This window comes from Micromys minutus (genome assembly GCF_963924665.1).
Source record: "Micromys minutus genome assembly, chromosome: 19".
NCBI lineage: Eukaryota > Metazoa > Chordata > Mammalia > Rodentia > Muridae > Micromys > Micromys minutus.
Genome location: NC_137954.1, coordinates 15,469,856 through 15,614,034, shown reverse-complemented (window position 1 = coordinate 15,614,034; position 144,179 = coordinate 15,469,856). Strand labels below are relative to the sequence as shown.

Below are 144,179 nucleotides of genomic sequence, written 5' to 3'. Positions count from 1 at the left end.
TAATTTGTAAGTTGAGAGGGGAAGCATGGTGAATAAAATCACCTGTGTTTTAAGAACACATACAACAAGCACAACAGTAATGATGTCACACATTTCACCAACCCAACACAGTCATATCTACTTACAACGAAAACCTTGAGTGTGTTTTCTTATGGTCTTAAGGTTTTTTTTTTTTAATAGAGTATGATGTATGATTCTAAGAACTGAATTTTTCTTCGCGTGAATTTCTTCCCAGCCATAAGTGCTATTTGTTTGCTTTCTTTGATATTTAGAGATGTATCCAGGTGTGATATAATTCTTCTAAAAACATCCAGTGCATGTACTCAACTTCCATCATTCTATTAAGTACGATGTGAGTAATGATATTTTAAAAATATATTAGATCTTAAATGGCTTTGTAGTGACCAGTCAGGATGAATGCGGGAGGGTATTTCATGATGTCCGGGCAGAAACCAGGCTTGTTTTTAGCAGTGTGAAGTAGTTGAAAGTGTCACTTGAGTCTGCCCTTCACTTCTATCCTCTTGCTTTGCACCTTTCCCACCTCTCCTGAGTCAGGGGACAATGTTGAAGGACACTGATCATCCAACAGGGTGGCAGCTACAGTTGTTATGCATGCACTTTGGTCAAGATGAAGCAAAGTGAGCTGGTATGATGGAGGAGAAAGAATGTGTGCTTCGGAGCTGACAGATCTGGACTTGGGACCTGACTCTGTCACTGTCTACTCGTGTGGCCTGATGCAAACCAGTAACCCCGTAGTGCCACCGTTCATGTGTAAAATGCTAATAGCAATCGCTACCTCTTAGATGTATGATCAGGTAAAATGAGGCAATCTGTCAAGTGTCTGCGACATGATTGATACTAATACATGCTAATAATCTTCTCTCCCCTTCCCCCAAATCCTCCTTCTCATATGTCCTTGATTTACCTTAAGAATGTGAGTCAGGGCTTTCCAGTGTCTATTGCCAGCTGAGTTTCTCTGCCAGCGACTGCCTACTTTTCTCTTGTCCAGTGCTGTGTAATGTGGTCATTGTTTCTCTCAATTAAAGGGATAATGTTTCAAATACCAATGTCTTTATTTTTTTAGCATCAAATGCACAATTATTCACAGCTTAAAGTACATCAAATACATCAACTCAGCTGTTCAGCCGCTAGTGGTAAGCTAGGTCAGCTTTACTTTTTTGCCCTCCACTGAAAGTCCTTTGAGCTCAGACATCATTGCTGACCTACTTTATATGCCTTGCACGATTATTAGTAGATGCATCCAATGCTCACCAACTGAATGACTGACAGGTCCAGGCATTGCACAACCTCTTTAGTCTTCAAACCTGCCAGCAGGACTTGATATAAAACTCAACCTTGATTGTTGGGGCTTAATTACACTTCCTAAGCAAACACAGCTATACCTATGTTGTTTCAGATTAGATAAGATCTTCTATCTGTAACCATCCTTCATTTTCTCATTGGCTTTACTGAGCTCATCAGTGTAATGGAAAGACCGTGAGGCAACTTTCAATGGTCTGAGAGCACAGGCAGGTGTCCCTGAGCTCAGGGAATGTACCTGGATGGGCTCCGGGAGAATGAGAAAAAGCTCAAGAGAAAGCAATTGAGAAACCTCCCAGTGAGACATTGTCTGTGGATCACTGGCCCGATATCACATAAAGGCCCCATCTGAGCCATTACAGCCTATTGTGTCAATGTGTTTTCTGGGAGGCTGTCATCCATAGATCACCACTGGCAGTGAAGGCAATACTTCCATAAGAACAGTTACCATTTCCCATCGGTGAATTCTATTAGAGGTCCATGGGTTACTGCCAGCGGAGTTCATATTAACTCCGTCAAGGGGATGGTGATCAATTCCACGGAGTTTTGTGAACACACACAGAATACATTTCATACTGTCATTTGGGTTTTGTATTGCACTTCCATGATCCCCACTACATGGTAAATCTAATATCATCTACTAAAATTGTTACAGAGGAAAATAATTTTTCCCACGCCATTTCAAGGCTGAAACACATGTTCTCTTCTTGTCCAGTCACAGAGGATTTAGACATAACTACAAGCCGCTGACTTCTCCTCTGACTTAAAAATGAAGTCTGATGGAAGGAGCATTTATTGAATACCCACCATGTACCTGAAAACAGCTATCAGATGATACCCAAAATGTAATACATTAGTGTTCTTGGAGAAGTTATGAAGTTAGAGACACACGTGATTAAGGAATTATGAAACAAGTAACAAGATATGACAAACTAACTCCTAAGTACATCCATCACTTGGTACAATGGCTATGTCCTCCAAAAGATGGGCGAGTGCACATCCTATAGGGTACTGAAAAGAGGGAGATGTTTACACAGAACTGAATAGAGTAAATAGACAGGTCTTCCTAGACTGATGTATGGGTATTAAATGAATTATTCTTTTCCCGAAGTAACAGAAGATCCTTCTTAGTTGCTGGAAATACCTTCCAAGATCCAGTGCAGAAGCCAGAGGTCATGAGTAGAATCAAACTTTGTATGTACTAAGCTTTTGTTCCAGACATACCTGTAATGATGGTTGATTTATGAATTGGTCACAGTAAGAGATTATAAACAATAACCAATAATAAAAATAGAGCAAGGGCTGGAGAGATGGCTCAGCGGTTAAGAGCACTGACTGCTCTTCCAGAGGTCCTGAGTTCAATTCCCAGCAACCACATGGTGGCTCACATCTGTAATGGGATCTAATATGTCTGAAGACAGTTACAGTGTATTTGTATACATAAAATAAGTAAATCTAACAAAAAAGTTTAAGAAATAGAACAACTGGGGAAAAATGCCATATAATGTTATGTGAATATGATCTATCAACAGAATCAAAACATATGTTAACATTTTCAGAACATGGTTGGCCATAGGCGATGAGAACCAGGAAAAGTGAAACCACGAGTAATGGGAGGCTACTGTATATGCTTTGGGTCACTGGTCCAGGGCAAACAGTAAGTTAAGGGGAAACTATAGAATTTGATAAACTGGCTTTTAGGTGAGAGGCAAGTTTAAGCAAAAGAGAAGAGCTGGTAGTGATCCGGGGGGAGGAACAACTTTTGTATATGCTCAGGGTGGGAGAGAAGAGCATCAGATCTTCCTTTCCTTCCCCAGTAGGTGCTGCTCAGTGTAGGCTAAGCTATATGTATACACACACACACACACACACACACACACACACACGTACATATATATATATATATATCATATGCATATATATGGCTTATATACATGTTATATATTATATAACATTGCACATATTATATATGTGCATATATTAACATCATGTCAATTGATTGTTGTGATTTACCTCTCTTTTATCCAAATCATAAAACATTACAAAACAAAACCAGCTGTCCTCAAATCCATAGCTGATGACCATCTCACAACAGCTACTATTGCTTGCATCCATAGATCCAAGGTTTTCCACAAGCCTAACAAATTTCTCACACCCTCTCTGGACTGCTCTCTTATCACTGGGATTTCTCTTGCCTCAGACTTCCTGTTATCTCCTAAGTAAATTCCATTTCCTCCTCTGTAGTTTTCTCTGGAAGGCTCCAGTGCTCCTCTGCCACACTCTGACAAGCAGGTAGAAACCCATCTTTTCTACGATGCCTTTTTATTAAGGTGTTGGTGTTTTACTGTTCTCTGCTCCCCATTTAAAAATCACTTGTCTTCTCAGCATGCCACAGACTCATGCATAAGGCGTTCCATTTGGAGGTTGTGCTCTGTGGTTAGATCATACATTTCTAACAGCGAAAGTAGGCTTCCGTTTCTTTTACTTCTCTCCTTTAAGCCCAGCAGCACCAAAATACAGGGTTGTTTGGAGCCCATTTTATAGGGATGGCCAGATTCTTTCCCAAAACATGAAGTAAACATTTTTCTTTTTTGTCCCTTAAGGGTAGAATTTTAAATGCTGCTAAAGCTTTTGGTCAGGTCTGTACATGTCTGCATGTTCATATTACAGCATTATCATCATTAAGTTCATATTAGTGCCATTGTGTTCTTACAACACTGGTGCACATCTGTGCAAATTTTATGTACTATGATCTAGTAGAGTGCACTGCACTTCAGCACGCTGGATGATGAGAAGTGAAAGAGAGAACTAGGTGGCAAAGTGACGTGGTCCCTTCTCTGGTTAGAGCTTGAAATAAGAAACAACAGAGTAGTGATGGAAGGGCTTCTTTGACTGATGAAGATTTAGTCTTAGTGAGACTTAGAAATCATTCACACCGATGTGGAAGGGCCGCAAGACAGAAGTAACTGTGTGTGGAAAGGCCTGTGGTAGAAAAGCCTTTCATGTCTTCATGCCTGGAAGGTCACTGTGGCTATGACATGGAGGTGAGGACTGTTAAAAAACGTTATTCTTGGAGACACAGAGGCCAGGCCCCACAGAGGTTGGGTCTCAATGAGGAGTCTAGATTTAACTGAAAAGTGATGGGAAGCCCCTGGAACTTTTAGGAAAGGATGTATTTTTTAGATAAGTTGGATGTGGCTTGTAGAATTAGCTAGGCAGTAACACGCTGTGTTTCCATGGGTGGACAAGAGGTATTGTGAATACTGAATGCTTGTGCAACCATGTTAGACATGGCCAGAAGGAAATTCAAAAAATCACTCTGTATATCCCATTGTGGGGAGTTGGGAACGCCCAAAGATCTGTATCTGGTCTGCAGGGCTGAGGATTTATGAGGGGCATGCCTTCAGCAAGGCCAAAAACTGAGGGCCATGAGCAGAGGGTCGCTGAAAGCTAATCTGAAGTTAAAGTTTCAGAGAGACCGAATCTCAATAATTACTAAGATCACAGTGCAAAGGTTGCACAGCTGACTTTGGGAGTAAGAACAGTACTTACTTAGCAACGAACATCACTTAGGATCTTGTGGCTTCTGTTGTCAGTGATGGCAGATATGTAATATGAGAGAGTCCACCTCTCCCTTTCCCAAAGCAGTGACAGGAAACTCAGTGACAGGGGTTCCTTTTCATTTGCCCGGCCTTGAGGAATACTATGCCCTTGGCTTACATGAGGAAATATAGCAAGGTAATAAGTTATGGTGTCAGTTATTATTTCAAGCTGGTCAAAGAATCTAGCCCTGAAAGGAAAGGCGGGGTCTGTTGTATTGCTATTGTCTTCTCTGAGCCCAAGTGACTCTACTCAAGATGTAGTTTCTAGTCACTCGATATCTGTAGCGAATGTTTGGGGCAGGATTAAATGATAAGTTGAATGGAAAGGCTCAGTCACTGCCTTAGTTAGGGTTTCACGGTTGTGATGAGACACCATGGCCAAGACAACTCATCTAAAGGTAAACATTTAATAGGGGTTGGCTTACAGGTTCAGAGGTTCAGTCCCTTATTGTCATGGGGAGAAACATGCCAGCATCAGGCAGATATGGTGCTGGAGAAGGAGCTGAGAGTTCTACATCTTAATCCAAAGACAGCCAGAAGGAACTGGTCTCCTTCGCTCTGGGCAGAGCTTGAGCACTAGGAGCCCTCAAAGCTCACCTACAAAGTGATGCACTTTCTGCAACAAGACCACACCTCTTAATAAGGCCACAGTCTCTGTGACCAAGCATTCAAACCCCCACAGCTAAATATATTGAAAGTTATACAGGTTTAAGGATAATAATTACTAAACAGATATACTATGTTAATAATACATAATAAGTGAACAGAAATGTTACATACAAGTGATGATCTTTTATCTCCACTTCCTATTTCAGATTGGAAAACAAACAAACAAAACCTGAAAGAACCAAAACCAACAGCTTACAGCAAATATAACAGTACTTTTGGGGAGAAATAAGATTGAGAAAGAAACCAATTAGCACTTAGGCAACATGTGAAGAGACCATTAATAAAAACAACCATTTCTAATATATGATGGTAACTTAAACATTAAAAAAATTGTATTAACTCCAATTAAATGCAGTGTAGCACACACAGGGCTTAAAAAACAAAAGTGGCTTGTTAAAGGGGCTATTCGGGAAATTAACAGATGACTGCTAATCGTGGAGACTAGACCAGAATGGACAGAGATTAAGGGAGATTGTGCAAATGATCGTGTTTAAGACAGAGGAGAATAGACCCATATGGTATCCCCCGGTGGTTTGCTACACTGAGCTGAGCAAATGTATTTTATATCCAACAGCCAGCACTGCATGGTATGAAACATTAATGTGTCAGCAGAAAAGTCTCTGCAGATGACCCAGTGTGAAGCTCTACACAATCCTTCACCGAACATAGATTGTCCGTTTCTCATTCTGGAAACATGTTTACAAATGCAGCAAACTTGATTTTCCAATCTCGAATGAAGAGCAATAGATTATTCCTTCTCAGTACACTCTTGGCCCCATGATGAGTCACACACGTCTTTTGTGGAGAGCATCGGTTCTCAACATGTGGGTTGTTACCCCTTTGAGGTCACATATCAGATAGTCTGCATATCAGACTTCACATTATAATTCATAACAGTTGCAAAATCACAGTGCCAATGGAATAATTTTATGGTTCGGAGTCACCACAACATGACTAACTACATCAAAGGGCCGAAGCGTCTGGAAGGTTGAGAAGCACTGTCATAGAGTCTAAGTTGTCTACATATCAAAAACACAATTGCATGTTAGTTGGCATGTTAGTGTTATTCGGAGATTTAAATATAAAACATGGAATTTTCTGTTTACTGCTTCACCACGGTAGTGATCCAGTAACCTGGTGATGGGAGCCTCCCACTCAGACATTGGTGCCATTCATTAATGGTACCTACACAAATAGCATTAGGTGGGTCAATCTCACACTCCTCAGGGCTCTGCTCACACACAGCTGTGTTCACAAGTAAAGTGTTTGTGACTTAAGGAATGCCTGCAGTTTATTTATATCTAAAGATTTTTGTTTTTGTTTTTGTTTTTGTTTTTTTTTTTTTTAATGTATGGACTTCTCATTACCTCAGATGCTTTTTCCCCCCTCATTTAAAACTGACCTAGATCCATACTAAACAGGCCACAGATAAGTAAGATAAATTAATCCCGGGAATACAAAAAGAAATAATGAGTTTTGTGGGCAGATCAAACATTACTCTCCTAATTCCACCATTAGCTGCTTAAAGAAGATCTGTTGGTCACCTCCAGGTAGTAAGTATTGCAGTGCGTTCTTTTGAATTTAATGTGATTTGATTGCTGTGGTTTTTGCAAATGTATTTTTGTTAGCTGCCTCCCACATAATTACTTTTAACACAAGCTAATTCCTTATTACTATACCTTGACGTTCCATAACTCGCAGAAATAGAACTTAAAACCTTTACACCATCTATCTAGTTATTATTTATAATGTAGATCAAGTTATAGAAATGAAATAAATATACATTTACATATTTGATTTTTTAATGAAGATTTTGAATAGCTGTTGATACTATCCTAGAATATAAATTGGATACTAAGTTAATACCCTGTATAACTCCTGTATTTAGAAGGATTATTTTGGAACTTGACATTTCCAAAATCTGACTCCTGTGGTATATTACTACCTCACCCTGTTCCCCAGAGTAATTAAAACCCTGTATCTTAGGGTTTTACTGCTGTGAACAGACACTGTGACCAAGGCAAGTCTTATAAAGACAACATGTAATTGGGGCTGGCTTACAGGTTCAGAGGTTCAGTCCATTATCATCAAGGTGGGAGCATGGCAGCATCTAAGCAGGCATGGTGCAGGCAGAGCTGAGAGTTCTACATCTTCATCTGAAGGCTGCTAGTAGAAGACTGATTTTGAGGCAGTACACCCATGCCAAAAGGCCATACCTCCTAATAGTGCCATTCCCATCACACCGTTTCTGTCTTTGACCATGGAAGGGGTCATAGAGGGCTTAGGCCCTATCCCAGGGAGCTCATATCGCTGACCTTGCAGTTTTTGGATCTGTGCTCACTGCATCAAGTTCACCCTGTCTTATTCCAACAATGATCGACAGTTCTGATTTAAGTCCATTAAGCCAAAGGAAGATTTATCTAAGGGTGGCCACTATTTCCTCCGAGAATGAGAATGATCTTTAGAAGGTACAAAATCTACAGTCATAGTGTTTGCTCTTATGGACAAAGAGTGCAAATGGAGAAACCATAAAAATATAAATACATGAGAAATTAATGTATGGGTTCTTTTGTCCTGGTGATTTTACTTGGTTAATCGATTATTGACAAAAGCCATAAGCAATCATCTAGCATGAGGTAATCTAGTAAATTATAACTAAATATTTTTAGGTCATATATTAGCCTATTATACATTGAATCTCAGTTTACTGTTCCTTTTGATGTTATTGATATATAGTTGTGTTTTGATAATCAGATTCAGTTCGTTTTCTTTGTACCACCCCCACAATCATCATGTAAATGTTTTCTTCAAACTTACTGTAGTGGGGGCTGGAGAGATAGAATAGTATTTGAGAGTGCTTTCTGCAGTCTCAGAGAACCCAAGTTTGGTTCCCAACAGCTATACTACACGAAAGTTCATAACTGTCACTCCAGTCTGAGAGGATACTACACCCTCTCCTGAGCTCTGTGGGTATAAGACAAACACATGGTACACAGACATACATGTATAAGAAATTTCCATATGCATAAAACATTTCAAGTTATTATAATTCTTGAATTTGTAATTTTTCACACAAAGTGTCTTTCCAATGTAACATTTCCATAAAAGTACAGTGTGATGAAGGTTTAAGCACGCTCACCCTTCCCCAAAAGGGCCACCTCTCACCAGCTGAGCATCTTCTGGTGTCATATTTGCTGCAGCAGCCGTCTCAAATCATTCTTTACAACTGTTTTTATTTTAGACTCTTACATCTAGTTAAGTGTCTATCAAACTTCAGAAGTATCTCTCCTCTTCAAACAAGTATTGCTTTCCATTCTTTCAAATTTCGTGCTCTATCAGTTTCTAAAACAAATTCTATTCTCATTTATTCACGATTATTTAAAGTTGAGTAGATGCATAAATTTTCTCTACCTTATCTGTAAAAACATTTTAAAAAATCTTTTTTTGAGAATGTTCTACTTGGGAAGGGAGCTGTGAACAGCAGGCAGTGTCCTGTTTGCAGTGTATGTCTTTGGGTTTTCTCAGACAAAGCTGGGCCAGGGCAGTTAGGAGAGCGGCCTGTCCTTGTGATCTTATTCTCATGCATGACCTATTGTCATGTAGGCCTTGAAACTATGTAACAATACAACAACAATAAAGCTACAAATAGAACCCAAAGCCAGGACAAAGGAAATGAGAGCCAGGGATGTCTCAAGCTTAGGATAAACATAGTGAGCTAAAATCTAAAGAGTACAGTAGGCTTTGTCCTTAACGTGTTGAGGATTAATATGTTTATTAATTCTTTTAAATGTTGATGTCCAATTTGTAAAGAAAAGTAAGTCTTACAGCATATGTTTACATGACAAAGCTCCTTTAAACACTCTGGGGTGTTCAAGGGGAATACAGAAACTAAATGCCAAAAAGAGCAAAGGCACTAAATCCCACAACCCAGAATTCATACTCCCTGATTGTTCAGGTCAAAAGCCATTTTAAGAGAAATCAGGTAGATAAAGAGTGTCGTTATAGCAGATCATCTCAAACTTAGCATTTAAAAAAGTAAGAATTGGCTTTAATTTGACTAAAATTTAGCACAAAGAAGAATAAATTGAAGTGGAATGGAAGATTTGCTGAACCATCGTGGATGCCAAGAGACCTTTGCCCTAGTTTGTCTCCTGTATTTGTGGTTATATACATAAGGGGGAGCAAAAGTCAAAGCACTGAATGCTACCCCCCCCACACACACTACTTTCTCTTTTGCTATGATGTAAAGTGTTACATCTGACTGTACCTTTGAGTGTAACTCCAATCAAGCACAGGGATAAATTCTAAAGAAAAGAGCCCATATGCTCCCATTCAACGTATGAGCCTTGGGGAGTTTCTGGAAAGTCAGCACTGGGGCTCTAGGTTATAAGCAGTGGATGCCTTGTGTATCTTTGCACAAGCAAAACCAGTGACTTAAAAACCATAGGGTGGACAGGGAGATACATATCCCTTCAATGCAGTAAAGATCTTCCATGCCTGACTCAGCAAGACCACACACATGGAGAACACAAGTCAACTCATGAGAAGAAAGTGAATTTTAAAGCCATTCTTACAAAAGCTCTTGGGGAGGATGCTTTACAATGCACACACTGCGTTAAAAAGTGGAGTAAGGACATCACTCCAGAAGACTGCAGGTGTGCTTTGAAGACACATGTTCCAAGGTGCCTCAGAGGAGCACCTCGCCAAGGCTTAGAGTCCTACTCTAGGTGGCAGAGGCAGGACCAACCTGGGAATCCTCTATGTCAGTAATCTGTCAGTTGGCTCTTCCCCATGCTTTCTTTCTATCCCCTCCTTCCCAGAGAGGCTGAGAAGTCTGTATGGGATGATGTGATCCCAGAGAAGCCAAGTCCTACAGACATGGTAGGATAATATAACTCAAGCTGAGAAGTCACCTTGTCCCACTTACTTCAATTTTTAAGTTAGTGCGCTCCATTTCCTGTGTTTAATACATTTTTGCAGGGAATTTCCCAAACACACACTCTGAATTAAAGGACAAAGTGGCTCTACCAACTATTCCTGATGGATTCATGTAAATCCTCACACCTCAGTACTTGACCTAAAGGGAAAACATAAATAGACTCTGAATTCCTCCCACACAGCTTACTTACACAATTTCTTTGTCACGCTAAGAATTTGCCTCTTGTTGACCTTTAAAACACTTATTGGAATATTTATCAGTTATTAATGCATGTGTGCACTCACAGAAAAAAGCCGGCTCTCTAGTTACTTCCTGCTGGGACTAATTTAGGTTATAATATCTTATATGTGGATTTGAAAATCACCAAGTCCAAGAAAATAACCAATAGCCAAGGAGGGAAGAGGAGTCTGATTATCCAAGAGGTGCAGACATGGAGCTTGCTTCCTGCTACATTTGAGTTCCTGGATTCAAAGAGCCAGCCTTCTAGTAATGCAGACATAGAGTTACTAATGCCATCACTTTTGCTGAATGAATGGGCATACAAGTGCCACCACAACAAAATGCCACAGACTGGTTGGGTTCAATGCAGAAATAAATTTTTCCCCATAGTTCAAGAAGCTGAAATCCAAGTTGAAGACATTGAAAAGATCAGCTTCTTCTGAGCTCATTCTTCCCCTTCTCTGTTTCTCTCTGTGTGTCTGTTTCTCTCTGTGTGTCTGTTCTCTCTCTCTCTCTCTCTCTCTCTCTCTCTCTCTCTCTCTCTCTCTCTCTTTCTCTCTTTCTCTCTTCCCCCCCCCCCCGCCTCCCTCGCTGTTCCTCTTTTATAGGTAATCACTTTTTCCATTTTGCCTTGTATCTTCTAGTCTTCCCTCTGTGTTTGAGAAGATCATGGTACTTTAGGATCTATAATAATCACCTCATTTAAATTCATATCTGAGGGACTGGAAGGTAGGTTTTAAACATCTGAATGTGGGTAAGATAGAATCTCAATCTGTAAAGTGTAGTATTTTTAAAGGGGCAGCTCCCTGGCCACCCTGACTACAGCAAAGTCAGAGCAGAAATGGTGCCACAGAGAAGCTTCCTTTTACTGGAGCTGTCTTTACAGCGCTTTGTGAGATGCTTTATTGGGCCACTTTTAAAGAGTTCCTTCGTTACTCCCTGTGCCGGAGACAGCTGTGTTCCAGCAAGGATTTGAGAGTTTCCTGTGTCAATTCTGTGAGGAAGAAAAGAGAGGGCAGGAGGCTGGGTGTATTGGGACTTCCAATCATGGTTATAAGATAGTCCTAAGAGCAGGTTTCAGTCCCTTTGGAGGCTTCATTTGCATGGGAAAAATATTATTTATGGGTTAAGAGATAAGTGCGAACATTTTTCTCCTCCTTCAATCTAACCTGAAGGGGCTTGAATTTGAATGATCTGAAGCAGAATGGGGAGATCAAGATTGAACTGGTTTGCTAAGTTATCACGCAAGGTTACCTTGCTGGCGTTTCAAGTGCTTTCTTTGGCTGACCAAGTACTTTTCTCCCTGAAAAGTAAACAGAAAACAGCTGTCTAAGAAATGGGTCAGAGTAAATGCATTTGGCCAGGTGCAGGATAAATATGTCATAGATTGGGTAAAATTGCCCTAAATAAAACAAAACAAACCTCTTGAGTCATACAGAAGAACTAACCTGAAGGCTTTCAAAGACAAAAAGAAAATAAAAAAATCAAATGTATTAATGGGTAGTTCATACTCACTTTATAGAATTCTGTGTCCTAAAGCTTGATTCGTGGAATTATAAGTGATTAAAATATCAAAAAAAAATCAACCCAAAACACAATTTGAGCAGAATTGGTACAAACCATGAACCTCTATGATGTCATATGTCACAGAGACATGGAAATCTGGAACCTCTAGACCATAGGTGTCACCACACAGTGAGTACTGCTCCTCAAGGTTGGAGATCAATACATTAAGTTGATAATTGGGTCTGCTATTTCAGATGGCAACTTAGTCCTTGTGTGACTGGTTTTTAAAAAAATGGAGGAAATACAGGGACAAAACAGAGCGAAGGCAGGGAAAAGACTCGGTGGATAAAGTGTGTGTTCTATAATCATGAAAAGCTGAGTTCAAATCTCCAGCACCCATGGATAAGGTGGGTACAGCAGAGTGCGCTTGTGACCCCAGTGGAGGGAGTGGAGACAGGAGGAGCCTTGGGGCTCTCGGCCAGCCAGTGGGGCCTAACTAGGAGGCTCAGGTTCAGAGAGGGACCCTGGCTCCAGAAGTCAGATGGGGAAACTGTAGGGGGAGGCAGTTGAGGTCGGTCTCCAGCTTCCACAGGCAGGTACACGGGCATGCATCCTGTGCCTACAGACACCTGCACAGCATCTCTGTCTCTCTGTCTCCACACACACACACACACACACACACACACACAGAGAGAGAGAGAGAGAGAGAGAGAGAGAGAGAGGAATATATAGGAGTATAGGGACAAAATTCATTTGAAGGGGACAAAAGGAAAAAAAAAAACCTCTATCAACCTTTATCAAAAGTAAACTAAAACAATTGAGTTTATTTGCAAAGAGAATGAGAAATGTATTGAATCCGTTACAGAAGACCCTGTGTGACTCTTTTGGCTTTTTCTTCCTATTCTGTTTTAATCATCTCCATCCCTTAGTAAAATTAATACTGCTACAGTTATACCTGACATGAGAGAACTCTACAGTTCAGAGGAAACTTCTTTATTGAATTTTTTATCTTCTACATGCAGCCCTCCTCCTTACTCTGCTCATCTTTTAATATCAGTGGCTCTGTCCTTCTGTCCTTCACAGTCCTCTCTGTGCCTGGGAGATGACAGCCTTTAGCAACCCTTGCTGTGTTGATGGCTCCTACCATAGCTCATAAATCCAGCTTGTTACCAGATCTAAAGTCTACCTCAATACTACTTAAGCATTTTTACATTCAAAACCAAATACCCAAAAACGAGTGTTTCAGCTTTCAAGATGATCCAGGGATCAAAGCTCTTGGTGCTCACACCACTGGGTCCCGCTGTTCACACCAGAGAGCACGGATCAGATACACCTCAAATGACACTGTGAAAGTATTGGCATTTGTCTTCCAAAGTTGGTTCTTAGAAGAAGCCGTGGCTTCTTTAGAGTCTCTTGCACCCCGACTCACTGTAGGAGAAGGCTGCTGCTATGTCATGAAAATGAGTCCCATAGAGTGACACCTTGTCACAAGTGGTTCCTCCTGCTAGCAACCAGCACGAACTCACCACCCTCCTTGCTTCTCTAGTCAGCCAAACTAGAAGGAGACCAGCTTCAGCCAAGCCCCTGATGCCTGCAACCTTGGCCCACATCTTAACTACAAGAGACCCTAAATGAACCATCTAGCTAAACCTCACAGAAACTACATAATAACTCATTTCTATTTTGGTTTGAGTCACTATGTTTTTCGATGTTTTATCATGTTGCAAATATATAACCAGTACTCCCAACCTGTGTTTCTTTCCTTAGTGGTCCACACCAGAATCCAAGTTCATCAGTTCATGCAGCAACTAATGACAACTTTGGTTAAGGTAGTAACAAGAAGTGAAGAGACATTTCAATATGTCTGTTGGAATTTGGGGACAGGAGTTAGTACACGGGGTGTTAGAGAAAGATAGGGCTTTAGGGTGATTGGCTTATTCACTTAGTGGTAGGTTTTCCTGAGATTAGATTCAAATGGAAGGTATGAAAAATTCAATCATGATGGGAGGAAAAACAAATATCAATGTGATGTCATCTTTATGGAAGAATGCTTACAATCTTCCTCTTTTTTGTTTGCACTCTTGAAATTCCCTGTATGTAAATTATCACATTTTCAATTTACAATAATACTGTGTGTTATTGGATTATTCTATAATGTATAAGAGCTATTTGTCTTAGTTAGCATTGTTAGTTATTGTTGTGTTGAGACACCATGATCAAAGCTATTAGGGAGGAATGAGTTTATTTAGCTTACCCTTTCACGTCATAGTTCGCCATCAAAGGAAGTCAGGACAGAAACTGAAGCAGGGCAGGATCCTGGAGGCAGGAGCTTATGTAGAGGCCATGGAGTAATGCTATTTAATTACTGGCTTGTTCACTCTGCTTTCTTAGTAGAACCCTGGACCACCAGCCTAGAGTTAGCACTACCCACGATTTCCTGGGACCTCCCTCATCAATTGCTAAATAAGAAAATGCCATATAGGTTTGTCTGCAGCCTATCTAATGGAAACATATTCTCAGGTAAGGCTCTTTTCTCTCTGACGACACTAGCTTGTTATCAAGTTGATACACAACTGTCCTGTATAATATTGTATATCTGTTACATTATTTTATAGAAATTGTGACAGGAGACCCAATGCAAAGTGACTCAAGCTAAAGATGAGTTTATAACTAAAGTGGCAGGAACAGGAGCAGCTTTAGATGAATGGGATGCAGTCTTCAGCAAGGTGGGTAGTCCCACCTCTCAGTTTTGCCTCAGCATTTCCTGGTGCTACCCTACTCTCTGGCTTTATTCTTGTGGCTTGGTGACTTTAGGCTCCCAGTCTGACCACAACCAACATTAGATCAGTGCAGCTAAAACCAACCTCTTCAGCTAACTTGTAGGGATGTCTTGAAGTTCTCTCCAATTAGAATATTTATTCCCAAGTCAACCATTACATTAGCTGTCTGAAAAAAATCTCACCACTGTCCCCATGAAATGCTACATGTAAACGCTGGACACATGCAATTGAGCCCCAGAGCTTTCCAAGAAAGAAGTTGTTAGGTCTGTGAGTAAATAGAGAATAAAAACAAATAGTTTTTTCTTAAATAATAGTACTTAAGCTAAAATTAGAATCAATTGCCCAAATATTGAGAAGTGTCGTTTGTGCCCTAACATGGAAGGTGAAGAGTCTCACAGCTTTTAGAGAGAGAGAATGGCTTCCATCGACCTTCAACTAACAACTAACATTTCATTTCATGCTGGGTCAAAGTGCCCTCTGCTCTACACACTGTGAGCAGAGCCTTACCCATGTCAAGGCACTGTTGTTTGTGAGATTCAGATGCTGTAAAGTTCCTTGGGACAAAATGAGAATGAGAAAGGGAGACACCGTAGCTATGAGCACTGGGCCAAGGGTGGCTGAACAGGAACACACTGGCATCTCCCAGTTTGCTAAAACCCGGTTTTCAGCCTGAAATCTGAGGGGGAAACCTCACTCTCACTGCAGGCAGGACTATAAGGGCAGGAAGGAGTCGGCCTCTGGGGTGTTGTCAGTAAGGGGCCAGTGTAGAGTATTTGTTCTTAAGAAGGGCACTGGGAGAAAGCCAGTCAGAGCTGGGAGAAGCAAGCTGGGAATGCCTGCTCAGTGGAAGCTTCCCAATCTCCCTATGCAGACTCTAAAGGCTGTCCAGTAAATGCTCTGACTCACCCGGCTGGGTTAGCTCTGAGACCATCCATTGCACACTAAGGTTTAAAGACTTTCAGAGAACGAGAGTGTATTTTGAAAGCAGGTTCTGCAGCCAAGTCACACTTTCAATTGTGTGTTCCTTCTCAAGTATGATCAGACTCTTTTTTTTTTTTGTCTTCCATGAGAGCTTATTCATTCTAGCACAGGGCAGCTAAAGGATATTTCCTTGTGACTCCTGACCTTACTTTCTTTGCAATTCAATAATTTTTTTTTACATGTTACATACTTCAGATACTTTGGGGAAGAAGTGCCCTCCCTGTAGTAACACAATGAAGATATCCAGAAAGACAAGAGGCAATACTTAAACTAGTATGGCATTATAATTCTCATCATTACTAGTAATAACATTCAAAGTAATGAGCCTATGCTCAGAAAGGAAAAAAAATGGACAAAAATGTACCCATGAATTGTTTTTGTTAAGGATGGACAGTAATACTTAGCAGTTGGTTTTCCATAGGATGCAAAGGAACACTTGAGACTGTCTGCCTTTTGGAATGTGTATCCACTAAGTACAAATAAGTGGTACTTTGCATTTGAGACACCAAATGAAAACAGAAGTGACTTAAAGTTTTATTCATTAGTTTTCAGACATTTCTAACAATATTTTCCAGATATCTTTAAACTCATCTTTACTAATTTGGGGACATTTTCTGGTATAGATGATCATAAATCTTGAGATGAATATTGCTCTTATTAAAATGAGCAGTTTTTACATTTCAAAATGGGGAGTCCTTGGTGGGGGAGGGGGCCATTGTATCACCCCCCACATGCCCTCTCTTTCCAGCAGAGGTGTTTCACACAGGCTTGGCATCCCATGCTTGCCAGCAATTTATGGTGACTGTCCCACACAGAAAGGGCACATCATCAAATCTTTCTGCTAATGCAATCTTGTCTTCCTGGAATTTGTAATATTTTTCTTATATGGATAGGGAATTTTTTTTTTGAGAGTGCACCGTCATGTTAAAGTAAATACCCTAGAGAAATACTTTCAATTAAAATTCAGAGAGTTTAGAAATCCAGGCTAGAAAGGATTTCCCTGACCTATAAAACCTAATAAGATTTTTTTTTCCTTTCCATTTTCTTCCTTCTCATGCCTCCTAAGTGTATGAGGCTGTCCTGCTTTCTTACCTGGTGGCCCCATTTAGATATGCCCTCTAGACATCTCAGTCAGAAAATGGCTTTCAAGAATATTTCAAGAAAACTTGACATACTGATCTACTCTCAAACCCAATGATTTTTTTTTTCTGGTGGAAAAGAGAAAAAAAACACACGTGTGTGTGTTTGTTTTAAGTACATGCACATGTGGGTGTATGCATGTGTAGGTATGTGACTACAGTCGTGTATATGTATGTGAAAGCCAGGGGTTGGTATTGGCGGTCTTCCTTGATTTCTTGCCATTTTAATATTTTATTTACTTAGTGTGGATGTGTTCACATGTGAAGGTCAGCGGACAACGTCCACCATGTGGGTTCCAGAGATCACACTTGGGATTTTAGGCTTGGTGGCCAGCACCTGTAGCTCCTGAGTCACCTTGCTGGGTCCTTCTGACCACCTTATATTTGAGACACATCTCTTGTTAAAGCAGAGCTCATGGATTTTTGGGCTGGCTGGCCAGTGAGCTCTGTGTGTGCGGTTCTCTGATTATAGATGCATGTTGCTGCATTCAGCTTTTATACAGATGCTAGGGTTCTAAACTCAAGTACTACACTCATGGTGGGAATTCTTCTGACTGAGCCATCCCCACAGCCCAACAACCACCACCTTTTAGTAAGGAAATCTCTGACTAGAATGAAATTAGTGGTATACTTCAGAGCCTGAGACAGGAGGCTCACCTAGATCCAGGACAGTGTGGGCTACATAGCAGCAACACTGTCTGAAAAACAGCCACGCAAACCAAACGGAATAGATCAGTTAGACTTCCCTCCAGCCACAATACAAATGAAGGAGGAGACAGGTAACCCGTTGTGGTGACTGACTAAAGGAGTTAGCATTAAAATAAAAAACGGAGAGATGGCTTGGTGGCTAAGTGTGCTGCTTTTAGAGAGGATCCAAACTCAGTTCCAGGCACCAATAGCAAGTAGCACACAACTGTCTACAGCTCTAGCTCCAGGGGATCCTAAGCCCTCTTCTGGCCTGTACTCCAGTGCACATACCCACATGCAGACAGATAGACAGACATACATACAGACAGACAGACAGACACACACACACACACACACACACACACACACACACGTGGTTAAGAAGAAATAAACATTAAGAAAACAGGGTTTGGAGACTGGAAGTGCAGGCAGAGCAGGGATGAGTTGGATTTGTTTTAGCGTGTGGATAGGCCATTAGAAAGTATCCTCTCCCCTGTAGGGCTGCAGCATTTCATCTATCACACGGGCTAAGAATGCATGGATTGAGAATTTCTTGGTGAGGTCCACACACTGTATATGTGACATGTGTGTCCCTTTTAAGTGCAGCGCCTAAAACCTAAGCTACTCTTACTACTACTATTACCTAGAGTTCTTGTTATAAAATACTAAATGCCTGGGGCTCTTCTAAGGGAAAGCAAACTCTTTATCTGTAAATGTGCCGTCATTAAGATTCTGGTTAAAAGTAAAGATAACCCAAATTTGTTCAAACACAGACCTTCCTTTGAGCCAAGAAGCAGGCGGTAGGGGAAGCTGAACGTCAAGTACAAGTCTTCATTAGAGTTGACTCTTGATGGAAGTAGAGCTATAAATAGGGAGTTCCAAGAGAAGCAATGGACCAGACACTTAGGAGGCCTCCTGCCTAGGGTACCATAGGCCATAGCCTGCACAGAGCACCAAGAGAGCACCTCTGTCAGGTGAATGCCATGTATGACCTTCTGCAAATACAACAACCACTATTAGTGAAGAACTCTAAGACAGTATTGCAGGACCAAGCACATTGAGAGGGAGCAGAGCCTTGTGCAAGACTGAAGTCGAATTGCAGAGACTCTCCCACAATCAGTCATGAATAACCCATGGAGGGATTTGCTAAACTTTCCACTGCCCAGGGTAACCTCGAGTCACGACCTCATTCCCTCTCATGCCAGTTTTAGGGAAGATACAAAGACTAGCAAGTAGGATCCTTTTCTTGGATTTCCAGGAAACCCACTGGGGGCTGAGAAACAACTGCCACCTTCAGAAGCTGAACCCCCATAAGAAAGAAGACAAGCCAAATGTCTAATGAACCTCAAGAAACAGCAAAAGAACTCAGAGAATGCTATACAATTTTTCTGCAAAGGGAGAACAAATGGGACTCCTGGTTGCGATGATGCAGAATTGTCCTTAGAAAAGCTAGAAGCCTGGGGATGTAACATCCGTGGGTAGAGTGCTTAGTTTGCATGCTTGAAGCCTTCATTAAACCCTAAATACCCGAATATTCTAAGTGTGGTGGCCTAAGACTGTTGAGACAGATGGTTAAGGTTGGGTTAGGGCAAAGATGGCTTCACGGGTAGTGTTAGAACCTCTGATTGCTCCACCTCCCAAAAGGCATGTCAAACCCAAGTAGTCCCTTAAGGCCAGCTACCAACTTCTGTGGTGACCTGGCAACTCTGAGGAAGAGTTTGGTTCTTTCTCCTCTCCTCTAAGTCCAGCCCCTCTGATGCCTAGATAACCTCTAGTTATAACTTAACTTTTACCTGGTGCCTTTCTGTCTTGTGACTACCTGCAGGAGGTTAGGTACTATGGCCTAGGATACATTATGTGGAACTTACTCTCCCTTTCTGCCTCTCAATAATCTGTATGTGCAAGACCCTCCCCCCACATTCCCATTGTTCTCTGGAACTGAGGCTTCTGTCTCTGTCCCCTCAAAGACCTCAACATGCTGTACAAGACTGCTACCTATTCTTATGCTCGCCCTCTTAGGGGCTTCATCATGACTGCCCATGTTCCTCCTGACTCATCTTCTTCAGCATTTGCCCTCCAGCATGTGCCACCGAAGCAGGTAAGGGCTCCTACTTTGAGTCCTCAGTTCATTCAACCACCCTCTCGATGGAAACCATCTGTAGAAATAACCTGGTAGCAAACGTTTTATAGAAAAGCAATTTTTACTATCTTAGGGGAATGTTTGGCTAGAGTAATGGGAAAATCTAGATGGTGTATCTTTCAGCACACAGCCTTCATTTTCCAGTGTAAGAAGGTATCCAAGCAGGGAGTCTTCTCCTTTGCTTGACCCCAAGTCTTCTTGGTTGTCGCTCTATAACTAAAATATGGCTGATGAGCTAGAGCTAACTGAAGTAGACTGGAAAGGCACAAGGAAGATGTGGAGTGGTCGTCCCATCTGCGAGGAAAACAGATGCCTCCCCAAAATGGAAACTCCTCCAGTGTTATGTTTGAGCTGTACCTCCTCCTCAACAGACATGTTGCATTCTTTGCCCCTTGTACCTCAGGAGAATGGATATCTTTGAAGCCAAGGTCTTGGTTGCAAACAAATTAATATGGGGGTCATCTGCATGCACCTCAGTCAATATGACCGATTTCCTCATGAAAAGGAGAAATGTGGGTGTAGTGACATGCATTCCAGGAGAATGTCCAGTAAACATGATGCAGCCACCTATAAGCCACTTTTAGAGGCCTGGAACTGCACTTTCCCTTGGCCAGAGGGAAGCAATTTGATTAACACCTCAATTTCAGCCTTCAGCTTTGGGAGCAATGCAATGACATGTTGCCACTGTTTAAGCCCTCCCTCCAACCCCATTTTGGTACTTTTCACAGTAGCTCTGGGAAACCAGGGACATATTCATGACAGAAGATTTCCATTTCCATCTTATTGGCCAGGAGTATACCTTGGACCACTTCTCACTAGAGAAAATAGGGGAGTCCAGGTTTGCACTGAGAAGTGAATGCAGACTGGTCAGGGTGTCTTCCAGCATGGAGTGGAAATTTGAAATAACACCTCAAATTTCTGAAGAGAAAGCAAAGAAGGCTACAGACAGCAGGGTTTTGCCATACCCACTGTATAGATTTCTATATAACTTCTGTTATTAGACAAGGGAATATGACTATATGATTTAGTATTTTAAGGCTAGCAATATCAGGAACTAGTCTGAAGACCAAGAATAGTGGCAGAGAGGAGTGTTGCTTTGGAAGTATGGTTGTTTATTCAGCTGAAAAGGTATTATGAAGATTCCCAGATCCAATATCTAAGCTGGAACAAATAAGACTTCTCTTGGAAGTTACAGTAATGGAACAGGAACAGTAGCCCACATAAAACCTAATTATTCCTTCATAACAGGCATCACTGGTGAAACAGAAAGGATGCTAAGGGAAAACAAGCCCCTACCCTCAGAGTCAAGAGGAATAAGTAGGTGATGGTGTTGCCTTAGAAACTAATGATGCTGCTTATATACAAGTTCAAAAAGCTTTGTGTGTGTGTGTGTGTGTGTGTGTGTGTGTGAGAGAGAGAGAGAGAGAGAGAGAGAGAGAGAGAGAGAGAGAGATGTGCTCATATGAGTGTATGAAAGCCAGATCTTGCCATTTGGTGTCTTTCTTGATGGTGACAGCTCTCCATTTTATTTGCTGGGGCAGAGTGTCTTACCAAACCCAGATCTTTGCACTTTTAGCAAGCATGGCTACTCAGCTTCCTCAGGCAATCTCTTGTCTCCTCCTAGAGAGTACTAGGACTACAGGAATGTGTCAGACTGTCCTACGTAGGGCAACCATAGATGTGATGAGACGCCACAACCAACAGCAACTTGTGGAGGAAAGGGCTTTACACTCATAGCTCCATATCATCAGAACCTGGTGGCAGGAGTTGATGCAGAGACCATGGAAGAGAGCTGCTTACTGGTTTGCTCAGGCTGCTTTCTTATAAACCCCAGGATGATCAGACCAGGCATGGTGTCACATACAATGGGCTGGGTCTTCCTCCATCAACTGCTTATTAGGAAAATACCCTATAGCTCAATCTTATATGGGGCATTTTCTCAGTTGAGGTTCTCAGCTTTCAGATGACTCTAACTTATGTCAGGTTGATATAAAACTAACCAGCACACATGTCCCCTACCCTTAAACTTTTATGTGGGTGCAGAGGAGCCAAACTGTGGTCCTCATATTTGCATATCAAGAACTTTATCCACTGAGTGTTCTCTCCTGCCTCCTTCTCTAACTTTAGCATGTAGAGATTGCTGGGGACTTTTATTCAAAAGCACTTTGCAGCTCTATAAGTCTAGATGTGGCTGCTGCCAACTTGTCTGGCGGTGCAGGTCAAAAGGCCACACTTGGAAGAGCAAGGCCTGCCTTGACTCCAAAGGGATGCTGGTCAGAGATTGTGGAGCCTTCCAAACTGAATTTCAGTTGTGCTGATCTTTCTCAGTATACACATGTGTGCGCACACGCACACACACACACACACACACACACACACACACACACAGAGAGAGAGAGAGAGAGAGAGAGAGACAGAGAGACACAGAGAGAGACAGAGACAGAGAGACACAGAGAGAGACAGAGAGACAGAGACAGAGACACACAGAGAGAGACAGAGAGACAGAGAGAGACAGAGAGAGAGAGAGAGAGAGAGAGAAGACTGCCAAGATCCTTGTCTGAGTATCCTGAAGGTTTCTTAACAAACTCAAAAGATCTATGCCCAATATGACCATGTGAAAGTCAGATAGACATCATCTAAGTCTTAGAAATGGCTAAGAAGCTTACTCCAATCATGAGTTGAGACACTAAAGGTCCTTTCCTTGTAAAGGGACATTTATTGTTGCTGTTTACTGGTCTCTGACCCTAGCCTCTTACCATGCCACATTGATGCTTCAGCCTCCCTATACCCTCTACCCCACAATGCTAGAGAAAAACAAAACAAAATAAACAAACCAGGGTCTTGCACATGCTAAAGAAGGATTCCAGCACTGATCTCTGTCAGGAGCTTGCTATCACCTGTCTCAGCTTCCAGTGTTGGAATTACAGGTGTGTACCACCATGCCTGGTGAAAACCTAGCTTTTGAAGTTGTTGAAAATTCTCATTAGTTCACATTTTCAGTTGTGTTTGCTACTTAGCTTCCAGCCTCAGTCTTCCTCAGAGTTATTTCAGTGGCACACAACTGTGCTGGTAGCTAAACTTTGCATTGATCTCCCTTTCTCTGCAGGAACTAGGCTTGGTAAGTTTATCCTGATCTATTGATGTCTGCATTATTTACCTATATTTCCTGTTTATTTTCAGTGGGAGAATCCATCCAATAGCCATCTGGTCTACCTTTGCTGGAGGCACATTGGGCCTGACTGTGGTGTAGAAACACTTATCTAATAGCCCAGGCTGGGAACACGGAGTTCAAGGACACTCATATATAATCTAACCAGCATTCAGATTTCCACTCAGGAATTTCTCATTATCTTTGCAGCTCAGCTATGATATTTTCCCCCTCATATCTGTTTCTCCGAATATTTTGGTTGCTTTACATATAAAGGGATCTTCCTTAATAATCAGTCACCCCAGATGTATTACTTTCCTTAGTTTTCATTTGGATCTGTCTTTGACTAACCTGTCAGTTCCAAAAGGGGAAGCATCACACTCATCCTTGTAGGCCTAATCCCCAACCTAGTAGTGATTGACAGAACAGGTTGTCAGTAGCTTCTGAGTAATTGAATTATATAGTTCTGAATGAGAGAATCTGGGTAGTGGACTCACCAGCAGTAAACAAACAAACAAACAAAAACTGTTTTCTTCCACCAGTTTAAAAGAAAAAATGACTAAGTTCACAGAGATCGGATTTTTTTTTTTTTTTTTTTTTTTTTTTTGGTGCTCTAGGGACATTGATTCACAAAGAAAATTTACAAGAAACAAATCACAGTATGATCAGTATTTAATGGGAGCCCTAGTGCACTGGTTGGTTTTATGTGTCAACTTGACACAAGCTGGAGTAATCACAGAGAAAGGAGCCTCCGTTGAGAAAATGCCTCCATGAGATCCAGCTGTAAGATCAACTAATGCTCAAGAGGGGAGGGCCCATTTATTTTGGGTGGTGCTATCCCTGGGTTGATAGACCTGGGTTTTATAAGAAAGCAGGCTGAGCAAGCCAGGGGAAGCAAGCCAGTAAGTAACATTCCTCCATGGCCTCTGCATCAGCTCCTGTTTCCTGACCTGCTTGGGTTCCAGTCCTGACTTACTTCAGTGATGAACAGCAATGTGGAAGTGTAAGCTGAACAGCAGCAGCAGCAGCAGCAGCAGCAGCAGCAGCAGCAGCAGCAGCAGCAGCAGCAGCAGCAGAGAACAGACAGCTAGAGCCTAGAAGACAAGGTGTGTGCTACAAAGAACAGAGCTGGAGAAGTGATACAAGTCCTTGGAGGAACCCAGAAGTTCATGAGTGGATTTCAGACATTGGACAGTTAGAGTTTGATTTTGATTGTGACTGTGCCCTGATATTTTACCCTCTTGAAGGAAGAAGTGGAACCCACAGTAAGAGACTTTGAATTGTAAAAAGACTGATTTTTAAAAGAGGTTGGATATTTTAAAGGGATTGCAATTTTAATATGGAAGAATTTGTAAAGATTGTGTGACTTTGAAGGTTATTTAGATCTTGGGGATGAATAAAAAAGTAAGGGTTGAGGCTTAATAGTGTTTTGTGTATCAAGTTTACAAAGGTTCAGTTGTACTGGCTGGTTTTATGTATCAACTTGACACAAGCTGGAATTATCACAGAGAAAGGAGCCTCCCTTGAGGAAATGCCTCCATGAGATCTAGCTGCAAGGCATTTTCTCATCTAGTGATCAAGGCAGGAGGGCCCAGCCGATTGTGGGAGGTGCCATCCCTGGGCTGCTAGACCTGGGTTTTATAATAAAGCAGGATGAACAAGCCAGAGGAAGCAAACCAGTAAGCAACATCCCTCCATGGCCTCTGCATCAGCTCCTGCTTCCTGACCTTCTTGAGTTCTAGTCCTGACTTCCTTTAGTGATGAACAGCAATGTGGAAGTGTAGGCTGAATAAACCCTTTCTTCCACAACTTGCTTCTTGGTCATGATGTTTGTGCAAGAATAGAAACCATGACTAAGACATCTAGATAGAATAATAATGGACATCTATTATATTTATTTTTAATTTTCCCTTTATATGTGACTTTTATCTTTTATTTAAATATGAATAGGCTTTTGTATTAAAAATCTTATTTTTGTTGCACTTATTTATATGATTCTCTTGAAGTAGAAATAATAGATAAAAATAAAATTAAATAAAAATTGATACCATGTGTTTATCCACATGTTACCAAGGGCAATCTTGTACAAGTCAGTTCATTCTGAAAATGAAATCACAGACCAGGGGTTGCTATGGGGAGGACAAATCAGAAAGAGGAAATTCAAGGTTGCTAAATACTTACTATAAAACTTCTGAAGGAGTTCTCTTTCAAAACCAAGCAATCTTTAAATGTCAGTTAGTGCCAGGATGTCTTAACCCCTGACAATGTGGGAGAAGCCTGTAGTTAACAAATTCTTCCTCACCAGAATTGCTGCTGGTTTATAAAAATGATCCATTATCTCATGGTGTTGTGTAATGTGATGATATTAAGATCATATAGTTCTTCTTTTAAAATGTAACAAATATGAGCATGAATATTTGCTGATAGACTTGTATTATAGCTTAGCTTTAAAACCTCCAAAAGTTCACTAGCTAAAGATTTGGTCCTCAGTCTGTGGAGCCATTAAGATATGGTGGGACTTTTAGGAAATAGGGCCCAGTTAAGATTATGTCACAGGAGAGGTGTACTCTAGACCATACATTGGTACTGAAGACCCTTGTTGTCTCTTTCCCCCTACATCCCAGCTGCCAAGAGGTGACTAGCCTTCTCACATTCCCATCATGATGTACTGTACAACCCAAAGAGATGAGGTCAAACAACCATGGAACAAAAAAAAAAAAAAAAAAAAAAAAAAAAAAAAAAAAAAAATCTCTAAAACCACAAGCCAAGGTAAACCATTCTTCTATTTAATTAAATTTTCTCAGTATTTTGTCACAATGATGGGAAGATGACACAACTGGGTAATACCTTATAGAAAAATAAAGAGGTTGGGTGTGCTAGCACATGACAGTAGTCCCAGCAATTAGGGGACTGAATGAGACAGGATCACAAGTTTGAGGTCAGCCTGGCTATACAGTGAGATTCACATTAGCCTAAACCATACAATGAGAGCTTACCTTCAAAAAACAAAACAACAACATACATACTGAATATTATACATTAAACATAGTATTAATATATACAGATAAATTTAGTTACTGAATACTAATATTCTACAGTGCCCAAGGCCCTTATATAAAGTGGTAAAGTATTTGCATATAACCTCGACACATCCTCCTGTGTATTTTTAAATAATCTCTTGCTTATTCATAATACTTAATATGATGTAAATGCTGTGTAAATACTTGTCACACTGTATTGCTTAGAGAATCACTAAAGGAAAATGTTGATGCCTATTGAAGACATTCTTTGGCTGTATGAGGGATTTCTGCCTCATGGTTAACTGATTCTGGAGCTGCAGAATCCATATAAAAACCTAAAAGTACAGAGATTGTCTTAGAAATCTTAGATTTCAATTTCTTGAAGTTTATTTGACATGGTTTGAAGTAAGTAACATTTTCTCTAATTTGGCCAATTAGACAGAAGCTGGTATAATAATGTACAAACTTTACTGGAAAAAGAGGAATAGTATTTAAAGCTTTTATTTTAAATGTAAATAAAGTATAAGTATTTTAAATAAGTATTCAAAAATAAAACACATCATATTAGAAATTTTAAATGAATTATTTTATACTTTGTATGCATAGCTGTGTAGTGTACACATGTGTATATATGTATATTCACATGTATGTGCAGGTTTCTAGGCAGACATATATCTGTGAATCTGTATACAGGTAGAGATCATCAGAGCTTGACATTGTGGGTCTTCCTTGATTATTCTCCTTGTATGATAAGACAGGGCCTTTCACTTGAACCCAAAGCTCAGTCAATGGAGTTAGTCAGCTTCCCACAGTGAGTCCCCTATCTCTGACTCCTGAACCCTGGAATTGAGGCAGCAGAGGCCGCCTGGTACTTAAGTGGGTGATGTGGATCTAAATCCCATCCTCAAGCTAGTGGACCAAACGTTTTACCCACTGAGCCATCTGTCCAACCCTAAATTGAATATGCTATTTAAAAACGGATATGTATCTACAGATGGTATGAAAATCTCTGTAGGATGATCGAATACTTCTCAGAGAAAGTCGTCTCCTCAAAACGGTTGCAATGCAACGAATGTGCAGAAAGAACAATTGGGCAAAGGAACAGATCTGAAGAGGACCTTCATCAGAGTGTGAGAACCGGTACTGGCAAAGCAACGGGACATTAACCTGTGACCCAGGGAGAGAGGGTAGAAGTACATTTGGGAGGTTGGGTATAGCGAGGGGTCTTCTCTGGATGACCCTGCTTTGGGTCTTCGTGAAATGGGACTGTTTTGTCTTTCCAAGCAGAAGCATCCCAACTTGGGTGCAACAATATGGGCAGACAGCATTGGTCAAAAAGCCAAAAGGAAATGACTCCCAGGGTAAAACATGAGCACATTTACTTAAAGCCATCGTTGGCCAATCAGAACAGCAAAGAGGAGAGTTGGTAGAGAACTGTGAATAGTCTCAGATGAGCACTAAACAGTTATGTCTCCATTGATGCTGTGGGGTCAAGTGTCCCAGTGTCTGCTTGGCTCCTCCTGAGAAGAGTAGGGATCACTATTAAGAACTGCAGCTCACTGGACTTTTCTACCCACTCAAATAAGCATTCTTGGTAAAGGAAATTCAGTAGGAGCCACCCATCAGCAAAAGAAAAAAAAAAAAAAAAAAAAAAAAAGAAAGAAAGAAAAAAAAAAAGCCAACCTGCTGCTGACATTATTAATCTTCGAAATTACTCAAATCCATCATATACATAAAAACTCATCATTGGGCACTTGTGGAATAAGTATCCTTCACTTAAGAAATGGCCACTGTCAGCAAAGTTTGCAGTGCAGAGACTTTCTATCAAATCAATCTTATTTTCCTATTGATTTCCATTACAAAATCTGAGGTGCATTCTGCTGTTAACGACCATTAACGGCCTAAGGAACCCTTTGGAAATGGCACATTTAAAAGAAAAATGATAATATTCCAATAAAAATGACATTGATGTGTAATATATTAATAATAACATTGTATTGCATTCAGCATGTCACAACAACAACAAAACCCGTAAAATATAAAATTGCCTCACATTCACAATGGGAAATAATCCCTAAAACATGGGGTCTTAATTTATAACTGGTTCTGCATTTCTGTCCTTCTACAGCCAAAGTCACTTTTTATCATTTAGAAAAATCTTTTCTCATTTTCTGCTGTTTTTTTTCTTTAAATCTTTGCTCAGAAACCCTTTAATGGCTCCTGATACTGTCCCTAGAAGAGAGAGATCACCCTGCCAGGTAGGTTCAGCTGCTTGCCACCTGGAAGGGATGCTACAGAAATAAGCACTGAATCCCACAAAGCAGAGACTAGACCAGTGGTTCTCAACCTGTGGGTCACAACCCCTTGTTGTCACATATCAGATACGTATACTACGATTCATAACAGTCGCAAAATTACAACTATGAAGTAGGAATGGAATATTTTATGAGCAGGGGGTCACTACAACACGGGGAACTGTGTTCAAAGCTCACAGAGTTAGGAAGGTTGGGAACCACTGGACGAGATGCTTCTAGTGCCTTGTCTAGCTCCTTGGACAGAGTTCTACTGTGACACTCTGGTGACATTTCTGTGTTTACCATATTGTGTTCCACCTATGTCATTCACACATATGCTGTTAGACTGAGTGTTTTACTGAATATGTGTTGAAGGACTGATTGAGTTTCAATGACTGTATATTCTTTATTAGTGCTACTAAGGGCTAAAACTTACAACTAGACGAGTGACTTATGATATTGGTTTCCATAGGAATCATACCATAACAGTGGTCTTATACATATAAACAACATAAAGCCTGGGCTAGACATCTTTAACAATGTGCTTTTGCTGCCTTCTTGAGTTCCTCACTTTTCCATCATGGTAGATAAAGTTCTGTTAAGCAATAGACCACTCAGGTTAGGGGGAGAAGCAAATTTTCTCCCTCGATGACACTTGCTACCATCAATGCACCTAAGTCATCCTTTTACCCAATTGTATGACCCAGGACAATGCAAGCTTCAATGTTCTGGGTTGGCTTTGCCATAAATGTTCTATTAAACTATTAACCAAAGAATTCTGAAAGGTTAAAAACTGAAAGACTGAAGGTAACACTTGTGGTAACATTAGAAGGGAATTTGCAAAGAGTTATTGGTTAATTCAACCAAGACCAATTTTTTTTTGGCCAATCATCTTCAGAGTTCTCAGCATGTCAGTGTCCCAAAATTGAATGCACACAGAAGGTGAGGTCCAAGCTCACAAAACTCATAAGGAATAGTGTGGTGGTTTGAATAAGCTTGGCCCATAGAAAATGGCACTATTAGGTGGTATGGTCTTGTAGGAATAGGTGAAGCCTTGTTGGAGGAAGTGTGTCACTGTGGAGTGTTGTGTGTAGCTTTTGCTACCCTGCCTAAGCTCCAGGAATGGGCAGTGCTACCAGCCCCTACCCAGCTTCCCTTGAATCTACAGCTAAAAGACATATACACAGTTGTTCATTTTCAATTTGCCTTCTTGGCATAATTGCTGGGCATTGTCAAATTCCCACTGCTAGCATGCTCTTATCAATACTCTTACCTCCTCACCTCCCACCTACCCTAAACTTAGTTGCTCAGTTACATCCCTGACCACTCACCACAAGCTGCTGCTCCACCTGGGATCTTGCATGTCTGGTCACCCTTTCTCCCCCAGAAATGTGGCCAACTCCATCTCTCTTCCCTTGTTTCCGTCTCTTTTCTTCAAGGGACCCAGAAGTCCTACCCATTCTCTCCACTCATAAACTAGCCATGGCTTCTTTACTGACAGATCAAAAACAAACCAAGGAACAGGACAGCATCAGAACCATCCCTACAGTGGAGGTGGGCAAATAGACCTTCCTTCTAGCCTCCTGGAAGACAGCAGTCTCCTGACTGCCTTCGGATCAAGATGAAGAACTCTCAGCTCCTCCAGCACCATGTCTACCTGGATGCTGCCATGCTTCCTCCCATGATGATAATGGACTAAACCTCTGAAATTGTAAACCAGCCCCAACCAAACATTTTCTTTTATAAGACTTGCCTCGGTCATGGTGTCTAGTCACAGCAATGGAAACCCTACCTAAAACAAATACATGTAGAATTAAAATGTGTTCGTATTGACAATAGTAGTCACTGTGGTCACAGTGGTCATGTTCCCTAAGGAGGCACATCTTTTCCCTATAGGCAGAATGAGTGAGATGCCAAAGTATGGTTGAAAGATTAGCACAAAGGGAAAACTAAGAGAGATGTTTAGTTTCTAGAAAAAGTATTCTACACATGGCTGGTGGTTTGACTGAGAAATGCCGGGGTCCATACTGGAGGAAGCATGCCATTGTGGTTGGGTTCTGAGAGCTTAAGGCCTCATCCTTCTTCCAGTTCACTCTCTGCACCTCATGCTTACAGTTCAAGATGTGAGCTCTCAGCACTCTGCCCCGGCCACCACGCCTGCTACTTACTGCCGTGCTGACCCTGCCATCACAGACTCCAAATCTTTGGAAACATAAGCCAAAAATAAACTCTTCTCTAAGTTTTCTTGGTCATGGTGTTTTGTTACAGCAACAGAAAAAATAACTAATACAAGACAAAAGGTCACAGAAAGCTGATTTCTTTTTTCTTGACTTTGAATCACAGGGGCGGTTCTCTCTTCTCTCTCCCCTCTTTCAATCCTCCTCGTTTAAACCTTGTCCTTTGTTTTTAACCCACTTCTCCCTCTTGCTACATACTCTGGTTTACACGATGAAACCACGGAATGTGCCCCGATTTCACATTTTATTTTAATAAGTGGGTAAAGGGAAGGGAGTCATGAATAATTGGAAGTATTTTTAAAATTACTACAGTATATTAATTAGACACATTAATGAGTTTCATTGTAATATATCTATGCACAGAAAGTATTTATTGATGACAAGGCCATTGGTAAGTAGGTCTCTTATTCAAAGGATCCTTCTTAATACCCCCCCTACCCCATGAAGGCAAAGGCAATATGATGCAAATACATTAGACTCTGTTATAAGATGAAACTTCAGATCTTGCAAGAAATAGAAGGGTTCATAATACCAGTCAGTGAGAGTGCGATCAGAAAAGCCACTGTCAAATGAAGCCTGCAGAGTTGAACTCAAAATGAAGGTAAAATCAACAGACAAGGTGACTACACTGTTGCATCAGAAAATATGACTTTGATTATAAAAGGATGGAGATCTTTGAAGAAATGCATGAAGTCTCTCATTTTTACAAAATGACACTCCTTTTTAAAAAAATTTTGCTGTGAATTAGACAAAGTGACGTAGGAGTTGACTCCTTGCCTCCCATTGTAAAGTTTGTGTCTTATGTCTTACATACGAATAGGAAATGATTGGCTTGGAAGACAAAGGACATCAGATATATTGAATTAAGCATAGTAATGTGTGGGATGATGGGAACCCAAGGAAAACTGCACTTTTGTGTGTAGGTTTAATGGCAGCTGTGAGGAAGTAGGACAAAGGGCATGTGACTTAAACTGGGGAAATCCACAAGGCCTGCTGCTCAAATGCTTCTGCCACACGAGGCTCTTAGGGCAGACAGTGGGAAGTCCCAGGGTGACACTCTCACTGCAGAGGAAAAGAATCCAACTTCTGCCACAACTTCAGGGGAGTTAAGGAGGGGCCAGGGCATCCCAGAAAGATCTTGCTTCATTTCTAACTCAAAATTTTCAGCACAACACATACTGTTGACATGCTGTTCCATAACCCAGACAGGTACTTTGCATTTAAAGGCAAAAGCAAGACAATACAACTGTGATCTTCTTTATTCCATAATTAGCAGAGAGCTGTACAAAGACACCTTTTCTCCCCTCCCCCAGTACCACACGGAATAGGTGTCTTGAGAGTTTTTACATTTTTTTTTAAGAATCTCACAGTTAAGTACAATGTTACATTTAAGTACAATTTTTCTCTCTCTTACCACCATTTTTTCCCCATTTCATCTACTCTTGGTTTGAAAACCCACTGACTTCACTTGCTGTTACATGCATTTAACTTTAACTTTTAGTTTCTAATAACATTCCGAAAAACCTCTAATTAAAAAAAAAAATAATGCTCTAAAATTCAGTCCCTGTTTTAAGTAGGTTTTGAGGAATCTCTACTAGTCCTAAGCACAGCAGGGAAAGGCACTCTTGTATAAATGAAATTGAACTTTGATGTAATGAACGCCTTAGTTACGTCTGTGACTGATGTGTCTTATATCCAATACTTTCATATTCTCAAGTTCCATTACTCAGGAACAGCTTAAGACAAGATAGGCCTATTTGGGCTTATGGTTTTGAAGAGACTGCAGTCCGTCTTTGCAGGGAAGGCCTGAGGAGGGTGTGATAGTTTGTATACACTTGGTCAAGGGAGTGGCACTATTAGGAGGTGTGGCCTTATTGGAGTAGGTGTGTCACTGTAAGATCAGTCGTCCACTAGCAGCCTTCAGATGAAGATGTAGACCTCTCAGCTCTGCTTGCACCATGCCTGCCTGGATGCTGCCATGTTCCTGTCTTGAGGATAATGGACTGAACCTCTGAGGCAGCCTCAATTAAATGTCTTCCTAAGACTTGCCTTGGTTGTGGTGTCTGTTCACAGGGCTTTGTCTGCGGCTGTAGGATCATAGAGTAGCCATATATCTAGTGAACCATGAAGCAAAGAGAGAAGGACCAGACCCATGCCAGTGCATCTTTAGAGCCTCCACCACTTGCTATCTAATTTGGACAGTCAGGCCTCACCTCTAAAGGCTCTGCCACCTCTTAAACTGCATCACCAGCTTGCTAGGGATCAAAAATTCAAGCCATGAGACCATGGGGGACTTTCAGATTCAAACAGTGTCCTAGTTACATAGTCAACTGAAATGTTTTAAAGATTGACATGTATGAACATTTTGCCTGCATGGATGTATGTACACCACTTTTGTGACTGGTACCTTCAGAGATTAGACGGCATCAGGAACTGAAGTTGCGCATGGGTTTGAGCCACCATGTGAGTGCTGGAAATCAAACCATGGTCCTATACAAGAGTAGCCAGAACTCTTAACTACTGAGCCATCTCTCCAGCCCTGTATGTTAAATTTTTATTATTCTTTAAAAAATATTCTTATTTCTGAATTCGTGGGGTTAGCATTATTTATTCTTGGGTAGTTCCTGCAGTACCACTTTCGAAAGCATTTTAATTAATAGCTCACTATGAACAGACTGTCACCCTGTAACCCTGGCTAGCCTGAGCACATTTGGCTATCTCTACTTCCCAGATGTTGACACTAAAGGCATGCACCATCACACCCAGCCATTATTACTGGAAATACTTTCATCAGTGTTTCCCAAGACAATGTTTACATAGGAGACAGATTATGCAGTCAACTTGGAGCAACACCTATATTTGAATTTGCTTCTGGTACTTAATAGACATGGAACAATGAACAAAATACACGCATTCTCTGAACTCCAGTATCTTCAGCCATTAAGACAGACCAACACGCCATAGTAGTAAAGACTTATGTGCAAAGCTGAAAAACATCAAATATTGCAAAGGATTTTGAGATGTGGGTCATAAAAGTGCAGGTTATTATTATTTTTTTTTGTTCCCTTGTGGTCTTAATTTATTGATCATTTTATATATTGGTATACTTCATGTGTTTTTGCAATATAAAACTAAGATTTCCGGGCTATTAAAAACACCTAACAAAACTCTCGATATATGAGAAATCTCTTTGTGACGTGCTGGCCAATGGAGTCCAAGAGGCTCCTAAAAACAATTTAGGTTATTTATGAGGGCCTTGGTTGCCACCCAGAGGTTGAAGGTCACCCTATTGCTGAAAACATATACTTCAGGGGTTGCACCAAGAGGATCCAAGCTAGATCTGATCTGAAAGACTCTTCCATGAGGATTAGTTTTCATAGCATGGGAAGGCACTATTCATGCTTCCAAGAGAGGGAAGCAACACTACCCAGCTGGTATGCCTATGAACCACAGAAATGAGCATAGCTAGGTAACCCCAGTGGCTCCCATCTTGGTGACAGCCAACAGCTCTCCATTTGGACTTCTCAACAGGAAGGAGATCATGACTGGTACTAGTAACCTAGCCAACTACCTAGAATCTTACAGGAGAAACTACTACTCTACTTTATTCGGCCACCTTTTCTGCACACCCACAGGTGAGGGTGGCTCTCATCAATGGAATGTCCCTTCGCTAGTCAGATAACCACAACTTGTGAAATCCGATAGAAGTAATCTGGGGATGCCCCACCTCAGTTGCTATATCCACAACAAAACTCCTGCATCCAAGGCTCAGGGAACATCAAGGAGGAAGAGGCAGAAAGAGTCTAAGAGCCAGAGGACCACAATCTGCTGTGAGGCTGTATCTTCTAACAATGACAGGGAGCTCAAGACTTGAACAAGCGCAATACCAAGAGACATGGAAAGACGGGAAATCTCACAGGGCCCCACCCTGTAGACAAAACAAAATGTAGGCTATGACTGAGAGCAGAAAACAGTGTTCTGCCGGGATGAGCTAGCTCCCTATTGTGTAGCCAATACCCACAGGTCAGCCCTAATATCTTACGCATACAACATATGAACACTAAATGGACTAGGCATGCACACACACACTTCTCACGAGAAAGAGACCATGGATTTGAGAGGGAATGGGAGGGGACGTGTGAGAAATTAGAGGGAGAAAAGAAAAATTAAATTCCCTTGAGTCTCAAACAGCAAATTATGTGATCATGTCTTAATGTTTACCTGCTGTATCCAAAGCTCCTTTTCCCCTCTTTTCTATTACTCACGTATACATCTGCAACAGGACCTCTCAGTGGATTTCTGCCCAAGCCATACAACCAGATAGTGTTGAGGAAGGAGTGGATAGGGTGAGATCTAGCAAATTATTGCAAGGTTTCACTATCTTGCTTTCTTCTTCTAGACTCTCGCCTGTTCTCCATGGAGACTGTTAGTTCAGTTACTAGTTAATTTCCTTGCTTAAAGTCTGGAGACCGTGACAGTAACATGTAGGGCTTCTAACAGTGACATACTATGTTGAGAGAACTGCAAACAGTACTTTGTTTCTTCTAACCAGAATGGCAGATATTTGCATTTTTGTTCCTGGGAAGCAGAAGCCTTTGCTGCCATTTGCTTCCCATGAAAGCTAATCGGTGGCAGCATCCGGTAAGCAAGGCATCCATGAATTTATACAGTGAGTTTTGTTTCTTTGACCAACAAGAATCTCAGGCACTAAAGGGCAAGCCAGCCAGCTTTTCTCCAGTCTTAGTAATTTATTTAATTTCCTCTGGGGATGGGTGATCTTTTGTTTTAAAAATACAAATTTAATACTGTTATCAATAGAAGGGAAGGATATGGAGTCGATGAAATTACATTTCTTCCATTGAAGGCACAAGGATGTTTCTTGTCTCTAGGTACTCAATTCTGTAGTTATTCCGAAAGTAGTCCAGCTTTTGGTGTATTTTGGAGAAGCCACACTAGCCATTTAAGGTCAAGCAAACAACTAGGCAACTCTTAACCACGTGGACCACACAGGTTTCCATCTCTGAGCTTGCAGAGGTCTCCACATCTTTAGAGCCCTGCTCCATACCTGCTCTGCACACTCCTCTAGGATGCTACAGGACAAACCTCTTGTAAGGATCTGCTAGTTAGCTGCCCGCTCCAGCCTACACCCTAATTCTACCCACGCTCCCCACCCCCACACTATTCTCTTTCATGCACACTCTAAGATACTTGGCACCAGACTCTTGGCCAGGTTTTAGGCTCGGTTCAGATGAAGATGAGGGCGGTAGGCGATCGGCGGCGCGCACGGAGGCGCGCGGGCGGGGGCGGGGACTGCGTGCAGCGTCGGGGGCGGGCGCAAGCAAGTCGTGCAGCTTGCCTTTGTTCTCTGCCATTGTGAGGCACTTCCTCCTCTGGCACTTCATTTCTGCACCCTGTGGGGAATTCGGAACTGGCTTTTGTGCTTTAGTTTGGGGTACGTGACGGCGTTCTGAGCCTGGCCTCTCCCTTGCTACCCTTCTTCCCCATGCTTGGCAGGAAGGCCGAGTGCAATGAGCTACTTGCCCCCGACGGCTGCGCCGCCGCTCTACCGGCTGCTCCCGCAGGAGGCATCCTAACCCTGGACCGCACCTCCGGATCGGCCACCGCGGCAACCCGTTCCCTCGGATCTGTGCGGGATCCGGCGGCTTGGGCGAGCCCTGCAGCCAGGGTCGGAGGACAGCGCGCAGCCCGAGCCCGGCCGCTTAGGAGTCCGGGGAGCCAGCGCAAGTGTCGCAGCAACCCTCCCTAGCGTTCGAGCTCCCCAGCCGCCTGGCAGACTCCTCTACCCCCTTATATAGCCCTCTAAAAATAGCTTGCCTCGTACCGCCTTGTAAGGCAGCAGGGAGATCCGCAGCGCGCCAATCGGCGGCTGCCGTCGGGGCCAGGCCCCGCCCCAGGGTCCGCTCCGATTGCCGCATTGGTCCTCAGTGACTTCATGAGCCCCCTGTTTACCTTACATGGTCACACGCGGCCTAATGGACGCCCTCCTCCGAGATCCCACGGCTGCGCGCAAAGCGGGGCGGAGGGAGGGAGTTTGGGGAGGGGGAAGAGCAGGAGGTGGAGACAAGGTGGAGGGGGGGGACTACAAACTAGCGAGGATGGGGTGGGGGGTGGGGAGGGAAGGGAAGGGGTGGGGGGGAGAGAAGCGATCGCGAGAAAAAAAATGCAACCTCCCAAAATAAAGAGCAAAGATTGCATTAGGAGCGAACAGCGCTGCAGATATAGATGGCAGCTTCGTGTCAGTGAGTTTGCGTCCCCCATCCTGATCCACGAGCTGGAGTGATTAGAGCCCTGGAAGGAAATTGTTACTCCCGTGAAGTCCCCTTTTCCTGGCAGTCATCTGCACTGTACAAGCTGGATCCCTCTCTCCATCCACCCCACTCACTCGCTCCTCTCACCACCTCTCTCCCTCTCTCTCCAGCATTGATTTTTTTTTTTCTCTCCTTTTTTTAGTTGACTGAAACAAAACAAAACAAAAGGGCCACTGGATGTCTGCCTTCTTGGGGGGTGAGCCAGACAGACTGACAAACAAACAGACCCAGCTGAGCTCGGGGGAGGGTTTCTCCTCCGGTTTTGCCCGGCAGCCGCAACATGGACGTGTTGGCTAGTTATAGTATATTCCAGGAGCTACAACTTGTCCACGACACCGGCTACTTCTCAGCTTTGCCATCCCTGGAGGAGACTTGGCAGCAGGTGAATGATTTAAATTACTTGTGTAAATCGTGTGGCGGCGGCGGAGACGCAGGGGCTGCGTTTGGTGTGGGCTTTGAGTTGAAAATTTTTTTAATTCTTTTTTTTTTCTTATTTATTTATTTATTAATTTAGTTTTGGCTGTGTGTTGTCTAAAAAAATGTTTTGTGAAACAATCATATGCGCTTACCTTTCCACCCACCCCTAACCCCTTAGTGTGCTGAGCTGAGCCGGTCCTAGCTGCCTGCGTTTCTGTCACCAACACACATCCTTGGTCCAGCAATGGTTGACAGGATACCACGTTTCTAGATGCAGGAGTTTATGACCGTAGTACTTAAATCAGCTTTATCCATTTCAGCTGATCCTGAGGACCGTCAAGTGTGTGTGTGTGTGGGGGGGCACAGAGTGGTTTTTTTTCCCAGTAATTTAGGGAGTGTCAATAAAGAATAGCTTGATTTTTACATTATACAAGGTGAGCTGTAGGAAGAGAAGCCAGGTGACAAAAGACGCCGAAGGGTGTACAAGGAAGATGAGATGTATCTCTCGTAGGCTGACAATGCATTGTACATTTCTCCAGCTAATGCCTCCAGAAAGAGCAGCCTATATACTGTGTCCTTGCTTCGTTTGTCTGTTTGGGGTGCCTCTCAGGTTAGCACCACCTTGCACAAAGGGTGGTGAGTGCTTCAGTGCTTCCCGACTTTGTCTTAGAGGACTAGTTAGGAAAACTCCGAGGATGCTAAAGGGTACCGGTGCCAAGTTCGCTTGGCATCTCAGGGCGCCTGACTGGGGACAAGTTCACTGGGTTTTGTGAAGTGGAAGAAAGAAAGTGCTGGTCAGTGGAAAGTGCTGGGTCTGCTGCGGAAACAGCGGTTTTTCCAGCGGCGATTAGGAGGTGCTGAGGGGACATTCTGCAGGAAAGATGGTGGTGGATGGGGGCGGGGCGGCTGGGGCTAGGGGACACCATGGGTGTTTAAAAACTCTACAGTGTGTACAGTGGAAAGTCCAAAAAGACAGTCTGGATTTGCACGTTCGGAGTGTGAATTTGTACAGTCCATCCTGGAAGAAAAAAAAAAAAACCTTGCCCTTGGGGAGGGCCCTCGGTGTGTGGCTCCTCATGTAACTTCTCTGCTCAGTGACAGCAGCTTGTTAAGGCTAATGAACGGCTGAGTTTCCTCTGCCAGGATCCAAAGCAGGATTCGCCAGCTTGAGGCTGGGATGTAACAGTTGCTGCTTTAGGGAGAGATGTTAAGCTCATGGTTTAGGGAGCTAGTGGTAAAGCGCTCACTCTCAAGACTGTGCCATTGTTACTAGTTGGAAGCTACGGAGGAGTTTTCCCTCCAGGTATTGGCCTTCTGTGTCTGTGTGTCTTTGTAGGGCATGGAGTCCAGTTGGAAGGCTGGGAGATGTTGTTCCCTTGCTAAACACACAGGCAGAGTACTCACATGGTTTCTTTAATACATCCTTTCCCATCATCCTTAAGAAGAGTCTGTCTCATGTAGGATCTCCCTACATCCTATCTTCCTTTTTTATTTTTGATATGAAGTAAACCAAGATGTTGCCAGAATCTCATTTTCTAAACAGTCTTCTTTTCACCCTGTCTTTTCACTGGTGTGGAATCGGTTGCATATTAACTACAGTCTAGACTGGTTAGGGAAGGGAATCTGTTGATTTAGTCAGCCTGCTGGAGGCAGCCCTTGTTTGTGACTAACCATTAAGCGTTGTTGGAGGGAAGAAAGTTGGCTTTATTTGTTACAACGTTCTCTCCTGATGAATCACACAACTTTGTTTTGGTTCAAGTTTTCAGGGTAGTAAAGCCTGCTCGTGGGGTTGTGGGTGGGGGCTTCTTTAGAGGAAACCTGCTTTTCTAGATTGGCCTAGAGGATCCAGAAGGTGCAACTTCAAGGAAACATCACTGGCTTGACAATTAGGGGATGTATTAGATCTATTGTTTCCTCAGAAGCCAGCTCTGTTCTTACTCTCCCCCTCCTCCCCCTTCTAGAAAGCTCTAGCTTAGGTTTTGTTTTGTATTTTATTTATCTTTTCATTGCCAAGCAAAGGATTTCTCACTTCTACCCGCTTTCTTTTTTCTTGTCTCAACTGTCTTCAGCTGCCATCTTCTCTCATAAAACCCCTCCCCAAGTCCACATGGAAACGTAACTCCCGGACAGCACTTCTAAACAAGGTAGCATGGCCAGGAGCTCTCGCCTCAGGACTGTTCACAGCTGCTCTGTATAAAGGTGACCAGGACCCTGAGTTCCTGCTGATGACAAAACCTTTAGCCTTTATCTCTTCCTTCCTCCCCATCCCCACACCCCCTTGCTTTTGACTCTAAGGGGGTAGTGGTGGTTTTATACAACTGATAGTTCAAAATTAACCACATGGTGAAATGCTGAGACTCCTTTGCTAAAAACAGCTCAAGAAGGTTGCTACGAAAAACCCCGGGCAGGAGGAAGTTTCCTGATGCTCCGGGGTAATCAGATTTTAGAGGTCAAATGAGGAATCATTATTAGATGTTTTTCTGAAAGTGAGCAGTACACTCCAGGACATGCGCACAGGCGGAGGGTGGAGGGAAGGAGCTCTAAAGAACGGCTTTGAATGATAAACCTAAGAACATCCGTGCATTGGAAAATTGAGGAGGGACTGCTTGCTTATCGACGATGTTGCTTCCAACTTAGGCTGTGAGATAGTTTCCTGTGTCAGTGAGCCTGGGACAAAGACAGCGACGGAGACAGTGCTACCTTGTGACACTTGAATGTGAATTCTTGGGCAGGGATACTCAACCAGGGTTCCAACTCCCCAAATCGTTGGTGTAATTAAAAACCCAGATGGGCATGCCAGAACCGCAGCTCTCCATCTCTGAACTGTAGCTGCATTCTCAAGCACTGGGCCCAAGTAATATCATCTCTGCCTGCCATGGAACCGTAAATTACACCGTGTTTATGTGCCTATGTGGCCTGTTATTTATGGCATTCAGCTATCACAACTCTGAAGGCTGCCAGCCTTAAGCTCTCTGAGAACTTATAGGAAATATTTCAAAAGCTGTTTGATCAAAAGTTGCAAACAGTTAAGATTAGGAAGGCAGAAGCTAGAGTAGATTTTAGGGTACCGTTTGATGATAAAGGGAGATGCATCCAGAATGCCACAGGAGAAGTTGGGACTCTTTGAACGGGCTGCTGACTCAGAAAATAAAAAGCATTTCCTATGTAACACTTTCATTTTCTTCCAGACTCTACAGAGGTGTCAAATTTTTATAGATGCTTTATTCCCAGCATGCTGTCTCTCATAAGGACAGTCAAGTAATGACACCGAGTCCTATTTGCACTTAACTTTCCCACATGCCATTGAGAAGCATGGCGTGTTTACTTGAAAACTCTATGGAATTATGATCATTGTTAATGCTGATTCATAATTGGCAAATGGGGTCAATTTCAGGCCTCCATTTTGCTTGGAGAAAATTTTCCACTGCTACTGGAAACAAATAAATAAATCATAGAACATTCTTCTCTCCTCCTCCGTTCCCCCATTGTTTTAAACTAATGGCACACTTGGCTTCTGTAAGGACTAAAGTGTCCCTGTAACTCTGTAATTTCATCTTGGTTTCAAGCACCCTGAAACACTTTTTATGAGGGCTTTTGGTATGAGGCCTCTCTAGGGGGAAAATCTCCAGAAATGGTTGCCTCCAAGAACAGCCTCATAGTACCGGGAGCTGGAATTTGGTCTGTGAACCATGTTGCTTCTCCCTCTGTGTGATCTTCCCCCTGCATTGCCTTCCACAGGCTGGTCAACCAGGTGCTCTCTCAGAGAGAAAGACAAAGCCAACTGCAAGGTCTGTGTATCCGCAGGTTTTCCACTGTCCCAATTTGTAGAAATCCTTATCATGAATTAGAATTTCTTGGCAACAGCACCACCCTGAGAAATTTGTAGACACAAAGGAACCTTGGTAACCACATTGAGAGGATAAAATAGCTGGCTATTTATTTATTTATTTTTGTATGTGATCTTTGTGTTCGTCAATTACTGTAAATCTCTCTCTTTTTTTTTTTTTTTAAATTGAAACAATCAAAACTGCCCTGATTCTCCAGATTTTCTTGATAAAGATGCAGCCACTATGTAAACGTGGCTTTAAAACTGAGAGAGCACGTGAGTGCTATCAGTCACACATTTAGCCTCTCTGTAATAGATTCGTTTTTATATTCTTTTCATACGCGCACATCTTCATATGGGCACATGATCTTCCAGTCTACCTGTCTGCACTTGTATTTTAAAGTAAGAAAAGATGTCAATGCAGATGTCGCTACTACACCTGTCCTTAGGAAGGGAAAGAAACTCACCCTTCTTTGTTCTCGATGTACCACACTCCACCCCCGGGGATGATGGGGGGTCCTATCCATTTAAAAGGCAAAGTAGAAGATATGGGCTGACAGCTTTGCCCTGAGATGATTTATGGACGGGCGTGTTGGAGACCTTAAGTGTTCAAATGTGGGCTCTTCTCTCCCAGCCACCTTCTAAATAGAAAATGCCTGTTGAAGCTAATTTGCTTCTCCACTTAAATGGAGATAGTTTAGAGAGGGTCAGAATGGGGCTTTTAATAGCCATTCTCCTAAGAATCTGAAGAGTCTCCCTTCACAGCATCCTTCTTGTTTAGTGTTGGCCAGTCCCAACCAGCTCATGCTGGTGGGAGACCTGCTCTGGTATTTGGCCAGCTCGTTGGTCTATGTTCCCACCTCTGGTTAACATAGCGTGTCTGGAGTTTTTAGTCACCTTCACTGGACCCATCACTGATGGATGTATACGGTGCCACCCTGATGCTGGCTCACTTGCTGCGGCTCGCTTGCTGTTGGAGTCACAGCTGCAGCTACAGTTACAGCAGTAACTCTTGACAGCGTGCAGCGTGCATGCTGGAGTTAGGATTTGCTGAAAGTTTAGGACAGCTCCCCAATCTAACAAGAGCAATGCCAGGATGGTGAGGGCAGAGATTTTGTGTCTCTTTGTTCTCCCAAATCAGCTAAGTGCTTGCTTAGCATAAACAGGTGGACATGTGTTCACCTCAACTGCCAGCCCACTCTACCAAGAAAGGACCCAGAAAACTACAGATCCTAATGATACCTAATCAGTAATGTATATAAATAACACTGATACGCTAGAAAACACTCTTTTCCTTATATTTTATGCTCATCTTAGAACATCCTCATGAGAAAATATTCTTATTAAATCTCATGTAGGAGTCCCCCAAATAAAGTATTGCCACTTTTAAGATGTGTGTGTGTGTGTGCGCACACACACACACACACATGCCTGCCTGAGTGGTCCTGCTTCTTACCTTGCAACATCATTTCTATTGTCTTGGGCCAAAGACACTAGCTTGTCATTTGGTGTGAGCCTTGGAACCTGGACTGGTGGTCTGCAGTCTGTCTGTCCCACTTTCTGTTACAGGAGCTCTGTCCATCGCATCCTTTGTATGTGTGCTGAATCAGCAGCTGCCTTGGGGACGTGAGCCCCAATGTCCACCTGCTAAGATGAGAATCAGGGGAAACCATTCCTGACTGAGCTGCCAGTGTGGCTATATGAGGCTTTGTTCTCAATACAATATTCTGTATAAAACTATTTTAAGTCCATTCCACGTTAAATGTTTCATTTCCTAAGCCCTTATTTAGGCAGACTGTTGTGTTTGGGTGATGAAAAGTTAAAAAGGCTATAGATTCTGCCCCACAGAGCCTTCATTCTAGAAGCAGGCACATTTAAAACTAAGTGATACAGAATAAGAGACCATTGCAAAAATGAATTCTGTTTTTGAGCACGTCTCTCCTTTTTATGTTTGTTGTTTGTTTTTTTAAACCTAGGGACTTGTTTGTATAAATCAGGTATGAGATTTCCTTAGCTCTGTTGTGTGCATGCTGTAGCTCAGGGCGTGTCGGGGGCTGGTAAGCAACAGCGTGACTTCACATGTCCATAATGTCCAGGAAATGGCGTCTGTGTCTCTGTCATTCGGAAATGACTTGACGTAATTAATTAAAACAATTAATGTAGGGCCACATGCAATATCTATTTCTGAATATGGGTTCATTAACATTTCCTGAGGGTCATTGTAAAAGCCTAGCCTTTGGCTTGTGACAGAGCAAAGAACCTGAAATCCTGCCATTTCAAATCCTGAAGGGGGGTTTGGTTGATTCAGCTCTGAAGTACTGGAGTAGTTGAGTCACTGAGGAGTGTCACAGCCAAAGGAGATGTTGCATTCTCCAGCTTCGTGTTGGCACTGCTGACTCTGGGACCCAGGGCTCAGACCCTGGAGTAAGTCTTAAATCACTGCTTATTTCTTCATTCTACCACCTCAAAGAGACATGAGAAATTATTCCTGTACTTCTGGGTACTGATACAAACAAACAAACAAACAATCAAACAAACAAACAAACACATTGGCCTGGGCCTAGATGAAAGCACAGAGTAGTTTAATCCTTCCCCAACTCTCAATACTCTATTGTGATTTTGAAAATATGAAAATATGCCCTTTTTACGTGTGGAGAAAGGCAAGAGCCCCCACAGTAATAATGGCACTCATAAAAGGGTGTTATCTTTTAAGTTGTAACAAATGGGTGGGCAGGTGCATCAAAGCGTAAGTCCTCGGAGGCTGGATAAAAGACAGACCTTGGGTTGATATAGAGAGCACCAACTGTGAAATGGCCCCCTGACAAGTGACATCTTGTGTAAAACCAAGGGACTGTGTAAAACTACCACCTGTTCATGGCCCAGATCCTAAAAGTCTTTCCCTACGTGTTTTAACTTCTCGAGCTGTGGGTTGATGTGAGATTGAAATGTTGTCTAACGTTGAGCAAAAGGTACTATCCTTTCTTATAAAGCAGGAGGAAGTTCAATGTCAGACAAGAATATGGACATTTATACAACTGTTGTCTCACTCAGGGAGGACTGGCTCCTCTATTGGCTCATCCACCCCTTCGTACTCCCTGCTGGTCCTAATGGGACACCTTCTTTCCTGGAACTCACCGTATGCTTCTTTTTTGCCAAGGGCTTAGATGGTTGAAGTCTTCCTTATTTTCTCAAAGCTGTGTTCTATTCTGTTCTAGGGTCCTCACTTTTGAATTAGAGATGGTTGTGCCACGAGGGTTTTCAGGGTTGATCACTATTGCCACCGCTGAGGACATTTCAAAGCCCCATCCCTTTGATTTTTCCTTTTTTGCCCCATCTTTCCTATTCCTTCTTTGGAGATGATGACCCTTCTCATGATCCAGTTTCAACTTACCAGCCATCTTTCACAGCTCTCTGTATACTCTGGAATCAAGAAAGTTTTAGAATGAGGAATCCTAGGTGTTGATGTATAAAACTAGTGTTAAATCTCCCGTTGAGTTGTCTTTGGTATGTTAGCTGGCCTTCAGTTTTGGTCTCCCCTGCCAGTGCTGTGGAGCTGCCTTCTTACCTCAGTTGCCTCCTGTGGTCAGCTTTCAAGCCTCCATTTTGCACACAGGATGGGGTCCAGAACCTCTAAGTATCAAGTTGTTCCAAGACTGGGCCTGTATAACATTGGCAAATCCTCCCTGTTTTAAGAGTGACAAATGTCTTCCAAAAGAGGTGTGTCGCTCTCGCTGCCTTTGTTTTTAATTTAGGGCTCTTCCCCTTTTACCTCTTTTCCACCTTTTTCCCCTCCACAATTCTCTTTGTCCAAATCAGTAGTTCTCAACCTTCCTAACACTTCGACCCTTCAATACAGTTCTTTGTGTTGTGATGACCCCAAGCCATAAAATTATTTTGTTATTACTTCATAACTGTACTTTTGCTACTGTTATGAACCATAATGCAAATATCTGTGTTTTCTCATGGTCTTAGGTGACCCCTGTGAAAGGGTCATTTGATCCCCAAAGGGGTCCCAACCCACACATTTAGAACTGCCAGTCTAAATTCTATATCCTTTAACTTTTGGAGAGTTACTCTAATTCTGGGAAATCAGTCCCCTGTCTCCCTTGTCTTTAGTCAATAGCAACTGCTAATATTTTTCACAGTTTTGTGTCCAACTCTTTTAATTCCATAGGCTATTTTTCTTCTTGTAACATTTTTCACTTAAGTTATACTGCTTAAAACAGAGTTGTTATGATTTTGATAATTACCCTTTAATATTTAATCTCCTGGGATTTACTGACTCCAGTAGAAGTTCCATAAGTTACTTGAATGCGTATTGTGGCTTCGGTTGAAGATTTAAGTTCTTAGCAGTGGTTCTCAGTCACATAGACCAAGTAACTCGGGGTCTTGTTGAGAGGGATTCAGTGAGACCTCCACATTTGTCAGGCCTCTAGTTGATTCCAGTATGCAGCCTCAGATTTGAACCTTTGATACACAGAGGGTTAACTACCACTCACAGGGGCCTAATCCTTACATCAGAGCATTTTATGCCTTGTATCATTTGAATTATAAGATTGCTAGATATTTCTAACAAAGCAGAACAGAGCTGAGAACTATTCCTCATCCAGCTCATTTGCTAGAGGTAACTGCCCAAGTGTTCCACCCTTCATAATTTGGCTTTCCGAACATGGTGTGTCTAAAGCAGTTCTGTTTGCCTCACATTTCCTCTGACCCATCCTAAGTGTGTTTAACCTGGTCAAATTCTACTTCTGGAAGCTTTGTGGTGTTGGGCTTTAATATCCAGTTATATGACATTTCAGATAATTTATTCCCGGAAAGTCTGCATTCATGATTTTCCCACTTAGTTTAAAACCACTTGCCATGGTTTTAAAGGATTATGTGAGTGCATGTAGCCTGGGAGTTCATACAGATAGGCATTAGGTACCATTTCTCCATTTTTCTCACTGACCACACTGTTTGGAAGTAGACTTTGTTTATATATATATATATATATATATAAATTCAAAGGAGCCATCCTTCTAGTAAGAGGGACAGAAATAAACTGTAGAAAAATTGCTACTGAGGATGTTCGGGCAAAGAGGCAGCCTCCAGATCTATGCAAGGCTTGACTCCTGTGGTAAGGACTATGAACATGTGGTGACATTCACAAAGAAGCCTTAGAAATGCCTCTTTCTCAAACTGTGATCTTTGCAAAATGGTATCTCCTGGAGCTTTGTCCTTTTATCTATAAACTGTCTTTGAAGGGGCATGGTTGGCAAGAGAGACCACCAGGAGAAGGGTTCGGGGCTCAGACTTGAAGGGTACCTTTTGGAAAGCTCAGCCCAGCTGTGAAAATGGCAATTAGCCATGGAGCAATTGCCTGCCTGCTCTTGACCCTATACACATTCACCTTCCAGGATTCAATGGAGTGGACACAGTCTTGGTGCTTGTTTTTGGAGAGGCTGCAGATTTACACAATCTACAAAAGAACAGAAATAGATTCTACCTACCTCTACATTTTGAGCCTTTATGTTTTATTCATCTGGCACTGTAGTGCCGGCTCAAGGGGTACAGCTCCTCCTAGGGCACTGGAGGTCTATGAGGAGGCTGTGTGTATAGGAGCTCTCCTGTGAGCCATGGGAGATCCTGCTCAGTATCAGATCGAGAACTCTGTGCTCAACCCTGTCAGTCCTTAACTGGATGTCTTCTCCTGTGACGCAAGGTTCTTACTTTCTTTACTACTGACCAAGAGATTACTCCATGATAAAGAGTTTCATGTCTGTTTATGAGCATCTCCACAAGCAGTTATATTGAAGTTAAAAATTCTGAGGGGCTCATGGCCTCTTGTCATTGGCTCTTTCTGTAACTAAGAAGCGGGCAAATATTGCAGAATTTCCTACTCAGGGCTGAGAAACTTGAGGTGGGGATGATGAAGCCAGCGATCTTACAGTGGCTGAATGGTAAACAAGTTGCGAAAGTGGTGTTAAGAGTATGTCTGTGTCTTCCTTCCTTGCATCTGGATATTATTCTTGTTTTCATACAAAACATCAAAATAATACTAATACATGTCAGATACTTCGCAAAGATTATCTCCTTTGAGTTTTTATGTCATTTCATTTTACCATCTACACAGCCATGTGGAACACAGATTTCTGCTTGTCCCCACTTTACATATGGAGTCACTGTGGTTTTAGATATCCTGTAGCTAACCTAAAATCACATGCCATGAAAGTGGTTTGGCAGAATCCAAACCTAGATAGGCCTCCGACACTTTCAGGTGTTCTGTGTATACCGATCCTTAGTTTGGCAGGAGCTGAGAACAGAAGTCAGAGATATGGTTTGGTACCAGTTGACCTGTAAGGATTTGAGCAGCCTGAAGATCTTGCTTTCTGAACCTTGGTTTTCTCAATTATGCATGTTCCAGGTGCAAGGTTCTGGTGTTTTGTGGTGCACAAATTCCATGGATGCATATCTGGAACTTCAAGAAGATCATTGCCAAGTCATATTCCTTATCTTTCTGGAATGGAGTTACTGATTTCTAAGAGCTGGTTCTGTGACCCAGCATAGGGCATATAAGTCACCCAGTAAATGTTCTTAGTATTTAGAACTAGGAAAAGGAATACATTGACCCCAGAAATTAGACCTAGGGTGATTGACATCCTTGGGATTTTCTTGACTTGTTCATACAGATATCAGACCACTCCCCCGTTCTTTTGCATCTTATGTATAAGTTACTTCTTTTGAGTTTTTCAGTCTACATCCCCATTTTTCTCTCCCTTCCCCCTTCCCCTCTACCCCCTCTCTTAGAGCCAGAATTAGGCCCATATAACATAATACACTGCTAGTTACCCCACCTCCTATTTCCAGCTTACTTGATGACTGAGCTTACAGCAGCTTCGGAGAACAAATCAGGTTTTATGAGATCTATAAATATCTCAGATAGGAATTTTATTTCATTTTCCTCCTTCAAATAAGACATAATGGAAGCACTCACATACACGAGGAATATTCTTTCTGTGATAAAGTGGGGTGTTTGTGAATAGGCCTGTGGAAAGCAGTCGTTTGATATGGTTGTTCACGTTGGGAGTTTTCTCTTGGGGGAGGGGCATAGCTGCACATACACTGTTATAAAACTCAAAGATTATATCTTGGAATTTAAGGTTTAATTCAGCACCCACGAAGAGGTTTATTTTTACAGATGCCAGCCTGGTGTAGACTGCAATCCTTCCTTTAGTAGATTTTGCATCTCGTGTGTTTTTAGAGATAGAGAAACCAGGCTAGGAGAGTCCCACTGAATAGGGAGGGTGGCAGTCTCCTTGAAGCCGCAGTTCTTAGCCTTCCTAATGCTGCAGCCCTTTAATGCACTTTCTCAGGTTGTGCTGACCCACAACCATACTTCTTTTTTTTTTTTTTTTTGCTACTTCATACCTGTAATTTTGCTACTGTTATGAATCGTAATGTAAATATCTAATATGCAGGAAATCTAGTATGTGACAAAAGGGGGTCTTGATGAAGAACAAGATGAAGAACCCCTGCCCTGAAGAGTTCTTTGGCTAGTTGCTTCCCTTCCAGTTGACTCTTGGTGAAGGTGTTCCCATCCCTTCTCCACTTCCTTCATGGGCTGTCCTGGAAAGATGTCAAACCACTGCACAGGATGTTGTTTTTCCCTGGATTTATATAATAAATAAATACCTCAATACTTGTAAGCTTATTAATTTTTTATTGTATTAACCAATACCTAGAAATGGAAAACCTCCTTTTGAAAACACTTCTTTCTTTGACTAGTATCTGGAAGGAGCTATGAGCCTTAGATATTGAAGCATACATTTTCCAGCAGTCAGGGAAGTAGCTGTTGTATGAACCTAACCTTTTCTGTCTGTCCAGTGGAAATCACAGGACTCCCAGGCCATATCTTATTCAGGGCTTTCTTCAGAAGTCTAGGTAGATATTTAACAGGTTTTGTTGTTTGGTTTTGGTAGCTTGGGGATTTTGTTTTTTGGTTGGTACTTTTTAATTTAATGTCAGATTTGACCACTAAACTTATTTCTTTTTCTTTTTAGCACAAATTCCTCCTCCACTCACCCTCATTCTTTGTAACTCACTTAACTAGAGTTTAATTCAATTTGTTCTTGAAACAGTGAGTCATTTGAATGAAGTATGCATGAACCAGAGGAGGAGTTTCCTCCTAATGCTATTTAACTTTTCTGCTTAACTTTGCATCAGTGTGTGACATAGTTCTGACATGTACAGCTTTTCTTCTTGTGTTTCTCCTGCAAAGGTTTTTCCTGCTCTCCAATCTCCTAAGGTTTACCATGGAGAAGGAGCTAGGAGCTATGATATGATCAGATACACAGACAGGGAACTTGCTGGCTTGAAGCTGTCTTAGTTGGCTAGTATGCATGCGCCAATTTTTGTTATTCTTCAGATGTTTTCGGATAGGATGGCGTACCTGCCAAGTTAGCCTCACTTCCGGTGTTTCTTTCCCCCTTCATTTGTGATCACAGGCCCAGACAGCATGCATTTGGGTTTGACCCCCAAGCTATAGCACTCCGAGGCACCGTCACCTCCCAACAGCTACTGTCTAGGGACAGTCTTGACTTCTCCATCACTCGGGATCCATTTTAATTTTCTTTTTAATCTCTCCATCTTGTCGAATGTCTTTGTTTGGGACTGATCCTATTTTATAAGGCAATTTCCAAATTGCATCTCACTTTTTCCTAGTCCTCCAGGTTCTGTTGTAGATCATGGAAATACAGGGTGGAAAAGACCATCTGTCTTGCCCCTCCCCCTGCCTGCGAAGAATAGCTGCTCCTGAGTGGTTATTCTTTCTTGGTATCTGCAACATTTTCCAACTTGGAAAGAAACTGACTTTGAGTTTCCTAAGTGTACAGCCTCCTTCTTGTTTTAAGTGGGAGTAAAATGGATTTTTTTTTAAAAGGAAAAACAAAAACACAAAATGCAACCTCTTTAGTACTATTTATGATAAAAAATAACATTAATAAACTATTAAATAAAATTAAGTGAGAATTAAAAAAAAAACAACCACTTAAAATCTTTTTTTCCTGTCAGGCATTGCATGCTCATTAACCAAAAAAAATGCTTTTGTCATTTTTTCCTTTGCCTCTTTCAGGACTAAACCAACAAACGATGGGAAAACACTTCGTGTGTGTGTGTGTGTGTGAGTGTGTGTGTGTGTGTGTGTGTATGTAAGAATCACCAGTTCAGGGGTTTTCATAGAAACCCTGATGTAGAAACATGTACAGAATCTGCTTTAGCTGCCTTTTCTTTCTTTCTTTCTTTCTTTCTTTCTTTCTTTCTTTCTTTCTTTCTTTCATTTTATTTATTTATTTTTTTGTGGAAGTTGACTTGCGGAACTTATTTCTTTTAAAGAATCGATGCACTTTGTGTAAAACGTCCCCACTATTATAATGAAGTCCTTTCCAAGTCTCAAGTGCTCTGCTGTCTTCTACCACTGGCATTCAGAAATTGCCAGCACGCCACTTGGCCTTCATTTTCTAGTGCTTTTGGGACGCTATTCTACATTAGGGGTGCTTAAAGGAATTACTCTTTTATATTGGCTTCCTTGTGTTACTTAAGGACATCACTACTGTTGCCCAGATGGGGATTTCTTTCTTTTTTTTTCCCCTCAGGGTCATTTTTACCTCCTTTAAAGCTGCCCCTCTGACTTTCGAATAGGAAATATTTCCCCTTCTTTTCTTCAATCTCTCTCTCTCTTTTTTTTTTCTTTTGTAAAATTCCTGACTGCTAAATGGTGACTCAAGGTCAGTCTCTATCTCCCCTCCCCATCTCCTTCCTCCCCCCCCCTTTCTCCTACCATATGCGTTTGAACAAGTTTTCAACTCCAAGTGCCATTTTTATTACTGTTAGAGTGAATTGCTGTGACAGTGTTTTAAAAAAATATTTCTAGCGAGGAAGAAGATGAAGAAGAAGGAAAAAACGGGATAAAGATAGACAGGATGTGGGCATGGATGGAGCAGAGCGCAGCCCATTTGCTTGTTGACTTTCTCCTCTGCCTTTGCAGCATGAGGCCCAGGTTTATAAAGACTAAAACTTTAGGAGCTCCAGACATTCCATGGCCTCCCTTCTCCTCCCCCTCGATTTGCAAATAACCCGGCTGAGCTTTAGGAGTCATTAAGTCCAAGCCCCCTTTCTCTCAAGAATCCTGAGCCCCCTTTGCAATAATGTGAATACATTTGCATGTTAGCACAGTACAGGTTCAGCATGGCTTACTTAAGCCAATGCTTAGGGGCGGGTAGGTTGCAGTCCAAGGGGTTTTGTGAGCCTGGTGCTAAATAACACAGAATCACCTTGGGAGACAGTTTTATTCCCCTCTTGCTTCTTTACATCCTTCTAATACAAACGACAAATCAGCCTTGGAGTAGCTCTTGCCTTTAGCATCTCCTCCTTCCATGCTCTCTTTCCTTTTTTCTGATTGTGTTACTAACACTGTTATTACTGTTTAAGATGAAGAGAATGGGTTGCAGATCCAGGAGATCTGATTGGCAGACCTTTGGGTTCAAAGTTTATGGTATTTGTTTTAACTTCATGTTTTTCCTTTCACGATTGTCTCATTTGAGCGGAGGTCTTTAATAAGAAATTTAAAAACATGTGCAGCTTTTAGTAAGGAATGACGCTACAGACAGGCTTCCCGACTTGATCGAAATGTGGATTGTGGATGAGTTCGAAGTCACAGTGGTGTGGAGAATCTGAGGGATTTGGTCTTGTTGTAAGGGTAAACCACAATAAACCATCAGACTCTTTTCCCGTCTGCAGTGCAAGTGCTGGACGTCAGCCGCCCTAATCTACTGTGTTCTGGGCTGTGGTAGGTGTATGCACATATCTTGTCTGGTAGAGTGATATGTGTGCAGAGAAGAAAAGCGAGGCTTTGGGGGTGGAAGTGAGAGCTCTGTTCTGAAGGCGGACTCTAGCGGCTATGTGACTCATTAACAATGTCACATGCTGTTGTGTGATAAGATCGGGACTCACCTGGGTAGGAAGTCCCGGACTTTCTGGGACCTCAGAGGCCCTTTGCCCTGACAGTTTCTACTACCCTTACTTCTAAGCGAGGCACATAATGGCATGTGGCTGGCTGGATTCTGGCCTCATGGCTCAGCCAGAGATGGTCTTGGTGGGAGTAACTGAAGGTAGGAAAGAAGGATTGGCCTTGGATGAGGTTGCTGCAGATAAGAAAGGAGTAGAATCTACGTTGACTGGACAGGCCTAGCCCTGTGAAGTCTTCACGGCCGAGGCTCATGTTTATCTGCCATTCAGGATGGGTCCTACGCCTTTGGGAATCAAGTGTCAGATACTGAGGTCATTTTCATCTTGTGTCCCCTGGAACCTTGGGGAGGGAGGTAACGTCTGGGTTTCTGGGAGAGACTTTCTTATGTCTTCCTGTCACCAGGGACATAGCCAAAGTGCAGTATCTACAGTGCCCAGTGGTACAGGGTCATCCATCACTTCTTAGACAGTTCACAGATACTCTTTTTAAAGGGCAGGCAAGGGCATGTGGGAGGTGTTCCTAAGGACTCCTTTTAAATGGGAGTCTGGTACTAGTGCCCATGGAGAGGTCGATGTCTGAGTGGGAAGCAGTGGTATTAATATGGGTTACCTTTTTTTCCCTCTTCAGAAAAATCATTTAATACCGATAACAGACAAGAAATTCCCACCAAATCTTAACCATGTTTCAATGTACTTTTGTCGCTTTTGTACATGATCAATTAACTTCCTCTTAGGTGTCTCCCCACAATACCCGTTCCCACTTTCATGCCCTCTTGCCCCCCCCCCCCCGCAATAACTCAGTTCAGTTTGGGCTGCCTGCATATACATGTATGCGGGACTACGCCACAGGAGCACGCACAACCTACCAAGACGGTAACCCAGAAGAAAACTGACCTCTCCCTGCCGGTCAGCCACCGATAGCTCCTCAACTGGGGTTGGGCTATTGCTAAACACTTCCCACTCCGTGGTGTAATGTTGACTTGTTTGATCATGTGCAGATAACCACATAGCTGCTGTGAGTTCACAAGTACTGCAGTCCCCAAGTCAAGTGGGGGGGGGCAACGATTGATATAGGTGTCCCACTTAGGGCTCGGCACTTGTCCTAGTTTGCTCTTTATTGCTGTGATCAAACACTGGCCAAAACCAACTTAGAAATGGTTTCTTTGGTGTACAGGTTACAGTCAAGGGGTGCCAAGGCAGGAACCTGGAGGTAGGAACAGAAGCAGAGACTATGGAGGAAGGCTGCTTACTGGCTTGCTCCCTTTGCTCAGTTACCTCTGTTATGAAGGCCCACCTGGCTAGGGGATTGCACCTCCTACAGTGGACTGGATCCTCCTACACCAGCTAGTGATTAAGACAATGCTAAACACACATGTCCACAGGCCAGTCTGATCTGAGTAATTCTTCAGTAGGTTCTCTCATCTCAGCTGGCCTTAGGTTTGTGTCGTTGGCAGCCGAAGCTAACTGTGCCAGCACTCAGTGGTCACTCATTCTCAGGGAACTGCGACCAGAGATCAGTCTCGGCATTAACTGCTGCCCAGTGAAAAAGAAGCGATTCTGACCACAATTCGGAGTTACCTAATCCGTGGGTATAAGCATGCATTTAGAAGGGAGTCTTGACAACGTGAGCATTTAATAAAACAATACCAGCAAGTTCTATGTTAAGGCCTGTGACCTATCTACCTATGGACTTTTGGACAAACTTACTGACTTTTGGACAGTATCAGGCATGAGTGGGCCTCAAATCAACCAAAGCGCATGCCAGTTGTTCTTTGTTTTACAAGATTTTAAAACATCATCATCATCACCATCGTGTGTGTGTGTGTGTGTGTGTGTGTGTGTGTGTGTGTGTGTGTGTGTAGACATTTGATCTCAGGTTGTCTTGTCAGCTTTGCACATAAAATATTTTTCCCCGGTGAGCCATGCCACTGACTCTAATTTCTTACTCTTGTCTAAGAAGTCAGCATGGCTAGATGTGACTAGATGGAACCTAGGAGAAGGCAGATGAAAAGTACCCGTGCTGTAGGTAGAGCAAGAGGGGTGTTGAGACATTTCCTTTTCCCCTTGTGATTATCAGGCAAACAAAGACATTGCATGGGTGGTGGGGGCGGGGGTTGGCAAGGTAAAGACTGGGTGTGTAGCACACGGTAAGAGCACCGAGAATTTAGACAGGAGAGGCCGGTTGGCAGGATAGAAGAGCAGCGGAGATTCTTTCCCGGGCACGCTAGCCATGAGCAAGTGAGAAGAGTGCAGGAGCCATAGGCATGGGTACCAGGAGCCAGGGAGAGAGGCTGGCAGGGTGGGAACATTGGCTGGGTAAAGAATTTGCCCGTCTGAAGGGGAAGCTACCATTCACTGCCAGCGAGATGCTGCTGTGAGGCTCAAAATCTTCTGACAGATCTCAGAGTTCAAGAGGAGCTAAAACAAACAAAAATAAAGTAAAAAGAGAAAACAATCAGAATCTAAGGATTGTAGTTCCCTGGCTATTAAACAGGTGTAGAATAAAAATATTGAATGTTCAAATAAACACTGGGCTGGGCTTAGACGCTGGGCCATTGGGCGTTTAGCCCATTTATCTTTTCGGCTCAGGCAGTTCTGTCCCTTCATGCCCTTTCGAAATGAAAGTTGGAATTTCAGAATGACACTGGGCAGTTGTGTCATCTGCCAGGACTTTCTTGCTCTGTCTTTTTGAGTAGACAGACTTTAGGTAGAATCCAGTGGTGGAGTGGGGTCTCTGAAGTTCGCAGCTCCCATTGGTCTAGGTTGTAGATTTTCATAAGGAACGAGAGATGAAGCTGGCGGGCTGATAGTTATCAGCCTCCTGACCACTGCTCCAGGGATTTCTTGGGACATACATTTAGCTCACCTTCCCACCTGAGTAGTGGCATCAGGAATGCTCCAGAACACTGGAACATGCAACTAGTTTTAGCTACCCGTATGATTTTTGGGCAAGTGTAGCCATAAAATGCTTGAGTTATGAGTTGGATTAACTCCATCTGGAGAGCTGTACCTCTCTCTGTAAACTTAAACATTTGTATACTTTGAAGGTTTAGTTTTGATTTTTAAGAGAGGATAAAAAAGGCTCAACCAGGGCATCAGTGGAAGGAGAAGCCCTTGGTCCTGCCAAGGCTCAAAGCCCCAATGTAGGGAGTGTCAGGGTGGGGAGGAAGGAGGGGGTGGGTTCGTTCTGAACACCCTCATAGAAGCAGGGGGAGAGGGTAGGGGGGATAAAAGGGAAACTAGGAAAGTGGATAACATTCAAAATGTAAATAAAATATATTAAAAAATGGATTCTTGCCGTGTGTGTGTGTGTGTGTGTGTGTGTGTGTGTGTGTGTGTGTGTGTGAACTATTTAAAAAATGTTAAATGGTTCAGATCAAGTAGCAACATTCAAAGCTCATAACTATGACAGTTAGACTCATTGGAAAACACTGTTATGGTCTCTAAAAAAAAATCAAATAAATCCTAAAATAGTTCAAAAACTGGCTGACTTTGTCACCCTGCCCAGAGACCATAGAAGTAGCCAGGCCAGGGGTGGTGATGTTTGTAAATCTTTGCTCTCTCTAAGTAGGTCTTCTTTCTCTTCCATTATCCACCCCCCACCCACACACATACGTACACACTGTGCCTTGGCCCTTAAAGCATGGACTTGCTTCATTTTTGGAGAACTTTTTATTTTGAAATAATTACAGACTCATGGGAAGTTGCAAAAAGTACCAAGAGACCTACGTGTCCTTTACCCAGCTTCCTCCAGTGGGGCCCGCACACCCATCCTAAGATTTGTTTTATTTTGAGGCATTTCTTAGGAGGTGTGGATGTGGTAGGAGGGATGCCTAGAAAAACCATGCCTTTATGAGAAGTTAGGGCTGCGGCTGGGGTGGGGGAGGGGCTGCTCTGCTCTAGCCTCTGCCTTTTTTCAGCTGTTAAAATGAAAAGTAGTCACTTTCCTTCTATGTACAAGAAAAAGTACTAAAAAAAAAATACCTGTTGTGGATGCTGATGCACATAAAATTTCAATCAAAACCATATGAGGACACATGTTGACATTTTGGGGGAAGGAGAAGAGTCCTTCGTACTTTTACGTTTTTAAAGAGCAGTCTAGGTAATAGAATGATAGACCAGCTATGTTTTTCCAGTGTGTGTGTGTGTGTGTGTGTGTGTGTGTGTGTGTGAGAGAGAGAGAGAGAGAGAGAGAGAGAGAGAGAGAGAGATCTTACAAGTCAGAGTGTACTGAGGGTGTGTGTGTGTGTGTGTGTGTGTGTGAGAGAGAGAGAGAGAGAGAGAGAGAGAGAGAGAGAGAGAGATCTTACAAGTCAGAGTGTACTGAGGGTGTGTGTGTGTGTGTGTGTGTGTGTGTGTGTGTGTGTATTAAGTCCTAGGTGTTAGCTTACATGATGGCAAGGTTCTTAGGAGGTTTGTACCATTAAGAGAGCCCTATAGTGGTAATTGCTGCTTTTTCAGCAGGGACAATAAATGGACATTTCCTCTTCCTATAGCCGTCATGAAGACAACACAGGAGCTAGACAGGTGCAAGTCAAATACAGCTGTTTTATTGATTAGGCTGCACACACAGCAGCAGTGCTCAGTCCCATAGCCATACCTCTGCTTCTTGCCCTGGCTTAAGCCTCCATGGGGCAGATGTGCATCATGTGTTGTTCCTGTGCTGCCTGGGTTCAGTGGATGGCGTAGACTCAGGAGAGGACAGCTCTCCAGGGAGAGGGAGAGGTAGGTAGGGACCGGATAGGGGAGCCGTGCACTGACCTGTTTCCTCTTCCTTCTTTCATTTCTCTTGGGCAGCAGTGGGTGAAGGGAGTAGAAGGAATTCTGGCGAGTTTCCAGGGTACCTTGAAAGAATTTCCTTCTGTCAGTGAAAGTCTCATGGAATCCTAGGACAAGGGAATGGGGACTAAAATAAGGCAGAACATTCCAGAGGCTGTGAAAGGAAGGTTGGGAGAAACGCAGATCATTGGGGGAGAGAAGGGAACTAGAAAGTAGGGCCAGCAGACATTGACCTTGTTTGGGAGTCGGGCTCAAGGGAATATTTTCTCTTAGTATTTGGGAAAATGGCAGAATCTTTTCAGCTAGAAGGGAATGATTTAGGGAATGACTTTGCCTAAAAGAAAAAAATGGAGGGAAATGAGAGGAACACTTGCCAGGAACCTTAGTGGCAAGTAGTTTAAATAGACCAAGAGCACATGAGTCCCTGGCTTCCCACACTTTTGCTTGCCCACCTGCTACTTGCCTGCTCTTTCTCACTTTACATTATGCCCCTAGTCCCTCACCCACCAACAGTGAGTGGACACATGAGAACACAATCATATGCATTCACTGTAAACCAGTGGATGCTTGACAAGGAAGGGGGGACTGCTTCATCTACAGCGATAACTCAGGGTCTCCCTCTTTTTGCTTTTTGTTTTCCTTTCTTCCTTTAATTCCTCCATCCCTTGACTCTTTCTTCGACGATGGGGCTAAGTTCTGTGTGGTGTGTTGAGGACACTGTAGTGAGCCAAAGGGGCATTGGCCCTGCTTCATGGAGCTTCGTGTGTAGAGGTAGAACAAGAAGAGAAGAAAATAAATATGAGAGAGTGAAGAATCATTTGGGACGGAAGGAAAGCAATGGGCTGCCAAGAATGGATGGTGTCCACAGATACATCTGACGTAGCCAAGGAACTTTCTACCCATTTTCCCAAAACTGATCTCCCAGAACTTTCCCCAGAAGTTTATAGTTACTACTCAGAAAGACTCTGAAATGGAACAGATATTTGATAATTCTTGGAACTCTCGACCAGCTGCGTTTCATTATTTTGAGTCTCCTTAGGTTGTCTAGAATGCCTTTCTCCATATTTAGCTGCATGTTGCTAAACAAAGATGTTATCACCCTCCATATTCTCAGTGTGGTGGCCTTGTGTATCTATTTAAACTGTAGGTCAAAAGTTTTTAGAAAATCTGTCTGTAACTGAGCATGTGCACGTCTTTTTATTTTATTTTTTTTCAATTCAATATTTTTTTCCTAAAAATGTGGTCTGGTGGCTAGTTCCAAAGCACTTACACTGTAAAGAGCATTAGAAACAATCTAGAAATCATTTAAAGAGGCCTGCAGATTATATACAAATATCATTCCATTTTAGATAAAATGTTTGAGTAGATTTTAATGTCTGAGGTAGAGGGGTTGTTCTAAAATGGAGCCTCCCACATTCTAGAATTGAATATTGTTATTAGTACTGAGTCAATGTGCTGTTTAAAGGATGTTTCCCCCTTGTGTGGGAGAAAGAGGGATGAAGGAAAGGAAAGGAAAGGAAAAGCTAATAGGTGTCTCTATGTGACTTAGTAACTGTCATGCTAGACAAGAGGAGACCCTGATATGTTAGCAAACAGCACCAACAAAGCCCACAGATACAAAAGCAGCAGGTGGCTTGTATCTGAATGTAGATTGAAGTTCTTCTGCATACCTGATTAGCAAGATGCCATTGTACTCTGTTGACAGATGTGAGTGTTAACAAGTAGAACAGGCTTCAGGAGTTTGATTCTCCTTGGTCCTGTCCAGAGAAAGCGGTTCTCCCTTAAGAGCAAATGGACGGAACTAATATCTGGTTTATAGTAGGGAATGGCCTCCACTTCTGTTTAGACTCAAACGCCAGAATCCGAGAAGCTCAGGGAAGCTGCGACTTAGGCATGGGAGTGAAATATATCTGAAGACTTGCTTCATTTACCCTTAGTGACAGTTGTCACTAGCACTACTGAAGTGTGGGGTGGGAAGACAACGTGATTTCACATGAAGGCAGAAACTAGGCGTCTCGTGGCTATTATGGGCTCAGATGGTGATTTTTGACCTTGGGATGGAGTCATCAGACCTAACGGCGCTAACGGTGTCCACTGGGGCGAGAGTCCCGGGCAAAGTGGAAATGACTCAAAGATGGTGATGCCAAGCGTCCTGCAGGTTTAACAACATCTTCTCCGCCCTTTTTCCTGGCAAAAACGAGACAAGACAAAACGTGTTCAGGGGACTCAAGATACTCGAGTAGAAACCCTGTGACAGGAGGTGCTTTAAGCGTTTATGGCCGCAGATGAAGGAACATCACGTGTGTGAGGCACTTTTGCCTTAGCCTCTTGGCATGACTTTTTTTTTTCTCTCCTTGACATACAAGAAGCTACCAGATATTAGCTCTTTGCCACCCGGACTTTGACTGGTGTAGCACTTCTTGGTGCACTGTGACCACATTTGGACCTGGAGAAATTTCCCTTTTAAGGGAACACAGGGTTCCTCTGTTGTCCCTTCAGGGCTGCTGCCTCCTTGGCATGGATGTAAGATGGGGAGATAGCATCCTCTCTTGCACCTGCCAGCCTCTCTCCCCACTTCTCGCCAGGTAGGCAGTATTGAAGCTCTCTCTCATGATATTGCAGAATCCGTCGTACTGCAGTGTTGATGTTGCCAGCTGCACACGGGGAAGTGGGTGGGGGCTGGGCCTGGAACGTGCAGTGGCCCTGGAACTTTTGTTTTCAGTCTGGAAGCTGCCGGCTGTGAATGAGGGAGCCCTGCCCGGGACCCTTCCTAGGTGGCCAGCATTGAGCCTAAGCTGTAACAGAGTCCCAGCTCCACAACCAGGTGCCCTGGACCTAGACTACCACCCTGCATCTGGTGATGGGTCCCGGGAGCCTTGAGTGTCATTGGCTGCCACAGTCTGGTCAGAAACTGCAGCCTACAGGAATGGGAGCGGTTTCCTCTTTGCATAGAAAGCCAGATAAACATCCACAGTGGGATATTGCAAAAGAGAAAAAAAACATACTTAGGCCATGAACCTATGCTTGGATCTTTGACAAAACCTTTTTGAGGGTTTTTCGGGGAAAATGTCTCTTTGTAAGAACATTTTTATGTAGGGGACAAGTTATTCCCATGATCTAACTTCAACATACACACAAACACAATCTTTATTTATTTTAAACCTAATGAACAAGTAAATGGCTCCCTGATAGTTGTTTAGTGGTGAGACTTCCTTAGCTCATTGAGGGCTGTGTTTAATTTAGGAACTTTATTTTTTTTCTAAAGCTATTTGTGGGTAGAGGGGGTTTATCTGTGTTGATTTCTTATTGTGGTTTGATCCTGTGTTTGTTGTGAGCGTGCTTTGTGTTGGGATTATAAATCTGGAAGAGTGACACTAGAGAAGACTTTATGAAAACACATAGCTTCAGAAATACTACTTCCCTGATTTGTCACGGGACATTGAGAGCAGCAGCCAGAGCCTTTCAAAGAGTGTCCCAGTACAGCAGACACAGAGGAAACTAGCCATGTGACCTGCAGCTCAATGCCCCTGGCCTCCTCTGGGCCTCACTGGCACTTTTCTTGCTATTCTTGATCATGGGTATCAGAAGCCTAGACTGAGACTCTCTTCCCAAGTGTACACGAATTCCTCCACAACTGCACTGTGTGGCTTTTCCTTCGAGAATTTCACTGTCCTCTCCTCCGCTCTGCAAGAGCTCTCTTGTTTGTCGACGTCTACCTCAAATGTGACTTTGACACTGCCGGTGTCGTGCCCTGGTTCCTTCTCTGGGTTGCCCTAGCAATGACTCCAACCCAGTTATTAGTTACACAGATGCCAGATCACCTGCTATTGTTCGCATTTCTAAACACAAACACAGCCCCAGCTCCATAGCCAGATGTCCTGACTGGACCTGAATGGGTACCAGGAGCAGAAGGGCCATTGGCTGCTATAATTGGATTAGAAACACCAGTACAATGTACCATGGGCAACATACAGGGAGCGACAGGGCCTGATATAAAAAGTAGAAATTCAGAAAGAGTTAAATTACTTGCAGAGCAGTTAAAGACTTAGGCCCTGCCTCTTAATGATCTGTAATTCAGATAGACAGCCCTACCATCCTACCAGAGCCTTCTTTCTCCTCAGTCATAATGCCGTTGGACAGTCCTATGCACCAGAGGGTCCTCATAGAAGAACATGCAATAGGAGACAAACATAGCTGTATTAACACAAATCTTTTTATTTTTAGGTTTCATTTCTCATTCAGTGGAAGGAAAGGTCAATTATATCTTTAATTGTGGACCCTCTGCTGAGCCCACCAGGCTTCCAGAGATGTAGCTCCAGAACCCAGACACAGAGGCCCCTAGTTAATCTTGGTAGTTTACAAAACCAAACCAAAAGATGTGAACGTGAAAGTGGGAGGGATTTGTGGGGAGGGGGGAGGGTAGGCATGGTTGCTAGGGGGTGAGAGGTCTGAATTGTCCATATGCAAAGTACACACATATAAGATTGTAAAAAAAATAAATAAAATTAAATATAAAAGGTGTATAGGATGCTCAAAAATTACGTTGAAACAGTCATCTAGCTCATAAACGGCTGTTTTCCTGAAGACAGAAATGTTTCCATATGAAAGTCGTTTTACTGAGCAGCTACTGATTGTGCCAAACTCTGTGCTTCGCCCCACAGAAGCTTAAAGCTTTGAGGTTTCTATGCGTTGTCATTTGCGTTCCTGTGCTGAGATGCTTAGTAAGAATAGAGTACCGCCAGGGTTGCTGACCTAGGCCTGCCATGCCTCGTGCTCACTACTGCTTCCAAGGGGCATTTCCTCAGGAGATGGGGGAGAGTGGTTTGGGTTTTTCTGCTTGGTAGCTACCTCAGAGCCAGAGTCCACAGCAGGAAGGAACTGTACAGATGTGCCTGGATTTTTTGCCCTCTTCTTTCTTTTCAAATAGAAGTCTCAGTTTCCCTCCTGTGGGACATATGCTTATCTCTTATTTTTGAATAGTTTAAACATTCAGGAGGTTTTAGATAACCTTAAATTTGAAACTTCTTTAAAAAGGGGTGGCAGGGGCCAACATTGGGACTTCATTTCCCACATGATATCAGGGAGCTGAAACTACATGTCTCTCTCTTTTTTAGCTGGTGTATGCAGGTCATTTTACCACAGTCCCTACCCCTCCCTGCTGCCTTAGTACTTTCAAGAATATATATCTTACTTTCCTTGGTCCGTTTGTATTTGAGAACTGTTTGATTTATCGAGAAGAGGACTGAATGCCTACAGGAAGTTATGTACAGAGGTAATACTGTCTACACGGTAACAGTTGAACTTGTCTATGAGCTGGGGTAGATGCTGTAGTTTCAAGTCCGTTCAAGATTTAAATTCCTGGAAACATGGGCTTTGATATGTAGAGCGATCAGACTAGTAAATAGTATCTTCTTTGTACTTAGCTTCTTATAGACAGGTAAGATTTGGCTGTAAGAAGTTTATTATATTTACAATCAGGGCGTTTTTATGGTATTGAAGAGGATTGTGTATAGTTAGTCTATGCATTAACACCTTCAGTTGGATAAGGTCAAGGTGACACACTGAAGGACGCACAATTAAGTAAAAGGATCTGGTGAAAGTTCTTTTGACTTTAGTCTACATTCTTTGCCCCACATTTCCCTTGATAATATATACTTAAGAAACACCCCAAAGTTGAAAGACATTGCTGTTTAGGACAGTCTGGTTGTCCTTTTCCCCTAAGATACTAACAAAGATGATCTGCCACCATCCGCACTACAATCTACAGTGTCCATTTCTCCTTTAGTCTGTTACGACCAGATGATTACAGACCAGATGCTTTGAGATTAATGTTTACATTTCAGGTAGAAAAACAAAGCCAATGTTTGATGGAGCTTCACATTCCAAAGGAAGAGGGCTTGCTGCTCTATTTTTTCATTGCTTTTATTTCTTCTCCTCCTCTCCTCTTTTTAGAAATTATTTTTTAAATTTTAAGTTTTCATTATTTTTGTTCATGTATATTCATGTGTATTGTATCTGTATCACGCACACTTGAGTGTCCTCAGAGGCCAGAGGCATTGGATCCCCCTGGATCTCAAGGTATGATCAGTTGAGCTGCATGACATGGGTGCTGGGAACAAAATGTGTGTTCTCTGAAAGTGCAGTGTATACTCTTAACCAGTTGACAGATGAGCCACCTCTCCAGCACACCTCCCCCCGTATTTGTGTGTGTGTGTGTGTGTAGTGTGTGTGTAGTGTGTGTGTGTGTGTGTCTGTCTGTCTGTCTGTCTGTCTGTCTCTCTCTCTCTCTCTCTCTCTCTCTGTGTGTGTGTGTAGTGGGAAACACAAGGAGACCAGGCAAGGACTTTAGATTCCCTGGAGCTGGACTTACAGGTAATTGTGAGCCACCCAAGGTGGGTGTTAGGACCAGAATTCAGGCTCTCTAGGACAGTGACAAGCTCTCATAACCATCTTTTCAGCTCCCTCCTCTTAATGCCATTTTCCTGAGTTTCTTTTTCTAGTTGCCTTTTCTATTTGATTCTTGAACAAAATGAACGAGTGATTGTTAAAAATGAGCCAAGCGATTCAATGAGATGGCTTAGCGGGTAAAGGTGCTTGCAGCCAAGCATGATATTGGGGAAAAGGCAGAACCAGCTCCTGTATGTTGTTTTTGGACCTCCACACATCTGCCATGGCATGTACACACACACACACACACACACACACACACACACACACACACACACACCTCAAAAGCCTAAATGTGTAAAAGAGAGAGAGAGAGAGAGGGAGAGAAAGAGGGAGAGGGAAAAAGAGAAGGAAAAAAGAACCACTATTTTGAAGGGCAATGTAAAGAAAAATATTGGGTTTATTAATAAACAAATTATATTTATTTAAGTCAGGCGATATGCTTACAATCCTCGATACTAGACTCAAAAATCTCCTTTATTATAATGGTTCATATATGTTTGGCACTGATCCAATAAATAAAATGAGGCCTTCATATGCTATATACGTTTTCTCTGGCTACACATTAAAGAACTACACTGGTTTCATTACTCTACATCTCAACAGATTACACTGGAAGTTGAGAGGTTTGAATGAATAGATTCTATTTGCCATCGATGGTTTCACCAGAATATGGAATGACCATGGAGGACTGGGGCCTTTTCTGAACCGAGGCCACTCAGCCCAAGTTTTATCAGAAATGACAGAAAAAAATTGTAGTCAGTTCATAGTTTGGGATCTGCTTTTCTGGTTTTGTTGTTGTTGCCATTTTGTTTTGTTTTATTTTTCTTTGTTCGTTTTGTTCATTTTATTTGGAAGATCCCTTTCCCTCACTGGGAACTCTTATCCCTCAAACATTTCTGAGGGTGATCCTGTGTTGAATCTTTAGACCACACTGAGGAACTTGATCAGGGGTCCAGGGTTGGGCCAGAATTGTTGAACCTAATTGTTATTTGCCAGGAACCTTTCAGTTTTATTTCTGGTCTTACTGGTGATTTAGCTGTGTAATTGTGGAAATGCCAATTTTCTTCCTCGCATCCTCTAGAGCCTCACAAGGGGACTCCCAAGTGTGAGATTGTGAAAAATACTGATAAGTATTGTTAGGTGGTTTTCAGAACATTCATTTTGTTTGGAAAAAAAGAAAAGAAAAAGCCGTGTGATCCCTGTTGTGTGGGTTGAATTTGCAGAGCCCCACACTCACCTGTATTCTCATTATGACTTTCCTCTTTGTCCACCGGCCTCTTTTTGGCTTTGTTTTTTAGACGGAAATGGTCGGTTTCTATAGATTCTCCAATCAGTGAATCAGGGGATGTTAGCTCACAATATACTTTTAAGAACTCTGTAGATAGTGACCCTTCCATTCATGGGGGACATTAACAAATGCTGAGAGCACAGGTGTCATTTTTATTTTACAAAACAAACAAACAAACAAAAATAAAAAATAAATGCAAGGAAGAATGTTAGGTCATTGAAGATCAAACCAGTTCTTACCAAACTTGCAATGATAAGACATTCATGCAAAACATCAAAATTCCCCTTAATTAAGGTAATGGCTCTGCCAGGACCCACATTCCGGGATTCTCAGTAGAGAAAACATGTTTTGTTTATAGGCGAGTTTTATTAGCAGTGATGTTCCGGTATGTGGCTCAGGTTAATTAATGATGTAGTCACCCTGGTGTCTTGCCATGAGCGTTATTCCAGTAAGGGCACGAGGAAATCACATTGGCTTATCTTGTGACACCAAAGAGAAATCCGTAATTTGGGCCAGTATACTATGTTTCTGTGAGGTATGTCAACAAAATAATTTAAGAATTCTTACGTGAATGCCTCCTTTGAATAGGAATTAGTTTACTATAAGTGGTAAGCATCCTGTGCAATGCTTTGCACATTCTTAACTATTTTATTGGCCAAACTGATTCAAGCCTCAAGTTCAGACCACCCACAAAGTCCCGTGGCACTGACCTTCATTGTATAAGGTTTGTACCAAGGGCCATTTTCCTCTCCTGAGAGTTTTTATTGTTGTTATTAATTTTTTTATCATGGTAATGTCTTAAAACTTAATTTGGGTTGTGCATACGTAGCAACCTTCCTCGGAGGTTGAAACAACAAAGCAACTGGATTGGAAATTAGATTTCCCTTCCACGGCTAATGCGGTTCTCATTCCTTTGGGACTTCCCCTTCGCACGGGCTGATGATGGCTCTGAAACTTTATGGAAATTGGTTCAGACAGGAACAAAGGGGGAGAGAGGACGGACGGCAGTGATGATTCAAATTAGTGTCTCTTTTTCAATGAGAGTCTGGTGTGCTTGAAAGTGCATGTCATCTGATATCAGTCAAGCCACCTAAGGTTAAGTGAGGCGCCAAAGTGACAGGGATCCAAACTTCAGGGTCCCAGCAGTTGAGTCTTCCTGTCAAGTTGGGTTGGATAGTTAATTTGAAGCCTGCACCATCTTCACACGTGGTTCAGAAATGGGCCCCACGCACTTTTCCTTTTCCTTACCAGATGAAGAACCATCTCTGCTTTTTCCCTTTAATCTTTTCCCAGGGAGCCCATGAAAGATTCCTAGTGCTGAACATAATGAATTGGAAAGGGAACAGGTTTGTGACTCACAACAATGACAGCTTTAGGAAGAGGCACCCGAAGTGCATTAAACGGAATATACACTTGCTGTCAATGGTGTGCGTGCAAACACTCACACAAACACACATTCAAGGGGACCCTGCACAAACAGTGTTCAGTGCTTTCACCTCCAGCTTATGCTGTTTCCGACACCATCCCCTGTTAATTGAATCTTGGCTTACTTCCAGTGTTTGAGAGCCTGTACCTATGACATAAATAGTGCCTCTGAGTAAAGATATCTTTGTATGTAAAGTTCTTAAAGGGAACAGAGGGGAAGGAAATGCTTCTTTGTTTGGAAATGATGGGAAAGATAGACAAATGAGCCAACAAAGGGATTTTGAAGGACCTCACCCATGGAAGTAGTCTGAACGGCAGAAAACTTCAGTTCCTGGACACATCCGGGCTTGGATGGACTTTTTCATGGAAGACCTTCTTACTTATGGTTTGATGGTTATATGGCTGTTAATCTTGAGCCCAGCTTGTTAGGTGCTTTATGCTTTGGAGTCCAGTGGTCAGCGTTGCCTTTGTCATGGACATCGCATTAGTGATGGCAGAACATGGGAAATAATGTTATAGAATGGGTTGAGCGTTTCTGTTTGTCACCCTGTTCCCCCAGGACAGCAGTTAATAAGCTTCTGTCATGCGGGTGCTGAGTGGGGTGAGTTTTGTTCATCTGAGTAGCACTAGAAGTTTTATGATGCAATATGAACAGCAGAGAAGAAACAGGCAGGTGTTTGCATCTGTCTGGAATGGCCAAGGATGAACAGCCAGGGAGGTTTCTTTGTCTTCGGAAGAGACTGTTTCCCTCCTGTTTGATGAGTGTGGATTGGCAGCAAATGCCTTCTAGGTGAAATGATGGGACCTTCCCAATCAATATGACATCACTTCAGGATGGATTTCCTGGCTCGAGAGATCACCTCAAGTGTTACCTAAAATCCTGAGTTGAGACCTTGCTTCATTTGTTCATTCAACCAGAGTATCTTGGAGGGTTTGTAAAGGCATCTTGCTACGTGCCTGATTGGTGTCTGATTGGCGCATTACAGTCTTCTCTCTGGACTCCTCCTGTTCCTTGTAGGAAAAGATGGGCAGATCAACATGGAAACAGAGAGCTGGGATCAGTCCGAGACTTTGTCAGCACTAAGTTACACATAAAACAGAGTAGTGTGGAGATGAATGAATTGGGGGCGTTTTGGGTTGGTTTGTTCGGGCAAGCCAAAGAAGGGCTGTCTGCATAGGTAAAGGCGAACAAAGACATAATAGGCTGTTGATGTGCAGTAACCGTGGAGCCCACAGACTGGAGGGCAGGTACTGGTACTAGGGTTTGGAAAGGTACTTGGTCTTAGAATGATGTCTGCCTAAGGGCTGTAATGAGTGAAGGAGAGACAGGGAGAAAGCTAGGTCAGCAGGGGCCGTAGTGAAGCAGAGGGGATGGCAGGCCATTAGTAAATTAGCAGCAGAAGCCTGAACAAGGAGCTCTTGAACACGTGGCGAAGCAAGTGAACCCCTGCTTGGGGAAAGCTGAGGGGTGAGGCAGGAAAAGTAAACAGTGAACCAGCTTCACAGGCTGGGGTTCTCCTAATCAGTTGGGGGGGGGGGTGCGGGAAGAGACAGGAAGAGCATGGTGTCCGTTTGTCCATGCTGCTGCTCTCGCTGTTTGTTAAGAAGCAAGAGAAGAAGGAGGTGGCCAAGGGAGATAGCAATTCTGTGGGCCAAGGAAATGGATTTTCCTTCCACTCAGGTACATATTCCAGGGCTACTCCATGAATAAAATTTTATCTCAGCTTAGAATAGGATTTGTTCTATACTACACTTATCCTCAAAAGCCCTGAAGCAGACATGATACTTACAGTCAAAGCGTTATAAGAAATTTAGCACTCACAACCACCCTGTCTCTTGTGTTTTTCCATGAAGTGCTTTGAGTTCATCATACTCCTGGACTCCTGTTTCCAGGATTGTGATCACTAATGGGTTTTCAAGTGAATCAGAGCTGCTTGCTTCATTCATTCATTCACCCACACCATTCACTCATTAAACAAATATATATGGCAGGTCACGAGTCAGGAATGAGCCCAGATGTCTTTGTCAAACACATACTCAAGCGAAATTTACGTTTGAGATACTGATGAAATCAATAGCCTCAAGGAGCCAAGAAAAACAAGATGGCAGCCTTCTGTAACCCAGGATTCCTGAGTGTCTGAGGCATTGAGGTTCCTGCTCAGAGGCAGGTCTCCTGCCATGTCCAGGCCCTCCAAACGGCTTCCCTTCACCACACTATTGATATCTCATACTTCTGACGCTGCTCCCCAGGTTTTTGATCTTCCCATTGCTGTTTCAAGCCCTCTGAGTCCCACAGACCGTGCATACTTTAGAAGTTCAGCCCATTTTTCCAGTGGATAAGAATACTGAGCCCAGAGAGGTTAAGGTTGCCCCATCAAGCGAAAATTGATTCCCAGGCACACAAGTTACACAAAATCACAACTGTTGCGCAAGAGAAGCACTTCAAGGCTTGCTTTCACTGTGCCCTTGGCTGCCATTTTCCACTGTCTGGGGAAGTACAGCACTCTTCCTGTTCCCTGCACTGTCTGTGACATTCCGCACCGGAGGTTCCTGGAAGCTGTATCTTGAGCGTCTTCTGTGATTGCCAGCAAGTAGATTGCATCTGCCACTGAGGGCCCCAGTGGGTTTTGAACCTCCTCTGGAAATTCAAGATGATGGGGTTGGGGCAGAGGACACTGTACACGTGTGCAATAGTGCCTTGAGTCAAAGAAGTGATTGTGTGTGTGTGTGTGTGTGTGTGTTCGAGCACACTCACGCACTATGGTAGAGGAAGGGCATATTTAATAACCCAACGGAGAAGGCTGTAACAGTGTTCTAGGGGGAAGCCAGCGCAATGACTTTACTAAATAAATAAGAACTAATCCCAGGCAGGCTGAGCAGTGACCTGGGAGAGGAAGGGGAGATGATGTCATCCCTTCGGCATGTTCCCATCCTGGTTGCTGAGAGTTCGGAGGCCCATGGAGTTCGCGGAGGGTGTGTGAGTGTGCGTGCAGGGTTAATAGGGACGGGTGGGGTGTGGATGAGTGAGCTGTAAAACAGGATTAATAACCCCTTGTCAGACCTTTCCCCGTTAACTGTGTTTTTCAGTAATTTTAGTTTGAATGAGAGGGAGAGCTCTCTAGCCAATTAGTGTTTATTTGTTTCTTTTGGCAAGGCATGTTTTGGGGGAAGGGACTGAGATGGGTGAGTTTCAAATTTTTGTTTTGTTTTTGCATTTTTGGAGGAAGTGAGTAGCATGAGTTTGGGTTTTCAGTGATGCCCCCGCCTCCCGCCCCTGTTTTAAGAGGCAGGAGGCAAGACGTGGCCAGCTGGTGCCTCGAACTGACACAGGTGCAGAGGCTGTGGGGGGTGGGGAGCCAGGAATAATTACAGGTTTCTGAAGCATCAGGCCCTGCCTGACACAAGCGCTCGTCAAGAAAACTGCTCTTTATGGAAAATTAATGGTGAAGCTGAAAACCCGTCAGGCCCATTGTTGTTCTTGGGACACCATCTTGCAGAAAAGAGGTCTTTCCCCAGGTCCATGGGCTCTGTGAGAAGCCCACCTTCCCGAACACAAACTGCTTAGCACCGTCACCAACTGTCATCTACTTTTCCTTTAGAATTGTCAACCTGAGACCCCTTTGGGGTCAGATATCAGATATTTATATTACAATTCATAACAGTAGTAAAATTACAGTTACGAAGTAGCAACAAAATAATTTTAGGGCGAGGGCCACCACCAGTCGAGGAACTGTATTAAAGAGTCACAGCATTAGGAACATTGGGAACCACCTCTCTAGGGCGTTGTTTTGCCTAATTTTCAGATTTAGACCATTGCTCTTGACAGCAATATATAGAGTAATTTTCTTTGACTCTTAAAGCATGAAGTTTATTATGCTCATGAGTATGAAATAATGACAAAAATTGAACATCTATGGAAACTTGGTTTGAGGGCACCAAACACTTAACAGCAAATAGTCATAGTGTTTCTACCTGTCAGTCCTAAATGGTGGCTTGGTTGGAAGAGATGCATAGAGCAAACAAAGAATCATCTTTGTGTCTAGCTATTCCTTTGTAAAATCACTCCGAAGTTGAAACTTAATTTGTGTTCAGTGGCTGAGGAACTGTGAGGAACCATTTTGAGGGTTAACTGGAGACTGTCAACTTCACACCGGTATGTCCTGGGAGGCAGCACCCAGAAAACCACCAAAGAACTGAGTTTTGTCTGTCTGTCTTTGGTTCATCTGGCTCCCAGTTGACGCTACTAACTTGAAAACTTGATGGTAAGAGCCAGGGTAAGGAGCTCCTAGGTGGAGAAGGAAGGAAACCTAGAGTCTTTCTTCAAGAACCCAAAGCTCAGCTTTGCCCGGATTGTGTGACTTTTGTGTCAAATTTGGAACATAGTGATTTTTAGGATTCACTTTATACGTTACAACTAAAAATCCCTTGGAAGATCAAAGGGGTGTTTGAGGATGTTGTACATCCTGTACCCAAGGGAAGTAATTTCAAGGGCACCGTCCTCTTCCCAGGCCTTTAATCTCATCTCCTTCCTTCCTGGCTTCCCCACGGAAAAATATACAAACAAATATTTTCTTGGTATGTTGGGAATGAGTTGGGGAGAAGAAGCACTAAAGAGGTTTTGATATAGATTTCCTAACTTTTGTGTTTGGTTAGAATTAATTTTCACAGCATTGTCTCTCGGAATTTACAAATTGCTAGAGGGAAGTGTCTAATTTGCTTTCAGCTCTGGCAATCAGTGGATCTGAGGAAGAGTCAGGAGGAATTTCATTGGCTACAGTACCCTGGTTGTTTTGTGGAGTTCAGCAGTTCTGACAGGAATGTGTAATACTATTGTACCTATGGGGTGAGCTATTGATGTGGGTTTTTTTTTTTTTTTAAACCTAGTAGCTAAAACACGCAGTGAAAGATTTTCTTTTTTTTTTTTACTTATACTATATTCTTGCTTATTCGAGTTTTCTAGACAAAATCCATTCTTTTCCAGCTTTCTACACTAATGTGCTGGTGATAAAAACCAAGACACGGTAAAAGTTGTCCTGGGACCGACTTTCTAAGCTGTCGGAGGTGGACTGTACACTGGTTCCTTTTTTCATTCTTCCCTGAAGGATGTTCAGTATGACTGTGTTCTTCAACCCATGTTAAAATGTTGAGGCAACACAGTCCTAGTGCCTGGAAATTGAGGTTCTCCCAACGCTTCCTGGGTTTGTCAGTGTTGGCTCTTTGAATCCAGACATAGAGAAAACTGGTACTAAATCTCACTGGTTTTCTCCCATCTTTCAACTCCGACCTAATTTCAAAGGAATAGAAATATGTCAGCATCTTTGATCCTATCCTTTGAAGAGAGAAAACCCATGAAGTTCTTACCCATATCAATCTTTATGAATCTTTTTGTTGGTTTTAGGAGTTGGATGAAGTTTTTTTTTTTGATTAAAAAGTCTAAGTCTAAGTAAGCACGTCCACAAAGTCTCTGGAAAGAATATTTTAGAAGATGTCTAGAGTAAAGGAACCTAATTTCTCTTCCTAACAGTAGCTTGTTTGGTATGCTGAATTTCCATTCTGGGCAGTGTCTGAGGATTCTAAAGTACACACACACACAAAGTGAGTTTTAGGGCCCTCCCAGGGGAAAGCAAAAGGTTGCTCCCCCTCTTTCTCTCCATGAGACTCTTTAGGGACAGTGGCACTGTGGTTAATAGCACGTGGCAAAACCGCATATAATAATTGGCAGGAAGAGGTTCCCATGGGCAGCCAAGTGCAGCTCACCTGAGTGTAATTACCTGGGTGAACATTCTTGCTTGGTACAGAAGTTCACCCCTTCCTTGCCAGGAGCACGGGTATCACTGATCATTGCCCTCATTAAGACCAACACCAGGTCAGGGTTTGATCTCAGAGGAAGCAGGACTTTACATGTTTCAAGAGGTGGGAGGCTGGGGTTCTTCATGTTTCTGCAGATGTATGTCTTTCTCGAAATTGTCTTATCTTCATGTAGGCTTTGACTCTTGACCCTTTTAGGTGTGGGAAGTGGGATCAACTCTGTTAAAGGACAACTGGCTAAAGGACCACAAATGACCATGGATTGATTAGCAAATTAGGTATCAAATGCTGGCCTTTTATTTCTTTGACTTTGCATTATTCCAGAAAAATACACATTAGCAACCTGCAGTTTCTTTTCCTTTGATTTTTTTTTTAACCTGCCATCTTGAATACACTTAGATCCAACAACTTCAGGTTACTTGTCATACCATAGTTGTTAAGTAGTAGCAAAAATATTTCACCTGTGTCTTTGTCTCGTTTTCCAAAATGAGACCCTGAATAAAAGTTAAAATGTTTTATGCTCTAAAGGGTATCTGGAGGCTGGGGTGGACCCCAGGAGCCTAGGTTAGAGTCTGTACACCGTCCTTTTAAGATTGTGATCTTAAGTATCCAGACATTTCACTAGTGTGTCTGCACTTAGATTCATTTAGCAGACATGTTTCTTTGCTCGGGCTTGGGGAGGAGTGTCTTTCAACATTTGGCAATCAGTCCGCTTTCTCAGCACTGTGTTTTGTAGACTAGCCTTCCTGTGGGAGAAGGACTCCATGCTGAAATGTGAGTGAAGAATGATTAGTAAGGGGTGGATGAAAGATGGCTGCAAGCATGTGGACTTGGGGAAGGTCAAGGAGAAGGATGAGTAAGAGGAAGCCGTTTGGGGCGATGTTGAGGGAGATGTAACCGTGCGCCCTCTGCCTTGGGAGGTTTGGGGACAGCTCATGGTGCAGTAGGCATGGGTTGGACAAAAGCCATTTGGTGAATATAACCAAGTATTTTACATTTCTCTTGAACCCGGGACAGTACCTGCTCACTGCCACTGGGAGGGGGATTTTGATGGGCGTATGATGTGCTACGGGACTGGAATTTTGCTTCAACTCTGGTTCGTGGAACTTGTCATAGAAGCAGAGTGTATGGCAGTAATAGGTTTGAAGTCTTTTAAAAATACGTTTTTTAAATCGTTTATTGTGTGTGTGTGTGTGTGTGTGTGTGTGTGTGTGTGTGTGTGTGTAGGGTCATGTTAAGGTGCCCATGTGGAGATCAGTTCAGTCTTGCTGCAACATGGGTTGTAGGAATCGAACTTCAAACTCAGATCATTGGAAATGGCTGCCAGCACCTTCACCCATGGAGCCAGTTCACCAGCTCTTTCCCCCGCCGTTTCCTAAAGCCAGGTCTTGGATTATTACCTTTAAGTAGCTTGTTTCAACAAGCAAAAGGGCTGTGAAAGCATGAATCGAGTTCTTAGAGGAGCTCTTAGGGTGATAGTTTCAGATGGAGAGAAGCCATCCCTTTCAGAGTTGGGATATCACAGTCCTCACAGAGCTCATCTGTGACTCATAGATATGTAAGAGCATTTAGCACTTGGGAAGATTCTTTCCCTTTGCTAAAAGTAATGCTTGGTTCAGGAGTCAGGCTGAATGCAATGGATCAAGACTTCAGTTGTGTTGCTAGGTCAGCCGGGAGAAGCCTCTATCAGCAAGGTGAGAGCAGACAGGCATAATTCATGTCATTAAACTGACACCTGCTGACCCAGACTTGGAGTTTGGTGGCTGGAGTGTCACTGGAATAGAGAGAAACATGGGAACTCTATTCAGATTTATAGCCTAGAGGCAGCTTGTTGATGCTTGCTCTATACTTCATCCTTCCCTTCTTTTCGATGTACGTGGCTATAGTATTAATATCGCCAGGTATCATTGGGAAAAATACCATTAGCTAATATATATACCGTATTTGAATTGCATTGTCTCCCCCAATATTTTATTGGCCTAAGAGCCATTGTATTTAAATGTCACATCATCTCTTCTAGTCTGTCACAACTTCTCAGTCCCTTTGTAGTTTATGACCTTGACATTTGTAACCGAGCAGTTGTTTTGGGCTTGTCGGATGTTTTCTCAGGACCAGATTGAGTTTATGCATCTTGGGCAGGAATGCCACAGAACAATGCATTTCCGCTTTGGACATATCATACAAAGGGTGCGTGTTACCAATATGAGTTGTCACGGGTGCATTAACTACGATCAAGTGGTTCAGGCGGCATCCACTACCTTTCCCCATTGGGAAGTCACCTTTTTTATCTTTGGATTTAACGTCTGGTTGAGAGGACAACAACTGTGTTTCTTACGTTTGTCTCTTGATTTGAGCTTCCATTGATGGGTCATAATTGTATCATTACTGCTTTGTTGTTTGTCTCATGATTGTTTTTTAAATTTGTATCAACCTTATACACACTGTATGGGTGTGTAGAATTGATAATGTATGAAACCCATGAACATAAACTGTAATTTTTATACAAGGAAAAACTGCTCTTTTCCCTCTATTTAAACACTCATTTATGGTAGTATGGGGTTTTGTTTTATTTGATGGGTTACAATTCATTATCATTTACAAAATTTCCCCTCATTGTCCAGATTTGGCCTCTAAGACCTCTTTAACAACACAGAGTCTTTGCTGCACTCTGCTTTCCTTCTGGACATTCTTTACATTTCCTTATTTTCTGAGACCATAGGGTTACTAGGCTTAGCTTATAGTTTTTGCCCTAGTCCACAGAAGAAGTAGTTTTCCAGTGTGTTCTACTTCCCTTTGATGTATAATCATATTTAGGAACTACAGCTTTTGTGCCATTGCTAGTGGGGTATCTTTATCTTAGACAGACTTAGATACCTGTATGTAGACTTGTCCATAATATAAACACATTTCTTTCTGTATATACATGTATGGGTATGAAGAATTGACAATATTAAAACCTATGAACACATAGTCACACCTAATTTCAAATTAAACATTGAAGGCATTGGTTAAAGCCGTCTTACAGGTATTTGCAAATGATGGTGCAGGTGAACTCTGTCCTGAACATAATCCCGTCATAACCTTCTCTTTACCTGTAGCATTTTAGTTCCTGTAGCATTTACTCTTGACTGGGAACTCTCTAAACTCCTTACCATACTTCCTGCTGAAGGTGTTCTTTTTATCTAAGCTACTTATTTATTGTTTATTTTAACAGTTATTACAGGGACTAGTTTTCCTAAGATAACAACAAAAATCCCTCATAGTGACCGTATGGGGTTCTACAGCCTTTCTGAAGCAGCCCAGATTTCAGAAGCTTCCATATTTCCTTGTTCCTAGTGCAGAGACTCCTGGGAGGCAGAGCCTGGCATACTGGGAAGGCTATTTTTTAAATCCTTCTATAACAGTATCTGAATGCGTTTAAAATATTCCAGCTTCTCAGAACATACAATATGAAGGGATCAGAACTCGTACCAATCCATTCATTTCACATCTTTGAAATGAATCTGTATAAATACACAGGGTATAGTAAGGCTCCATCCACAGACAACCACACCTAGGTATGTCACATTAGTCCTTGAACAGGAGACAGAGAACCACAGCAAGGACATCCAGTAACCCATGACTCAGCTGCCTTTTACCTGGAGCATGTCCGCCTCTCGAATCTCTGGTTTTAGCTCTTTGGGCAAAAGGGCATGAAACATTCTCGACTCTGATTGTATATTCAAAGCCATGTTTTAATGGTCATTTCTAAAACTGCCTGCTTCAGCAAGATGGGCCATACTTTGCACTGTAATGGAAACCTCAGTAAATTTAAAGGGCGTGATACCCATAAAGTCTGCCATTTGATCACAAAGAAATAAAACCAGGAGACGGTAAGAGATATCTAGAAAAATCTCCAAATATCTGGACTAGGAGAAGCGAATAGATTTTGATGACACAGACACAGAGGAAGAGAACTAATTATGCAGTTATGTTTCAGATTTTTGGGCTTTTTTCTGATCTTCACTAGGTGTCAAGGGTGGAGCAGTTACTGGGGTAACTGATTTTTGGCAAGTGGGGGAGATAAAATGACCTCAGCAGTGCACAGTGATCGCATCCTTGATAAACACCAAGTACCTGTTGGGTGCCAGGCACTGTACTTGGTGAGAAACAGTTTAAGAGGGGAGGGTGGAGCTCAAGAGCTTCAAGATTAGAATTTTATAACACAGAAGTGAATCTAGCAGGGTGCTGACTGAGGGCTTCCACTGTGGAAAGAAGGTGATAAAATTTACAGCAATTAGGTGTAGAGCGGAAGGGGGCATGTCCAGGCACAGGATTCAGAAAGGGGTCCAGCAAGTGTATTGCAAATTCTAGGCCTGAGAAGGTGGCAGGAAGAATTGGGTTATTTGTACTATGAAGTGCCTGGAAGAACCAAGCTAGAGATGTGTTTAGTCGGCAAGGAAAGCATCAGAACTTAGTTCTAGATAAGCCCTTAGTGAGTACCACCACATTAGACAGTAGAGAGTTCCTTACACACTGACCCCTTAACAACTCACGAGTGCATCTGCGATCACCCTGCCTTGTGAACTCACATCACTTTCAGCCTATGACTGTTTGCTCTGCGCCTACATTCCATGGATCTATGAGTACATCTTTATCACATACATCCCCGAGCCTTGCTTTGGGCATGGTCGTTGTATGAATACTTGTGAGGGTTGAGTGACTGTAGCTCGTGCCATCACACACCAGCAGTGAAGCCCAAAGCTGTTTATTTGTGGTTGTATTCAGAAATGTAAAAATTTACCTGGAGTCTGAGTAAAAACTGGGTTGGCTTAAGTGTCACCAAAATAAAATCCTTGACAGACACAACATGACTTGGTATATCACCAGAATATGTTCTGAGCAGAATAACTTCCTATAACCAGAACACTGGCTGATCTGAAGCACCGTGGAGGCAGTCAATCTGGAGCTAGTCATATTTTGAATTGCCATTAGCATTTCTTTTTTGAAGCCTTTAGAAGAGGGTGGAAGTGAGGTGATTGTGCAAGTTAGCAGTGTCATTTTATGTAAGAGTCTGGAGTAGCAAAATAGAGAACTTTGAAATACAGACTTACTTTTGATCAAGTCCTTGCCATCTAGCAAGGACTTAGCACCTTGGTAGAAGTTTTTGTTTTTGTTTTTTTAATCTGAAACTAAACTTTTTTTGATTCCTTTCTTTTTACTAGGTGGAAAGTTTAGGCTGTGCTATGTCATCTGTCTTTCATTGCTCTTTGACTCACTACTTAGGTCTCGCTGGCCAGAGACTCAGAGATCTGCCTGCCCCGACTCCTGAATGCTGGAGTTAAAAGTATGCACCACTACCCTAGGCACCTTTCATAGGTCTTAATGGCTGCCTTTGGACTTTGACTGGATAGTCAGAGATGCTAAGCAGTCATAAGATCCATGCCCCTTGCTACACAGTGGAAAGCAATTGTATTTGATATAATGTACTACATGGATGATCAGGGTTTTGTCTTATGTCTCAAGGATTTTATAATAGGCATTCTGTAGAATGATATCTATTCCATAAGGTCATGGAGTCCAGGCCCAACCTGAGGCTTTTGGCTGACCTCATGGCTGATAGCTTCACAAGTTGCTTCTTCGATTAGCTATGGTTTTCTGTGCAGATCAATTTGTAAAGTTGACTTAGTTTTGTGACTTATCCAAGTCTGTTTTGAAAATAGAAATGGGACCATGAACTGTCTTTTCTTCTATTTGCATCTTGCTTCCATTGGAAATCCGAGGAATGCTTGGAGTGTTTTACCTGCTGGGTTGATAGAATTGAAAGACATTATGATTTAGATGTTGGAGTTCTATGTATTTTGAAAGCATAAGACTGTAGTCCTTCTGGAGCCCTACAACAATGGTTAAAGTCACTCCACATGGCCCTCTTCAGAAACACTCAAAGGGTAAATACCAAAGCATCAGGCTCATAGCATCAGCGAGAGCATTTCAGACACTAGGCATGAACACCTTCTCTGTCCTTCCCGCTCTGCCTGTCAGTACATGCATGGCCTCCTGGTGTCCTTTACCTCCGATGGTTACTTCTCTCCTTGCTTCCTTCCTCCACAGACATGCCTTGAGTTGGAACGCTACCTCCAGACAGAGCCCCGGCGGATCTCGGAGACCTTTGGTGAGGACCTGGACTGCTTCCTCCACGCGTCTCCTCCCCCGTGCATTGAGGAGAGCTTCCGGCGCCTAGACCCCCTGCTGCTCCCAGTAGAAGCCGCCATCTGCGAGAAGAGCTCCGCAGTGGACATTTTGCTCTCTCGGGACAAGTTGCTATCTGAGACCTGCCTCAGCCTCCAGCCAACCAGCTCTTCTCTAGACAGCTACACAGCCGTCAACCAGGCCCAGCTCAACGCAGTGACCTCATTAACGCCCCCCTCATCCCCTGAGCTCAGCCGCCATCTGGTCAAAACCTCACAGACTCTCTCAGCCGTGGATGGCACAGTGACGTTGAAACTGGTGGCCAAGAAGGCTTCCCTCAGCTCAGTGAAGGTGGGAGGGGTGGCGGCGGCCACAGCCGTGACACCAGCTGGAGCAGTTAAGAGTGGACAGAGCGACAGTGAGCAAGGAGGGGGAGGGGCTGACACCTGCCCTGAAAACAAGAAGAGGGTCCATCGTTGTCAGTTTAACGGGTGCCGGAAAGTTTATACAAAAAGCTCCCACTTAAAGGCCCACCAGAGGACTCACACAGGTAGTGGTACAGGTTGGCCGCAGGTCGTTTCTTTCTCTTTTGGGTGTTCTTGTGGCGGGATGGGCGGGATGAAGAAGTTGTCTTCGCGTTCACCAGGAGGGTGCAGAGAGGCAGGAGGAAGTGGAGCGACTCACTTCCAACCCTAAGACCTTAGGAAGTTCCAGCCCAGGACATGCATTTGTCACTGCCTGGCTGAGGACAGAGCGGGTTTCAGAAGCCGTGCCAAACCCAGCAGACAACCAGGCAGTCCTGAGTCTGATGGAAGGGATCTGTAGTGGCAGGACTCACAGACCTGTGTGACATTCCCCGGTCCCTTCACTCTGGCATTTGCCATTGTTTTGTGAGTGAGTCTCTGCACGTTTGATCAGCATTAAAAGTTGAAGGGCTCACAGTGAAACAAGGTAGCCAGGATGTCCCCATTCACTCTTTTCCCTAGCATCCCTGATTTTTTATCAAAGTCACCAGCAGCAGGAGGGTTTCAGAGTTCATTAGATGTGATCATTCTATAATTAATTGGCATCTCCTCTTTTGCATTGTTCTCTGGCGCGTGCTTTATGGGGAGATGGCAGAATTGCTTTTTAATGAGCTTGTTACTGAGAAGAAGTTGCTGAAGTGATTACATTGCTCTATGTGTGTGGGAAGGATGGGTGGGGAGGACTGAGGGTGTATTTCACTCAGAATCTCTGTGCCAATCCCAGGGAATCCGACTCGTCTTTGGGACAGTGGGACAGTTAGGTAGGGAGGGGTTCATAGAGCAAAGAAAGAAATGGTGGTTTTCCTTGAGATGTCTTTGTTTTCAGTTCTGGGGTTGGAGCTTGGGGTGATGTTTCTTCTTGGTCCTCTAAAGTAGCACTAGGAGCAATTACTGGGATTGGTGGTTTTTAAGTAAGTTGATAACGTGTATCACTTGTATGGTTCTATACTGCTCAGGGAGACTCCCTGGTAGAATTAGAGGGAACGAATGCTCTCAGGATAAGCGGGTGATAGCCTATGTGGGAGATGCCTGGGGTCAGATATGGTGGCGTGGGCCTTTCAGTCTCAGGATGTGGAAGGCAGAAACACTTGGCTGTTTCTATGAGTTCTAGGCCAGGCTCATCTCCTTAAGTGAGTGTCAGTCAGTCAGGGCTACATAGTGAGACCCTGCCTAAAGACAAAACCAACCCATCCAACCTGGGGTTGGGGTGAGGTGTGTGGGGGGGGGTCGTAGTGGCATGGTGGTGGATGTTGTAGTCTGCCGTCACAGAAGTCGCCCTGGCTAGAAAGTCAGACAACCTGGGTTCTGCTTTTAGCTCTGCCACTGACTAACTCGGTGACTATGTGTCTATTGCTTGAGCTCTGTTTTCTACATTTTTGTCAAACAGTATGGCCCTGAAGGCCTCTTGCAGCTCTGGTGTTTGGGTGGACCCTGTGATGTTTTTGTGAGACTGTGAACAGTGTTCCTGCAGGAAATGAATCATGTGTTAAGCATCGGTGGTCCTCTGATGCAATGAAGAGGGCCCGTGTAGTTTCCTGTGTTCTGACTCAGGCATACACCCCTAGGACCGAGCTTTTGCTGGGATTGGACAATGGTCCCCTTAGCATGTTACATCTCATGGCCCAGCTTCAGATTCCTATCCGAATCTGAGCTCAAGTTCTCCAGTTTCCCACACCAAAGTCAGTGCTTCCTTCTGTTGTCTGTCCTTTCCCTCTCCTGAAAGCAATCACAAGATGCGACAGCACCTTCAGGCTGAATAAACAATTTCTCCTGTGCCCCCAAGGAAACCAGAGAAGGCAAAGTTCAGCAAGAATGTTGGGATGTGCTGGGTTGTGAAATGCATGGCAGTAGAGAGATGTCTTTCTGATATCTCGGTTTTGATACCAAGCTGGAGCTTGTTATGCACAAGCTTTGACTTGCTTTGTGATAGACAGTAGTGCCAAGGTCCCTTTCAAAAGGATATGTAGTGGCCTCGTCGTGCGTGTGTGTGTGTATGTGTGTGTGTGTGTGCGCGTGTGTGCGCGCGCTATGAGAAAGGCAGATTTGAATAGCAGTTAAGAGTCAGGCGCTATAGCCAGGCCCACTTGGGTTTGTATTCTGTCTCTACTAGACTTAAGACTTGTATAAATTAGTTCCTCTGAGCCTCAGTCTCCTCATCTGTAAAGAAAGATAATGTGTCCACATAACAGATAGTTTTCAAGGTTGAATCAGCAAAGTTCTCTTGGCAGATCATAATAGCTCATTAACACTAGTAGTGGAGTTGTTTTGTTATTATTGCTGTGGTGGTTTGGGTTATTACTCCTGATGTGGGCACCGGTTAGCAATAACTGAACCAGCTTTATGCAAACTAGAGATGAACCGGTTAGCTAGAGCAAGGTTGGAGTATCCTTGACCACAAACCCAAAATGTTCCAAACTCTTAACACTCTTTTTAGTGTGTTTGTGGGGGTGGTGGGTATGTGTACACAAATATGGATGTCAGAGATCAATATCAGTGCCTCCCTCAATCTCTTTCCCATCTTAGTTTTTGAGAAATGCTCTCATACTGAACATGAAGCTCACTGATTGGCTAGGCTTTCTGGCCAGTGACTCTTTGGGATCCTCCTGTCTCCACTTCTCCAGCTCTGGGATTATAAACATACTCTGTCATACTTGGTATTTACCTGTCTGTCTGTCTATCCATTCATTTATTTATTTACTTATTTATATACTTACTTGTTTACTTATTTACTTTATTTTAAGATTCTTCTTTCATACAGTATATCCCAGCCAAAGTTTTCCCTCCATCCACTCCTCTCAACTCTCCCCCCACCTCTCCTTTCCCCCAGATCTGCTCCCCCTCCATTTCCTTTCAGAAAGGAGCAGGCCTCTCAGAGACAACAGCTAAGCCCAGCAAAACAAGATACAATAAGACAAGGCAAAAGCCTCCGTATGGAGCCTATATAAGGCAATCCAGTAGGAGGAAAAGAATCCCAAGAGCATGCAAAAGAATTAGAGACACACTGATTCCCACTGTTAGGAGTCCCACAGAAACACCAAGCTAACAGTCATCTTTTATGTGCAGAGGACCTGATGCAGACCCATGCAGTGTCTGTGAGCCCATGCGAGGCCATGTCCCCACTGACTCATGGGAAGTAAGATTTTGATCTTCCAGCCCCTCTGACTTGTGTAATTTTTTCCTCCCCATTTCCTCCATGTTCCCTGAGCTCTGAGGGAGATCTCTGATTTAGACTCTCTCTACATAATTACTAGCTGAGTGTCTCTGCATTGGCTCCAGTCAGCTGCTGGAGGATGGTCTCTGATGAGGACAAGGCACCATTATGATATTCATCTTAAGAATATCATTGTGAATAATTGCATCTGCTCTTTTTTTAATGTGGTTGCTGAAGATCACAACTCAGATCCTCATGTTTCTATGGTAAACACTGGACCAACAGTCATCTCTGCAGTCCCTCTGCAAATGTTTTTTGAGATCCTTCTTTGACACCACAAGTTGACAGTTCCACACCTGGCTTTTTATATAAACCACAGCCAAAATGCAGATAAATTTAAAAAAATGTTATAAACTATTACCTTCAGGCTATGTATGTAAGGTGTTTATGGAACAAAAGTAATTTGTGTTTGATCTGAGTCTAATGCCCAAGATACTTCATCACGGGTATTCCAAGATCAGAAAATATGATGCTTCTGATGTTTCTGCAGCCAGGCATTTGGAAGAAGTACATTGATAGTCAAGTGAGTTTCCTGACCCCAGGGGCTGCTGTGTCCGTGGGGAGGAATGATGCTTAGGGACACCAGGGTGCAGAGTTAAATGGACCTTGCAAGCTTTAGCCTGTGGACATTGGCAGTGATGTAGAACAAGGCTTTTCCAAGATAGTGTGAGAGAGAAGCAGTTGCTCTCCATCCTGCAAGCATCTTCTATGCCTAACCGGTCCTGGAGGAGTGGGTGCTGTAAGAAAGAGGCATGCATGGGAAGTGGGTAGGAACAGTGGTGGGGGATGGGAGAGGGAATGTGAATTAGTTCGGATTAAATGGATGGGAATCAAGTATTTATTTGGAATTGGTGTGAATGGGGCACATGGGGGAACTGACAACAAAGGCGTTAATTTATGTGCTGTGGATGAACTAAATAATGAAAAAAGCATGAAGGGTAAAAATCAGATTAAGTGTCTACATGTAAAGGGAATGGGCTGGAGAAAGCTTAAGGGCATGGGTAGACGGCAGTGGGGTCTGGAGTGGGAGAGGCTGCTTGCTGATGGAAGGAGGGAAGCGGGGCGGGGGGTGCTGATCAAAGGTCAAAGTGAAGTGGAAAAATGGGCTGTGGATGGGTCCAGGTGAACTGCTGAAGTCACTCCAAGTCAGTGGAAATAGTTCTTAGTCTCCGGTGTAGGGGATAGAAAAAGAAAGACCTTAGAAAAGGATCCCAGAGGAAGGAGAGATACCTGCCCCTTGTTCTCTAGAGTTTTATACATATAAGTAAATTATGCGGTAATATGTGGCAAAGGAGACATAATCGCAAAATGAAATAGAAGAGAATGAAACACGTGAGCCTCTGTCTTTGCCACATAAAGACAATACATTGTTGCTGATATGGATTTGTTCACATTGAGGAGTTTTTAAGATGTTATTCATTTAGTCTGTATATAGATGAGATTTAGCGAGCTGGAAAAAGCACTCATTCTTTCTTTTCTTCTTCTTCTGTGGCTGTTTTTTAAAATGCTGAATTCTGCAAAGTGTTTGGCCCAAAGCATATCAAGCAATGAGGTGTGTGGGCTTTTTGTGGTTTTTGTTTTTTGGGATTTTTGTTTGTTTGTTTGTTTTTTTTGTTTTTTTTTTTTTTTTTTTGTCTTTTTCTGGAGGCAGGGAGGATTATTTGTAACAGATGATGTTCAAGTTGGTAACTTGGGCCCAGGTACTGTTTCTAAAGGAGTACCTGGAGCTAGAGATGGGATCCAGGGTGGAGGGGCAAGAAGGGGAGACAGGAAGCTGGACGACTGGAACATTGAGCAGGACCTGGGAAGAGGAAGGTGTGTGTACTGTTGACATGTAGTTGATTCAGCTTTCCAGCGGTCATGCCCCCTTTTCTGAAATATGTGATTCTCTCAGTTACGGACTCTCTGTAGTCACATTATTCCCACCCTGCCTACAACCTATTTACCCTTACATTTGAGTACCAGGGTACCTTTACCACCAGTGCTTAAGAAAATCGCCCCAGATTGCTCATTTTCAGCAGCACATAGTCGGTTAAGACGGGAGCAGTCTTAGGCACAGAGACAAAGCTGTGTTTCCCATTTCTCCCTGGTCACTTCTCAGAAGAAGGGATTGCAGAAGAATCCCCTGCGCACGTGACTGTAGTTAAGCAGTAGAGAGATGGATTTCGGGACTCATACGTTCTCCTTTTTATCCAGTCTGGTACTCCAGCTCATGGACTGGCACTGGCCCTGTTTAGAGCGATCTTCCCACCTGATAAGCATCTAGGAAATGCCTTTCAGAGGCACACTAAGAGATTTTCAACCGTGAGACAATGCTAAATCCCATGAAGTTGAGACTCAAGATGAACTGTCATGTGGCCCATTGGTGTGAGGCACCATGCCACTGAGTTGCCATCAGAGAACGGGGAAGGCCATTCTGAGGAAGCTTTGGGAGGAATGGGCATTGAAGGAGGGCTTTATCAATAAGAGGAGGCAGCGTGGAGGATTCGGGATTAAAAAGTCACTTTTCCCATTTTGCACAGGATGTTTAGTGATGCTGTTCGTGCTTTTAAATGACAGGAATGTTATAATACACTAATTTATATAAATAGAAGACCTAATTCAAGGTCAGGCATATCAGCAGGATAAAATTAAATACCTCAGCATCAAACTGCAGGGGGCCTATTGGCCCACTTTCAACTGCCTCAGTGCTGTAGATAGGAGTCCTTTGAATTTATACAATAGCAACTGAAATGGGGACAATTTAAAGGCATTAAAGGAGCCTTTAAGTTGCTAAGACACATGGCTGCTAATGACATTTATCCCTGTGTTGAGGCCAAAAACTTATTTAGGCCTCTATTATGGGCTGGGAAGCAGAACAGAGGTTAAAGGCTGTTTACAAGGGGGAGAGTGAAGTAGCCTGCATTTAGCTTGAATTGAAGATTATGAAATGAGGTGGTGGGAGACTTTTATGATTCTGAGAAATCTAGATTTCACCACATGATAATCTAGTAATATGAACTCTCTAAACGTTTATGAAGATAAATTTATCCAAACACATGTTGGGTAGAACAGTTTAAACTCAGCATATACACGATAAACACATTAATTTTATCATTATACTTATAGTAATAAATACAGGCTTTGTGGGATGCCTATTCCAGATGTCCTTTTAATGCATAATTGGTGTTCACACAGTAAATAAGTATGTTAAAATAAAAGAACCAAAAAAGAGAGAAACATGAAATTAATCAGTATTTTATTGCTCTCCTAGAAGCTCTTCCTTACCCTTATCTCTGAGAATGTGTCTCTTCTGGAACGGAAGCCTAAGATGCAGTTTTTCTAACAATGTTGGGATGTGGGGACTTTCTCCTCTTGGGAGAGTATAGCCAGGCTGGCAGCAGGCTGTTTTCTGTTACAGGAAGCACAGGAGCAGCCATAATGCTCACAGTCCTCCTGTGTGGCCGTCAGCAGGTTTGAGGAAAGCGACGTTGTGCTCCATAAGGAGTAGACATTAAAGGAGTGAGGTGTTCCTCAAGGACCTGCTGGCAGTAGACTTTATACGTCTCCTGGTCCCCTGCAGTTGAGCAGTTAATGAACTGATTCTGTCTGAATTGGGACAAAGAGTTGAACCCTTAAAAACAACTAGAGGACAACAGCTAACTTGGTCATGGTCCTTTTCCCAGAAGTGAAAAGATGACAGACAAAAGGATCCTTAGAAAACGTGTCTTTGGGAGATGTGTGTGCAATTGTGCACGTGCACACATGTGCACACATGTGGAGGCTGAAGGACAACCTCAGGAAGCTTTCAACCTTGTTTTCGAGACTGGACCTCTCACTGTGAGCTGAAGTGGGCTGATTAGGCCAGGCTGGCTAGCCTGCCGGCCTCATCTTCCCGTCTCTCCTACCCCAGTGCCGGCATTCCAAGGGTTGTCCACCACAGCCAGCTTTTTCTGTGGGCACTGGTGTGGATCTCAGATCCTCATGTTTGCAGAACATGCACTTAGCTGACTGAGTGGCATGAAAAGTTGTTTGTTTAGTTTTTGCTGTTTTAGAGGGAGGCTATATCAGAGAGAGAGAGAGAGAGAGAGAGAGAGAGGGAGGGAGGGAGGGAGGGAGGGAGGGAGGGAGAGAGAGATAGCACATTCCCAATCTTTTTCTGCTTTCATGTCATACATGTATTTATATTCAACTCTAGGTTCCACATATGAGGAAAAACATGGAGTATTTTTCTGGGTCTGGTTTGTTTCATTCTATTTACTAAATTTGAATCTCCTGGAAGTTAGAGTTGGAACCTTGGCAATGCATCCTCACTGGAAAAACAGCTTTTCCAATAGAGGGGTTCTGAGGAGCCAATGGAATCGCTGGGGAACCTGTGCTTCTATGCTGACTAGACACATAGAAAGTCTTACCCTTCCCATCTGAACAGTTCTAATGGGAGCATATTCAAGGCCCTTGGGTAGTCTGGTTTCCTCAAATCTCAATTCCTTTCTACTGCATTTCCTATCCAGAAACCTGGGCAAAGCTCTTGGTCCCCTTTCCAGTTCGCTTTGTAGTCTTCCTTAAATTAGACCCAGTAGCATCGAATAAGGCTGACTGGTGGCTTAGGTGTAACTGAGAACAACAGGGTGATTTCTTCTCTTCATTTTAAAAATTCTCAGTTATGGGAGATTATAGAATATCAAGAGTCGATAAGCCAGTTGGCAGATATGATGGGTGTATTAGAAATGACTCCATTCTTCATCATCCTCTCTGGGTTCTCTGTCTTTTCCTAAGACTAGCTTCTCTCCAGCTCTGTGTACAGATAATACATTGGCATGACAATGGTCATACTAAATGTTAGTGGAGACATGACCATTTAAATAATCAGATGGTAGCAGCTTCTCATGCGCTCGTTATTTGGCAAGGCAAAGCTGGTGTTACCCCCATTTGAACAGCGTTCTTGCTCTCAGAGAACACACTCTGTGCTTTTGGAGCTTATGATGCATGAGGCTCAAATCTTCAGGTAAACAAAGGTCGAGAAATGACCCATTGACAGTTCCTTACAGAGCCTCAACACAGTTTTGTCCTAGACCAGGCCTCTTTGGAAGGCCCTCTTCTCTTTTGACCTCTGTCTTCTCCTTTCTCTCCTCCAAGATTGTATCTGCACTCAGGTAAGATTGCTTTTGTTGGTGTCCACAATTAAAATGCTTTTATAATCTGGACCTCTTTTATGTTAGGAACAACTCACTTAGCATCATAACAGATATTATGTTTCTTTTGTTGTTTCTGCCCTTCACAATATAGCCACAACCAACACTAAATATATGGAAATCAGAAAAGTGCATTCTGTCCTCAGGAACATACGTTTCAAAATTCTCAGGCGTATTGCAACAAAACACTCTACCTGTTTCACCAGATGAGCTAAAGATCATAAAGAATGTCGTTCTTCTTGTTGCATCCAAGAAGGTGGCTCTCTCCTCCATATGGGGAATTGCCCATCAGGTGTGCGGTCTTTCTAACTGTCCTCTGGAGCATTCGTTTCCATAGCGAGAGAGTCTGAAGGAAAGCCTGTTCTTAAAACTATGTCATGTCAGAGCAGGAAGATCCTAGAATTATGAGGGCACCCTATTGGAAAGTAGAACTTTGAAGAGAATATAAAGGAAATGTTCCCTCTGGTGTATGTTCCACTGAATATCAGCATCAAGTATAGCAGGAGATATATTTTCCAATGTCTGTAGAAAAGTCATATTAAAAGTTTTTCTGACTTATTTGTATGTTCATGGAGTTTGATATAACCTCAGTGGGATTCATTGCTTGGTTATGAACTGACACCATGGAAGTAGAAGCTTCCCTACAGTGGGAGACACAGCATCCTTCACTTGTAGGAAGGAAATAATGATTGCTCATATTGAATTCGCAATTGCTCATAAGCCCGTTGAAACTAGTATTGGTATTTTAGAAAGAGCAACAAAAGATACATCTCCTGCCTGTGATACAGGTAATAAGACATTTTATGTTCCTGGTGTTCAGGAGAGCATCAGAAAATCAATATGAATAAATTCAAGTACAGAGAGGATCCGACCCATTTGGGGATGCGGAGCATGGCAAATGCTAGGACATGTTAGAAATACCTTTATCCCACTTGTGTGCAAACACTTGCATGTAGAAAAAGGCTTCACAGGTTCCTGAGACATTTGGGTAGAGGGAGAATTGTTGGCTTTTCTTTTTCTTCATTCTTTGTTGTTGTTTAGTGTTTCAGGGCTTACAGCTAAACTGATTTTGAAACTAAATACTGTCATTACAGAAGATTTTTTTTTCTGAGTTCTTCCAATTTCTCTGGGGACAAAATAATGGTTGCTTGAAGCAGAGGAGAAACAGTAATTAGGGCAAATAGTAATACTGTGCATGATTGAGGAAAACGTGGGGTGGGGGAGCGAATTCAACACACAGACTTCTACAGCTTGTTACTAGGAAACCACATCAGCATTAAATACAGTGTGCTAATTGGCTATCCTGCTTCTGCCTGGGTACCAGCCTGGGCCTGCTACACAGCTGTTTCTGCTCCTTCTGGTTGCTAGGTAACTGCATCATTTCTTCTCCCCCCATCCCCCTTTGTATTCTGGAGGGTAATTGGCTACTTCTGCTCCTGGTGTTGCTGCTGGGTACCAGTCTGGGCCTGCTGCTCTGCTGTTTTCCAGAGGGATTTAGTGGGGGAGGGGAGGAAAGGGGAGAGGAAGATATGCTGGCAATTAATGGAGCATAAGTGCGAATTCTACACAATGTCTGGCACCTGCGTCCCCTTGTCCTGCTTTCTCCACTAAACCCTTTAGCTCTGAAAAACACATTAGGCTCTTGAAGTCTTTCCTTTCTCCACATGCCTTATGAGTGTAGTTTAAAAGAAATAAGGCATTTAAAGACCAATCAACATAAATGATAGATTGGACCTTCTTATGGAAAATAAAAAAATAATAATAAAAAAAAAAAAAAACAAAAGACCTGGCAGAACATTACACACTGGTATTTGATAGAGGCACCAGGAGAATCTGTGAAAACATTAAAATCACCAAGTCACTAACAAAGCAGCAGCTCGAGTGTCTCCAGGGCAGTGCCACTTTCTCTTAAACGGACAGGGTTCTTTTGTAAGGCTTGTTGATTCGTGGTGCACAAAGTACAAAGTAAAGTGAACCAAAACATAATAGGATTTCTCCCAGTGGTTTTGTTCCCTACCAAATAATAAAGAAAGGCCTCTGGACCCTGCTGACTTGGCATTATGGGTTTTGTTCCTCTGATGTGCACAGCGCATATCTTGGGCTTGAGGACAGTATGCTGTTGCAGCCACAAAGAATTATATAATGCATACTTTGCACAACTTGATCACTTACAGGAAGTGACCAGATATGAGGCAAAATAAATTCGAAGTTAATTCTGGGATTCTTAAAGAGGGTGTTTGTTTGTTTGTTTTAAAGTAAAATGTATAATTACAGTTGACATCACCTGTTCAAGTAGAAGTTTCCATTTCATCATTACTGAAATTCTCACTGGAAGTGTGAAGAGGATTCTTCAGATGTGAAGTCATACTCCAAGGATACCCAGTTTAAATGGTTGAGAAAGACTGTGTAAATGGGGGCCCCTTGAAGAGACAGTTCTTTCCCCTGGGATGGAACTGTTTTATGGAGAAAACTCTGAGCACATCATGTGACTGCACACAGAAATAGTGATCAAAGGTGACTCACTCTTACTTGACACTTACGGCTGCTGCTGGTTTTCCATCCTAGTGAGGTCACTGTGCCCTTTCAGAAGTGTGTCAGGAGGAGCCTGGTGGAGATGCAAGCTCTTCCACTGTAAGTTAAGACCAGGCCCTGTGAAAACATTTAGGGCTTTAAAATCAGTGGACTCCATTGTGCTAGGTGGATGTCGAGACTGTGGCGTGTCCTATAGGTCGGAAAAAAACCAGCCAGCCATTAGTTGCATTCAGCAAGCAAAAGACAAATCTCACCTTTAGGGGATACCGCGGAGCAGGAACGGTGTTACTTCTATTGTCTGTATTGAGTTCCAGTTGTTAATCACAACTAAACACTACACATTGAAAAGAGGTACCATTGGCTCGTATGGAACCACTAAAAGTCACAGTGTTCCTGTGTCGTTAGACAAGTTTTATATCCTGATGGGAAGAATGTTGGTAACGGGAAGGTTTAGCCATTGTTGGTAGCAAATTGCCAGAACAACTTTTTAACTGTAGTTTGTAGATTGTTTCTAACTGACTTAAGCAGTGTGTGACCTGAAAAGTCCCAAAGGAGTTCTGAGGTTCTGTTGTGCCTGACCCTATTTGTCTTTGTCCATTACGTGGATATGGTAATATGGCCGCACTGTATTTCTGATCAAGAAACATCAAGGTGGTGGTGGGGGGGGGATCTTTGAAGTCTTGGGTGATTGTAATTAGTCCTAATGACAGGTGACATCAGCACACACTGCTGAGTTCCCTTTGTATGCTCTGAGAAAATAGATTTCTTGTCTTTGGGCATTTCCATTTCTAAAGCAATTATAAAAATGCGGGTATCGAGTCGGGTATGTTTTGGGGTTTGAAGAAAGGAGATAGACCACATACATAGCTGCTTCACAAAGCTAATACCCATTCTATCAGGTGAGACATCTGGGACATCCGGAAAGAGGAATCAGATCAGTACTTCCTGGCACAGAAGTGCTACCTCGTCACATTCCTTTGTGGGGATTGGAACTCGTGCCCCCAGAGCCGAATTCTAACCCACTATGCCTTTTAGGTGGGCATTGTGTGTTTACTGTCTTACACGGCCACCTTCTCACTACAGTAGTGACCTACAGTAGTTTCCTGACTCTTAAGCACTGAGGCTAATGAGGGTTCAGCAGGAACACGAAAGTCAGCAGTCCGAGGGGAAACTGAGGCCTCCTCTCCATGGCTAAAACAGATCACTACATCTGAAGGCAAACCTTCAGTTCCAGCTCTTTGCACAAATGTGTGATTATCAATTGCTTAATACGCTGGTTCCAGGCCAAGGATGGGGAGAGTTTGCCCTCAGGGCATATCTGCCAAGGTCTAAGGAATGCATTTCATCTGTCGTTTTGGTAGAGGTGGAGGGTGGGTAATAAAAGCATCTGGTGAATGGAGGGTAAGAGTCTGCTGAATATCCCATGATGCACTGAACAGCCTCACAGCTGAGGCGGATGCTAGCTGCCTGATGTAGCATCGCCGTCTACGCTCCAAGTTGCTATAGACAACTTGAAAAATATTTCCTATCCACTTAATAGCATCATCCAGGCTTTCCCTTCTGTTCAACGGTCTTTAACAATATGGACCAGATAGATGCATTGAGTACTTTATTATTTCTGTTGAGACTTAGAACATATGCTGTTTCCCCCCTTAGGAGGTGAAAGAAATCACCTTACCTGCTAGATGCTTAGCTTTCTAGATTAACATTCATGAACACCATCCATACGGCTTTTGCTGAAGGCTCCTTACCTGTAATAATTTGAGATTTTGCTGAGGCAAAGGTTTGAATTACATAAGCTTCTAGGCTGGAATATGGGAGGGCAGTTCTTGGCTGGAAGTGGGCCTAGCTGGTCAGGACACACGCTTTACACTGCCATGTCGTGGTGTCTTTCTGTTCCTGTCTGCTCGTGTGGCGTGCCCCCAAAGATTTAGGAAACTGATTTCCTTGCTTTCAAAAAGATTAACTCTTACCGTACAGAAATAAGAGAGATGTATTTCCAGCCTGAAAACATCACTTTTATTGGAGAGACTTGGCATTGTATTTGATTTGCTGCTTCGGTACATTTTCCGTCACTCACTGTTCAGATCTGCAATAGCCCCATAAGGAGTATCCTAGAAGTATTCGGAATTTGTAAGGAGAACAGTGCTATTTCGGATAAAGGGACTTAAGTGGCTCAGTCTACTGCACATGTACTTTATATGTGCATTTTGTGAGGAGATGTGAATTATGCATTGGCTCTTTTAGCTTTATTCACGTGTTTAGAAAATAAGATTGTCAGACACGCTGTCCCCGGGTACAATGGACAATATGCTATTATGATCGTATGCCACTGTTCTTGCTGTTTGGACATAGTGCTGCTGACAGTATTGCTCTTATACATGTGAATGTGGCTGTAGGGAGAACGTGACATCTGTGGCTTTCACGCAGATTAGCTTATCCTTTGCCACTTGGAAAGATTGCCATTAGTGAGCTGGCCTCGTGGGGTCACAGTAAGTGTCATGTTTTGGATCACAGTTGTTATTGGACCTTAGTTTTAGGCTCTGTTGGGAATCAGTAATATTTATCTTGATGACCTATAGATGCAATGGTTATTTAACCAGTTCCCCAGAGCAGATGTGCCAAAGAAGGGAGAGGCTGGGGCATTTTGGCTTGGGCTGGCTTTGAGGGTGAGAAGGCAGTTTGGTACCCAGTCTGGAAATAGCCTTTCTATATCATTTAATTGCTCAAGCAATACTGTTTCTTACATCAGTCTGTCTAGCTTACAAAGCTAGCGCTCTCTCTCTCTCTCTCTCTCTCTCTCTCTCTCTCAATCTCTCTCTCTCTCCCTCCCTCCCTCCCTCCCTTCCTCTCTCCTCCCCCCTCCTCCCATCTCTCTCACATCCTCTCATTTAACTCTCGCCTGCCTGAGTTAGTTATTGTCATACCCATTTTACAGATGAAAAGGACAATAGATTGCTCACCGTGCTCACTGGGTGACTGTAACAGAGCTTCTCACGCTCTTTCCCCTGAGGGCCCGTTGTTTCTTTGGGGGAACCCTGACAACACAGACCAAAACTGTTGAGTTGTGTTAGGGGAAAATAAATGATTCACTGGTTTCTGTTCTGCATTACACACATATGCCAACAATCACAGGAAGAATCATCGTGTCCAATGGGATGACAAATTCACAGTAGCTGAGAAAACAGAGTGTGTTATGCATTCTCTCTGTGGGTTGCCCTCGGTAGTCCTCAGCCTTAGGGGATATTCTCAACCACAAGCTAGTTTGAAAGATACAAACAAATGCAAGGTGCATATTCTTGAAATGATGTCTAATGCCAGAGAATTGATGACAAGAAGGATAAACAGAAATTTCTCTCTGGCCCCTTAGTAGCCACCACCTTTGGTTACGAAGAATTCAAGTGAAGGCATTGCAGGGAAATTAAAGGCTGTTCTGCATGGAAGTTTTTCATTCTGATTTCCAGAGTTCTCCTGGCTGTGTTTGAGTGGTTTCTTTACTTTTATTTTTGTTTATACAAAAAAATATGAAGTTAGGAATAATTCTGCTTGGTATGAACCCCCAACCTGCCCTCATGCCCAGTTTTCCGAGGACCATTATGGATGGGCTGTCTTTAGGAGAGGAGGGCTTGGGAAATGCAGAAACTATGTATTCACTAATGAGCAAGAGCACTAACTTGGGCTAGACCTGGCTGTGGTATGCTGTGATCTCTGTATTCAGAGACAGCACACAGTGAAGAAGAATGGCTGTTCTCCACCATCCTGTCTAAAGGATGTATAGGAACAGCAGAGCAGTGGGCACTTCATTGTTTTCCAGAGATCTGAAGAAGAAAAAAAGATACTAACACCAACGGGGGCAAATTCTTAGACGGCAAAGAGAAGGCAAACATGACTGCTGAGGGCTCGCCCTTCTGCGGGCTGTGCCTGTGGATCCTTTGTGTGGCCCTTTAATTCCATGAGCCATTGTGTTTTCACATCTATTTCTCCCTTTCATTTTACCCTACCTGCCAAGGAAATAAGCTTCAGAAGCCATGCCATGCCCTACCCCCCATTTCTATTTGATAATAGAGTTTACCTTGTTTGGAATTTGCTGCTAAGCATTTAGAGTAGTCCACCTGTGTGTCCTTGTTTTCCCAGCCTGCTGCCACAGGTCTTTCTGCTATTTTCCTTGCCGTCCCTCCTTCTGCCCAAACCAGGATGTCTAATGATCAAAGCCAAGGGCTGGAAAGGATCCTTTTCAGCCAAGGAAAACCCTGCATGCACCCTTCCCACAACTGTCGTGGAGTGGCCTCGAAGGGCCATGTGCACAAAGCTTATTGGATCAATTACCAAGGGCTCACTGTTAAACTTTTTTTTTTCTTTTTTGATCTGTTGTGAGATGAATAAAAGCGATACTTAAAATTAGCTGAGCAGCTTTTGCTCTATTGAGGCATTAAATCTCCGTATACACAACTACATTGTTCAAACGCAAGTCCTTTCAGATGTGATTTAGTCTCAAACCACTGAAATTTTGAGGTCTGTGGGTCAAGGGCCCACACTGACATGGATTGAAAAGTCATCTGATTATTCCTGTGAATATGACTGCATAAAAGGCCAGGAAGCCTGCCTGGTGCCACAGCACAAAGAAGTCTGGACGGCATTTGGCAGATAGTTTGTGTAGCAAGCGAGGAGACAAGGAGACATGAAGAGAGACTGAATATGGGGGCCAGTGGGGAGTACTTGGGAACCTTGGGGGCCCAGGCAATGAGGCAGCCTGGATGTGGAGAAATAGCAGTTATAAAATATAAATGTGTTTATTATTATACTGGGCCCATGCTATATAATTTTACACACGGTCATATTTGTGATTTACGACCACAAGTCCATATGGAGGGGAGGTTTGCTAATTTAGCCAAATTGACAAGGAGGACTCTGAAGATGCTCAGAGTGGAAGGAGGAGATGGAGCTGGGAAAATGGTCTCCTGAACAGCCTTTAAAAGGTGGGGGCAGGGACTGCTCTGTCAGAGGATCCTTTGTTCATTTATTTTGATAAGCAGAGCTTGGCTTTAATTATTCATGATAATGCTTGCCCTGGAAGGAGCAGGCCTCGGATGTCACGGCAGCCGCAGGCTGGTGCTCTGTTCTCTGTACAGTTAACACTGAAGTGCCCACCTCACTTTGCTTGTGAGCTTCCCTGTGCTTTCCTCGCCTGAGTCCCAAGGACTCGTTTCATTGGCACCCAGCGCCCTCTCTGAGCAATCCATATTGGCTGGAGTAGAGGGGAAACATTGAGTTTTGGGAACTCAGTGGAAAAAATTAGGGGGTCCAGTCATTCTTTATCCGGGCTATTTCACTGAATGCTTAAAGCAAAGGCAGGGTTTTCCAGTGCGGGAGCTTAGGTGTCTGCACTAAGTGCTCATTGAGTTGAGCTGACCTTGAAGCCTGGGCATGGTTACGAAGCTTTTTCGCCTGCTGCACTATTGTGCTAAAATTCCCTTGGAAGGAAACTAAGAACCGGGTACCGGCAGCAAAGACCCTGCCCCTCCCAGCCCAGTGGGTCCCATTTGCTGCACTTTCAGCCTCTTTCCTGGCCTTAGCATCAATTACCGTCATCATTTCCGGCAGCTTCCAAAGTGTTTCTTGGCTTAGCAGAATCCGTAGGTAGTTGGTCTGAGCTCTTCAGAAAGAAAGCACTTTGGAGCAGCGTGCTCTAATTCCACCATCCCCAGGGCATCTCTGATGCATGCCTCTTGAAGAAGAGCCTCACGCACACTGGCTGCTGCAACCCCAAGATCCTGGAGAAACTATAAATGTTAGTGATCTAACACTGAGTGGTGGTATATCAGCACTGCACATGGCAGAGTCCTGGGAGACAGCCCTGATACTTTCCCTTCCGACCAGTGGCCTTATCTAAGGTCACTGCTGTCTAAGTATGTTTGGTATCTTCCCACTTTCTCCATGTTAGAACCACTATCTCCTCTCCCTGGGATGCTTGTAGAGCCCTCCGGGGTCCCCTGCTCTCTTCACCCCAAACCATCCTCTGCTTTAGCCCATTCTCTACTGTGTAGCAAGTGACGTCTTAAGTTTAATACTGATCATGTCCGGCCTCCATTTAAAAGCTTACAGCCCCACACTCATAGAGTGAAGTCCCAAGATGTCAAATGTGGCCATAAGAGGTTTTAATGCAAAGAGAATGAGGGCCACATGTGTAATTATTTTTTTTTCCTACCACTTTCAGTTAAAAAGCAATCAGTTGCCCTAATTAATTAATTATAATACTGTTTTATTTACTTGATATATCCAAAATATAACTTCAGATGTAATCGAGATAAATAGCTACTGAGCTAGTTTATATTCCTCCCATTACTACCTTCTTCCCTCATTTCATGGACTGCAGTTCTGTGTGTATTATACATGTAGGATGCATCTCCATACAGTTGTCCCCATTGAAATCCTTCAGCATCTGCAGTGCTGAAATCTCAGGAAGCCTGCACACTGCCTTCTCTCTATTCTCCAATCACATTGTGTGTGTCTCTGGTGTGGGACAAGACATTCTCTGAAGAGATGCCGCATATAGTCCACTCACTGCAGAACAGTAGTCCACTAACCTGGAGAACCAGTTGAGTTTTCTTGGGTTACTTACAGGAACAGAAAGAACTCAAAGACAGACGTTTTGCATGCAGGGTACCCCAGCATAGGTGACAGCTCACAAGGGCTGGGAACTTGGTACACGTCATACATAACCCACAGGCAGGCAGCTCAGCAGGTTGAAGAGTGTCCTCTCCAGGTACCTCAGTTGATCTAAACATTTTCTTTCAGGCAGCCGGTCTGTTCCCGGTTCTTTTTGCAACTTGTCTGAGTTAACTCTCATCAGTCTTTACTATTTATTCGTGGGAGGGAGGAGCCTAGTGAATCTGATCAGTTTCAGGGACTTCCTGAAGCTATTTTGGGTTGCCTGCCTTCTATCTTAAGGAGCTTCTCTGCAGGATCAAATGTTTGCACCTGGGAGGACACTGCCATAGGACACACTTACACTGCTCAGTTCCTCTCTTTGCTTGGACCAGGTATAGGAGAGGATATGTCTGAGGAATGAGAGAACCTCGATCCCCGTGGAGAACCTGTGGGAAACAGTCTCTGGCAAGGTTTACAGCCATCACAGGCACTGGTGAAGAATGACTACTTGCTTTGTAGTTGGCCGGTGGCATTCTGGTTTTGGTTTCCCTAGAATTATTTCAGGTAACAAAGATGTTGGAGAAAGCAGAGAAAGTAAAATGAGAAAATGCTGATAAGGGTGACAGGCAGTCTTGTCTAAGGAAAACAGACTGCCTACCCACACTCCTCTCCTGTAGCCAGTAGTGCTAAGTGAAAATTATATGTAAGATTCTTTTTCTCTTTTACAAGAAGCCTGGGCTCTTATCTCTGTTCTAAGAAGTTGTTCAACACCTAGAGTCATGGTCGTCTTGTGTTCCCTGTCCTGAAGGGTCATGTGTTAAGGAATTGCTTGTCCCCATTATTCAAGATGGCTCCCAGCAAGTTCACTTTCCACTCCTTTCTCAACAGCCAGGGTTTAGTTGTGCCTTAGCCAGCAACTGTGATGGAGCCAAGATTATTTGCTTACTTGCTTACTTGCTTATTGCTTTACTTTTTGAGACCTTCTGAGGCAGGGTCTTGTGTTATAGCCCAATCTGCCCACTTGTAGTGTTCATGCCTCAGCGTCTGCAACACTCAGACGATAGGTATGTACAACCTCGTCTCGTCTTTACTCCTGGTGGTCATTATTTCACAGTTAGGGGATCTCACTGTAGCTAAGGAGTATGTAAATGGAGATAGTAGCTGCTATATGCTTTTGCTCTTACAAGTAGTTTCTTTTTTTAGCCTATAATATAGTGCTCCTAATATAAAATGCTTGGCTCATGAATTTCCTAATGTGGCCCATGGTCTGGGGCGGGGGGATCCCTAGTGCATTCTAGTGGGTGGTACATTGGGAATCAAAATAAATGCGTGAAAGTTAGACCCCTGTGGAGTGGTGGAAGTTCTGATCAGAAGCTCTGTGTACATTTTGCATTTCATGAGAGTATAGAGCTCTATTGGAATAGTATAAAGCAGGTACGAAATCAGCACCTTGAGAGAGCCAGCCTATAGGGTCAGATTGGCCACATGCTAACACTTCCTTGCACATCTTCTCCCTCCTGAGTGCAGAATCAAACTGCATTGACATTTCTTCCCAGGATGCCTTCATTTCTCAGTACAAGAATAAAGAGAAAATATTATAGCTGTGAGTTTAGCAGTGAAGGAATTCAGGCTGTTTGAGGTTAGGGTTCTGTAGTCTGACAGATTGTGTGGGGGCGCTTCTGCATATGTGGGTGTCGGGTGTTTGTGCTGAATTGTTTGCAGATTTGAGGGGAAGGGGAGGTCTTGTGTGTGCTAATGTCGATTCCCCGGATGGCTTCATCATCGAGTTTTCTTGATCCTTGTGAGGAAGCATCAGAGGACAAATGCAGATTGAGGAGACAGGTGGGAGAAAGGGCAGAAGATAGAGCAGGCCTGAGTGACAGATCTCCAGGCTTCCAAGACTTGGGAACACTGAGGTGCATACACTTGGTGTTGCCCTTAAAGGGGCCCTTGGTTTTTCCAATTCTGTGGCTTGCAAATGGATTTCTCATTATGCTAAGTCTCTTCTAGGCCATGTCACAAAAAGAAGGAGGGAGGGAGGGACAGAAGTATGGAGGGAAGTGGGGGTGGGAAGCAGCCAGAAGTGGGGGGCAGGGTGGGTGGAGAGCCTGCCTGTGGTAGTGACACTTTGCAAGTACAGGCTTCTGGAAGTATGAAGGTCATATATTTTGTCACGTTCTAAACATGCAGGTATCACAAAGTAGTTCAAGATCTCTGGCCTCAAGACAATCAGTTTGTAATTAAGGCCCTTGGTCTGGCTGTCACCACCCTGTCTGTCCATTCTTAGGATTGTCCCCATGTATTCACCCTTCACCACTGCTGCTTATCAGATCTGGGCCTTTTCATATACTGCTCCTTCTCTTTGGAATGCTCTTGCCCCTGACATCCTTCAAATCTCAGTATGTCTGCTCTCCTCTGGGAGCTTCTGCCTTAATGGTCCTAATGAGTTGAAGGTTTTTCCTCTACACACACACACACACACACACACACACCACACACTACACACACACACACCACAAACACACTGGGCCCTGCAGTGTTTCTGTGTGTGCCTGATGCTTTCCCTCTGGGATTTCTCTGATGGAGCGAGTCTTTCCCTTTCACTTTCATCCCCAGCCATGAAATTGGCAGATGCATATTAGAATTAACGCTGGCGGAACCCAGTGTGTGTTACAAAGCAGAGCCTATGTTTCCTATCAGTGAATTAGAGAAGTCTGAAAATTGACCTGGCTTGCTTACATCTGTGGACAGAGATGAAGAGTCCTTAAGATAATGTATCTTAAAGGTCTGTGGATCTGGAAGGCAAGCTCTTGTACTATTGGATTCTGGTTGATCGCTCACTAGCTTATCAACTAGCAAGTGTTGGATTGGGTGTAAATGCATCTGAGCCTGTGTTATACTCTTCCTGGTGAAGGAGGCAAATAACAAGACATCTGTACCAGTGCTTTAGTATAGTATTTAGGATAGTATTTATTATATGATATATAGCATATGGTATTTATTATATGATATAGAGCATATAGTGTTTGTTATATGATATGTAGCATATAATATTTGTTATATGATATATAGCATATAATATTTATTATATGACATATAGCATATGGTATTTTATATGATATATATCATATAGTATTTATTATATATTTTGTATTCATTGTAATTCAAGTATAAAACATCCCACTTTAAAAATACTTTGCATTCGATTTGGGTGGGGAAAATCAGGACAGAATATTGTGCCATGAAAAGATACCTACAAGAAATAAAAAGTAGAGGGCCAATGAGGGAAGATATAGAGAAGAAGGCCAAAATTTAGGAGAGGAGGTAAGATGCTTCAGTAGGGGGTGACATGGGGAGGCAAACACGTTATTGAGTGGGTGAGAAGGGCACTGTAGTAAGTATCGGTGTAGAGAGGAGGGTGTGTAGAAAGGGCAGGCACTCTGCATCTTAGAGATGGTAAATAGCTGATAAGGTAAAAGAGCAGATAACAGTTTCACAGACACCTTCTCCTAAGTACCTCAGCAGTGGTGTCACTGATCAAAAGTAAGAAGTGTAGACTTTCACTTTGGGTTAATATTTTCTTAGACTTTTATGCTAAGGTAAAATAGACAGTTCGGTTGATTTAGATGATGGAGAGAGCTAACCACTGGGAACAGTGTTGATCATTTTGGAAGAGATTGTGTACGGTTTTGACGACTTAACCCTTCACTTGTTTGACCTTTGTCTCTAAAGGAGGTGGTAGATCCACACGTACACTGTTGAAAGGGAGCTCATCCAAAGGAAGCACCGACCCCCATTATCTCTGTGTGCATTACCCAATTTGAGCTCTCTGGGGTTTAATAGAATTATATTTTTTGACTTGTTAAATTTTAAAGCAAACTGTCTTACAAAATGGCTGAGCTTAGGCTGCATCCCCATCATCTGAATTTGTACACTAAATACCATCACCACTTTAATCAAAACATACTCAGGATGCTGACTCCAGACACTTGATAGTATGTATGCCTTTGAAAAGCAGCTTTGAGGGTGGTTCTGATAATTCTGTCCTATTTTTAAATATATACATATATAATCTCTTTTTATATTTATAATATTTGTAGTAGAAAGCTAACTTCTCATCCTAATAGTAATTCAGACTGATATTACCCAATTTTTAGTTAGCAGTAAAGTACAGCATTTCCAAGACAATACATCCGATGTCATCAGCTGGATGTGCCATTCAGAGTCTGTGATGTCATCAGCTGGATGTGCCATTCAGAGTCTGTGATGTCATCAGCTGGATGTGCCCTTCACAGTCTGTGATGTCATCAGCTGGGTGTGCCCTTCACAGTCTGTGATGTCATCAGCTGGGTGTGCCCTTCACAGTCTGTGATGTCATCAGCTGGGTGTGCCCTTCACAGTCTGTGATGTCATCAGCTGGGTGTGCCCTTCACAGTCTGTGATGTCATCAGCTGGATGTGCCCTTCACAGTCTGCCAACTCAGCTCTGGCTTATTCTCTCCCCTGTCCTGTTCTTCCAGCCCCCTCCATTTTCTATGATTCTCACACACCAGACACCTCACATAGTGGGGTGTCATTTAGGCCAGCCCTGACTCAGACATGGCTACTGCACAGTTGTTCCTTGTCTTACTACTAAATTCCAGTCAAGAAGAATAAACTCATTGCAGTATTCAAATAGATACACACTCTGGAGCTGTCAGTCTTTGAAATATATTGTCTCTTTAGGGATCCAGGCATTGCCTGAGAAGCAAAGATGAATTATTTTATCCTTTACAAGTTTTGCTGTACTAAGAACCTGTTCTTTACTACTATATAATGATCTTTATATTTGAAAGCAAATCCCAAGGATTGACCAAAGGTGAGTTTAAATGAAGCCCATATTTTTAAACAGTCACATTTCTACCTAAATATCATCACGAATGGGAGGAGCTTGACTTACATAAGAATTATTGTGTTTGTAAATGGAAGAAACATCTTGTGGATTAATTTGAAATTATTTCACATGGTAGTGAAGTTGTTATGTGAGAGGAAAAAGATGAATGCTTTAATAACTTTTTATTCAAATTTAACATATACATAGTATGGAATTGTATTGTAACCAACTACCAGCAAAATATATTTAAGTTTTCAGTATAACTTAAATTTCCAAAATACATTTACATTTCATGCTTTGTTAATCTCCAAAATAGCTGATAAAAAATAAGTTTTAACTATCAAGTAGGCTTCATCCCAGGGATGCAGGGATGGTTCAATATATGGAAATCCATCAACATAATCCACTATATAAACAAACTCAGAGAAAAAACTCACATGATCATCTCACTAGATGCTGAGAAGGCATTTGATAAAGTTCAGCACCCCTTCATGTTAAAAGTCTTGGAAAGACCAGGAATTCAAGGCCCATACCTAAACATAATAAAAGCAATATACTGCAGACCATTAGCCAACATCAAACTAAATGGAGAAAAACTTGAAGTGATCTCACTAAAATCAGGAACTAGACAAGGCGGCCAACTCTCTCCCTACTTATTCAATATAGTAATCGAAGTTCTAGCCAGAGCAATTGGACAACAAAAGTAAGTCAAAGGGATACAAATTGGACAGGGAGTCAAAATATCACTATTTGAAGATGATATGATAGTATATTTAAATGACCTCAAAAATTCTAACAGAGAACTCCTACAGCTGATAAACAACTTCAACAAAGTGGTTGGATATAAAATTAACTCAAACAAATCAGTAGCCTTCTTCTACTCAAAGGATAAATAGGATGAGAAAGAAATTAGGGAAAAGATACCCTTCACAATAGTCACAAAAATATGAAATACCTTGGTGTGACTCTAACTAAGCAAGTGAAGGACCTGTATGACAAGAACTTCAAGTCTCTGAAGAAAGAAATTGAAGAAGATCTCAGAATATGGAAAGATCTCCCATGCTCATGGATTGGCAGGATTAATACAGTAAAAATTTCACCTTGCCAAAAGCAATCTACAGATTCAATTCAATCCCCATTAAAATTCCAACTCAATTTTTCATAGAGTTAGAAAGAGCAATTTTCAAATTCATTTGCAATAACAAAAAAAAAAAAAAAAATCCAGGATAGAGAAAACTATTCTCAACAATAAAAGAACTTCTGGGGGGAAATCATCATCCCTGACCTCAAGCTGTATTACAGAGCAATAGTGATAAAACCTGTATGGTATTGGTACAGAAACAGGAAGGTAGATCCATAAAATAGAATTGAAGACCCAGAAATGAACCCACATCTTATAGTCACTTGATCTTTGACAAGGGAGCTAAAACCATAAGGTGGAAAAAGGATAGCATTTCAACAAATGGGGCTGGTCCAAATGGTGTCAGAATGTAGAAAAATGCAAATGGATATATTCTTATCACCTTGTACAAAGCTCAAGTCCAAGTGGATGAAGGACCTCCACATAAAACCAGATACAATGAAACTAATAGAAGAGAAAGTGGGGAAGAGCTAAGAACACATGGGCACTGGGTCAAGAATTGACAAATGGGACCTCATAACGTTTCATAGCTTCTATGAGGCAGAGGGCACTGTCATTAGGACAAAACGGAAACCAACAGACTGGGGAAAGATTTTTGCCAAGCCTATTTCAGATAGTGTGCTAATATCTAATATATACAAAGAACTCCAGAAGTTAGACTCCAGAGAATCAAATAACCCTACTAAATAATGGGGTGCAGAGCTAAACAAAGAATTCTCAACTGAGGAATATCAATGCTGAGAAGCACCTAAAGAAATGCTCAACATCCCTAGTCATCAGGGAAATGCAAACCAAAACAACCCTGAAATTCCACCTCACACCAGCCAGAATGGCTAAGATCATAAGCTCATGTGGCAGCAGATACTGATGAGGATGTGGAGAAAGAGGAACACTCCTCCATTGTTGGTGGGATTGCAAACTGGTATAACCACTCTGGAAATCATTCTGGAGATTCCTCAGAAAATTGGGTATAGTACTACCTGAGGACCCAGCTATACCACTCCTAGGAGTATACCCAGTAGATGTTCTAACATACAACAAAGACACATGCTTCACAATGTCCATAGCAGCCTTATTTATAATAGGCAGAAGATGTCCTTCAACAGAGGAATAAATACAGAAAATGTGATACATATACACAATGGAATACTACTCAGCTATTAAAAACAATGACTTCATGAAATTCTTAGGCAAATGGTTGAAACTACATCCGGAGTGAGGTAACCCAATCACACACACACACATAAACACACACACACACACACACACACACACACACACACAGACACACACACACACAGACACACACACACACACACACACACACACACACACACACACACACGGTATGTACTCACTGATAAGTGTATATTAGCCCAAAAGCTTAGAATACTGTAGATACAATTCACAGACCATATAAAACTCAAGAAGAAGGATGACCAAAGTGTAGCTTCTTCAGTTCTTCTTAGAAGGGGGAACAAAAATATTCTCAGGGGGAAATATGAGGACAAAGTTTGGAGCAGAGACTGTAGGAAAGGCCATCCAGAGACTGCCCCACCTTGGAATCCATCCCATATACAGCCACCAAACCCAGACAATATTGCTGACGCTAAGAAGTGCTTAATGACAGGAGCAAAATATAGCTGTCTCCTGAGAGGCTCTGACAGAGCATAGCAAATACAGAGACAGAGGCGGATCCTAACAGCCAAACATTGAGAACAAAGTCCCCAATGGAGGAGTTAGAAAAAGAATTGAAGGATTTGAAGGGGTTTGCAACCCCATAAGAGTACAATACCAACCAACCAGAGCTCCCAGGGTCTAAAACACTATCCAAAGAATATAAACGGATGGACCCATGGCTCCAGCTGCACATGTAGCAGAGGATGGCCTTGTTGGGCATCAGTGGGAGGAGAAGCCCTTGATCCTGCCAAGGATAGATGCCCCAGTGTAGGGGAATGTCAGGGCAGGGAGGTGGGAAGGGGTGGGTGAATAACCTTATAAAAGCAGGGGAGAGGTATGGGATAGGGGAATCTGGGAAAGGTGATAACATTTGAAATGTAAATAAAATATATCCAATAAAATCAGTAAAAAAAAAAAAAAAGTTTAAAAAGTAAACCCCATCCACATACAAAGAAAACAAGAAAAATATTTTTGTAAGTATCTTGGTGCCTTTTTAAAAAAAGTAGAAAAGTGTCTCAAGTTCAGGAGGTCATTATTTCCTGTTTTCTAACTTGAGAGCATAGAATTCTGAATAAGGTGTTGTCTGTTTTCACTCCCCCCTCACCTTTGTCCCTCTCTTTTGGGGTTCCTTTGAGATTGTTGGCCTTGAACTTGCTGTGTAGCCGAGAATGACCTCAAATTGCTTCTTTACTCGGAGATGTATAAATAAGTCTACAGTCTTGGGGGAGAACAGCGCACCTATCCTAATCACTGTGGGACTTTGTAGTGTTGGGGGTCTGATATCTACCGGTTGTGCTTTCCGCAGCCCCACTAGAACATACTAGAGAACGCTTCATACATTTAGAAGTAAACAAGAAACTTGCCTATGACCATCCCTTTGGCTTATGAGAAGCTCAGTGACGTGTGTCTCCAAGCCCATGTGGTGGAATCCCACGTTCCACATTGAAAAAGCTTCCTGACTTTCAATAGTTAAACTTATTTCAGTACCTACACCGTTTCCCTGTTTTCATGACCAGCCCAGTTTTTCTCCCACAGTTCAAACACAGTCACGACAAACCTGACACTTTGTTTCCCAGAGTTGATGCTACGTTTTGTGAATAAAGAATTAAAAAGTGGAACACGGCTCCTAAGGATTTGTCTGTTTCTGTGTGTTCTTCTGTCTGTGCTGTGCAGAGCAGTATAAGCCTCCTGAAGAAGCCCTATGTCCTTGTCCTCACATACACATGACAAGGAACTCTGCTCCTACCACCTTCCCTGGCCTTCCATGTTCCAGACCCTTTCTGTTGCCCCCACCACAAATTAAAGTAACACCTCCTGTTCACACGGGGCTTTGTAGTTCACCAGTCATAGTCAGATGCTAGGTTTCATCGGAGTGAACAACCACAGGTCCCAAAGCGTATGTGGACATCGGTGGCCACGTTGGTTTTCACAGTAACTGTGCTGTGTATGCCATGCTAGCTGGTACTCAGCTTCTAGGTGATTCTCCGGTCTCCGTCTCCTATCCCATTGTAGGGTGTTGGGATTACAGATGTACAGCACCACATCCAACTGTTTTTAACACAGGTTCCATCTTTCCAGACCCAAGAACTCGTAAGCCTTAAAGAAGGTCACTGCTACTGGACTCTGAGGACATGCTTCTGTTAGATGACAGCTAGAGCTAGAATAATACGTTTCCCCCTTTGGAACAATGGTTTCCGAAGCATCTCTGGAAAATTCCAAGGAGCGGGATTCCCGAGTCCTCAAATGAATCAGACACTCAGGGTGGAGTCCAACTGTTTTTCCTGAACCTTAAGGGGCCTCTAATACAAACAGAAGTGAGAGACCTTCCGCAATAAGAGATAATTCATGGCAAGAGACGTTGCTATGGGAGATAAAAACTACTAAAAATTCGGTTGGGCCTCTTATGGCACGTTTGTGGATTTTATATCAAAATTAACATGTATATATATATATATATATATATATATATATGTTAAAGGCATAACTCAATACATCTGTTAAACTTTCAGTGGTGAAAGTTAATGTAGCCCTACAAAGAGGCTAAAACATTTTTAGCCTGCTTTTGTTTGATATGTATGTTTATTCTCTCTCTCCCCAACCCCCTCTCTCTCTGTCTCTCTCTCTCTCTCTCTGTCTCTCTCTCTCTGTCTCTCTCTCTCTCTCTCTCTCTCTCACTCACTCACACACACACACACACACACACACACACACACAGGAAGTTTATGCTATGTTTTGTGAGTAAAGACGTTAATCATGGCTCCTGATCTCAGTGAAGTTTGCTCTCTAGCCAGGGAGATACACCAGCCATCTACTAAGTTTTGCTGTGGGAAATAGAGAAGGCTTCTTTTGATTTTATGTTCCAAGCTTCTGTTCCCAGGCCCTTTATACATGCTGCTGTTTAAACTTAACAAACATACCTTCCACACATACCTACTGCCTGCACCTGGACACCTTGTCTTGAATATTACTTGATCAGGCTCTTCGTGCATAGAGATTCTCAAAGAAGATTCTTTTATAGAAGGGTGACTTGGAGGATCAATTTCATTGTAGCAACAAGGAGGAGAATCTTCTAAACTAGGGAGGGCTGACTTTACCTTTGGGGCATTTGCCAGGGCCTTTCAGACAGAGACAAGATACAAAGGAGTGGGGCGGAGGGGGGGGTGGTGACTAGGAGGAGCAGGGGGTGAGAAAAGAGGAGGTTTGAGGGCCCACCCAAGTAGAATAACTGAGTGTGGCTACCAAGGCTCTGTCTCCTCTGTCCTCTTGTAGTTGAGAATTCATTGCAAGATTATGAGTGTGGGAGAAACCTTGTTTCTCCCACATAAGAACATAGAAATGTCGACACACTGGGTGTAAGGCCTTTGGGTGCCACGGGCAGGAAGATGATCACGCGGAGCAGGATGAATCTTTAAGGTTGAGTTGGTCATGGGGCTTGTGTGACGCTCAGTCAAGAGCAGAAATATATATAAGCCACAGAGTCCAATTTTTAAAATTTAATTTAGGTAAAAAGAAGGCTGGGAGTTACAGCTCAGTGGCAAGACTTTTTGCTTAGCTCAAACAAAGCACTCCCAAAATGTAAAAAAAAAAAAAAAAAAAGGTAAAAGTGAATTCGGCAACATACTTTGCATAAACCAGTGTGAACAAATATGATAACGTAAAATCAATATGAAAAATGTATCAGTGCATCATATTCCCCACTCCTTTCGGAGCGAGTCTTTAAAACCCATGACATATTACTTTTGATGGCATATCTCAGTCTCTCTGTTAAACTTACAGGAATATGGCCCTGCTAAGAGTACAAAACATCTTACACTGCTTTAGTTTTCTAAGGTTAACTTTACAACTTTACAAGTCAATTCTTTGGTTCCCGTAGTGCATTTCAAGGATGCACATCCACATGGGGCTCTGAGAGTAAGTCAGGACCTCTCCCATCTCCACGTTCTGGCAAAGGACCTGCACATCTCTGAGGATGTGATTTCGATTATTTATTTTTGAACAACCATTGTAAAGACACCCAAGGCTATGAACAGTTCAGCTAACCCAAGCTGGCCATTGCCTTAAAGCTGTTTGAAGAATGAGTTTTAAAATAGGCTGTATAGTGACTTGCTCTGAAAATGGATACATGCTCTGTAAATGCAGTGGTTTAGGGTCCTGGCACCTGCGAGGCCTTGGTGGGAGAGCAGTGGATAAGTCAAAGGTCAGTGCAGAATAGGGATTCATAGTAGCTATGGGAGATGCTTTTGATGTTCTGGAGAAGTATAGTTTTTGTCTTCTGTCAGCTTTATTGGAGAAAAAGAGAAAGTACTTAAGATACAGCTAGAATGAAAGAGAAATCTGGACAATTTTCCAAAGCAGAACCTATCCGTAACTCGGGATTGGTACTTTTGGACTGAAGTACCTATAGTCTGAGCTGGGGTTGCCAAGGATGGCTGCTCTTTCTCTTTCTAGAATTAGGAAAGCTTTGTGGCATTGTCTCTCCTATGATTTATTCCCTAGGTCTTTGCTAATGGCTGATGGTCGTTCCTAAAGGGGAAATGAGCCCTCTGCAAGTATTCTCTGTCCTTTCCACATCCTGACCTGAGAAATTTCCACATTCTTAATCCAAGTCCTGAAAGGGCCCTAACCTTGATGTGTCCAGATGCCCAGTAATCACATTGTAATAAAAAAAGATCCAAATTAACCTTTGCCAAATTCTAGCCCTGTCACAGTTCTTCTCTTTTTAAGACATGGATCAGAAATACAGCTTTGCAGGTCTTGAAGTGGATTTAGAATATTTGCATGCACAAATGCTCATTTACAAGGTTCTTAGAAAAACATCCCCTAGTGCACCATCCTGCTCCATGCTCTTACTTCATGGCACTATCTGTATCTTAAAGGTGAACTTGAAGCTCAGTGCATTTGCTCTACCAGGGATGCTCTCTAGTCAGGTCCAGAAGCAGCCTTTATAAATGGGCTTTCCCAGAGGGCAGTTGCTCAGGAGGCCTGGGTCCTATGTGTGAGATAAAGATGGTCAGGACTCTCTTTCTTTAGGCCCTGAGAGATGGGGAAGAGATAGAAGTAACCTCTGATAGTGAAGGAATACATCATAGAGGAGCACATTTTTAATCCACTTTCAAGAAGAATGTCAGATTTAAAGGGCCAAGCACATTTTTAACCTAAGGCAGCAGCAAGGGATTAGAATTCACACAAGCCATCTTGCCCCTGTGTGGACTCCAGCCTTTGTTGACAATAAAGATGCAATAGGTTTGGGGGACTATTATTATTATTATTATTATTATTATTATTATTATTATTATTATTATTATTATTGTCATTTATTACTATTCACTTGGGGTGTTCTACAGGGAACATGTGGCATTACAGTAACAAAGCGCATACTTGCCTGAAGCTGGCGTCTAGCAGAGGAAGGGGACGAAAGCACTTACCATCATCACCTTGCCATCTTATTTAGAAGCAATCAAGTGCTGCAGATAAGGGAATAGGGTGTAGCTTGTTTTCACTGCATTTCATATACAAACAGGTCTTCCCCTTTTGGTCCAGGCTGCCATTGAACTCTGCATCCCCCTGTCCCCGCCTCTCACACTCGAAGATGACAGTGTGGGCCATGCGTCACCCTTTACCGACTTTTTAAACAGAGGCTAAAGAGGGTGGGCATACTGTGAGCCAGAGGCTGAATGAAGAACTATGCGAAGGGGCAAGAATGTTCCAGGTATAGGACAGAGGCCCAGAGGCGGAAGGGCATGCAGGAAGGGGAGGGGCACGGTGCTGATTCCTGGAAGGGGAGGTTGTAGAGGAGATGAGAAGGCAGCTAGGAGTCAGGTCAGACTGGCTGCATCGTCTAGTGTAGGCTTGGGACTTTTATTCTGAGAGTGATAGGAAACCATTCATTTCACACTTAGATTTTATTTTAACCACTTTTAAGGTGAGAGTGGTTTTGGTAGCCTGGTGTAGTCTGTTGCCACCCTTCACAGAAAAAGCGTGTATGTGTATGTGTGTGTGTGTGTATGTGTGTGTGTATGTGTATGTGTGTGTGTGTATGTGTCTGTGTGTGTATGTGTCTGTGTGTGTATGTGTGTGTGCATGCATTAGACTGCATGCACGTGTGCATGTATGTGTGTGGAGTTGAGTATTAGATATCTTCTTCAGTTACTTCTTCAGTTACCCTCTACCTCATTGTGTTGAGAGAGTCTCTCACTGAACCCAGAGCTCCCTGATTTTGCTGGGCTACCTGGGATCCTGACTCCACCCGCCCTGCTCTGACAATATAGCTGTGTGTCGCCACAGTGCTTAGATTTTCACGAGGCTCCTGGGATTCCAGACTCAGGTCTTCATGCTTTTATGGAAAGGACTTTATCCACTGAGCTATCTTCCCAGCCCTCAGAATAAGGTTTTCGCATTTGTAAAACAAAATTCAAATGCTGAAGACAGACTCTACCACGGAAGGTCCAGGAAGCCAGTTGTATGGATTTATAATATGTCAGGGTACCCTGAAAGAGACGCCTGGTGTGATTTGAGTTTTCAAAGGTTTCTGTGACTACTGTGAGAAGAATAAACTTAAAGGCCAAGAGTGGAAGCCTGCCAGTGGTATGGGGCCGACACAGCTGCTTCCAGGACCCTGGCCTCAGAAGCTGGGCTGTGCAAATCCATCTTTTCAAGTGCAAGAGGAAAAAAATGTATAACTTCTATTTATATTTAGTTTACAATCTTTTTGAATGCAAGAATAATGTATGGCCTTATTTAATTTTAATTTGCCCTCATTCTTTTTAATTGCCCGATTGAACATAGGCCTTACCATATCCTGACATAGTAGCACATTAATACGTTTATATAAGTCATGAATAAATCTACATATGCTTGTGGTGCGTGGTTTAGAAAGTTTCTGTGATGCTGTTGTTTGATCGATCACATCTGCTGATCACAGTTTGGGGAGAGTAGTCCTGTGAGAAGCAAGCTGGCTTAGAGCATACTCCGTGCAGATCCATCTTATGGAAATGCATGAATTCTTGCTGTAATTCAGCCTCCATAAATGTCAGTTGTGTTTCTCAGGCACCCTTACCTCTCCTTAAGAGCCCTCATCCAGCTGTGAATCACCTCTGAGGTGGCATGTCTCCCCCAGAGAGACAAGTTTCTTGAGGTGATTGCCAGGCAGGCAAAGTGGTTCTTGATATTCAGCGTGAAATCTGGGGGTTCTGAAGAGGGCTCTCCTTACTGCACAGTGAGCTGGGCGCATAGCTGGTCACAGAGCCACCTCTAATGGGAACACCTATGTCTACTATGGGATCGCTGGGAACTCTTGACCTCATGCTTTATGTTTCCCTTAATCTGCCTGTTTGGGATGCCTTTCTCCTGGACATTATTGCTCACTCTTGGGGTGCAGCAAGCTGAATGGTATAGCCATTCTAGGTACCACTACCTGCCATGTGCTTGTTTTTTATATCCTGGGGGAGTGTCTGGTATAAACTAGACAGGGTGGGAAGAAGAACTGTCTTAACAGCTTAACCTGTTCCACTTACAACTGAGCAGTCACTATCCCCATCTCCGTTTTCCTACTGTTCCTCCTCCCTCCTCTCTCCACCCTTCCTTCTTCCCTCCTTTCTCCATTCTTCCTTCTTCCCTCCTCTCTCCACCCTTCCTTCTTCCCTCCTTTCTCCATCCTTCCGTCTTCCCTCCTCTTTTCACCCTTCCTTCTTCCCTCCTTTCTCCATCCTTCCGTCTTCCCTCCTCTCTCCACCCTTCCTTCTTCCCTCCTTTCTCCATCCTTCCTTCTTCCCTCCTCTCTCCACCCTTCCTTCTTCCCTCCTTTTCTCCATCCTTCCTTCTTCCCTCCTCTCTCCACCCTTCCTTCCTTTCTCCTCTCTCCATCCTTCCTTCCTCCCTCTTCTCCTCCATCATATGCCTCTCCCCGTCTTCCTCCTTCTCTCACCCCTCTTTCTCCCTCTTCTCCTTCCCTCTCTCCTTCTCCATCCCCCCTCTGGCCCACCCCCTCCGTCTACTTCCTTCCCCCACTTCAATTCCTCTCTCTCCCTTTCCTTCCTTTTTTCTTCTCCCTCATTTAATTTTCTTTTCCAAACAGGGAAATCTCTTTATAAAGAAAGACGATTAAGCCTTTTATTGAGTGAGGACATTTCTGGGCAGGTACACTCATTGGATAGGAACTCATGTCTTTTAGGTATCAGTTTGTCCACACCTCAGATCTAGTGGGGAGCTGGGCTCTACAGAGAGGTCGTCTGGGCCATGCTGGAAATGCTAATGAGAATTTTACAAACCCATCTCACAAGTACAGACCTACGTAAGCATCTGGGCAGAGAATATGGCGATACTCAGCCTTAGTACCCTGCTCCTGAATGGGAGGCATAGTCCCAACTCCGTATGTCTTCTCTGCTCCTCTGACCTCTGAACTCTACATGGTTCCCACACAGATCCTTTGTTTGGCTAAATTCTCTCATGATTATTTAAATTTCCTCATTAATGAGTATTTGTAAAAATGGTAACTTGAAGGTAAACTGATTAGACATTAGGAAAACAAAAAACAAAAACAAAATAAGCCTAGTGAGTCACCCTAATATAGTTTTTGTACCTAAGATATGGGCGCAAAGGGGCCTGCCTTCTGCTCTGTTGCATAAGACCTAACCACAGCAGACCTTGTGGGAGAATGGACCCTGAGCCACATCAGGCCTCCTGCTGTCTCTCCACCCTGTGACAAAAGCATCACAGCCACCAGGACTCAGAACGCTTTTCTGTATAAGATAGCTGCTGTGTGCAGGGAGCGAATCAGGCAACTGCCGTATCTTAGGGGAAATGACTAAAACGTCAGTGTTATATGTTTAAGAAACAAAACAGTTTAAGAAAGCGCCACCTGCTTATGTCCTTTCTGGACCCTTCACAACTGGTTACTACGCTGGACCAGCCAGTTCCAGTGAGGTTGATCTGGAGTAAAGGCTTCTTGCTGTGGGATTTCATGGTGTTCCCTCAGTTCTTTGCTGTCATTGGACCATGTTTGGTCCCTGGAACTAGGAAACTCCAGCCTTTAGACAAGGTTGTTGTTGCTTTGTTTGTTTGTTTGTTTGTTTGTTTGTTTGTTTGTTTGAATGTCTTTGGGACTGGAAGGCATTTTGAATTTCTGGCTATTTAGGGGCCTTGTTCATGTTTTCATATTTACCTTTGGATCATATCCCCATGTGAAAGAGCAAAGCTGTGTGAGCGATTCCTAGCATTAAGCACTATATGCCCACTAGGCTTTCAGACAGGACACCGGCTCTCTTGCTTTTCCTATGGTGTCCTTCTCTTTCTGAACATTCCTAAAGAGTGTTCTGGGCTTTTCTCTACCTACATACTAAAGAGCTGTTAAAACTTGAACCACCTCCCTGTTTCTCAGTATTTAAGCTGACTACATTGACTCCAGCTTTGGCTGTCTGGAGCCATGAGCTCTCAGTGTTTTTAATTGACATCTGATGAGATCTTCCCCTCACTCCACCCCCAGCAGCTCATGCAAACACAGGAACCAGGGGGAAGAAATTGGGGTTTATTGTCTATTCAGTAGGTGCCTGTTATATGCACCATAGCTTATTTCAAAACCACAGGTTTACTAATAAGTTCACTCCCACTGAACGGATAAAGGTACAGACAATGAATGCAAGTAAAGTCACTCCCATGTTGAGGGAACATCTCCTCTCTTTACTTCATCAAGTATGTCCTTTCTAGTGTCTTATATCAAGGAGCTGTAAACAATAAGGTGAACACACACACACACACACACACACACACCCTATCACCACCACCACATACCACACATACACCACACACACACACACACACACACACACACACACACACACACACCCTATCACCACCACCATATACCACACATACACCACACACACACACACACACACACACACACACACACACACACACACACACACACGCACACAGAGTCTCCAAAAATAAATCTTTCCTTCCAGGCTCTCAGAACTCTTATATACATGTTTCCCTCCTCTTCTGTACTGGGTCTTGTAGAGCACTGGGTTCCACTGGAGCACCAACTTAGTGAAATAAGGATTTCAAGTGTTAAGATTTGATTCTGGTTGATACAAATGGAGAATTGTGGATGCTTTGTAGTTCAGTTTAAAGGGAAGAAAATGTGTGTGGGGGTGGGGGTGGGGAAGTATGCCAAATACAGTACCTGGGCAGTGTCTTCTTAAAGGCTATGTGGTGGAGATGTAGCTGTTGAAAATGGAGAAAGATGGATATATACATAGTACTTTAGATGTGCAGTCTCTAGAGCCTGAAATATTGGGGGGGGGGATATGGAGGTATGTATATATGTACATATGTATGTATGTGTTTTTGTAGCTGTGTCTATGTTTGCATGCATGTGCGTGTGCAAATGTGTGTTCACAAAGGTGGAGGCCAGAGGTCAGCATCTGATGTCTTCCTCATCGCTATCCCCTTTGGTTTTTGAGACAGGATCTCTCACCGAACCTGGAGCTCACCAGCTTGCCTAAGCAAACTGGCTGACTGGTTTGTGAACTCCAGGAACCTGCTTGTCTCACCTCTCTAGTGCCAGGGGTACAGGTGTGCACAGCTGTACCCAACTCTTTTACGTGGATGCTGAGGATGTATATTCATGGGCCCACGCTTACACATCAAGCACTTTAGTGAGCCATCTCTTCAGACCTCCAATTCCACACTTTACAATAGTTACTGATTAAATGAGTCTCCCATGTGCTAGCTGCTGTTTCTAATTAATATGTAATTTGTAGCCACATTGTTAATCTTTCCAAATCTTTCAGGGGCACACACTATTGTTATTCTTGAGAAAACAGAAGCACAGAGAGCTTTGTTAGCTTACCCAAGGTTAGACAGTCACCCAAGATTAACTAACCTTGCCTGTAGGACCCCAGGAAGGTTGGATTTTAAACCCTAAACCATTTTGCTCATCTGCCTTTGGGGGGCAGGGGCTCCACTTCATGATTTCATGGGTCCTTAAACATTATTGTTCTACTTAATTAGGACCAGATCACTACATAGTTGGAAGGATAAATATTTGTCCTGTTTGGTGACAGATGTGATGGGTTTAAAAAAAAAAAAAAAGGCCCTGCACTTTTTGTATGTATCCTCCATCTGTATTCATTCTGTGGAAAGGTCAGTTGAGCCCCAGTGCTCAGATTTCATATTTCTCAGCAGCTTCCCTGCGGCTAAAACTTGCTCTACAAATTAACTTCCAAAATATTTTGCAATGATGTATATTACTGTCCAGTACGAACACTCTAGAAGAGCCACTGAGCCGGGAGAACCTCTGGGCAGTTTCTCCACAAATGCTGGGAGTCAGAAAGTGATTCTGTCTTATTCCCTCTCAGTTATGGTCCCGTTGTCGGTCCACCCAGTCACATTTACTGGAAGGAACACAGGTTCCGGGAGGCTGAGGGGTTTGTCTCCTCACCTAGGTCCCTGGCTATGGTTTGTGGCAGAAGAGGAGGGGGAAGGGAGAGACAAAAAAGACTGAAATGGTAAGTTACTGGAGGTTCTTGAGAAAAAGAGAATTAGAAGCATTTGTGGTTCAGATGAAAATAGCAATTTCCTCTCTGCTTGGACTGTGGGGCTTGGAGTGCTCCGGGGAATAAAAAATAAATAAAAATTGATCCCTCACCAGTTGAAGGAAGTGCCCAGACTCTGGGAACTGAAATGACATCTATAGGTTTGAAGGTTAAAATAGAAAAAAGAAGGGGGAGGGGGAGACAAAAGAAATACACAGCACCAGGAGGCTTTTTTTTTTTAAGTAATGTTCTACTTTAGAGGATGTTGTCTACCAAAAGCGATCTGAGAGACTGTCTGCTGAGACTAGCCACTGGGCAGCAGAACCCAGCCGGGCATAAGATCCTTCTTTGCTGACTATGGGCCTTCCATGTCTCCCGCAGGTGAGAAGCCTTACAAGTGCTCATGGGAAGGATGCGAGTGGCGTTTTGCACGGAGTGACGAGCTCACGAGGCACTACAGGAAACACACAGGTGCAAAGCCCTTTAAGTGTAACCACTGCGACAGGTAAGGCAACTTAGAAGCTACTGGACTAAGGGGGGAGCTAGCATGGTGGGTTAGAGGCTGGCCTGTGTGTATGATCTGCTGTCTCACGCCCAGCTCCAGGGGCCTGCAACAATGTTTACTTCTCTACTGCTCCAAAGGGTGAGAAGATGCATTCTCTGATGTGATAAAATTCCAGGCTCTCCATTCAGTTCCATAGCATTTGCTTGGTGCTGGCTTAGTCACTGGGTACAAACAAGACGACGACGTTCGTCACACAGGTAGACAATGGGCGTGTTGAACAAGGTAATAGAAGTTGCCTCTTCTGGTCTTTTCAATTTTATCCATGCCACCTTTGTCCATCTTTCATATGAAAAGAAGAACAAGTTTGGTTAATGGCAGAAAGGCCGATTTCAAAGGCTTTTTTTTCCCCTAAAGCCTTATTGGAAATGGGCCTATTCTATGGACATCTGGACTGTTCCTTCCTTGCTGAAGACATGCTCAAGGGTTCAAAGATGGCAATACTCTGCAAACCCATCCTGTAATTCAATTTCAAACCTTCAGTATTTGATAGCCGAAGGATCACGTAGCAACAGATAGTACCCAAGTAATAGTATCTGACAGGCCTGGCATTATCAGCCGATAAACCCCAAAATGGAGACTCTGCAGGCCAAGGTGAAGGCAGGATTAGGTTTAGACATAATCAAATAATGGGCTTGCATCTGAGCATGTTATCCTTCTAATCCTATTTCTGTGTTTAAAAGGAAGCTTAAGAAAATTAACCATCTTTTTAATGCAATACTAAAGGTCTCGGTTATGATGAGAAAAATGCTTCTAATACAATAAAGCCCCTGAAAGCCTCCGAGCCCCCTCGGCTTGGACAGCAGCTTGCAGGGTGGCAGAAGGGGGAACCAGGATGTTCAGAGGCCTGGCTGTCCTTGGAAGGAAATGAGGTCTTCCTTACTTCCTGCCTCTCCCAGTCCCTGTGGTCCACATCTGTTCCCCGCTAGCCAGGCCTTCCTCCGAGGGTCTGCTTGCTTCAGGAGTAGGGTGAGGATGTCCAAATCCACACTACGCCAAGTTGGCCTGGTGTTCCTGTAGGATGCATGTAAAAGACAGTTCTGGTTTTCCTCCCCCATTCTTCCTGAAGAGGCTATTTTTCTCTTATCTTCATCCTCTGAGAACTAAATAAAGAGCCCTAGGCTCCTGGAGTGCAGTGATAACCTGCCCCCAGGCTGGAGGAAGTGAGCCTCTCACAGCTATTGTCTTCTGCTGCCTGGGGAGCTGAGCCTGCTACCCAGGAACACAGCCCTGGTTCTGTGTCCGGCCCATTCCCTAGAAGGCCTCTGTAATGTGCAGAGGACAGCAGCTTTTCTTCCTCAGAGAGTCCCAGTCAGTGTTTGGCAGTGTCTTCAACTTTATCTCCCAGGTCCCTGATTCAGTCATCCCCAGCCTTGGCTAACAAAGAAGACTCTGGTGTTGACTCTGCCCACAGACCTCTGCACAATCGATTTCCACTGTGTCCCCCCCCCTCCCCACCCCACCCCCCAGGGTGAAGATATGTTCACTGTGACTTTTCCCAGGGTGTCGATGCTCAGGCACTGAGTTTTGGAGAATGAGGACTGACTAAGAAATTGCCATTTCAACACCCAGAGGAATTCCTAACTCTGAGCAGCTGATCCATTAGCAGTCACCCACTCATGTGGGTGATGTGGAAAAATATTCCGAGCCTGTTTGTTGTGAAGGAAATAGCAGCGATGGGTCATCTTGGTTAGTCATTTGCTTTGCTTCCCTCACCAGAACACACTGCCGTCTCTGGAGAGAGAACCTGCTTGTGCTGGTGCTGGCGGTACAAGGTCCGTGAAGTGATAATAGGGAGATTTTGAGTCCGCCAGAGTCCCCATGCCCTACGTCTCCTGGAGCTCACCAGTGTCTTATGACAAGAGCACCCCTCTCTCATTTCACTGCTTAGGGTGCTAAGAATAGACAGGGCTGGGATCTGTCATGAGGCACCAGAGCAGATGAAGGCCTGGAGTGATGGGAAGCTGCTGTCCCTCAGGTGACTTTGACCTTTGGCGATTGAGGACATCTGCACCTGGTAGCAGGAGCCTGTTTGTTCTCTGTTGGCTTCTCTTGGTGTGAATGCAGGGGACCAGCATATTCTCTCCCTCTCCCCCTTCCCTCCCCATCCCCCCTCCCTCATTCCCCTCTCCCACCCCCCCACCCCCGCTTATTCTTCCTTTTCTTAAACATATACCATGTATAATTTATGCTTTTATTGTATGTATACAAGTTTTAAAAACACACAAAGTAATTCTATTTGTCTTCTTGGCTCATGCTGAAGATTGTTAGATGTCACATACAAAGCAAGCCTGTCTTTATAGTTTTATCTAGAACAGTTGTATCTGACCACTGTAGGCTTACATCCCCAGATGGCTGTGATGGACTGGAGCTGTATCATGTCAAGTACCGTGATGATTGCTTTTCTACTGTCCCCACCATTCCCTATTGCCTGTTCAACATGGGAGCAAGTCTTCCGTTGTCTAGTTTTCTACTGTGTGTATTGTTTCCTCTCACAGAGAGTACGATCTCCCACACTTGGTGCCCTACCACAAATGTAAAGAAACAGTCTAGGGGTGTTTCGTGTTTGTTAGGCTTGGCTCCATTGCGTTGCCTCTGCCTGGCCTCTGAAGACACTTAGGCTTCAGGTTCAGGCTGGAGGGAAAACCAGTAGGTGATTGCAGCGTATCCTCACCATCACACAGAGCCTACTGCAGCTCACCCAGTGAGGCAGTACCAGAGAGACAGGTCTTTCATGGCCTAGAGAGCATGAGGCTACCAATGGTGGAGTGTTGGCCTTCCCTTCTTCTCCAGGGGATACGCAGAAAAGCCTTCTCCTAAGTAGGCTGTCAGGATCCAGATGGGGCTGTTACTGGTTGAGCCAGGGTGTCTCAGTACTGAGAAAAGCATTAGCCTCTTAGTCCTCTAGTGGATTGCAGTTGGTTTAACAACACATTTGACTTCAAAGGGTCCTGACCATAGGCAAGAGGACACCGGAGGGCATTGACCTGTCCTCTGTAATACAGCAGTCACAACCACTAAAGACCTTGTCCTGCAAGGTCAAAAGGCTTTTGAGTCATTATGAATACTTCCTGTGGTATGGTATCCTTAAAAATGATTGGATTCTGCACTTCTAGATGCCCAGTTTATCTATTTCTCTTTCCTATTTCTATGCAGAGCTCAGTAAGTATAAATTGATAAATATAAATCAATCCCAACTAAGTTCCTAACCTGGTATATTGAATTTGAGTGGAAATCTTAATGATGGGGAAATCTGTTCTAAGTTTAAATATCAAACATTTCCTGGAATTTGAGCTTATAAAGATGCCTGTTTGGGTCAGTTGCCAGACAATTTGTATTTCATACCATGCTAAAGGGCTTGGCTTTTTTTTCCTGAAAAATATTGCAGGATAAGGGCAGATAGTTGCACATATATGGCTGGGTGTCCTGTCATAGTAGAAGCAGAGGAAAAGCTGAACCCGTGTGACTGGGTGAATAATCTACATGAGGGACAAGTTCCCAGGACCTAAGAAGTGAAGGGGCCTAACCCTCTTCCTGGGCCTCTCCTTAACACGCCAGTTCAAATCCCCACAGACCCTGGAGACACACTGGGTTCCAAGTGCCTGTTCTCTTGATTTCTCTCGGAGTCTAACCCCACCCTAACCAATGATCTTCTAGGTTGCTGCCATAGCAACCAGTGACAACAGATGTCTCATGCTTACTTACGTTACAAAATCGTTGTCTTGACAGTCTGTTGCTTCCAATTCAACACAAGTCCTTCTTCCGAGGGTATGGCCAAGGTGTTGGTAGCCTTCTTTCTATTCTAGAGGTTTTAGGGTCTGGAGTCTATTTATGCCTTTTTCCGGGTTCTAGAGCAGTGGTCCTCAGCCTTCCTGACACTGCGACCCTTTAATACAGTTTCTCATGCTGTGCTGACCCCCAACCTTCAAATTATTTCATCCTGCTTTATAAATGTAATTTTTGAATAGTTATGAATCCTAGTGCAAACATCTGTGTTCACTAAAGGTCGTAGGTGGCCCCTGAGAAAGGGTTGCAGCCCACAGGTTGAGAACGGCTGGGCTAGAGGCTGCCCACACTAGAGGCTGAGGACTGCACTCCTCCATGATACAGGCTGCTCTGTCTCTTTCATCCCCTTCTGCCATTTGTAAGAATTCTGCTTTGATGATAGAGAGTTGGAGTTTTCAGAAATGGGGTGGCAGCCTATAGATGCAAGAAGAGGCAGGGGGGAGGGGAGGGGTATTGAGAAAAGGAAAGTAAACAGTAGGCCTCGTGACAGTACAGAATTGTGCAAATTCAAAGCTGAATTCCCTGCAGATTGTTTAGCTGTATCACTGTTTTATAATACATCAGGTCTGTTTCACACGGATTGTCCAGATAACTTGTTCACTCCAAATTACGGGCCAGAATAAGCTGCTGGGGCTGGTACTGTTATTTGGGGGATCGTTGGAGTAGATTGTTCTGCGGTAATTTTCCCATTCCATAAGTTTTCCATTGTCTCTTTATCTTTTTTCTTTATCTTCTGGGATCCTGATATACACATGTACCTATTTAAGGAATGGGCATAAACAGAGGGTGCGGAGAGTATATAGGGTCAGGGAACAGGGTGGATTTGTGATTTCTTTGTTTAAGAATGAGCAAACACAGGGAAGTCTTGGTTTGGACAGGAAACTCTGCAAACCTGAATGGGTAGCTTGCTAATGTCCTAGCAAGGATTTTGAGTGGTGGAGATATCTCAGGCTACTGGGATGCCTAGGAATGTTGCCATAGGCAAGGCAAGGGCTAGCTTATGGAAGGAGAACACACAGCCAGACCCATGCATGGTTGTTGACTACATACATTGTAACTGGTACATCAGCCAGAACCTGATATTGCATCGTGTTAGAACATGGAAATGCTCACACTGTTATTGGCAAGATGCACACACCTGTCTTAGACTGATGTTAGTGTAAAGGGTTACTTATTAGCTTAAATTATTAGCTCAAATAACTATTAGAAATGGAATTCAGTTTGTCTTGAAGGCTGGCTAAACCCAAGTTCCCAGATACCTTTCCGATTCTTTTCTCTGCCCACTTCCCTCTCTGGCAGGTTTTCCCACAGCAGCAATATGGGCACACTAGCAGCGCTAAGCCCATCTCCTAGCAATTTAGCATTCCCAGTGGAAGGAGCATGTCTCTCTTCCAGTAATTTCAGCAGCTATAGAGCCACCTTTCTTTGGCCTCCGAGGGTCACGTGACTGTTGCTTAGCAATCACTGCCGCTCTGGCTTTCGCTTTAGAAGGAAGATCAGCCTTATACTACTGAGAACATAAAAGGGTTTCTACCCAAGAGACTATCATGTGTCTACTATCAGAGTAAAGAGGAAGGAAGATGACCATAACATCTGCCAAGGAAGGCACTCGACTATGGAACTTAAGCCCCAAGTGTTAGTCCGAGAGCCTCAGTTCCAGTCTCTATTCCATGACTCCCCACCTTTGTAGCCTCAACTCAGCTCTTTTTAACACATACTGAATCAGACAAACAGACAGACAGATGTACACACGCACAGACTAACTGACTTACCATGGAGATGTCACCAGGGTAGATTTGGAGATATCCCAGCACAGTGCCTACATACGATAACATACTCAGCCTATGAGCACTGTTCTCTGTTCTTGGTGTGAATGTATTATGCCTGTGTGGACCTGGAACTGCAGGCTGTACACTCCCAGACTTTCATTGTGAAGCACGAGACTGCAGTCCCAGTCTTCCACTAGCTGATGGTACGGGCCAATTATTCATTATTGTATATACAGAACATGAGCCTACTGTGTGTTTAGAGATCACTTCCACATCTTGTTCCTCCTTACATAATTATAGTTATAATCAGAACAGCTGTCATGTATTGACTCGGTGTAACGTGATATTCTAATCCTTATCTTTCTTGGTCCTTAAAATGAACACACGAGACAGTGCCGTGAGTGTCCCTGTCAGCCACACAGCTACTAGAAGAGCTAGGATTTGAAGTGAAGCAGTCTCACCAGAGCTGACTCCTCCCATATACTTCCACATGTCTGCAGAACTCCTTCCGTCTTTAAAACTGATCATTTGGTGGGGTGGGAAAAGTAGCCAGACCTCTCTAACATCCTTGTTCTTTATCCTTCTAGGTGTTTCTCCAGGTCTGACCATCTTGCTCTCCATATGAAGAGACATATCTAAACTAAACAAAACAAAATTTAAAAAAAAAACAAACAAGCAAAAGTCAACAACAACAAGAACAAAAGACCGCAAAGGCCAGAGTTGTCATGGGCAGCAGCCAATGTCAGAAGGAAATGCCGTGAGGCAGAGGGCTGGACTTCAGGCGGGGAGCACGGCCTCGCAGAAGAAAGTTCTCGCTTACAAACCTCTGTGTACACACATGTACACGCACACGTACACACACCCTCTCACACACAGACCCACACACATACCCACTGTCATGCACTCAACTATATTTAAAGTATATACGTCTATTTCTTATGCCTTGCCCTAGCCAGATGGTAGAAGACAAGGAAGAAGGAAGCCAGGTGAACTCAGAGAGCACTGGCTGCTGACTCCAGCTGTAAACTACTGGATTACTTCCAGCTGTTGCCAATGGAAAACAAAGCAAACGGACGTCTCCATGGTGGCCGGCAGTCCAAGAGGCCTACATAACTTACTTCTCGGTGCAGCCGGATAAGAGAATCCAACATCTTACGGTTGCCTGTGTGTAGCACTAATGTTTCTTTTTACATAGTTGGGGGAGATTGACCTAGAAAACCAAATTGCAGTTTGGTAGCCAAACTTAACTCCTGGTTTATTTGTCCTTTGTGTGTGCAAAGTCCTGCTATTCCGTACGTCAGACTTCCTCACAGAACTGTAGGTTGGTTTTGGTTCTTCGTAAAACCCTTGAGATCTTTTGAATTGCTACCAACGGCCTTAGCGGCAGCGGCAGACTGTGGATTTCCACCTTACACCTTTCTGGCCTGCATCTCTCTAGACTTTACTCTCGAGGGAGGAGTTTTCTTTTCTTACTTTTTTTGACTCTCGCACATTATATGCACTAGGGATTCTGGAAACTTCTAGCATGACTGCAAAGTGGCCAAGAGAATGAGTCCTTGATGATAAATCACAGTTACACCCCTTGAGCCTCACCTTTTTGCCAGTGCTAGATTTTTTCTTTTTAAATCTCTCTGATTTTTTGCTAATGAAAACTTGAAAAGAAAAAAAAAAAAGCTTATTTGGAAGCTTAAATGTTTTATCTTTTCTCCATGGACTAAACCTCTCCAGGACTCTCTCGGCACCTGGATGTCTAGCTCTCGAAGCAGCCAATCAGACGGGACATCAGAGTTCTCTCATCCCTCCTTAAGGCGTGATGACCTCAGCTCACAGTGAGCAGCAACTGTGCCGTCATTGCTACCCTATAACCAGTTACAGCATAGATCTCGCTAGTCTCAAAGGGCAGCTGCGTATTTAATCTAACTCTGGGTTATGACCTGACAAAAAGCCAAAAATAACGCTCTTCCCAGGAGTGGGGGAAGCTGTGGATGCCTCCCAAGTCTAGAGGCTTCACAAAATATCATCCCATCCCTTCCCTCAGTCACCCACTTGTTAAATATATACTTCAAAATGCCATTGTTGGAATGAAGGTTGCCCATTAAGGAAAGGGTGGAGGTGTCTCTCTTACAATGCCTCTAGGGATGTAGAGGGGCTTTCTTTGTGTGGGGGGTGGACTGGTTCTTTTTTGGCTAGGCCCACCATGGCTCATGACCTAGAGCACCCAGGATCAACAGAGGCCTCATATTTACCCTGAAAGCTGACTCCAAGGGACTTATATTGCTCACTTGCATATCACACACACACACATCCAATGTTGGTTTCTATCTTCCCGCGTTCTTAGCTGGCTGGCACTGGCCTAAACTCCAAAGACTGTCTTTAGGACCATTAACTGGCCTATGCAAGCAAGCGGGATGGGTACTAAGGCAGATTGTATATTTTGTATATTCTGGAACCATCCCTCCAAGACACGTCTAACAAACAGAAATGGCATTTGGTCCGTACATGGTTGCTGCTCCTTCACACCAGCTGGTTCCCTCCTGCCCTCCTCTGACTGTTTTACCCACTGACTGTTAAAATGCCACCATACATATTTGGGATGCAAAACTGAAGTCTTTTAAAGGAAATAAAATAATAATAATATGAGCAACACAAACACATGACAGCAACCTTCAAGATCCTTGGCACCTGGGTTCTCAGCTTTCTACAGCTTTGGTTTTTACTGAAATGTTGAATCTACTTGTCTGAGGGTAAAGGGATCGCTTTGTCACAAATGCTATATAGCTTCCCATTGGACAGTTGGGGCATTTCAAGGTCTAGCCTTTAGAAATTTCTTTTTGGATTTACTTTTTTTTTTTTTTTCAATTTAGACCAAAAAAGAAAAATAAGAAACCATTGTAAACACATACACACACACACACACACACACACACACACACACACACACACACACACACACCATTCGCCAGAAGCAATTTTGTATATGCTAGTTGGAGGGTATTAAAGAAAAAAGAAATCTGATTTATTCCAAAGATTTAAAAGTGGACGTGACTTAGAAGCTGTTCTGGAGCACTGCTTGCTGACAATCTCATTCTCCACTGCACTGAGTGCATTATGCAGCCAGTCCACCAGGGCTTACCATGGGACTATATTTGAATGTGTGCTGCGTCCTTTTCGGATGAAGGCTGTGTGAGGGACCTTGAACCTCAACTGTATTGAACTGTAGCACCTCCAGTCAGTGCACTAGATGAAACTTTAGACTGCCCAGATTCCGTTGGTTTGTTTCTCCCCCCCCCCCTTCCGTAGCAGTCAGTGTCCAGCATGAATGCACGCACATGCCAGGGATGGCATTAAGCCATGGCTACCATGATTTACAGATGTTCTCTCCCAGGCTGGAGCTGCTCTTGCTCTCAAGATGTCATTACTAAGGTTTATAGTACTTAATTTAATTTTTTTTTGTACTGACCAATGCAAGGCTCTATAAAAAAAAGAAAAAAAAAAGAAAGAAAAAAAAAAAAAGAAATACAAAAGAGTAATCGTTGCTGTTCGTCCCTCTCGTCATCCGTGGTTTCATTTGAATGTGGCAGAACAAAGGCCCCTTGGTCCTCTTTGGTGTCTGAAACGTTTGGTAATTTCTCTTTTGTATCAGTGAGGTCTTTGTGATCTGCTCCTGACCTCTCTTGGAGCAGGGCACACTGAGATACCATGATGGTGCTTGCTTGCTTCCGAGTCCTTTGTTGACTGTGGGAATTAGCCTGAGAATTTGGTGGGTGCTAAGTGCGTGGCTTTGACTCTGTTCTCCAGCCCCAGTGAACACCTGTGGAAGATAACCAGTCCTCAGCTTTGTGACATGTCCTCCATCTATCCTTTCTCAACTGCAGAGGTGGTTGCTTGGAGCCTCTGGAGGGAGCAGGTTTTTCAAGAAATAACCTCAACATATACTTTGCTCCCAAGAGGACTGGGTATCTAGAATGGTGTCATTGATATTTGAAACACAAAATCCCTTTCACGATTTAAGACATTACCTCCTAACATTCCAAGGGGATCCCAGTTTTGAAAGGGTGAGCCTGGCATAGAGTGCCATAGGCTGTCCTCTTAAGCATTCTGTCCAGGGTCCAGAGTTGGCTATGTAGAAGACATGGTTCTAAGCCACTGGCGATTTTCTTTACTTCAAGTTACGCCTCTTTCTCCTCCATGTGCCCTTGAGGGATGTGGAGACCTGACATTGTAATGCTGCTCCTTGCTCCTGGCCTCTTGTTCCACTCTCGGCTTACTGGCCCAGCGTCATGCCTGTATGGATGAGTACTTTGTCCAGGAAAAAAAGAGATGTTTGGATTCCATGATAAAGCTGCATTTTTGTAAAATTATTGGAGACCCCCCCCCAAATGACTTTCATACTGGCCATTTTCCTGTCCAGTCCAGTTTCCTTCCCAAAGCCCTTCAGCCACTCCCCTCTCTCCAGCCACGCCCCTCTCCAGCCACGCCCCTCTCCCTGCTGTCACCTCCCTGCTCACACCTCTACCCTTTTCCATCTTGAATTGCCTGATGATAACAGGGTAAATAGAGAGCCAACCTCATGTCTGATGAGCAGAATGGATTCCTAGGATTTCTTTTTTAATTTATTTTTTTTTAATTTTTAAATCTTCTTTGAAATCAGAGAAGAGTTTATTTAGGGACTTGAATTTGGGATATGCTTCCAAATGATCTGTGTCTATTCGCATCCAAGGGAGAACAAATGGGGGAGAGGGTTTTGGCTAACTCAAGCATTCAGAACCGTCCTGCCTGCAGCCTCCACTCCTGTGACCCATGGGAAAACCCAAAGAAACAGTTTGCCAGTACAAACCTCTGTGTGATTGTTTTTTATGGTTCTGAGTGATTTTCTCTGTGGAAGTCACTTCCTAATGTAAAAGTGGGGACTAGTTCTATCTCTTCTTCTGTGGGTGTTACTCCAGAAGGAAAGAGGAAGGGAGCCTGAACAACCAACCCATTTGACTCCAGAAATCAGTCTGCTTTCTCTCCCTTTAAAACAAAGAGCTCAAATATGCCTGAAATCTTGCACCTAAACATTGTCCAAGTGGGAAGTCAGTAAGCAGGATTTGGCTGAAATAAATTCATAAAAACTTGCCCTCTTTTTTTTTTTTTTATAAGTGACAGAAGTTGGGGCAAGAGGATACCTGGTTCTGAGTGTCTGGGTTGCATTTCCTGAAGCATGGTGATGCTCAATTTGGATCTGGAGGGCCCAGCCTGAGTGTCCATTGCTGCCTTCCTGATGCCCTGTTCCTCTTTGAGGATCTTTGGAAGCACTTGAGATGGACAACGGAAATATGTCAAAGGAAGCAAAATCTGCTCTTATGAAATGTGGTATCTCATGACTAATGCCTGAGCTTCAGGGTTTCTTTTCTTTTTTTAACACTTAAATCTTCTCTCTTGGTTCCTCAAACATCCCAGAAAGGGGATGGCTAAGCTGCAATTAACTTTCTTATGAGCATCTTTCCAATATAGTACTGTATTCTTCAGGTGTTTCTGCATTTTTGTGTAAGTCCTCGGCAAACAGGTATCCACAATGGGAGTGAGATCAAAGCTGTCAAATATCCCAAACAAGACTGTTTTTTTAAACAGAGCTCCCTCTCTGTGGTCATGAGGGAAGGTTGATGTGTTCTGGTTGGGGACTGTTTATACGATTTTCTTTTCAACTATGAGCTTTGGAATCTTAATTGCTTTGACCCCAGCTTCTGTCTACTGCCATACAAAGGACCCCACGTCAGAATATGAGGGTGGTGTGTGTGCACACACCTGCATGGTTGTGCATATGTACCTACTGTACCTTCGCAGAAGGAAAACAGGCTACTGAGGTATAAGAGGGGTAGCCACCAGTGCCTAATCTCTTTTGGGGGGATGGATGCTTATAATGCCAGTATATAAAAACCACACCACTGGGAGTTAGTTCCACATTCACGGGAGGGGCAGTGGGTAGGGATAAGGGACATTTCAATCCTAACCCTTGGGACCAGAGGCAGAATACTTTCTGTAAACTGAGGTCCTAAAGATTTGGGGGCTCATTGACCATTTTTTTTCTTTTTGCTTCCCACCATGCATTTCCTAACCCAAGCTCAGACTTTAATTTTTCCATTTTCACTTCTGCTTCATTCCAGGGAGGAAAAATACACCTGTTAGAGCCAAGATTCCCTTGGTAACACAGAGGCAAACTAAATGTCTAATGGTTTTGGAGCCTCCCCTCCTTCCCTCTGACGACCACACCATCCCCCAATCCCTATCCCCCACCTGCCTCCCCACCTCACCCACTACCCCTCCCACCCACACTCTTTTCCTGCTTTCCACGCTTCCCAGCCGCACCCTAACCCTCTCCCCCTCCTGCTCTTAACACATGACTTCCCAGCCACCTTGACTTTTTTTTCTACTTTCTATTATCCTCTTCACAGTTGCTTGAAGAAATTTAATTTTGCACTATACATTTTCGTTTTGCCGGACGTGTCTAACAAGTGTGTTTGGAAAGACCTGCTCCCAGCCCCTCCCCTCCCCCCACCTCCCTGTCACATTCTCTCAGGCCTTCTCTGGTATTTATAATATATCACAGAAGTACCCAGTCTTATAGCCCTCGGTTATGCCTTTTTTTGACATTTTATTTTTTTTAAGCTTTTTATATATATATATAAATATATTACTTTGTCAAGTTTTTTTGCTGTACAAAAGTCTTAAGATTTAAAACTATTATTTGTATTATATGATGGCGGTATGTTAATGTTACAAAATTATTAATGAAGAAAAAATTTATTTTTGTTACTGGTCTGTTTCATAATTCTTTTTTAAATTGGTATATTGTAAGATATCTATGCAAAAATGTTATGTGACGCATTTTTATTTAAGAATGTAATACGTGTAATAAAGAGTAGACTGTGTTTCGCCTTGGAATGGTTCACTATATTTCCCCTCAGCTCGCTGTGTCCCCAGACAGACACAAATGGCACCTTAGGTTCTTCAAACAACTTTTCTTTCTCAGGAAGGGGAGGCAAAAAAAAAAAAGTGTCCTTCTTCTCTGGCAGTGTGTAATTGGGCCCGTGCATGTGCACACGCACCTGAATGTGCCTGTGTGTTCTTCACGGTTTCGGTGAATTAAAGGAGAGTTAGCAAATGGTTCGAGGTTATGAAAAGCAATATTTTAGAATGAGGTCGATTATGGAATGGTATTTGTTTAGGGAGCTGGGTGAGGCTTATTGAGAGCAGGTTATTTGATGAGGGAAAAGGGGCGGTTTGCTCTGTGCTGGTGTGAACCGGGAGTGTGTTTAGAAAGGATCATTTGAAGCGTTTTGTGGAGAAGGCGGCAGAAGGGTTGAGGTACGGACAAGCAACAGTGGGTAAGAAAGGGCAGAAGTGACCTAGCAGGGCAGGAAAACCCAGGTGGCTCCACAGAGAAGGAACAGGTACAGATACAAGCATCCCAAGAAGCAAAGGAGAAGAGAGATCTGAGAGAATTCTCTCAGAAGGAAGAGCCTACTGCTAACATGGATTCTGCGATGGGCTTTTAGAAGGAGCATCAAGGTAGGAAGGATCGAAGAGGATCCCGCATCCCTAGCCCAGCCTCCAGTCTCCCGGGGTAAGCAGAATTATTAACTGAAAGCAACAATAAACACTCCTATCCCAGGGGAGTCACAGCTCCTGGGGGTTTCTTCTTGTGACCCCGGGTTTCTATGGATATGATGGCTAAAACCCTCTATCCCTAGTCTCATAAAACTGAAGAAAAACATCAATAAGTGTCTACATTAGAAACCATGGCTACAGGGACTGAACTTGCTACAAGGAAAGGCAGGCAGGGGGTGCAGCCTGGGCAGTGAGTGTGAGGAGTGGGCTGGGAGCGGCCCCAAAAATAGATGGGTGATACCATACCGGTTTTCCACTTCAAAGACCAGTGAGGGAAACAGTAGGTGCTTGGAGCCAGAGGACTGCTTTTGAAAGTAATTTTCAGTTACCACCTCTGAGCAGAGGAGTGGCCCAGATAAAGCCATGAACTTGACCCATTGAGGGCAGACACAGCATTCCTTAGTCCTCAGCTTTTCCTTGGCCTCAGCAAATGAGCAATTTAATTTTCATAATCAAAGTCATTCTCTGGAAGCTTCTCTGAGCAAGAAGGGAAAAGATAGTGCGTGTGCGCGCACGCGCGCGCGCGCGCGCGCACACACACACACACACACACACACACACACGGAGTGTATGTGGAGGTTCGAGGACAACTTTCAGGAGACAGTTCTACCATGTGGCTCTCAGAGATAGAACTCAAGATAGTCAGGGTTGTAGGCAAGAACCTTTAATTGTAGACATATCTTGCTGGCCCTTGAGCATCCATTTTATACAGTATAAATTTGAGGAAAACTCCAGTCTCTGGGCTTTGCTTGCCTGGCCCTGGAAGGCTATACTTTATGTGGAGTAGTTTTATGAGGTTTTTTTGTTTGTTTGTTTGTTTTTGTTTTGTTTTGTTTTGTGATCTTTGTCCTCTTTGGATAATGCAGAGATTTTTTTTTTTTTTTTTTTTTTTTTTGATATTTTTCTAGCAGATGAGAAAAATGAGACTGGGAATGTCTTAACTAAAAAAAATAAAAATAAAAATAAAACCTGCAACTGGAATCCAACAGTTGTCTGAGAGGGTGGGTGCCTGGCTCTCCTTGGATGTGAAGAACCTGAGCGTGATGCAGCTATAATATGAGGTTATGTATCCAGTTGAGAAACATGGACTAAGAAGTCTCAGAAAAAGCATTGTTCAATGGAACAGATAAATAATTTAGTGTTTTTAGCTCATCTTCCACTTACAGATTTAGAAGAGGAGATGGTTACAATTTTTTACTAAAATAAGATTTTTGAGGCTACCTAAAAGTGATGGGTCTCTAGGTGACCTATTGTGTGCCAATTTCTTGATTTAGGCCCCCAACTTTCAATGTTTTATCTGATAGCTTTAAAACTGTCAGTATTAACTGGTTTGGATTTCATTACCTTTTAAAAGTGCATCTGGTTTTGCTATAGCTACACTTTTTTTTTCTATTTTTAAAATGATAAAATGCCCAAGAAAATCTACCAGAGGATGAGAAGCCAATAGTTCTGTTTCAGAGAATTTTTCATTTCCCAAAGCTAGGTCCAGCTTTCTATCACAAGTGTATAGATAAAACAGAAACCGTCCTCCAACATAGCCATTTGTGCTCTTAAGTAGAGAAAATGGATACCCTATTCTAGAGATTCTAGAGATTCTAGAGAGAATCTTCAGATGTTGAATTCATAGAAGCAGAAGGGTGAGTGGGGCTGCGTGGAGGAGATGATAGGCAAGGGAGACAAAGATTCCATCGGGAGGAATCAGTGCAGTGGATCTGTTGGACCACACACTGACTATAGTCGATTTGAACGCATTCCTTTTTTTAAAAGATTTGCTTTCAGTATTTTCTGTTTGTGGAGGTTGGGGCATGCATGTGTGTGCAGGTGTGAGTGCAGGCTCCACCAAGTCCAGAAGATGGCATTGGAACCTCTGGAACTGAAGCAGGTGGTTGTGACCTGCCTGATGTAGGCTCAAGGAATGTAACTCAAACCCTCTTACAAGAACACTTTGTCATCTTCGTGGCAAAGCCATCTCTCCAGTCCCAAATAATCATACCCTTGAAAAATCACAAGCAAAATAATTTTTAAGCATTCTCGTCACAATAAATAAGTAAGTAAGTAAATAAATAAATAAATAAATAGGTAAGTATGTGAAATAATATAATTAGATTGGTTTGAGTCATCCACCACTCAATTCAAAACATCATGTTCTACAATAAACATATACTATTTTGGAAGTTAATATAATTAATAAAAATAAGTAAAGAAACTGGGACCTAAGGAGTGTCCATGATCTTGACTGCTGTCATAGTCCACACACGGCAGAGGTCGCCACCAGCCCCTTGCTCCTAACCTAATACATTTACTTTCTGTGTCCCTGCTTTAGGGACACCAAGAGCTGCCTCAGTGTTTCAAATCATATCAGGCAACAGTGATTCCATCTCCTTTGTTCCTCCCCACTTCCCGAGGAAGGTAACCCTTCGGTCCTTAGAAGTACAAAGTCTTGGAGTTGTCTACCAATACCACTGTACCAGTTGAGTCAGCGGCATTTCAAGAACTCCGTGCAGAACAGCATGTTCTTTGCACAGTGACGTGAGCCCGGGGGTATTGATAGGCAGCCATGTTCTACTGGTCTTGGCCCTGGTTCTTCGGCTTGAGCTATTTGAGTGTGACATTCACGAGCCTTCACTTTGCACTAGTAACTGTCCCCTTAGCAATTTTCTTCTGATCTGTGCTCCTAGCTTGTTTCTGTCTCATGTGTTGTGTTCAGCTTTGCTTTGCTTTGTTTTGTTTGAGAAAGGATCTCTCTGTGTGACCCTGGCTACTCTGAAACTCATTCTGTAGACCAGGCTGGCCTTTAACTCACAGAGATCTGCCTGCCTTCAGAGTGTTAGCATTAAAGGCATGTGCCATCACAGCCAGAAATCAATGTGTTTCTTAAGGCATTAAATTTAGGTTTTAGTTTTGTGCTAAGCAAAGTCATTCCCTACATCGTTGGCTTGGTAAATATTTTCTTTTAAAATATGAATGATAATAAATGAATCACTCAAAATATAACTACCCATCTTTGAATTACATTAAAATGCCCAATTGCTGTTAGGACTTGGAAGACGTCTGTCGCTAGTCTCTGGAGTGTCTGCTACGCCGTTTTTTCTTTAGCTAATTGTTTATCCCCTGCACCTCTCCTTGGAGCACATTTCAAATTGAATCTAAAAGTAAGTGCATGTGAAAATGTAATGCAGACTGATTTAAGGGGACATTACTTCCGGGCACAGTGCTCTTGCAGGCTCTATGGCTTAGTGAGAGATGTGCGTGTTCTACCTCACTGTCCCGGGTTGGGAAGACACCGCTCTGAAGGCAGTCTTGTGGTGGGTTCACATGAATGTTGTGTGCTGTTAGCTTGGGAAATGAGTATAAAGCTGCAGTAGCAAATTCTCCTCCTTTATTCATGCCCCACAGACAACAGTCAATGCCTGAAAAGCAAAGCCTGTTGGGTGGCCCATTTTCAAACTGAGCTCGCCTTCATGCTGCGGTTCTAGGTCCCTAGCCAGTATCCATACCCACATGTGCATACGGACACACAACTCTGACTCCTAAATACTTTCCTTCATGTTTTATTAAACAGTTATTATTATTATTATTTGCATAAGGCCTTTCCTACTTTGTCACCTAAACTGGCCCAAAAGAGGCAATTCTTTCTGTCTTATTATTCTTAATATGGACACACATTAATATGAATAAGTTTATTCTTCCACAAGAAAGCCTTTCAAGTGCAGAGATGATGAGCTATGTTGAGGTTATAGGTGAAAGAAACAGAATCAGTGGCCAACTTTGGAGGGGAAATCAGCCAGGCAGGCTATGTTTCACCCATTGCTACCAGGCCATGGGGCAACCAGGAAATCAAGGAGCTGAAGTAGTATTTGCTGTTAGTAAAGTCTCTCCACATGATCAAAAGAAGAATCTTCAGGAACCTAGGTCTACAGAGCTGACCTCGAGGAACAGCCACTGGGACATGGGTCACCTCTAGATAAATAACCTTGGCATTTGCATATTCCTACCATGCAGCTGGGTTCAATTCTGTTTTTTTTGAAGTGACAGCTTCCAGCACCCTGGTCTCTCGAGTAGAAAGCCAACTGGCTCTGTAGACTGTGGAGGATGATGGTTGAGCCACACTGGGAATATATTTAAAGGCACGTCATTTAGGACTCTAAATATCATCAGAGCCAAAGTAGCAATGGTGTATTTTCAGCTATTCCACCATATAGTCTGTTCTTGGCATTAAAACCGCCAACTATTTTGAGATGTATGGGAGCTACTTGCAGACTTTCTGATCTAAGAAACCAACTATTAGAAAATAAAAATGATAAATGAAAGATACTGTTTACGTTCTCTGGTGAACTCATGGCAGAAGGTACCCAGTGACTGATAATAATACTAAGAGATGGGCAAAGTTTAAACCTTGGCTTTGATTCCGGGAACTTTCAATCTCCAGTCTTGGGAACCTTGGGAACCTTGGGAACCCTGTGGTTTTGTTTGTTTGCTGTTGTTCTCTCTCTCTCTCTCTCTCTCTCTCTCTCTCTCTCTCTGATTTTATTCTCTTTGGTTTTCCTTTCTCACTCATCTTTCTGTTTTTCTATCTCTATGAGGAACGGATTCCAAGGTCCCCATTGGGCATCCCTCTCTAGGATGGTTCTAATGCCACAGGTCATCTTCCACTGGTCTTTTTGCACACTCTTTCTCTCTGCACAGATACCATCACCCAATTGAAGTCTTTGCACACTCTTTTCCCCTTTGTGCAGTCACTGTCCCCCAATTCAAAAGTCTCAGTTTCTCCATAAAATGTAGGATGGCAATAAATACCAAATGCAATTTGGGGTCTCCTACTTTCTCACGGTACAGAGTCACAAAACTGAAAAGTCCATGTCAGACTCCAGCGAGTCTACCACTGAGAGCACATGTTGTGTAAGATGATTCACCTATACATATCTCAACATTCCTTACTGCACACAGACAATAAAGTCTATACAATAACGGAGTAGTTAGCTCCTGCGTCCTAGAGAGACAGGATTAAAACATGACCAAATATAAGCAGTATCCCTCAGTTTACAGTCTGTCCTACCACTGGAAGGCAGGCTTTGATTTACATGAGATAATTAAGTCCCAAGCAGAAATTAACTGTTGGCATTCAGACAAATGGCTGAGATGTATATATTACATACCAAAGCAGAACTGGCCTCCAGGTTCTCTGAATATCCCTCAGGCCTAACTTGTTATAGGGCATGTCCATCCTGAACTTTATGGCCCAGGAGCTGGATTCCCTCTCCTGGCAGCTCTTTCCTTTATAATCTAGACATTTCGGTCTCTCCCCTCTTCTTTCTCTCCCTCTCTGCTTTTTTTCTCTCTCTACATGCTTCATGTTCTTTCTCTCTCTGTCTTCTCCCTCCCCTCTGTCTCCCTCCCCTCTGTTTCCCTCCCCTGGACTCCTTCCTTGGGAGCAGTGAACTCATGCAAGAGTAGCTCACCAATAAACCTGCCTTTATTTAATATTTTAATTTGGCTTGAATTGGCTCATTTCACTGATGGAAAATATCATTAACCTCGGTTTAAATGTATGCAGAAGCCTACTGTGTGCCATGTTTCTTGGAGTGGAAGCCAATGACTATGCATATCAGACTCAGCCAGCATTTGTTTTATATTGCCATTTTCTGTTTCATGCCAGACTTGATTTGGACCATGATGGCCGGGAGTTAGTTCTGTGGATGAGGATGTTTTTAATGGTCTCTGACAGTCATCCCAGAGCATCCTCGTGTCAAAAGAAAGGATCAGATAGCGAAACAAAGTAATATTTTTATAAAGCAAATAAACATCTTCCTGGTTTTGGTCTATAAAAATATGGATTTACAAACAGCTGCAATTATGACTTGCCGGCTTGGTGCACCTGTTGTTGGAGCTGTGTCTTCTAGGGCCCGTCACAGGGAAGACACCCACTTACCCCTTACTTCAGGTGACTTCAGAAGGCTGCTGTAGAGAAAAGATTACAGCCAGCTCCCTCTGAGGATGTACTGAAATGGACTTCCATAGGCCTTTTCCTTTATACTTTTTCATTTATTTGGGGCATGTGTGTGTGTGTGTGTTTGTGTGTGTGTGTGTGCAATCCAACTCAGGCCCTCAGTCTTGACGGCAGGCACCCTTATCTGAGCCTGTGCTCATCCATTCTCTGTATCTTCTCTGAGCACAGTCCTCTATGGGCACAATTCCTTGAAGATAGGAGTCTTCAATTTGTTGGCTTTGAGTCAGCCATCTTGTTTCTCTTGGCAGCTGATACTCTGCACAGAGATGTGCTCTGACAATGCCCTAAGTGGAATATGGAATACTGAGTCCAAAAGAGTCACCTTCTGTTGGGTATAAGATCACAGTTTGGGCCATCCTGAGCTACAGAGGAGCCAGTGACACCCTATTTTCTGCCAAGTCCTACATATTTTTTAAGTCTCTCTTCACCAGCCGAAAAAACTTAAGACTGGGCATTTGAAGGGATCCTATGTTAGAGAGTGGTAGATTTATGTCTGTCAACAAAACATTTTGAGTTAAGTCTAGTTCTATGTGTATATCTTATCAACTACCACAGAGGAAGGACTATCATAGTTGGAGAATATGGGCTTCTCCATATTCAGAGAAAGTTACTCTAAAAAATAACCTTTCTGGAAGCCCCCAAAGAGAAACACAAACAGTGGAATTTGGGGGGGGGTATGAAATTTTTTTCTTAAAATGTTCATATACAGGTTCTTTCTTATCCTCTTCACCTGACCTACAGGACGGTGATAGTGTGGGTGGCTTGGGGAACAGGAAGGAACCTGCCATAAATCTGATTTGGAAAGGGAAGGATGAAGCAGATAATCAATAGAGCACTGTCTTGTTCTGTGGTCAATGCTTACTGGCCCTGCTGCGGAATGTGACCCCGCTGCGCCTAACCCTGAGCCTGTAGAGGTGACATGAGTTCACAAAATGTCCTCCCTTGTGGTTGGAATGTGTGGCTCCTCAGTGCACAGACTTCTTAGTATCCAGCTAGAGAAAACCGTTGTGGATGATTCTCTACATCTTTGCTTTTTTTTTTATTCCTCTGTGTTTTCCCATAAAAAGAGGAAAGACAATTTCTCTTCTCCAAAGCCACGTTTGCAGGACGGAATGTACGAATTCGAAACGTTTCCTCCAGAAAAATTCTATTGGGAGAACAAATGGAGAAAGCAAAGCCACAATGAGAACAGGGACTCAATTGTCCCTCCACTGACTAAGCTAGTCCCATGCCTTGTCCTGCTACTGCTGGGGATGGGGGTGGGGTGGGGGGGCAGGCATAGCATGTTTCTTAATCCTGGAAAGGAAATAGCATAAAAATGCTTTGACTGAAAAGTGAGAGCACTAATTGATTGTTAATGACTGCACAGCCCTAAATGTCTGGAATTTGGTTTAGATTCAATGTAATTTGACATTTGCCAACCATTATTAAATCCCTTTGATGCTCTCCCTGTGCAGCCGTGATGAGCAGCTGATTGGCTCTGGGGGATGGAAAATGCAACTGGCTGGGCAGGGAGTCGATGGGTGTCTGGAAGTCAGCCATCTTCCCATCTTCCCCTGCTGCCCTGGCTCAGCAGGCAGGCAGGGCTGGGTGGCCCAACCCACACTCTGCCTTCTCTGTTGTTTTCACACACTCTTCTGCAGTCTTTTTTCTTTCTTTCTCTCTTTTTTTCTTTCTTTCTTTCTTTCTTTCTTTCTTTCTTTCTCTCTCTCTCTCTCTTTCTTTCTTTCTTCTTCCTCCCTCTCTCCCTCCCTCTCTCCCTCCCTCTCTCCCTCCCTCCCTCTTTCTCTCTCTCTTTCTTTCTTTTTGTTCTTGTATTTTTAAAGGGGCATCCCTTTCCAGCACCTGTTCACCTGGCTCAGAGCAAGGCCATCTTTTATACTATTGCTTTTCTGTGAATCTTCTGAAAAAGGAAAAAAAAAAAAAACCCACAAACAAAAAACAGAAAAACAAGAACAACAACAACAAAAACTCACTCACTACAGTTGTATCAATCATTCAGAGAAAAATGCAGAGGTGGGGGTGTGGAAAAGCTACTGTGGGAAAAATACTCCCTGTGGGAATGTGAGGATTTTCTCCTTTTCCCTTTTTCCTCCCTCTCCCTCCTTCCTCTCTTTATTCCTCCCTCACTTACCCCTCCCTTTCTTCTTCACTCCCTTTTTCTCCCTCCCACACTTCATTTGTATTTCTCACAACCCTCTTGGTTTATCTCTTGCATACGGTGCAAGGTAGTTTCCCCCACTTTCAGTTTCTTTCCTGGTTCCCCACAGAGGCTGATAATCCCTGGTCTCCCATTCCAGTTTCCAGAGAGAGAGAGAGAGAGAGAGAGAGAGAGAGAGAGAGAGAGAGAGAGAGAGAATAATTGTTCAGGTTTGGGGCTATAACTCATCCCTGGCAAGGTACATGTGTTCATATTTCTAGAGCTTGGGTAGCCATAGGTAAGTCATAGGTAAGGAAGGAGCAAAGCAGATGTTACCCAGGCATTCTTCTCCAGGGCAAGAACAAGGTGTGCCCTTTCATAGTTCGAGAAACTATTAGAATATTCCATCCAGCCCTGCAAACAGTTGAACTCTGTATGCTGATAGTTCGTGGCGAACTCCTGCCCTCAGGGAAGGCGTGCCTACTCACCTGAACAGGAAGATGGATTCCTCCTCATTCATAGCCGTGATATCCACCTGTGAAAGGTGCTAGAGGGAAATGTGGGAATTCTTCAAGTCAGCTAGCTCCATGAGAGAGCCAAGAGCAGAGAACGCTGTGAGAGAAAACCCCTAATTCCATTCCAGTTAGAACAAAGACATGTGTTTTTCCTGTCACGTGTAAAACAGCCTACTAGAGGAAAGGGGGAGGTGAAGGCTCTAGAATCATTTCCCCAGCTCTCCAGCTGGGCCTCTGGTGTGGCTCACTGTGTGGCCTGAGGCCCATTGCTTGGCCTCTCTGGACCCTGTTCCTTCAGTAATGCAGCTGCAAATAGAGAGATAGAGAGATAGAGAGATAGAGAGATAGATAGAGAGAGAGATAGATAGATAGGTAGGTAGATAGATAGATAGATAGATAGATAGATAGATAGATAGGTAGGTAGGTAGGTAGGTAGGTAGGTAGGTAGGTAGGTAGAACGAACATAGAACATAGTAGGGGTGAAACACCAGGCCACTCCCCCTCTTGCACCAGGTCTTTTGAACAGAATTTTCTCTTGCAGTCTGGAATTACTTCCAAAAATATTCCAAGATTCGTTTTACAAGCATTGAGGAGACTTGAGCACACACTATTAAGATAATTATGAATTATCTACCACCTGTACTGTTCTGGCCCCTCTCAGCTCTTTCAAGATGTTTACAGGAATCACCCTAGCCCACGCAAGGGAACCACTGAGGTGCCCTTGTGTGCTGGCTGTGTTAGCATGCGTATTACCACAAACAGAATTTTTAATCACTGGAGGAGTTTCCTAGTATGTGTGTAGTTTTCTTGTCAGGGTCACTTTGTCTGCCCTTCAGGGTCCCCAAACACAGTGCCTTCCCCCACCCCCATTGAGTCTACCTAGTAGCTGCTTAGTTCACACCTTAGATGGGCTTTCCCCAGCTTCCTCCAGGTCATTTCTCCAGTGACTCAGTTCCTGAAAAACTAACCAACGTGTTCTCAGAAAACAGAACTTGGGTAGGAAGAATGTTTATCATTTTTCTTTGCTAAGTGTTGGTTTTTTTTCCACGTTGGACCTCTTATTTCCTACAATTCTTGGAGAACACCAGCAGGAAGAGGGTAGGAAACCCTGTCCCATAGAAGGGCTGTGATTAAGCTGGCTGGCTTCCGGTCTCTCCTTCCTTTCCGGGCTGGGGTGAGCTCGGTGCCCTGAACCAGTGGGCTCTCCCCAAGCCCCACCCCACAGGAGGACAGTGTCTTTGACGGTGTATTTTTAGATGATCTGAACAGCATGATCCCCGCCTGTCTGTCCCTCCCGAGCAGCATGCCTTTCCACTGACTTGCTTGTTCACTGGTCTGGATTTCCTTCCAAATAAAATGTAAGCAAGGCCAACGCGCTGCTGTTGGAAAACATTCCTGCCTGGAGAAGCAGCTTTCAAGGAGAAATGATGGAGATGGAGAAGAAGGAAGGACACGAAGGGCTCCAAAAGCATCCCCATATTGGTCTAAGAGGAATTTTCAGTTTTTAGTGTGTGTTTCTGTGTGTGTGTGTGTGTGTGTGTGTGTGTGTGTGTGTGTACATGCGTATGCATGAGCTATGAAGACCAGTTGGAGTTAGGTGGCTTAGCCAACCAGCTCCAGGAAGCCTCGGGTCCCTGCCATCACTTTCTTCCCAGTTACAGGGGTCTGCCTTTTTAGCTGGTGCTGTAGAACTAGACTCAGGTCCTCCTTACTTTTGCTAACACTGGACCAACTGAGCTGTTTTCCCTCTAAGAGACACTTGACGGTGACTGCCACAAACTGATCACAGGTGGTAGTGTATTTACAGTTCTGATAGCACATCTGATTTTATTGCTTTTATTATCTAGATTTTAAATAATAGTTCTCATAGCAGGGGATTAGGAAAACACCCTAGATCTAAGGGTGTGTCCTTAGGATCACCTCTCTTTTGTATTTGAAAGGAAACCCTGGAGCCTGGGGGGTTCCATTAGCCCAGGGAGGTTTGGCTACCGGATTCTAAATAGGAAGCCTAAGATTAAAAACAAACAAAAACAAAACATTGCCACTCTAATAATTCTATTTCTCCTTGGTGTGTTGTCCAGCCCATACTAAGCAAATTTAGCCCAACAATGATAGGCTGTACAAAGGTTTGCATCACTTAATAGATCTTTATGTTCATAATTGAGTTATAATAGTCTGTAAATTTGCTCACTCTGAAGGTATGCTCTACACTGTATAGATTAAAGCAGGCAGCTTTGTTTTACAAGCTAAAACACAACTCCACCATTGTATTTGTTCTTTTACAAGAGGAGGCATTTTCGTTTGGTGTTGTATGATACAGGAGTTGGGATTAATTAATTTACTAATTCAGCTAATGAGTATATGCTAAGCTAAAGACTGCGCTAAACACTGGGAATTCAAAGATGCACTAGGCAATTTATATTAGTTAGAACTGTGTGTTTATACTTGTTCATTTGCTTTGGTGGTGACAGAAACTCAACATGAAGGGGACTTTCACAAAGGGGAGTTCATTATAAGTATCTTAGCATATACATAATTCATCACAGGAATATAGAATTGAATGTACTGCTAGACACACTCAGACTGGGGACTCAAGTGCTCCAGCCTTTCCCTCCATTCATTTATCTCACTATTCTCCTTCTAGAGTCTTCTCCTTTGCCTTCATATCAGAAAATATGGCTGCCAGAGCTATAAAGAGCACTTTGTCATAGCCAGAGACACTGACTTCTTGGAATTCCGAGGAAAAGCCACCGATGGACTGTTTGAGCCAAGAGCTCAGCTCACTATAGCCGCTGACTCTTGACTGTGGCAGACTTCTCCTCTTCAGTCAAGGGCGCAGTCTCAGCGAAAGAGCAAGGGCCAGGTGTGGTTTTACAAAGACACAGGACCATTATCATGGAGCCAGTATATCCACATGAGTGTAAGTGGAGAGTAGCTGTTTCTGGAAATGGGGATCATGTGGGATCTCTGGGATCATGGTTCTGTGTGTGTGTGTGTGTGTGTGTGTGTGTGTGTGTGTGTACTGCGTGAGTGTGTGTGTAGGGGTGGGGGTCAGTATACCTGCACATGTGTTTGTGCTTGTGGAGGCTAGAGATGACCCTCAGGTAGCTTTCTTCAGGTGGTTTTTCTGAGACAGAGCCTCTCAGTGTCCTGGGGCTCACTATTAAGGCTTGCTTCAGGGATCCACATATCTCTGCCTTCCCAGGACTTTGTGATTACACACACCACCAGACCCAGATTTTTTTTTTTTTTTTTTTTTTTTAATACTTGTTCTGGGAACCAAACCCAGTTCAACATGCTCATGTAGGAAGCACTTTGTCAGCTGAGCTAGTGCCCCAACCTAATGCTTTCATCTTAATATGAGTTTGATTATGAGCACGTAGATCCACATTGCTCAAAATACGCACAGGTCTTAGAAAAGAGAAACTGTCCTGCCTAAGGAGAGGATTTTGGAGGGTAAACAGAGAAAAGTGAAGCTTAACTGAACCACCAAATGTGGAAATCAAATCAGCAAGGCACGTTCAGAGGCATAAAACAACCAAACCAAGCAGGAGAACAGAAGTCCACACCCCTCTGGTCCCTTAACCTAGTTACGTTTTCTATCATCTGTAGAGCAAAGGAAGCCCAGAAATAATGACATAAATTCCATAGCACCCCTTGCGATAATATGCTGGACATTGTTCAAGGTTCGCAGGGTACACCGACCGGGAGAGTTGACAGGGCCACAAGACAGAGAACACCGTGTGAATGTGTCAGCTGGGGTACGACACTCCAAGGAAACAGACAAGGCACCCGACAGTGAACTTCGGGATAATTATGATAGCTTTCTCTAAAGCTGTAACATTTGAACTAAGACCCGATGAGGATGAGCAGCCACAGAGAGAGGTGCTACAGAGGGGACATGGGACGCAGAGCTGGGGACAGGATGTGACCAGAGAATGGGTCGATGAGAGGCCAAGAAGTGGCCCTCTCTGAGCTGTCCTTACTGATAAGGGATCACAGCAATTTGAACAGTAGCACACTTAGCGCTCTGTCAGGAAAGAACATGCATGTCTATCCAATTCCTTTGGTGAAAAGACCGAGATGTTCTTGCTTCCTCAGTTTCCCTCTCCTCTCCGGTCAGCCAGCCACGGGTTCTTGTTCTGTAAAACAAACCCAAAGTGTCTTGGTTTCTTCCTCCTTCCCACTATGCTCTGTGCTCTGGTCTAGGCTGTGGATGCTTCGGAGCCTGAGCTGCACCTAAGGCAGAAACTCCGGCTGAAGGTCTTAGAAGGTAACACACTGAGAGCTGGCACAGCATTTGGCTTTTAATGTGTTCTCCATATTTTTTTTAACTCCTGTTTTCCTGGTACATTTCAACATGACAAAGACATCAAGTTTTTGTTGTGTTTTGTTTTTTTGGTTTTTTTTTTTTTTTTTTTTTTTTTTTTTTTTTTTTTTGCTTTTGGACAGGAGACTCGAATTTGTGTCCTTGTTTACAAAACACGTGGCCTTGGGCAAGCCCTAATTTCTCTCAGCTACAAATCCCTTCTCTGCGAGTGAGGATGCTGGTGCGAGTCATTCCTGTTACCCAGGGCTCCAGATATGATGATAGATATGAAAACGCTTTGCAAGCAGAAACTCATTTTTATATGAGCAATCAGCTTTATGAAATTGTACTTAATTCTGTTTCCTGCTGCATGTGACCTCTCAGGATTCTATACTGCACACCACCAGAAAGTAAAAGAAAAAAAATTATAGAGCACTGGGGTTTTTAGCTTGCACAAGCTCCTGATTCTTAAACGTCAGTCTATATGATGTGCAGCCCAATCGACCTTCCTACTAATGCGGAAATGCGGAACTATCCTGGCCAAATTTGGTAGTCACTGGCCATCCCATCTATTGCATGCTTGAAAAATGGCCATTGTAGCTAAGAAACGAACGGTGCATATTTTGTTTTTACTTTTCATCAATTTACATTTTAAATATTCAGATGTGGCTAGTGTTTACTGAACAGCCAGCACACATACAAGGCCTCTGTCTTTTCAGGTCTATAAAGGAAAACCTGCCAAGGACCTTTCCAACCATGCTTCGAGATCCACAATTCAGAAGTAAATAAGCCAATTCAAATACAGTACAGGCTGAATCCTCAGCCAGGTTTCTTGTTTTTGAGTTGAATATAATTTGAGACTCTTTTTTAGGTTCATAGTTGGTTTATGTATCAACAAGAGGAAAGACTTCAAAACAAGAGTCTCAAGCAAAAGGCAGCCTTGGAAGATAAGCTGCCTAAGAAACAGTCTCCTGGGAGTTATATTTGAGCAGGGAGTTGTTCCAAATTTAACAGTCTCTCTTTCTCATTAGAAAAAAAAAAATAGCTACAGAAAAACCTAGAGTTGAATTTTTAAAAGGACATATGTGCCTAACCAGTGATTGTTCTTGATGGCCACAGTCTTAAGATCACAAGGGGTTACCCAAATTAAAAACTCTCCCCCCCCCCCCGTGTGTGTGTGTGTGTGTGTGTGTGTGTGTGTGTGTGTAGGATTATCTTCCTATGCCTGTTATATTTAGACCACAGTGGATAAATTGTCAGAAAAAGGAACAAAAAGAATGTAATGTGGTTAAATTGTTTAGCAGAAAGGAGTGAGAGCTCAGAGAAGAATAATATAATCAGGATGGTGGAAAAGACAAGCAAAGGGGAGATGCTAAGGTAAGAGAAGGTCTTTGAAGGGTAAATAAATACAGAGATAAAACCAAGAGGAAGAAGAGAGAACAGATTGGGGTGGGTGGGGATGAGCATCAGAGGAGACTGTGAGACTCCATTTGTGAAAGATACCAGGAGCTGAGCGAGCTAGCCCTCCTCCAATCCCTCTCTCTCTCTCTCTCTCTCTCTCTGTGTGTGTGTGTGTGTGTGTGTGTGTATGTGTGTGTGTCCATGTGTATGTGTGCGCATGTGGATGCATGTATGTGTGTAGAAGAAGAAACAGCTCAGAAATAAAAATGAAAATGGCCAGAATGAAATTACTCTATAGAGAAAGAAGGGGGTAAGGTATTGTGGACAAAAGGAAAGAGCTGTCACCTCATTTATTTAAAGAGACACACAGGCAATCACAGAGTTTTTGCAACTTTGGATTCTACTAAAATTCCAGATGATAGGAGTAGAGGCTGCAAAGTTATTGAGGACAAAAGTGGTAAGAATGCTAATTTAATTGATAATAACATTCCACTTAGTACAGTACTTGGGAATTTAAAAATTGCACATTAAATAAATTTAAATGACTGGTTATAATCCAATTAGGATTGTTTAAATAATGTAATATAATTAAATGCAAAAAGAGGGTATTTTAAGCAAGCACTCTCCTGTTCTGAATTCTCCTTTTAAATAGTTGCTGTTTGGTTCTGCCATCAAGGCTGGAAGTAATACAAGCCCCAGGGCCACCTAATACCAAACAGGCACAACCGTGAAGAAGACAAATGGAATATATAGCTTCAAAACTCCTTTATTCTCATTTCTTTCTCTTTTTCTTATTCCATGATTACAGATGTTACCTTCTTCCTTCATATACCATTGGTGTGACTTTAAGACAAAACAAACAAGAACTGTGACTACTATACATGACATCATCTATACATGACATCATCTACACATGACATCATCTATACATGACATCATCTACACATGACATCATCTACACATGACATCATCTATACATGACATCATCTACACATGACATCATCTACACATGACAGCATTTATAACTCCTGGAAGAAGGATTTATTTAGG

The 144,179-nt window shown here is 43.1% G+C and overlaps 1 protein-coding gene across 2 annotated transcripts; it reads left to right on the top strand.

The window, feature by feature from the left end:
- Positions 1–37,290: 37,290 nt before the first annotated feature.
- Positions 37,291–122,517, top strand: KLF7 (KLF transcription factor 7; the record flags this gene model as incomplete). Of its 2 annotated transcripts, none has more annotated exons than XM_080932850.1 (4): positions 37,291–37,392; positions 78,098–78,526; positions 115,372–115,495; positions 121,695–122,517. In XM_080932850.1, the coding sequence occupies 4 exons, from the start codon at positions 37,291–37,293 to the stop codon at positions 121,730–121,732; spliced, it is 693 nt and encodes a 230-aa protein (XP_080788976.1). In that variant the 3' UTR covers positions 121,733–122,517. The 2 variants fall into 2 exon arrangements, with proteins under 2 accessions (XP_080788976.1, XP_080788975.1); XM_080932849.1 differs by having other exon boundaries at positions 78,098–78,725.
- Positions 122,518–144,179: the final 21,662 nt, after the last annotated feature.